The sequence below is a fragment of the Moschus berezovskii genome, chromosome Y, assembly GCF_049115385.1.
Source record: "Moschus berezovskii isolate FMDL1 chromosome Y, NW_MosBer_1.0, whole genome shotgun sequence".
NCBI lineage: Eukaryota > Metazoa > Chordata > Mammalia > Artiodactyla > Moschidae > Moschus > Moschus berezovskii.
This window is the reverse complement of record NC_142489.1, coordinates 5,861,257-6,005,435: the sequence shown is the minus strand read 5'-3', so window position 1 is coordinate 6,005,435 and position 144,179 is coordinate 5,861,257.

Here is a 144,179-nt window from a genome sequence, read left to right as displayed (position 1 = left end):
CATATCTGATGCTGTTGCTGTTTCTTCCAGCAATCTTGATTCCACCTTGTCTTTCACCCAGCCTGACACTCAGCATGATGTACTTTGTATATAAGTTATAGAAGCCGCATGACCGTATATACTATCTTGTACACTTTTCCCAATTTTGAACCAATCTGTTGTTGCGTGTCCAGTTCTCACTATTGCTGACTGATCCACATACAGGTTTCTCTGAAGCCTGGTAAGGCAATCCAGGATTACCATATCTTGAAGAATTTTCCACAGTTTGTTGTGTTCCACAAAGTCAAAAGTTTTACCATAGTCAATGAAGCAGAAAAAAAAAAACAAACTGTTTTTTTTCTGGAATTGCCTTGCTTTCTTCATGATCCTGTGAATGCTGACAATTTGATCGGGTTCATCTGCCTTTTCCAAAAAAAGCCTATATTTCTGGTAGTTGTCTGATCATGTACCGCTGAATCTTGACTTGAAGGATCTTTACCACTCACTGGAAAAACTCTGATGCTGGGAAGGATTGGGGGCAGGAGGAGAAGGGGACGACAGAGAATGAGATGGCTGGATGGCATCACTGACTCGATGGACATGAGTTTGAGTGAACTCCGGGAGTTGGTGATGGACAGGGAGGCCTGGCATGCTGTGATTCATGGGGTCGCAAAGTGTCGGACACGACTGAGCGACTGAACTGCACTGAACTGAATTTGCTCGCATGTGAAGTGAGCATAGCTGTTCGGTAGTTTGAACATTTTTTGTCATGGTCTTTCTTGGAGATTGAAATGGAAACTGACCTTTTCCAGTTCTGTGGCCACTCCCAAGGTTTCCAAAGTTGCTGACACATTCCTTACAACCCTTATCAGCATCACTTTTTAGGATTTTAAAGAGCACAGTTTGAATTCTGTCACCTCCACTAGCGTATTTTATAATGCTTCCTGCTGCTGCTGCTAAGTCATTTCAGTCGTGTCCGACTCTGTGTGACCCCATAGATGGAAACTCACCAGGCTCCTCCGACCCCGGGATTCTCCAGGCAAGAACACTGGAGTGGGTTCCCATTTCCTTCTCCAATGTGTGAAAGTGAAAGTGAAGTCTCTCAGTCGTGTCCGACCCTAGCGACCCCACGGACTGCAGCCTACCAGGCTCCTCCATCCATGGGATTCTCCAGGCAAGAGTACTGGAGTGACTTGCCATTGCCTTCTCCATAATGCTTCCTAAGACCCACTTAACTTCACGGTCTAAGATGTCTGGATCTGGTCTCGCTAAGTAACACTCCGTTGAGGGAATGCTTTCCAGTCCCTGACCTCTGATTTTCAGTGGGAGTAGAATTCAGGTGTATGGGGTTAGTGAAGAAAGCTGAGACCAAGATTTCTACCTGAACGTCGTCTTTCCAGTGAAACATTCATACTTACAGTCAGTAGCATAATAGTTTTCTTCCTTTGTGCCTGAGACATATTTTTTGATGCATTCTCCATTCTTCCTTAAAAACAAAATATATTCATGTTGGTTGATTAACATAATAAAAACTTGATGTATATTTAGGATTCTTTCTGTATGACACCCAAGAATATGTGTCAGGTATCACCTCAGTGCTGGTGAACAAATTGGCCTTCAAAAGAGACAACATATGCTGTCTCAGATCCAGCAATTATCAAGCGGCAAGGATGATTTGTCGACACACTAAATCTGACTAGTAGTTCCAAAGATAACCACAGATACAAAACAGGTCGTGTGTAAGACAATAACCATGGTGAAATCTAGAATTTTAGGAAGAAAGAAAAAGAATAAACTTTTCCTTTATATGGTTTCTGAAAATTGAGAGGCATAGCCATCAAGACAAACCTTGAGCGTGGTCACAACCCTGGCAGTGATTCATTAGACAATGAAAGGAAAGAGTTTGTCACTCAGTTGTGTCTGACTCTCTGCGACCCCATGGACTGTAGCCCACCAGTCTCCTCCTCTGTCTGTGGGAAACTCCAGGCAAGAAGACTGGAGTGGGTTGCCATTTCCTTCTGCATGGGAATTTCCTGACCCAGAGATCGAATCTGGGTCTCCTGCATTACAGGCAGATTCTTTACCCTCTGAGATATCAGGAAAGCCCTTATTAAACAATATGCGAGCCACCAGGCCTTATCAGACAACATGAAATCCACCAGGCTTTATTACACAATGTAAGAGCCCCCAGGGAAGCCCTCATTAGACAATATGAGAGAAAAAAATCACAAATTTAAAAAAAAAGTTTAATTTTCTCTAAACACACACTCTTCCTCCATCACAATACCATATGAGGAATAAACTTGAAAGACACATGTCTGTATACAGACACATTTCACACTCACACGGACACTTACACAAGCAAACTCTTAAATACGCAAGATGTGTTTGTACGATATCATGAAGAAATTTATGGATATAGTATATGATAAGTATATATTGTCAGCTCTATAACAGGAGTACGTGGCTTCACATTTGTCCTCTGTACATGTATGTGATAAAGGTGTATTTGGCCCATTTAAAGAATTTTCATGAAACAAATACTGAAAGGCATTTTACCCCATAGGAACTGCATTAAATTTTGAAGAGACACCTTGGAAAAGAATGCCCACAGTGAAGTGTGGTGAGTGTTCTCAGCCATTGAAAGTGAAAGTGCAAGTCACTCATTCATGCTACCTCTTTGTGACCCCATGGACTATAGAGTCCATGGACTTCTCCAGGCCAGAATACGGGAGTGGTAGTCTATCCCTTCTCCATGGGATCTTCCTGACCCAGGAATTGAACCAGGGTCTCCTGCATTGCAGGCAGACTTTTGTTACCAACTCAACAATTAGGGAAGCCCTCTTAGTCATTAGGGAATTGAAATGTATTGAGCTCACTGAAAAACAACCACAAAGTGGGAACACAACAATTATCCAACATAACTGCAAGTACACAACATTTTATCTGAGCAGACAAACTCCTTTCATTTGGCTTGGAAAACGTGATTCCTTTCATATGCAGATACTGATAACAGTTTTAAACTTGGTGCTGAGAGAGGACGCTGGGAAACATGATTCAGACTGCATAATTTGCTCACGTGAAGAGCCAAGATGTTTAGAATATGCAGATCTATTCTTACCTATGGCTCTAGGCGTAGACAGGTAGTGATGAGTAAAGAAAAGGACAGTATGAAAAGGCAAATATTAGACACTGAAAGGTGAACTCACCAGGTCGGTACGTGCCCAATATGGTACTGGAGATCAGTAGACAAAAAGTCCAGAAAGAATGAACGGATGGCAAAAACAACGACCATTTGGGATGTTATTGGTGATAGAAGCAAGGTCCGATGCTGTAAAGAGCAAAATTGCATAGGAACCTGGAATGTTAGGTGCAAGAATTAAGACGATTTGAAGGGGTAAAACAAGAGATGGCAAGAGTGAACATTGACACTCTAGGAATCAGTGAACTAAAATGGACTGGAATGGGTGAATTATTAACTCAGATGAACAGTATACCTACTACTGTGGGCAGGAATGCCTTAGAAGAAATGGAGTAGCCATCATGGTCAACAAAAGAGTCTGGAATGCAGACCTTGGATGAAGTCTCAAAAACGACAGAATGACCTCTGTTCATTTCCAAGGCAAACCAATGAATAGCACGGTAATCCAAGTCTATGCCCCAACCAGTAACATTGAAGAAGCTGAAATAGAATGGTTTCATGAGGACCTACAAGACGTTTTAGAACGAACATCCTAAAAAGAAATCCTCTTCATTATAGGGGACTGGAATGCAAAAGTTGGAAGTCAAGAAACTCCTGGAGTAACAAGCAAATTTGACCTTGGAGTACAGAATGAATCACGGTCAAGGCTAAAAGAGCTTTGCGAAGAGAACGAACTGGTTATAGCAAACATCCTCTTCAACAGCACAAGAGAAGACTCTACACATGGGCATCTCCAGATGACCAACACAGAGGTCAGATAGATTATGTTCTTTGCAGCCAAAGATGGAGAAGCTGTATACAGTCCGCCAAAAGAAGAGTGGGACCTGACTGTGGCTCAGATCATGAACTCCATATTGCCAAATTCTGACTTAAATTGAAGAAAGTAGGGAAAACCACTAGATCATTCAGATATGACCTAAATCAAATCCCTTATGATTAAACAGTGCAAGTGAGAAATAGATTTAAGGGATTAGATCTGATACCCAGAGTGCCTGATGAAGTATGGACGGAGGTTCGTGACATTGGATGGGAGACAGGGAGCAAGATCATGCCCAAGGTAAAGAAATGAATAAAAGCAAATGGCTATCTGAGGGGCCTTACAAATAGCTGTGAAAAGAAGAGAGCAAAAAGCTAAGGAGAAAAAGACAGATACACCCGTTTGCATGCAGAGTTCCAAAGAATAGCAGGGAGAGATAAGAAAACCTTCCTCAGTGGTCAAGGCAAAGAAATAGAGGAAAATAATATAATGCAGAAGACTAGCGATCTTTTCAAGAAAATTAGAGATACTATGCAGGTCAGGAAGCAACAGTTAGAACTGGACATGGAACAACAGACTGGTTCCAAATAGGAGAAGGAGTCCGTCAAGGTTTTATAGTGTCACCTTGCTTATTTAACTTATATGCAGAGTACATCATGAGGAACGCTGGGCTGGAAGAAGCACAAGCTGGAATCAAGATTGCCGGGAGAAATATCAATAACCTCAGATATGCAGATGACACCACCCTTATGGCAGAAAGTGAAGAGGAAGTCAAAGGCCTCTTGATGAAAGTGAAAGACTAGAGTGAATAGGTTGGCTTGAAGCTCAACGTTAAGAAAATGAAGATCATGGCATCTGGTCCCATCACTTCATGGGAAATAGATGGGGAAATAGGGGAAAGTGCGTCAAACTTTATTTTTGGGGGCTGCAAAATCACTGCAGAGGCTGATTGCAGCCAGGAAATTAAAAGACTCTTACTCCTTGGAAGGAAAGTTATGAGCAAACTTGATAGCATAGTAAAAAGCAGAGACATTGCTTTGCCAATCAAGGTCCTTCTAGTCAAGGCTATGGTTTTTCCCGTGCTCGTGTATGGATGTGTGAGTTGGACTGTGAAGAACGCTGATCGCCGAAGAATTGATGCTTTTGAACTGTGGTGCTAGAGAAGACTCTTGAGAGTCCCTTGGACTGCAAGGAGATCCAACCAGTCCATTCAAAAGGAGATCAATCCTGGGTGTTCATTGGAAGGACTGATGTTAAAGTTGAAACTCCAATACTTTGGCCATTTCATGCGACGAATTGACTTACTGGAAAGTAGTATGATGCTGGGAGGGATTGGAGGTGGGAGGACACGCGGACGACGGAGAGTGAGATGGCTGGATGGCATTACTGACTCGATGGACATGAGTTTGCATGAACTCCGGGTGTTGGTGATGGACAGGGAGGCCTGGCGGGCTGTGATTCATGGGGTCGCAAAGATTCGGACACGACTGAGGCACTGAACTGAACTGAACTGAAGAGAACTTTCCATGCAAAGATGGGCACAATAAAGACAGAAATGGATCGAAGAGAAGCAGAAGATATTAAGAGAAGGTGGCAAGAATACAAAGAAAATTATACAAAAAAGACTTTTACGGCTCAGATAATCTCAATTGTGTGATTACTGACCAGGAGCCAGACATCCAGGAATGTGAAGTGAAGATGGCCCACGGAAGCATCACTATGAACAAAGCTAGTGGAGGTGATGCAATTCCAGTTGAGCTATCTCAAATACTAAATGATGATGCTATGAAAGTGCTGCACTCAATATGGCAATACATTTGGACAACTCAGCAGTGGCCACAGGACAGGAAAATGCCAGCTTTCATCCCAATGCCAAAGGAAGGGAATAGCAAGGAATGTTCAAACTGCCAAACAATTGAAATCATCTCACACATTAGCAAAGTAATGCTCAAAATTCTCCAAGACAGACTTCAACAAGTCATGAACCGTGAACTTCCAGATGTTCCAGAAGGTTTTTAGGAAAGGCAGAGGGACAAGAGATCAAATTGACAACATCTGTTGGATCATCAAAAGAGCAAAAGTGTTCCAAAACATCTATTTCGGGTTTACTGACTATGCCATAGCCTTTGACTGTGTGAATCACAATAAACTGTGGAAAATTCTTTAAAAGATGGGAATACCAGACCACCTGACCTGCCTCTTGAGAAACGTATATGCAGGTCAGGAAGCAACAGTTAGAGCTGGACATGGAACAACAGAGTGGTTCCAAATAGGAAAAGGAGTTCGTCAAGGCTGTATATATCACCCTGCTTATTTAACTTATATGCAGAGTACATCATGAGAAACACTGGGCTGGCAGAAGTGCAAGCTGGAATCAAGATTGCCAGGAAAAATATTAATAACCTCAGATATGCAGATGACACTACCCATATAGCAGAAAGTGAAGAGGAACTAAAGCGCCTCGTGATGAAAGTGAAAGAAGAGAATGAAAAGTTTGGCTTGAAACTCCACATTCAGAAAACTAAGATCATGGCATCTGGTCCCACCACTTCATGGGAAATCGATGGGGAAGCAGTGCAAACACTGTCAGACTTTATCTTTGGGGGCTCCAAAATCACTGCAGATGCTGATTGCAGACAGGAAATTAAAAGACGCTTACTCCTTGGAAGGGAAGTTATCCCTTCCAATCGACATGGTATATTAAAAAGCAGAGACATTACTTTGCCAACAAAGGTCTATCTAGACAAGGCTATGGATTTTCCAGTTGTCATGTATGGATGTGAGGCGGGAATGTAAAAAAAAAGCTGAGCACCGAAAAATAGATGCTTTTGAACTGTGGTATTGGAGAAGATTCTTGAGAGTCCCTTGAAGTGCAAGGAGATACAACCAGACCATCCTAAAGAAATCAGTCCTGAATATTCATTGGAAAGGCTGATGCTAAGCTGAAAGTCCAATACTCTGGCCACCTGATGCAAAGAACTGACTCCTCGGAAAAGACCCTGATGCTGGGAAAGATGGAGGGCAATAGGAGAATGGGACGGCAGCGGATGAGATGGTTGGATGGCATTACCATCTCAATGGACATGAGTTTGAGTGAAGTATGGGAGTTGTTGATGGACACGGATGCCTGGCTTGCTGCAGTTCATGGGGTCACAAAGAGTCAGACACAACTGAGCGAATGAACTGATGCTATGTAACATATGGTTATATACAATACATAATCCGTGATATATATTTATAAATCAATATCTCCAAGCATAACATATTTAGTTGTTTCTGTTCTTAATATTTTTATTCCTCACAATGTATACCTGAGGTTCCATGTTCTGGTTTGCTTTTTTCGGGTGGAGTTGGGTAGGAGATAATTGTGAAGAAATGTGTTGATTTCTGCCATACTTTGCATGTTCCTAGGATACCATCTGCCGTATAGTGGACATTCCATGAATGGTACTTGGATCTCTGTGTGTGTGTGCTTGGTTGCTCAGTGCTGTCTGACTTTTTGCGACCCCTTGGACTATATAGAACAGCAGGTATCTCTGTTCATGGGATTCTCCAGGCAAGAATACTGAAATGGGTCACCATTTCCTCCTCCAGGGGATCTTCCCAAACCAGTGATCGAACTGCTGTCACGTGCAATGGATGCGCCTGGGAAGGGACTTGGGAAAGTCACTAGGGGCTCTGACGACTTTGGGAAACTCAGTGATGTTGAAACCTCCCGTGAGGAAGCCCCGAGGGCAGAGCTCACTGTGTGCTCTCCCCACTGTTCTCACTTCTGGGCTCAATGAGAACCGTCTCTTACAAATTCTGCAGGAAGGGGTCAAGCGCCTGGTGGGAACTGTGGGTTCCAGGACATGAGCCTCTTTCCTCGGCTGTGTCCCTATTTTCTCTAATGAGTTGATGACAGTGGAGCTTCTGGTTTCCCCTCTCTGCAGACTTTTCGGGACATTCCCTGGTGCTCACAGAGAAACTGCCCTCTCCCCAGCTCAGCCCCACAGCTCAGTGTGTCTTCCTCTCAACATCACCCCGAGAACTTCCTGCAGACGGGGAAGAGACACCCTCCCTCAGGCCAGAGTTTACAGGTGTTTTCCTTTTGGGTGAGTTTTACTTACTTGACATAAAATTGAAAGTGTATTGTGCCATTTTCTTCATCAAACTCAATATAACGCTTGAAAGCATGGAATGGCCCCCCCTCGGTGATCTTCTCTTTGTTACTGGCTGCCACGAATTGGCTTAACCATCTTCCTGTAAACTAAAAGCAAAGATCCGTTCAGAATACTTAGTCCATCTCTGTAAATTCTGCCCGATACCATCCCTCAGGTGGTTCCCTGCCCTTTCACTTAGCAGAAGTTACCTATCTTTATCAACACAGCCCTACGTATAAAATCACGTGAAAACTCATGTCAGATAAAGGAAATAATTGAGGTATTACTGAGATAGCTTGAGCTATGTTGTCAAATGCACCCAATCCAACACCTGTGAGACCATCCTTCGGTTTTACACGAGTAGTGAACATATACGAGAGCCGATGAATGGATGGTAGAGATGATACAGACCTCACAAACAGCAGGCATAGAGCCAGTGAATGGAGCAATTTTCAGTTGCAGGGAGATGGCGAGACTTAGCAGTCCGCATGACCAAACCTCGAAAAGGACACTCACACGGATACACGCTAAGAACTCCTCCCAAGCTTGTCCACAGTTCAAATGCCCTGGTACCTGTGAGGCGTCTGTCTGAGCTTCACCTTGACTGGCAACAAGCAGACCGAGGACAAGACTGAACAGCAGAGCCTTCATCTTGTTGACTCTCGTGGCCCTTCTGCTCTAGAAGCCGAGGGTGTCCCAGTGGTTGGAAAGGATGCAAAAGTGCTGCCACTTTTATAGCCTGTATCTGTTGGCGTGACACATCCTGAACCAATGGTTGTTCGTCATATGACCACAGTTAAAACAGACGGCACCTTCAGTATCCTGGTTGGCAGAGATAAAATTTCTGGCATTCTGTCATTTTAATAATGATATTTGTTTTAAAAGAAGCATATGTAGATGTGGGCATTTGACCTTTAAAGTGAGAAACTGCAGTACCTCCAATATTGCAAGAGGACAATTATTTATTTTCCTGCTTATCAAGAGATCCAAAATGAGATGAGCTGTCCAAGGTACATATCCCTCACTTCTGCATGGTTCTGTTAATATGGAAGAGAGAGTGTAAGATTTATTTTGTAAAAGTAAAGATTGACAGTGTGGTTTAGCCAAGGGAACACTATTTCCTAAGAGAACCTTGGAAAGAATCCTATTATTCTGAGGTGGGGAGCAGGTCAGCACAGAGTATTCGTCACCTTCTCTTGCCCCAATGTGGGCTTTTTCCTCCTAAGTACTAAGAGGGCGATCTGGTAATACACTGCTGAAAGTCATCTGAAGAAGGCCTATCAGTAGTTTATTTTCAGTGATTTCTGTCCAGACACCGTTTTACCAATTTAATCTGTAATACAATATTTATTCACTAACTCAGTTGTTTCTCCCAGTGAGCAAAAAACGCTGGACAGAGGTTCCTGCCATTGTTAGAATTTTTAATGGAAAAATCAAAATTCCTAACAGTAGGTCACTGAAACAGCGAGTCTTTTTTTATTTTTTGGTCTGTTTTTTAATCAAAATTTACTTATTTTCATCTTCATTCACTGTTATTTGTCAAATAAATACTTTAAAAGATTCATTTTTTTCTGAGTATAGGAAAGGAGAAATGAGATTCACATTTCCTGAGTCAACTAAGTGAGAATTGACCCAGTGCTGTCTGCTCCTGGGACTGATTGGAGCTCAGATTCCTTCATTTGGATTGAATTCAGACCTTTGAGGGGAGTTTGTCATCTCAAGGGCAGCCTCAGCTCACATCCTCAGAGGATCACTTCCCTTCATGTTCACCTGGACCGACAATAGTATCTATATTTTTTCCTTTTACTTTATCATGTTATCTCCATTGTTCCTGCATTCCTCTGTATATTATCGTGTCATATTTTCAGCTGGAAAGTGCGTGATTGAAGGTTTCATATCTTTGAATATCCTGAAACCGTTTCCTCTCCTTGGTCTTTGACCCAGATATTAATTTTCTTTGTTTTTTTTTTTTTTTTTTTGGTTTGTTTCTTTATCTAGGCTGACCCATTTAGCATTCAGATTCTTAGTTCTCCTGCAGGGATGAAACCCGTATGAACCCTATACTCTGTGCAGGGGAAGGACAGAATCCTAACCACTGGACCACGAGAGAAGTCCCTGACTCAGATAAATTTGTGTGGTCAATTGATCCCAGCTAACACCCCTTATCATCACCCTTCCATCTCTACTTTTGTACCGCCAGCATTCCCAAAGTTTCCTTTTGGACTCTTACCAACGTGTGTCCCCTGGGAGTTTATCCTAGGCCCATCCCATCTTAGGAAGTCTTTCTAACTGCCAATCAAGGGGAAATTAGACACTAGTTCTTCTCAGAGATTCTTGCGACAGTTGCAGTAATCGTGTTGGTTTCCACTGGTCTCCGTACTCTTCTTCCCTCCCTGTGCTCACACTCTGTTCTCTATATCTGCCTCTCTGTTTCTTCCCCGCAAACGATATGCAGCTGATGAGAAGTTGGTGAAACACAGGGAGCCCAGAGAGGCGCTTGTGATGTCCTGGAGGGGTGAAATGCGGTGAGGGGAGGGGGCACAAAAAGGAGGTGATTAATGAATAATTATGGCTGATTTGCATTGGCAGGAGCCCAGAGAACATTGTAAAACATTCTCCACCAAATAAAAAATAGAATTGAAAAGAAATAAGATTTCATTCTTAAGGAAACTGATTAAAAAAAAAAAAACCTATTGCTTTGTACTGAAAGGTCTTGTATGCCCTTTCAGCCCAGCTCTCCTTAATATTGGTGAAAATGTAGGCAATAGAATAATAAATAAAACCAGAACCATCTTACAAAAACAGTACTGCTGTAACTCCCTCCAAATAAAGCTAAGTACTGCTTGGTACAGCTTCCTGTTTTCTCCTCAAATTCATTCGTATTTTTGAAACTGAGAAGCCTCTAACAACAGGTTATTAATTTTGCTTTACTTTTCTGTTTTTCTTTTCTTTTTCTTTCTGTAACCACTGTTTTTACATTTTAGATTGCGCAACTCCTAACTAAACAGTGCTAGGAGGCCTATTGATCTTGGCCACTCAAAATTCCAGCTTGCCTCCAGGATACATGGTCAAGGTTGCAATGCAGTTAGAGTCTAAGGTTGAGCCAACAAAACACAAGCCCACTATTTTTAAGAAAGTAATTGTGTATATGACTTTTATTACAAAAATATAGTATTAGATTTATTTATTTCTGCATTAATTTATTTGTCTGCACCAGGTTTTAGTTGCTGCACACAAAATCTTTGTTTCATCATAGCTGGGGTCTTTAGTCATGGCACATGGACTCTCTAGTTGTGCTACTGACAGACCAGTGAATCCCAGAAAGGTGGTGGGGCGGCAAGGAATTGAAATTACTTTGGACATTTGGCTGAGACGATGGTAGACGAATGTCTCGAAGAAACCATCTTGTCAGGGTCTGGAGGCCAGGTCTTTTATAGAGCCAGAGGGAGAGCAGTGATGACAAACTAAAGTCAAAAGGCAGAATAGAGTGTGAGAGTCAGTGAGAAAGTAAAGTAAAAAGGATTTTCAGTCTTGCAGAACATCCCAGGATGGTCCAGCCTTCGGAATTTGTGTGGTAATTTATTCTTTTTTTTTTTAATTTATTTTTATTGAAGGCTAATTATGTTACAATATATTGGTTGGTTTTGCATACATTGACATGAATCTGCCCCGCGTGTACATGAGTTCCCCTTTTGAACCCCTCTCCAACCTCCCTCTTCCCCTTATGCTTCCTCTGGGTCATCCCCACACACCAGCCCCGAGCATCCTGTAACATGCATCAACCCTGAACTGGTGATTCGTTTCACATGTGATAATGTACATTTTTCAATGCCATTCGCCCAAATCATACCACCCTCACCCACTCCCACAGAGTCCCAAAGACTGTTCTATACATCTGTGTCTCTTTTGCTGTCTTGCATACAGGGTTGCCATTTCCATCTTTCTAAATTACATATATATGCATTAGTATACTGTGCTGGTGTTTTTCTTTCTGGCTTACTTGACTCTGTATAATAGGCTCTAGTTTCATCTACCTCATTAGAACTGATTCAAACGTATTTTTTTAATGGCTGAGTAATACTCCATTATGTTCATGTATCGAAGCTTTCTTTTCCATTCGTCTGCAGATGGACATCTAGATTGCTTCCATGTCCTGACTGTTATAAACAGTACTGCGATGAACATTGGGGTACACGTGTCTCTTTCAATTCTGGTTTCCTCAGTGTGTATGCCGAAGAATGCGATTGCTGGATCATATGGCAGTTCTATTTCCAGTGTTTTGAGGAATCTCCACACTGTTCTCCACAGTGGCTGTACTAGTTTGCATTCCCACCAACAGTGTAAGAGGGTTCCCTTCTCTCCACACCCTCTCCAGCATTTATTGCATGTAGACTTTTGGATAGCAGCCATTCTGCCTGGTGTGAAATGGTATTTCATTGTGGTTTTGATTTCCATTTCTCTGATTATGAGGGATGTTGAGCACATTTTCATGTGTTTGTTAGCCACCTGATGTCTTCTTTGGAGAAATGTCTGTTTAGTTCTTTGGCCCATTATTTGATTGGGTCGTTTATTTTTCTGGAATTGAGCAGCAGGTGTTGCTTGTATATTTTTGAGATTAATTCTTTGTCAGTTGTTTTATTTGCTATGATTTTCTCCCATTCTGAAGGCTGTCTTTTCACCTTGCTTATAGGTTTCTTTGCTGTGCAGAAGCTTTTAATTTTACTTAGGTCCCATTTGTATATTTTTGCTTTTATTTCCAATATTCTGGGAGGTGGGTCATGGAGGATCCTGCTGTGATTTATTTCGGAGCGTGTTTTGCCTATGTTCTCCTCTAGGAATTTTATAGTTTCTGGTCTTACATTGAGATCTTTCATCCATTTGGAGTTTATTTTTGTGTATGGTGTTAGGAAGTGTTCTGGTTTCATTCTTTTCCAAGTGTCTGACCAGTTTTCCCAGCACCACTTGTTAAAGACACTGTCTTTTCTCCATTTTATATTCTTGCCTCCTTTGTCAAAGGTAAGGTGTCCATAAGTGCCTGGATTTATCTCTGGGCTTTCTATTTTGTTCCATTGGTCTATATTTCTGTATTTATGCTAGAACCATACTTTCTTGATGACTGTGGCTTTGTTATAGAGGCTGAAGTCTGGCAGGTTGATTCCCCCAGTTCCATTTTTCTTCAACATTGCTTGGGCTATTCGAAGTTTTTGGTATTTCCATACAAATTATGAGATTATTTGTTCTAGCTCTGTGAAAAACATCGTTGGTAGCTTGATAGGCATTGCATTGCATGTATAAATTACTTTGAGTAGTATACTCATTTTCACAATATTTTTTCTTCCAATCCTCCAACACGGTATATTTCTCCATCTCTTAGTGTCCTCTCTGATTTCTTTCACCAGGGTTTTATAGTTCTCTATGTACAGGTCTTTTGTTTCTTTAGGTAGATATATTCCTAAGTATTTTATTCTTTTCGTTGCAACAGTGAATGGAATAGTTTCCTTAATCTCTCTTTCTATTGTCTAATTATTAGTGTACAGGAATGAAGGGATTTCTGTGTGTTGATTTTATATCCCGCATCTTTACTGTATTCATTGATTAGCTCTAGTAGTTTTCTGGTAGAGTCTTTAGGGTTGTCTGTGTAGAGGATCATGTCATCTGCGAACTGTGAAAGTTTTACCTCTTCTTTTCCAATGTGGATTCCTCTTATGTCTTTTTCTGCTCTGACTGCTGTCGCCAAAACTTCTGAAACTATGTTGAAGAGTAGTGGTGAGAGTGCACACCCTTGTCTTGTTCCTAACTTTAGTGGAAATGCTTTCAATTTTCACCATTGAGGATAATGTTTGCTGTGGTTTTGTCATATATAGCTTTTATTATGTTGAGGTATGTTCCTTCTTTTCCCAACTTCTGGAGGGTTTTTATCATAAATGGATGTTGAATTTTGTCGAAAGCTTTCTCTGCATCTACTGAGATAATCATATGATTTTTATTTTTCAGTTTGTTAATGTGGTGTATTACATTGATTGATTTTGCGGATATTGAAGAATCGTTGCATTCCTGGGATAAAGCCCACATGGTCATGATGTATGATCTTCTTATTGTGTTGTTGGATTCTGATTGCTAGAATTTTGTGAAGGATTTTTCCATCTATGTTCATCAGTGATATTGGCCTGTAGTTTTCTTTTTTTGTGGGATCTTGACCAGGTTTTGGGATTAGTGTGTTGGTTGCCTCATAGAATGAGTTTGGAAGTTTCCCTTCCTCAGCAATTTTCTGGAAGAGTTTGAGTAGAATAGGTGTTAGCTCTTCTCTAAACTTTTGGTAGAATTCGTCTATGAAGCCGTCTGGACCTCGGCTTTTGTTTGCTGGAAGATTTTTGATTACAGCTTGTATTTCTGTGCTTGTGATGGGTCTGTTCACATTTTCTATTTCTTCCTTGTTCAGTTTTAGAAAGTTGTACTTTGACAAGATTTTGTCCATTTCTTCCAAGTTGTCCATTTTATTTCCATATAACTGCTGATAGTATTCTCTAATGATCCTTTGTATTTCTCTGTTGTCGGTTGTGATCTCTCCATTTTCATTTCTAAGTTTATTGATTTGGTTCTTGTCCCTTTGTTTCTTGATGAGTCTGGCTAGTGGTTTGTCAATTTTATTTACCCTCTCTAAGAACCAGCTTTCGGTTTTGTTTTTTACTATGGCCTCTTTTCCTTCTTTTGCATTTATTTCTGCCCTAATGTTTCGGATTTCTTTCCTTCTACTAACCCTGAGGTTCTTCATTTCTTCCTTTTCTAGTTTCTTTAGGTGTGGAGTTAGGTTCTTTAGTTGACTTTTTTCTTGTTTCTTGAGGTGTGCCTGTATTGCTCTGAACCTTCCCCTTAGCACTGCTTTTACAGTGTCCCAGAGGTTTTGGGTTGTCGTGTTTTCAGTTTCATTCATTTCTATGCATATTTTGATTTCTCTTTTGATTTCTTCTGTGGTTTGTTCATTATTCAGCAGTGTGTTTTTCTGCCTCCATATGTTGGCATTTTAATGTTTTTCTCCTGTAATTGAGATCTAATCTTACTGCATTGTGGTCAGAAAAGATGCTTGGAATGATTTCAATGTTTTTGAATTTACCAAGGCTAGATTTATGGCCCAGGATGTGATCTATCCTGTAAAAGGTTCCATGTGCGCTTGAGAAAATGGTGAAATTCATTGTTTTGGGGTGAAATATCCTATAGATATATATTATGTCTACCTGGTCTATTGTATCATTGAAAGTTTGTGTTTCCTTGTTAATTTTCTGTTTAGTTGATCTATCCATAGATGTAAGTGGGGTATTAAAATCTCCCACTATTATTGCATTGTTGTTAATTTCCCCTTTCATACTTGTTAGTAATTGTCTTACATATTGCAGTGCTCCTATGTTGGGTGCATAAATATTTATAATTGTTATATCTTGTTCTGGGATTTATCCTTTGATGATTATGTAGTTTCCATCTTTGTCTCTTTTCACAGTCTTTGTTTTAATCTCTATTTTATCTGATATGAGTATTGCTACTCCTGCTTTCTTTTGGTCTCTATTTGCGTGGAATATCTTTTTCCAGCCCTTCACTTTCAGTCTGTTTGTGTCCCTCATTCTGAGGTGGGTCTCTTGTACACAACATATATGGGGGTCTTGTTTTTGTGTCCATTCAACCAGCCTTTGTCTTTTGGTTGGGGCATTCAACCCATTTATGTTTAAGGTGATTATTGATATGTATGATCCCGTTGCCTTTTTCTTTATTGCTTTGGGTACGAGTTAATACATCCTTTCTGTGCTTCCTGTCTAGAGAAGATCCTTTAGCATTTGTTGGAGAGCTCTTTTGGTGATGCTGAATTCTCTCAGCTTTTGCTTCTCTGTAAAGCGTTTGATTTCTCCTTCGTATTTGAATGAGATCCTTGCTGGGTACAATAAGGGGTTAGGTTATTTTCTTTCATCACTTTAAGTATGTCTTGCCATTCCCTCCTGGCCTGAAGAGTTTCTGTTGAAAGATCAGCTGTTATCCTTATGGGAATCCCCTTGGGTGTTATTTGCTGCTTTTCCCTTGCTGCTTTTAATATTTGTTCTTTGTGTTTGATCTTTATTAATTTGATTAATTTGTGTCTTGGGGTATTTCACCTTGGGATTATCCTGTTGGGGACTCTGGCTTTCTTGGACTTGGGTGATTATTTCTTTCCCTATTTTAGGAAAGTTTTCAAATATTATCTCCTTTCTTTTTGTCTTCTTCTTCTTCTGGGACTCTTATGATTCGAATGTTGGGACGTTTAACATTTTCCCAGAGGTCTCTAATATTGTCCTCATTTCTATCAATTCGTTTTTCTTTTATCCTCTCTGGTTCATTTATTTCTACAATTCTATCATCTGGTTTGCTTATCCTGTCTTCTGCCTCTGTTATTCTACTGTTTGTTCCCTCCAGAGTGTTTCTGATCTCATCTATTGCATTGTTCATTGTATATTGACTTTTTATTTCCTCTACATCCTTATGGAATCTTTCTTGCATCTTCTCAATCCTCTTCTCCAGGTTATCTATCTGTAACTCCAATTTGCTTTCAAGATTTTGAATCAATTTCACCATCAAAAATCGAAATTCTTTCTCAGGTAGATTCCCTGTATCTTCCTCTTTTGTTTGTGTTGGTGGGCATTTATCTTGTACCTTTACTTGCTGGGTATTTCTCTGTCTCTTCATCTTGCTTATAATGCTTTGCTTGGAGTGGCCTTCCCGTCTTCTGGCAGTTTGTGGAGTTCTCTTTATTATGTAGTTTCCTCGCTGTGTGTGGGGTTGGATGGGTGACTTGTCAAGGTTCCCTGGATAGGGAAGCTTGTGTCAGTGTTCTGGTGGGTGGAGCTGGATTTCTTCTCTCTGGAATTTGATGAATTGTCCAGTAATGAGTTATGAGATGTCAGTGGGTTTGGAGTGACTTTAGGCAGCGTGTATATTGAAGCTCAGGGCTATTTTCCAGTCTTGCTAGAGAATTTGCGTGGTATGTCTAGCTCTGGAACTTATTGACCCTTGGGTGGTGCTTGGTTGTAGTGTAGGTATGGAGGTGTTTGATGAGCTCCTATCAATTAATTTTCGCTGCAGTCAGGAGTTCTCTGGTGTTCTCAGGATTCGGGCTTAAGCCTCTTCCCTCTGGTTTTCGGTCTTATTCTTGGAGTAGCCTCTAGACTTCCCTATCTGTCATTTCCAAGGTGGTTCTCTCTCTTTTAAGCTTCTGTTTGCTGGTCTCTTCAGTGTCTAATTTCAACCCTGACACTAGGGGGCAGTGGTGGACACTTTTTAAGGGTCATTTTTCAGTCCTGTTCTGGGAAGGGAGGAACGCTGCAGACAAATATCTCTGGCATCTGTGGGGAGTGCTCACAGTGTCTCAGCCACAGTGGGTTTGTCCCCACTCACAGCACGTGTGCTGTCCCAGTCTATACTGCATAGGCTCTAGGTTGCTCTGCTGGGAACTGTCTGAAGCCGGAGCTGGGTTCTATGCACTTCCCAGGTCTGATCGGCTCGAGTTCAGTTTCTAGAGTACTCCACACAGGCGTAGGCTTCGTTGCGCCTGCGTTTTGTGCCTTCCCCTGTCCAAGCAGCTCAGGTGACCAGGTGTTTTGTGAGTGCGGTTTCTGTAACTTATGGCCTCCCCAGTCTCTGCCGCTCGGTTTTCTGGGTATACAACTGGCGCACTTTCTGAGGCGGATATCAACAGGCCCGAGCTCAAGAAGTCTTGATTAGCAACAAAGCCAGCCTGCAGTTTGGTATCAGATGCGTTTCTGGGACCGTGGTTGCCCCCTCTGACTCTGGCTGCCCTCCCTGCCTGTCTTGGCGGGGCATGGGGTTTGGGCCGACCGCAGCCATCTCACTCTGCTCAGTCCTTTGTTCTGTGAGCGGGGCTGGTGGAGTATTAGGTTAGGTCTTTCCACCCTTCACGAGATACGCTATCCCAGTCTGCTTTTCTAGCCCCAGTTAGTTCTCTCAGATTGTTCTCTTAGCCCTCTGAGGTTCAAAGGCTTCCACAGAATCGCCAGTGAGTGTTTCCTGGTGTTTGGAAACTTCTCTCTTTTTAAAGCCTCCCTACCCAGGACGGAGCTCCATCCTTACTTCTTTTGCCTCTCTTTTTATCTTTTATGTTTTACCTAACTCTTTTGAAGACAATGGTCTGTTTCTCTGGGTGCCTGATGTCCTCTGCCAGCATTCAGAAGTTGTTTGGTGGACTTTAATCCGCGTTCAAATGTTGTCTTGATGAATTTGTGGGGGAGAAAGTGGTCTTGCCGTCCTATCCCTCCGACTCTTGTTCCCTCCCCCTCGGTAATTTCTTCTTTTCTTGGCTGGGTAGGGTCAGTTTATCTCCGTGTGAGCTGAGAAAAGGCACTTTAACAGTCAGGCTGAAGGGTAGGGCCTTCTGACGCAAGTCATAATGTATGATTATAATAAGAATGGCAACAGAAAGCAAGTCAAAGAAACAGTTCCAAATGGAGTCATCTTTGGTTCTTCGCTAGAGTTCGACACTCTAAAAGTCCATTCCACAATCTTATGGAAAAAGAGGGCAGTGGCTGTTCTGCTTCATCAGAGGGACGCTTCTGGGAGTGTCAAGGGACAGGGGCTTCAGGTGTGGGTATGGCATAATTCCTCCTGGAGGAGGCCGCCATTAACCCCACCATAGAGTTGCCAGAACTTACACAGGACTCGAAATAGACTCTTGGAGGGCACAGCAGGAATTTGTGCACCAGGACCAAGGAGAAAGGAACAGTGACCCCACAGGAGACTGTCCCGGAATTAGCTATGGGTGTCGGGGAGTCTCTGGTGGTTGAAGGTGTGGATTGATGTTGGCCTGCTTCAGGGTTAAGCACAGGAACTCTAGCAGTACATGCATGGGACCATTTGAGGGAGGTCACCATTATCTTCAATACTTGCACCATAGTCTCCTCCCACCCCTAATCCTTCCTAGCATCAGACTCTTTTCCAGTGAGTCAACTCGTCGCATGAGTTGGCCAAAGTATTGGAGTTTTAGCTTTAGAATCAGTCCTTCCAATCAACACCCAGGATTGATCTCCTTTAGAATGGACTGGTTGGGTCTCCTTGCAATCCAAGGGACTATCAAGCGTCTTCTCCAGCACCACAGTTCAAAGGCATCAATTCTTCGGCGATCAGCTTTCTTCACAGTCCAACTCTCGCATTCATATATGACCATGGGAAGGAATGACCAAATCATATCTCTAACGATTAAACAGTGGAAGTGAGAAATAGATTTAAGGGACTAAATCTGATAGACAGAGTTACTGAAGAACAATGTACGGAGGTTTATGACATTGTACAACAGACAGGGAGCAAAACCATCCCCAAGAAAAAGAAATGAAAAAAAAAAACAAAACAAAAAAACGTGTCTGAGGAGGCCTTACCAATAGTTGTGAAAAGAAGAGAAGCAAAAGGCAAAGGAGAAAAGGAAAGATATAAGCATCTGAATTTAGAGTTTCAAAGAATACCAAAGAGAGGTAAGAAAGACTTCCTGAGCGATCAATGCAAAGGAATAAAGGAAAACAATAAATGGGAAAGACTAGAGATCTTTTGAAGAAAATTACAGATATCAAGGGAACACTTCATGCAAAGATGGGCTCGATAAAGGACTGAAATTGTAGGGACCTAACAGAAGCAGAAGATATTTAGAAGAGGGGGCAAATATACACAGAAGAACTGCACAAAGAAGATCTTCAAGACCCAGATAATCACAATGGTATGATCACTCACATAGAGTCAGACATCCTGGAATGTGAAGTCATGTGGGCCTTAGGAAGCCTCACTACGAAGAAACCTAGTGGAGGTGATGGAGTTCCAGTTGAGCTCTTTGAAATCCTGAAAGATGATGATGTGAAAGTGCTTGACTAATTGTGCCAGCCAATTGGGAAAACTCAGCAGTGGACACAGGAATGAAAAAGGTCAGTTTTCATTCCAATCCTAAAGAAAGTTAATGCCAAAGAATGCTCAAAGTACCGAAAATTGCACTCATCTCACATGCTAGTAAAGTCATGCTCAAAATTCTCCAAGTCAGATTACAGCAATATGTGAACTGTGAACTTCCAGAAGTTCAAGCTGGTTTTAGAAAAAGCAGAGGAACCAGAGATCAAATTGCCAACATCTGCTGAATCATCGAAAAAGCACGAGAATTCCAGAAAAATATCTATTTCTGCTTTATTGACTATGCCAAAGCCTTTGACTGTATGGATCAGAATAAACTATGAAACTTCTGAAAGAGATGGGAATACCAGATCACCTGACCTGCCTTTTGAGAAACCTGTATGCAGGTCAGGAACCAACAGTTAGAACTGGACATGGAACAACAGACTGGTTCCGAAAAGGAAAAAGATTCCGTCAAGGCTGTATATTGCCACCCTGCTTATGTAAAGTATATGCAGAGTACATCATGAGAAATGCTTGGCTGGAAGAAGCACAAGCTGGAATCAAGACTTTCAGGACAAATATCAATAACCTCCGATATGCAGATGACCCCACGATTATGGCAGAAAGTGAAGAGGAACTAAAAAGCCTCTTGATGAAAGTGAAAGAGGAGAGTTAAAAAGTTGGCTTAAAGCTCAACATTCAGAAAACCAAAATCGTGGCATCTGGTTCCATCACTTCACATGAACTAGATGGGGAAACAGTAGAAACTGTGTCAGACTTTATTTTTTGGGTTCCAAAATCACTGCAGATGGTGACTGTAGCCATGAAATGAAAAGACGCTTTCTTCTTGGAAGGAAAGTTATGACCCACCTACATAGCCTATTAAAAAGCAGAGATATTATTTTGTCAACCAAGGTCCATCTAGTCAAGACTATGGTTTCTCCAGTGGTCATGTATGGATGTGAGAGTTGGACTGAAAAAGAGAGCTGAGCACTGAAGAATTGATGCTTTTGAACTGTGGTGTTGGAGAAGACTCTTGAGAGTCCCTTGGACTGCAAGGAGATCCACGCAGTCCATCCTAAATGAGATCAGTCCTGGGTGTTCATTGGAAGGACTGATGCTGAAGCTTAAACTCCAATACTTTGACCACCTCATGTGAAGAGTTGATTCACTGGGAGAGACCCTTATGGTGGGAGGGACTGGGGGCAGGAGGAGAAGGGGAAGACAGAGGATGAGATGGCTGGATGGCCTCACCAACTCGATGGACATGAGTTTGGATGAACTCCGGGAGTTGGTGATGGACAGGGAGACCTGGGTGCTGCGATTCATCAGTTCGCAGAGATTCGAACACGCCGAAGTGATTGAACTGAACTGAATAGTAATGTCATCCTGCGCTTTCTGTGCACAAGCCTTAGTGAGTGGAATGTATGTTCCTTTCTTGGGAATGAATAGGATGCATTTTAGACACTCTCCTTTGATCAGACTGACCCCTTCCTTACAGTACACTGGAAATGAACGTATTAGTCGCTCAGGCCTGTCCATCTCTTTAGGATGCTATGGACTATAGCCAACCAGGCTCCTCTGTCCATGGCATTCTTCACTGGAGTGGGATACCGTTTCCTCTTTCCGAAGATCTTCCTCACCCACGGATAGACCTTGGGTCTTCTGCATTTCAGGCAGATTTTTTACCATCTGATCCATCAGAGAAGCCCGTATGGTGGAGGATCCATAACTCTGACTCATGGTGCTTTAGTCTCTTTTCTCCCTCTTCCCTGGACACCTGAAGGCATGTCTACCAAATCTACATAAGGAGTGTCTCTGATGAACACCTGTCCTATGAAAGGCACAGTTTCCTGGATACTTAATGTGGACATTTGTGTGTTTTAAAAGAGTTGACCTTTGCACAGACATGCATGTGCAGGGCAGATATTCAATCGATTTATTTAAACCCTCAGCAATCAAATAACACTAATCAAGACAAGATGTGGTGACGGGGAGCAATACGATGTGAGAGGGAGTGTGAGTGTGAAGAGACCAGGATCATGTTAATCAGTAACCAGGAAAGTCGTCTTCGTGTTGTTGATCTTGATTCCACAGAGACAAAGACATGTCTGGTCTCAGTGAATCTTTCTGTAGGTGAATAAAAGAGAACCAGAGGTTTAGTAGAGTCGACCGTGTGATGGCTGACAGGGGTAGGCCTCAGGCAGTCAGGTGTTCAGGGTACAGGGAGCTGGTCGCTGAGCAATTGTCCAACTTCAGGTGGACGTCAGCACTCCACATCTCTGTGACAGTAAGTTCCCTGTGGAATTGTCCCTAGGATAGACACAACGTTGGAAATTTACTTGGGGATTGATTCTATGAATAATGATTTCACAATGCATGTACATTTTCATCTAGTGATGATTTTAAGGCTTGGTAATTTCAGCAGACAAATCAAATCCTGCAACTTTTTACTTTTGGGTTTTCAAGAATTAAATTCTTTACTTTTTTAAATATTAGAGTATAGTTGATTATCAATGTGGCATTGATTTCAGGTGTAAAGCCAAGTAATTATACATACAAAAATTAGTATCTATTATTTTTCTGATTCCTTTCCCATTTAGGTTTTACAGAGTATTGCGTACAGTCCTCTGTGCTGTGCAGAGAAAACTGTTCTCTATCCATACTGTATATAATAGTTTGTATCTAATAACCCCACACTTCTCAGAGTGTAAGGTATCTGCAAACAATTCAGGAGACCCAGGTTCGATCCCTGTGTTGGTGAGATCCTGTATAGGATGGAAAGGCTACCCTCGCCAGTATTTTTACCTGCAGAAACCAATGCAGAGTGAAGTCTGGAAGGATATGGTGCATGGGGTCACAGAGGTTTGGACATGACTGAGCAACTAGCCCTTTCTTTCACTTTCTCTTTTCAAGCACAAACCTCCCCACTTTTCTCTTCCCCAAGTCAATCCGACTTGACAACCACAAGTCCGTTGTCCACGTCTGTGAGCCTGTTTCTGTTTTGTAAATAAATTCCTCCATGTCATGGTTTAGATTCCAAGCAGAAGTAATATCTATGAGAAAGTGAAAGTCACTCAGTCGTGTCCAACCCTCCGTGACCCATTGGACTGTAGCCCACCAGGTTCTTCTGTCCATGGAGATGCTCCAGGTAAGAATACTGGAGTGTTTTGCCGTTTCAGTATCCAGGGGATCTTCCTGAAACAGGGATCGAATGTGGGTCTCCTGAATTGTTGGCAAATTTGTGACCATCTGAACCATGGCATTTTATCAACACTAAAATGCAAGGTGGACTCTAAAGAAAGATTAGTGCCGAAGAATTGATGCTTTTGAACTGTGGAGTTGGAGAAGACTCTTGAGAGTCCCTTGGACTGCAAGGATATCCAACCAGTTCATCCTAAAGGAAATCAGTCCTGATATTCATTGGAAGTACTGATGTAGAAGTTATAACTCCAATACTTTGGCCACCTAATGCGAATAAATGACCTATTTGAAAACATCCTGGTGCTGGGGATGATTGGAGGGTTTGGAGACGGGGAGGAGAAAGGATGAGATGGTTGGAGGTCATCACTGACTCAATGGACATGATATAGAGTAAGCTTCGGAAGTTCATAATGGACAGGGAGGCCTGGAATACGGCAATCCATGTGGTCACAAAGAGTTGGATATGACAAGTAGTGAACTAAACTGAGGACTATAAGTGATATTTCTGGCATTGGTCATTCTCTTTCTGACTTGTGCATCCCTGTTGCTGTAAATAGAGTTAGTTGCTTCTTTTTCTGGCTGAGTAATGTTCCATTGAATATAGGTACCACATCTTTGTTATCACATTTTCCTGGATGCTCGTGCTTTTAGTCACACTTTTTGTTAAGATTCTTTCTCAACAGAACATTAAACGCCACAGTTTAGCTTATATCAGTGTCCTTTCTGGAGGTTGTGTTAGTTTAGAAAGCTAAAATATCTCCCTTTTGGAACATCTGAGTAGGAATACATCGCAAATGCATGTTTCAGACAGTGTGGTGGGAAGACATCTACTGTTTCTCTCGGAATCATATGAGATCAAACACTGGTCTTGCGGAAAGTGTGAAAGTGGAAGTCGCTCGGTCATCTCCAACTCCTTTAATGCCATGGACCATGACAGTCCATGGAACTCACCACACCAGTATACTGGAGAAGCCTTTCCCTTCTCCAGGGAATCTTCCCAACCCAGGGATTCAACCCAGGTCTCCCCCACTGAGCCTCAAGGGAAGCCCAAGAATACTTGAGTGGGTAGCCTTTCCTTTCTCCAGCAGATCCTCCAGACCCAGGAATCGATCCGGGGTCTCCTGCATTGCAGGCGGTTTCTTTACCAACTGAGGTATCAGGGAAGCCGTGCTTCAGGGAAGCAGAGCTCTGTTTCATACCGATTCTCTTGGGGGAGGAATGTGTGGGGACAACCACGAGATCAGGACTGATGGGAACACTAATAATTTCCACCAACTCATGGGAATTCCTGCTTCTGTCAAATGACTCTGGTCTGCAAGATTTCTGCAGGATAAGACTCTCTCACCACAGCTGCTTGGCGTTAATTAATCAAAGTGCTTTCAATAATATGCCTCAAGAGCAGCGACATTATTGAACAAAAAATTCTTTAGTGATACATTTAAAGTGGTGGAACTAACATTTCACAAATATGAAATAATAGTGTTACTTGTTGCTTCATCTGAAAGGGGCAGAGTTAATAATGGACTGTGTTTACTTACAAGAGTGTCAGAGTCACTTTTTTTCACTCCTCTGTACAGTTATCTAGGGAAAAACAAAATGGGAGCAATGAAAGAGCCACGGATTACTAACATTCCCCAGCATTTCCAAGTTTTCTTCCTTCCTTCCTTCCTTTGTTTTAATAACGGATCTTAAAAGAGATTACTTGTGGAAGAAGACATTTTGAATAAGTTGACTTATTTTCTGGTTTATACACAACAGGTGAATGGTATGTGCAGGGAAAAAATTTAATTCCTTTACCAATGTCGGTGAAGTCCAGGACATTTTCTCCTGGAATCCCTTTTTCTCCCACCGCCTTGTCGAACTTCTCTTTGTATTTCGAGTCTACATTATTTCCTTTGCCTGTAAAATCACCGAGCAAAAAACAGAATTGTCAACCCCCGGGAACCCATGGAAATTTCTCAGTCTACAGAAGAAGAAATGGAACGTGACAATCAGATGTTCACTTGTAGAATCTAAGAGCTCTCAGTGGTTCCCACGACACAAACATCTGCTTTTGTCTTAAGAATTGACCCCAGTCCAGCTTGGTTAGTAGAACAACTTACTCCTCAGCATCAGGAGCTGGACCCCCAAAATCTTGCCAGGATCTTCATGAATTTGGGGCTGAGCCCATCCTACTATGGAACCTACTTACTTGTCTCACCTTCCTCGCATATATACCTGCCTCTCATATCTGTTTGTACACCAGGCTTAGTAGGAACCACCTTTCTGTCCTTCCACGGACACATTCACCTGATCACACATAATAACAGGTGTGATTTACTCTTTCATGAACCTACCATTCTACCCAGTAACCTTTTCTGAAATAGACATCTGTTGTTCGCATGGCACACACACCTGTTAGTGCTCCTGTGTGGTTACTTGACGGGGTGATATCAGTGTTGATAAGAACAATGCATTTGAAACATGGAACAGGTCAAAGGTTTATCTTATAAGTGTTCCAAGGCTTACAGTGTATCAAAAAACTGTTATTGTATACTAACATATACATATGGAATCTGCATATCTATGGAATCTAGAAAGATGGTACTGATAATGGACTTATTTGCAGGGCATCAGTGGGGAATCAGTCATAGAGAAGAGACGTATGTTCATGGGGAGAGGGGAGGAGACGGTAAGATGTATGGTCAAGAAATATGCAAAATGACATGAACATATGAAAAATAGATAGCCAATGGGAATTTGCTGTATGTCTCAGGGAACTCAATCAGGGGCTCTATTTCAACCTAGAGGGGTGGAGGGGTGGGAGGGAGATAGGAGGCAGTTTCAAAATGGAAGGGACATATATATATATATATATATGTATACTTCCCTGTGACTCTGCTAGTAAAGACCTCTCCTGGAGTGTGGGAGCCCTGGGTTTGATCTGTGTGTTGGGAAGTTACCCTGGAGAAGAGAAAGGCTACCCATTCCAGTATTCTGGCCTGATGAAGTCTATGGACTTTAGAGTCCATGGGGACACAAAGAGTCAGACAAGACTGAGCACCTTTCACACAATCATATGTTTACCTATGGCTGATTCATATTGGTATTTGGCAGAAAACAGTACAATCTATAAAGCAGTTATCCTTCAATTAAAATATAAATAAAATTTTAAACATGAAATAAAGTCAGCTTCATTACAGACATGGCTTGAAATTTGTTGACATATGTAAAATAAAATATTCTAGCAAAACTTCATTTCTTTTAAGATTTCAACACATAGGAATCATTGTGAAATGCCTGATGATGTGATATTCTGCACCCTATGGCCTCCTCTTTCTTGGTAAATTACTTTCCAGGATCCTTCATTTGGTGAGCATAAATAAGCAGGCCTTGCACCCTGAATATGGAATACTGTCAGCACCTCCTGATATTCTGAATGAAAGTCCTGAGAGTGTACCTGTTGCATGACAGTGGTTATGGGAATTTTAGAATATCATACCTACCAAATAATCCCACTAGTTCTGTCTCCTTGCCATGTCCATCCACGTTGATATTATACACTAAGAGAGTGTTCTAGTCCCCACTAATGAGTTGAAATTCATTGAGACCCGCATCTGTGAGAGAGAGAAAAGATACAAGCAGCCCACCCTTAACTTGTCAGTTAGATTATTGTGGCACATGGCGGGCATGAAGAACGGTCCATCCTGTATGGACCCACTCACTTTATGCTTGGACAGAATGCTACCGTTATCCATGGCAACAGAAGGAGGTATGATTTTCCTCATCCACACCTTTTCCTACAATTAACCAGCCACTCCTTGCTGTCTTACTAAGATGCTTTATAGAATGTGTGTTCTGAGAAGCCTAAGATGCTTTATAGAACGTGCGTGCAGATAAACCTAACAGATTCTTTTTCTGATTTTTATTTATTTATTTTTGATTTGCTGAGTCTTCCTTTTTCCCCTTGGGCTTTCTCCACTTGTGGTGATGGTGGAGTACAGTCTAGTTGTGGTGTGCGGGACCTCAGTTCATAAATCTGTTGAAAATTATCTGTGAGAATCCTACAAAATCGATATACACTCAAGTTTACCACATCCTTCTTGTTGATATTAACTCGCTATGTCATGTCTGACTCTCCATTACCCCATGAGCTGTACCACACCAAGTTCCCTGTCCTCCATGATCTTCCAGAGTTTGCTCAAATTCATGTACTTTGAGCCGATAATGCCATCCAACCATCTAATCCTCTTTCATCCCCTTCTCCACCAGCCTTCAAATATTCCCAGCATCAGGGTCTTTTGCAGTGAGTCAGTTCTTCACATCAGGTGGCCAAAGGACTGGGACTTCAGCTTCAGCATCAGTCCTTCCAATGAATATTCAGGACTGATTTCCTTTAGGATAGACTGGTTGGATCTCCTTGCAGTCCAAGGGACTCTCAAGGGTCTTCTCCAGCACCACTATTCAAAAGCATCAGTTCGTTGGTGCGCAGCCTTCTTTATGGTCCAACTCTCAAATCCATACATAAATACGGGGAAAAAAAAACATTCAGTTGACTAAAATAACCTTTGTTGGTAAAGTGATGCCTCTGAATTTTAATAAGCTGTTTTGGGTTGTCATAGCTGTCCTTCCCAGTATCAGTTATCTTTAATTACGTGGTTACAGTCACAATCCTCAGAGATTTTCGAGCCCAAGAAGATAAAACCTGTCACTGTGCCCATTCTTGCACTTTCTATTTGCCATAAAGTGAGGGACCAGAGGCCATGATCTTCCTGGTGTTGAATGTTGAGTTTGAGACCAGCTTTTTCAGTCTCCTCTTGCACCGTTATCATGAGACTCTTTAGTTCCTCTTCACTCTCTTCCATAAAGTTGTATCATCTGCATGTCTGATGCTGTTGCTATTTCTTCCAGCAATCTTGATTCCAGTTTGTCATTCATCCAGCCTGGGGTTTAGCATGATGTACTCTGCATATAAGTTATAGAAGCCTCATGACCGTTTTTGCTATCTTGTACTCTTTTCCAATTTTGAAACAATATGTTGTTTCATGTCCAATTCTCACTGTTGCTGACTGATCCACATACAGGTTTCTCTGAAGCCTGGTAAGGCAATCCAGTATTACCATATCTTGAAGAATTTTCCGCAGTTTGTTGTGATCCACAAAGTCAAAAGCTTTCCCATAATGAAGCCGTAAAAGAATTGTTTTTTCTGGAATTGCCTTGCTCTCTCCATGACCCACTGAATGTTGACAATTTGATCGTGTTATTCTACCTTTTCTTAATCAAGCCTATATTTCTGGAAGTTTTCTGATCATGTACCTTTGAATCTTGACTTGAAGGATCTTGAGCACTATCTTGCTCGCATGTGAAATGAGCACAGCAGTGCGGTAGTTTGAACATTCTTTGTCATGGTCCTTCTTTGAGATTGAAATGGAAACTGACCTTTTCCAGTCCTTGGCCACTGCCAAGGTTTCCAAAGTTGCTGACACATTGCTTGCAGCCCTTTAACAGCATCATTTTTCAGGATTTTAAAGAAGACAACTTGAATTCTGTCACCTCCACTAGCGTTGTTTTATAATGCTTCCTAAGACCCACTTAACTTCTCAGTCTAGGATGTCTGGATCTGGTCTCTCAGATGTTCCAAAAGGGAGATATTTAAGCTTTCTAAATTAATACAACCTCCAGAAAGGACACTGTTCTAAGCTAAAGTATGGCGCTTAATGTTCTGTTGAGAAAGAATCTTAACAAAAAGACTGACTAAAAGCACGAGCATCCAGGTGAATGTGATAACAAAGAGGTGGTACCTATATTCAATGGAACATTACTCAGCCAGAAAAAGAAGCAACTAACTCTATTTACAGCAACATGGATGCACAAGTCAGAAAGAGAATGACCAATGCCAGAAATATCACTTATAGTCTTCAGTTTAGTTCACTACTTGTCATATCCAACTCTTTGTGACCACATGGATTGCCGTATTCCAGGCCTCCCTGTCCATTATGAACTCCCGAAGCTTGCTCTAACTCATGTCCATTGAGTCAGTGATGACCTCCAACCATCTCATCCTTTCTCCTCCCCGTCTCCAAACCCTCCAATCATCCCCAGCATCAGGATGTTTTCAAATACGTCATTTATTCGCATTAGGTGGCCAAAGTATTGGAGTTATAACTTCTACATCAGTACTTCCAATGAATATCAGGACTGATTTCCTTTAGGATGAACTGGTTGGATATCCTTGCAGTCCAAGGGACTCTCAAGAGTCTTCTCCAACTCCACAGTTCAAAAGCATCAATTCTTCGGCACTAATCTTTCTTTAGTGTCCACCTTTCATTTTAGTGTTGATAAAATGCCATGGTTCAGATGGTCACAAATTTGCCAACAATTCAGGAGACCCACATTCGATCCCTGTTTCAGGAAGATCCCCTGGATACTGAAACGGCAACACACTCCAGTATTCTTACCTGGAGCATCTCCATGGACAGAAGAACCTGGTGGGCTACAGTCCAATGGGTCACGGAGGGTTGGACACGACTGAGTGACTTTCACTTTCTCATAGATATTACTTCTGCTTGGAATCTAAACCATGACATGGAGGAATTTATTTACAAAACAGAAACAGGCTCACAGACGTGGACAACAGACTTGTGGTTGTCAAGTCGGAGGGACTTGGGGAAGAGAAGAGTGGGGAGGTTTGTGCTTGAAAAGAGAAAGTGAAAGAAAGGGCTAGTTGCTCAGTCATGTCCAAACCTCTGTGACCGCATGCACCATAGCCTTCCAGACTTCACTGTGCATGGGATTCTGCAGGTAAAAATTCTGGCGAGGGTAGCCATTCCATCCTATACAGGATCTCACCAACACATGGATCGAACCTGGGTCTCCTGAATTGTTTGCAGATACCTTACACTCTGAGAAGTGTGGGGTTATTAGATACAAACTATTATATACAGTATGGATAGAGAACAGTTTTCAACTGCACAGCACAAAGTACTGTACGCAATACTCTGTAAAACCTAAATGGGAAAGGAATCAGAAAAATAATAGATACTAATTTTTGTATATATAATTACTTGGATGTACACCTGAAATCAATGCAACATTGATAATGAACTATACTCTAATATGTGAAAAAAGTAAAGAATTTAATTCTTGAAGACCCAAAAGACAAAACTTGCAGGATTTGATTTGTCTGCTGAAATTACCAAGCCTTAAAATCATCACTAGATGAAAATGTACATGCATTGTGAAATCATTATTCATAGAATCAATCCCCAAGTAAATTTCCAACCTTGTGTCCATCCTAGGGACAATTCCACAGGGAACTTACTGTCACAGAGATGTGGAGTGCTAACGTCCACATGGATTCGGACACTGGCTCAGCGACCAGCTCCCTTTACCCTGGACAGCTGACTGCCTGAGGCCTACCCCTGTCAGCCATCACACGGTCAACTCTACTAAACCTCTGGTTCTCTTTTATTCACCTACGGAAAGATTCACTGAGACCAGACATATCCTTGTCTCCGTGGATTCAACATCAACAACATGAAGACGACTTTGCTGGTTCCTGATTAACATGATCCTGCTCTCTTCACACTCACACTCCCTCTCACATCGTATTGCTCCCCGTCACTACATCTTGTCTTGATTAGTGTTATTTGATTGCTGAGGGTTTAAATAAATCGATTGAATATCTGCCCTGCACATGCATGTCTGTGCAAAGGTCAACTCTTTTAAAACCCACAAATGTCCACATTAAGTATCCAGGAAACTGTGCCTTTCATAGGACAGGTGTTCATCAGAGACACTCCTTATGTAGATTTGGTAGACATGCCTTCAGGTGTCCAGGCAAGAGGGAGAAAGGAGACTAAAGCATCATGGGTCAGAGTTATGGATCCTCCACCATACGGGCTTCTCTGATGGATCAGATGGTAAAGAATCTGCCGGCAATGCAGAAGACCCAAGGTCTATCCTCGTGTGAGGAATATCCTCGGAAAGAGGAAACGGTAACCCACTCCAGTGAAGAATGCCATGGTCAGAGGAGCCTGGTTGGCTACAGTCCAAAGCATCCTAAAGAGATGGACAGGCCTGAGCGAATAACACTTTCACTTCCAGTGTACTGTACGGAAGGGGTCAGTCTGATCAAAGGAGAGTGTCTAAAATGCATCCTATTCATTCCCAAGAAAGGAACATACATTCCACTCACTAAGGCTTGTGCACGGAATGTGCAGGATGACATTAGTATTCAGTTCAGTTCAATCACTTAGTCGTGTCCGAATCTTTGTGACCCTATGAATCGCAGCACCCAGGTCTCCCTGTCCATCACCAACTCCCGGAGTCCACCCAAACTCATGTCCATCGAGTCGGTGATGCCATCCAGCCATCTCATCCTCTGTCTTCCCCTTCTCCTCCTGCCCCCAATTACTCCCACCATAATCAACTCTTCACATGACGTGGTTAAAATATTGGAGCTTAAACTTCAGCATCAGTCCTTCCAATGAACACTCAGGACTGATCTCATTTAGGATGGACTGCGTGAATCTCCTTGCAGTTCAAGGGACTCTCAAGAGTCTTCTCCAACACCACAGTTCAAAAGCATCAATTTTTCAGTGCTCAGCTCTCTTTTTCAGTCCAACTCTCACATCCATACATGACCACTGGAGAAACCGTAGCCTTGACTAGATGGACCTTGGCTGACAAAATAATATCTCTGCTTTTTAATATGCTATGTAGGTGGGTCATAACTTTCCTTCCAAGGAGAAAGCGTCTTTTCATTTCATGGCTACAGTCACCATCTGCAGTGATTTTGGAACCCAAAAAATAAAGTCTGACACTGCTTCCACTGTTTCCCCATCTAATTCACATGAAGTGATGGAACCAGATGCAATGATTTTGGTTTTCTGAATGTTGAGCTTTAAGCCAACTTTTTCACTCTCCTCTTTCACTTTCATCAAGAGGCTCTTTAGTTCCTCTTCACTTTCTGCCATAATCGTGGGGTCATCTGCTTATCTGAGGTTATTGATATTTGTCCCGACAGTCTTGATTCCAGCTTGTGCTTCTTCCAGCCAATCATTTCTCATGATGTACTCTGCATATACGTTATATAAGCAGGGTGGCAATATACAGCCTTGACGGACTCTTTTTCCTTTTGGGAACCAGTCTGTTGTTCCATGTCCAGTTCTAAATGTTGGTTCCTGACCTGCATACAGGTTTCTCAAAAGGCAGGTCAGGTGGTCTGCTATTCCCATCTCTTTCAGAAGTTTCATAGTTTATTCTGATCCATACATTCAAAGGATTTGGCATAGTCAATAAAGCAGAAATATATATTTTTTCTGGAATTCTCTTGCTTTTTCGATGATTCAGCAGATGTTGGCAATTTGATCTCTGGTTCCTCTGCCTTTTCTAAAACCAGCTTGAACATCTGGAAGTTCACGGTTCACATATTGCTGAAATCTGGCTTAGAGAATTTTGAGCATGACTTTACTAGCATGTGAGATGAGTGCTACTTTGTGGTACTTTGAGCATTCTTTGGCATTATCTTTCTTTAGGGTTGGAATGAAAACTGAGCTTTTTCTGTCCTGTGTCCACTGCTGAGTTTTCCCAATTTGCTGGCATAATTAGTCAAGCACTTTCACATCATCATTTTTCAGGATTTCAAAGAGCTCTTCCGGAACTCCATCACCTCCACTAGGTTTCTTCGTAGTGAGGCTTCCTAAGGCCCACTTGACTGCACATTCCAGGATGTCTGACTCTATGTGAGTGATGACACCATCGTGATTATCTGGGTCTTGAAGATCTTCTTTGTACAGTTGTTCTGTGTATTCTTGCCACCTCTTCTTAATATCTTCTGCTTCTGTTAGGTCCCTACAATTCCAGTCCTTTATACAGCCCATCTTTGCATGAAATATTCCCTTCATATCGCTAATTTTCTTGAAAAAATCTCTAGTGTTTCCTATTCTATTATTTTCCTTTATTCTTTTGCACTGATCGCTCAGGAAGTTTTTCTTACCACTCTTTACTATTCTTTGGAACTCTGCATTCAGATGCTTATATCTTTCCTTTTCTCCTTTGCCTTTTGCTTATCTTCTTTTCACAACTATTGGTAAAGCCTCTTCAGACACCTTTTTTTTTTTCATTTCTTTTTCTTGGGGATGGTTTTGCTCACTGTCTGCTGTACAATGTCATGAATCTCTGTCCAATGTTCTTCAGTAACTCTGTCTATCAGATCTAGTCACTTAAATCTATTTCTCACTTCCACTGTGTAATCATTAGGGATATGATTTAGGTCATTCCTCCCCATGGTCATATTTGAATGTGATAGTTGGACTGTGATGAAAGCTGATTACCGAAGAATTGATGCCTTTGAACTGTGGTGCTGGAGATGATGCTTGAGAGTATTTTGGACTGCAAGGATATCCAACCAGTCCATTCTAAATTAGATCAATCCTGGGTGTTGATTGAAAGGACTGATTCTAAAGCTAAAACTCCAATATTTTGGCCACCTCATGCTACGAGTTGACTCACTGGAAGAATCTGATGCTAGGAAGGATTAGCGGTGGGAGGAGACGGGGATGACAGAGAATGAGATGGCTGGATGGCATTACCGACTCGATGGACATGAGTTTGAGTGAACTCCGGGAGTTGGTGATGGACAGGGAGGTCTGGCGTGCTGTGATTCCTAGGGTCACGACTGAGCGACTGAACTGAACTGAATGGTTTAATGGTTTTCCCTACTATCTTCATTTTATGGCTGACTTTTGGTGTTGGAGAAGACTCTTGAGAGTCCCTTATACTGCAAGGAGATCCAACCAGTCCATTCTAGAGATCAATCCTGGATGTTCATTGGAAGGACTTATGCTAAAGCTGAAACTGCAATACTTGGCCACCTCATGCTACGAGTTGACTCACTGGAAAAGACTCTGATGCTGGGAAAGGTTGGGGGCGGGAGGAGAAGGGGACGACGGAGAATGAGATGGCTGGATGGCATCACCGACTCTGTGGACATGAGTTTGAGTGTACTCCGGGAGTTGGTTTTGGACAGGGAAGCCTGGCATGCTGTAGTTCATGGGGTCGTGGAGAGTCAGACACGACTGAGCCACTGAACTGAACTGAACTGAACTTATCAAAAAGGAGTTCACCATCTTAGCCACAGTCTGCTGCCGGGCTTGTTTTTGCTGACTGCACAGAATTTCTCTATCTTTGGCTGCAAAGAATACAATCAATGTGATTTCAGTGCTGACCATCTGATGATGTCCATGTGTTTAGACTTCTCTTGCATTTTTGGAAGAGGGTATTTGCGATGACCAGTGCATTCTCTGGGCAGAACTCTGTTAGCCTTTGTCCATCTTCATTTTGTACTCCAAGACAAACGTGCCTGTTACTCCAGGTGCTTTTTGACATTCTACTTTGTCTTCCAGGCCTTACAATGAAAAGGACATCTTTTTTATTTTGTTAGTTATAGAAGGTCTTGTAGGTCTTCATAGCATTGTTGAACTCTAGCTTCTTCAACATTACTGGTCTGGGCATAGACTTGGATTACCGTGATATTGAATAGTTTCTCTTGGAAATGAAAAGAGATCATTCTGTCGTTTTTGAGACTACATCCAAGTACCGCATTTTGGACTCTTTGGTTGACTCTGATGGCTGCTCCATTTTCTAAGGGATTCCTGCCCACAGTAGTCGATATAATGGTCATCTGAGCTCAATTCACTCAATCCAGTCTATTTTAGTTCGCTGGTTCCTAACATGTCGACATTCACTCTTGCCACCTCCTGTTTGATCACTTCCAATTTACCGTGATTTATGGAACTATCATTCCAGGTTCCTATGCAATATTGCTCTTTACAGCATCGGACATTGCTTGTATCACCAGTCACATCCACAGCAGGGTACTGTTTTTGCTTTGGCTCCGTCTCTTCATTCTTTCTGGAGATATTTCTCCATTGATCTCCAGTAGCCTATTGGTCACCTACTGACTCGGGGAGGTGATCGTTCAGTGCCGCATCTTTTTGCCTTTTCTTACTGTTTATGGGGTTCTCTACGCAGGAATTCGGAAGTGGTTTTCCATTCCTTTCTCCAATGGACCGCATTTTGTCATATCTCTCCACCACGCCCTGTCCATCTTGGCTGGCCCTACACAGCCTGGCTCATAGTTTCATTGAGTTAGACAAGGCGGTTGTCCATGTGATTAAATTGTTAAGTTTTCTACGATTGTGATTTTTAGTTTATCTGACCTCTGATGGAAAAGGATCAGAAGCTTATGAAAGATTCCTGATGGGATAGTCTCACTGAGGGGGATACTGGATCTTGTTCTGATTGGTGAAGCCCTGCTCACAAAATCTTTAATCCAGTTTTCTGTTGATGGGTGGAGCTGTGTTCCCTCTGGGGCCAAACTATCGTGCAAGTATTGAAGATAATGGTGACCTCCCTCAAATGGTCCCATGCATATACTGCTAGAGTTCCTGTGCTTAACCCTGAAGCAGGCCAACATCAATCCACACCTTCAACCACCAGAGACTCCCCGACACCCACAGGTAATTCCAGGACAGTCTCCTGTGGGGTCACTGTTCCTTTCTCCTTGGTCCTGGTGCACAAATTCCTGCTGTGCCCTCCAAGAGTCTATTTCGAGTCCTGTGTAAGTTCTGGCAACTCTATGGTGAGGTTAATGGCGGCCTCCTCCAGGAGGAATTATGCCATACCCATACCTGGAGTCCCTGTCCCTTGACACTCCCAGAAGCGTCCTTCTGATGAAGCAGAACAGCCACTGCCCTCTTTTTCCATAAGATTGTGGAATGGACTTTTAGAGTGTTGAAATCTAGCGAAGAACCAAAGATGACTCCAGTTGGAACTGTTTCTTTGACTTGCTTTCTGTTGCCATTCTTATTATAATCATACATTATGGCTTGCGTCAGAAGGCCCTACCCTTCAGCCTGCCTGTTAAAGTGCCTTTTCTCAGCTCACACGGAGATAAACTGACCCTATCCAGCTATGAAAAGAAGAAATTACAGAGGGGGAGGGAACAAGAGTCGGAGGGATAGGACGGCAAGACCACTTTCTCTCCCACAAATTCATCAAGACAACATTTGAACGCGGAGTAAAGTCCACCAAACAACTTCTGAATGCTGGCAGAGGACATCAGGCCCCCAGAAAAGCAGCCCATTGTCTTCAAAAGGAGGTAGGAAAAAACATAAAAGATAAAAAGAGAGACAAAAGAAGTAAGGATGGAGCTCCGTCCTGGGTAGGGAGGCTTGAAAAAGAGAGAAGTTTCCAAACACCAGGAAACACTCACTGGCGAGTCTATGGCAAGCCTTGGAACCTCAGAGGGCTAAGAGAACAATCTGAGAGAACTAACTCTGGCTAGCAAAGCAGACTGGGATAGCGTCCGTCGTGAAAAGGTGGAAAGACCTAACCTAAGACTCCACCAGCCCCGCTCACAGAAAAAAGGACTGAGCAAAGTGAGCTGGCTGGGGTCGGCCCAAACCCCATCCCCTGCCGAGACAGGCAGGGAGGGCAGCCATAGTCAGAGGGGACAACCGCGGCCCCAGAAACGCATCCGATACCAAATTACAGGCTGGCTATGTTGCTTATCAAGACTTCTTGAGGTCGGGCCGGCTGATATCCCCTCAGAAAGTGCCCCAGTTGTATACCCAGAAAACCGAGCGGTAGAGACCAGGGAGGCGATAAGTCACAGCGAACGCACTCACAAAACACCTGGTCACCTGAGCTGCTTGGACAGGGGAAGGCACAAAACGCAGGCCCAAAGAAAACTGCGCCTGTGTGGAGTACCCTAGAAACTGAACTTGAGCCGCTCAGACCTGGGAAGTGCATACAACCCAGCTCCGGCCTCGGACAGTTCCCAGTAGCGCAAGCTTGAGCCTGTGCAGTATAGACTGGGACAGCACACGTGCTATGAGTGGGGACAAACCCATTGTGGCCGAGACACTGTGAGCACTCCCCACAGATGCCAGAGATATTTGTCTGCAGCGTTCCTCCCTTCCCAGAACAGGACTGAAAAATGACCCTTAAAAAGTGTCCACCACTGCCCCCTAGTGTCAGGGTTGAAATTAGACACTGAAGAGACCAGCAAACAGAAGCTTAAAACAGAAAGAACCACCTTGGAAATGATAGATAGGGAAGTCTAGAGGTTACTCCAAGAATAAGACCGAAAACCAGAGGGAAGAGGCGTAAGCCCGAATCCTGAGAACACCAGAGAACTCCTGACTGCAGGGAACATTAATCGATAGGAGCTCATCAAACGCCTCCATACCTACACTACAAGCAAGCACCACCCAAGGGTCTACAAGTTCCAGAGCTAGACATACGACACAAATTCTCCAGCAAGGCCGGAAAATAGACCTGAGCTTCAATATACACGCTGCCCAAAGTCACTCCAAACCCACTGACACCTCATAACTCATTACTGGACAATTCATTAAATTCCAGAGAGAAGAAATCCAGCTCCATCCAACAGAACACCGGCACAAGCTTCCTTAACCAGGGAACCCTGACAAGTCACCCATCCAACCCCACACACAGCGAGGATGATACATAATAAAGAGAAATCCACAAACTGCCAGAAGACGGAAAGGCCACCGCAAGCAAAGCAATATAAGCAAGATGAAGAGGCAGAGAAATACCCAGCAAGTAAAGGAACAAGATAAATGCCCACCAACACACAAAAAAAGAGGAAGATATAGGGAATCTACCTGAAAAAGAATTTCGAATTTTGATGGTGAAAATGATTCAAAATCTTGAAAGCAAAATGGAGTTACAAATAGGTAACCTGGAGAAAAGGATTGAGAAGATGCAAGAAAGATTCCATAAGGACGTAGAGGAAATAAAAAGTCAATATACAATGAACAATGCAATCGATGAGATCAAAAACACTTTGGAGGGAACAAACAGTAGAATAACAGAGGCAGAAGACAGGATAAGCAAACCAGATGATAGAACTGTAGAAATAAATGAACCAGAGAGGAAAAAAGAAAAACGAATTGATAGAAATGAGGACAATATTAGAGACCTCGGGGACAATGCTAAACGTCCCAACATTCGAATCATAAGAGTCCCAGAAGAAGAAGAAGACAAAAAGAAAGACCATGAGGAGATAATAGTTGAAAACTTTCCTAAAATAGGGAAAGAAATAATCAACCAAGTCCAAGAAAACCAGAGAGTCCCCAACAGAATAATCCCAAGGCGAAATACCCCAAGACACAAATTAATCAAATTAATAAAGATCAAACACAAAGAACAAATATTAAAAGCAGCAAGGGAAAAGCAGAAAATAACACACAAGGGGATTCCCATAAGGATAACAGCTGATGTTTCAACAGAAACTCTTCAGGCCAGGACGGAATGGCAAGACATACTTAAAGTGATGAAAGAAAATAACCTAAACCCTTACTGTACCCAGCAAGGATATCATTCAAATACGAAGGAGAAATCAAACGCTTTACAGAGAAGCAAAAGCTGAGAGAATTCAGCATCAACAAAACAGCCCTCCAACAAATGCTAAAGGAACTTCTCTAGGCAGGAAGCACAGAAAGGATGTATTAACTTCAACCCAAAGCAATAAAGAAAATGGCAACGGGATCATACATATCAATAATCACCTTAAACATAAATGGGTTGAATGCCCCAACCAAAAGACAAAGGCTGGCTGAATGGATACAAAAACAAGACCCCCATATATGTTGTCTACAAGAGACCCACCTCAAAACGAGGGACACATACAGACTGAAAGTGGAGGGCTGGAAAAAGATATTCCACGCAAATAGAGACCAAAAGAAAGCAGGAGTAGCAATACTCATATCAGATAAAACAGAGATTAAAACAAAGACTGTGAAAAGAGACAAAGAAGGAAACTACATAATGATCAAAGGATCAATCCAAGAAGAAGACATAACAATTATAAATATTTATGCACCCAACATAGGAGCACTGCAATATGTAAGACAATTACTAACAAGTATGAAAGGGGAAATTAACAACAATGCAATAATAGTGGGAGATTTTAATACCCCACTTACATCTATGGATAGATCAACTAAACAGAAAATTAACAAGGAAACACAAACTTTAAATGATACAATAGACCAGGTAGACCTAAATCTATAAGACATTTCACCTCAAAACAATGAATTTCACCTTTTTCTCAAGCGCACACGGAACCTTTTCCATGATAGATCACATCCTGGGCCATAATTCTAGCCTTGGTAAATTCAAAAACATTGAAATTTTTCCAAAAATCTTTTCTGACCACAATGCAGTAAGATTAGATCTCAATTACGGGAGAAAAATATTAAAATGCCAACATATGGGGGCAGAACAACACGCTCCTGAATAATGAACAAACCACAGAAGAAATCAAAAGAGAAATCAAAATATGCATAGAAATGAATGAAAATGAAAACACGACAACCCAAAACCTCTGGGACACTGTAAAAGCAGTGCTAAGGGGAAGGTTCAGAGCAATAGAGGCACACCTCAAGAAACAAGAAAAAAGTCAACTAAATAACCTAACTCTACACCTAGACAAACTATAAAAGGAAGAAATGAAGAACCCCAGGGTTATTAGAAGGAAAGATATCTGAAATATTAGGGCAGAAATAAATGTAAAAGAAACAACAGAGGCCATAGCAAAAATCAACAAAACCGAAAACTGGTTCTTAGAGAGGGTAAATAAAATTGACAAACCACTAGCCAGACTCATCAAGAAACAAAGGGACAAGAACCAAATCAATAAACTTAGAAATGAAAATGGAGAGATCACAACCGACAACAGAGAAATACAAAGGATCATTAGAGAATACTATCAGCAGTTATATGGCAATAAAATGGACAACATGGAAGAAATGGACAAAGTCTTGTCAAAGTACAACTTTCCAAAACTGAACCAGGAAGAAATAGAAAATCTGAACACACCCATCACAAGCACAAAAATAGAAGCTGTAATCAAAAATCTTTCAGCAAACAAAAGCTGAGGTCCAGACGGCTTCAGAGATGAATTCTACCAAAAATTTCGAGAAGAGCTAACACCTATTCTATTCAAACTCTTCCAGAAAATTGCTGAGGAAGGGAAACTTCCAAACTCATTCTATGAGGCCACCATCACACTAATCCCAAAACCTGGTAAAGATCCCACAAAGAAAGAAAACTACAGGCCAATATCACTGATGAACATAGATGCAAAATTCCTTCACAAAATTCTAGCAATCAGAATCCAACAACACAATAAGAAGATCATACATCATGACCATGTGGGCTTTATCCCAGGAATGCAAGGATTCTTCAATATCCGCAAATCAATCAATGTAATACACCACATTAACAAACTGAAAAATAAAAATCATATGATTGTCTCAGTAGATGCAGAGAAAGCCTTCGAAAAAATTCAACATCCATTTATGATAAAAAACCTCCAGAAGTTGGGAATAGAAGGAACATACCTCAACATAATAAAAGCTATATATGACAAACCCACAGCAAACATTATCCTCAATGGTGAAAACTGAAAGCATTTCCCCTAAAGTTAGGAACAAGACAAGGGTGAGCACTCTCACCACTACTCTTCAACATAGTTTCAGAAGTTTTGGCGACAGCAGTCAGAGCAGAAAAAGACATAAGAGGAATCCACATTGGAAAAGAAGAGGTAAAACTTTCACTGTTCGCAGATGACATGATCCTCTACACAGACAACCCTAAAGATTCTACGAGAAAACTACTAGAGCTAATCAATGAATACAGTAAAGATGCGGGATATAAAATCAACACGCAGAAATCCCTTCATTCCTGTACACTAATAATGAGAAAATAGAAAGAGAGATTAAGGAAACTATTCCATTCACTGTTGCAACGAAAAGAATAAAATACTTAGGAATATATCTACCTAAAGAAACAAAAGACCTGTACATAGAGAACTATAAAACCCTGGTGAAAGAAATCAGAGAGGACACTAAGAGATGGAGAAATATACCGTGTTGGAGGATTGGAAGAAAAAATATTGTGAAAATGAGTATACTACTCAAAGTAATTTATACATGCAATGCAATGCCTATCAAGCTACCAACGATGTTTTTCATAGAGCTAGAACAAATAATCTCATAATTTGTATGGAAATACCAAAAACTTCGAATAGCCCAAGCAATGTTGAAGAAAAATGGAACTGGGGGAATCAACCTGCCGGACTTCAGCCTCTATAACAAAGCCACAGTCATCAAGAAAGTATGGTTCTAGCATAAAGACAGAAATATAGACCAATGGAACAAAATAGAAAGCCCAGAGATAAATCCAGGCACTTATAGACACCTTACCTTTGACAAAGGAGGCAAGAATATAAAATGGAGAAAAGACAGTCTCTTTAACAAGTGGTGCTGGGAAAACTGGCCAGACACTTGGAAAAGAATGAAACCAGAACACTTCCTAACACCATACACAAAAATAAACTCCAAATGGATGAAAGATCTCAATGTAAGACCAGAAACTATAAAACTCCTAGAGGAGAACATAGGCAAAACACGCTCCGAAATAAATCACAGCAGGATCCTCCATGACCCACCTCCCAGAATATTGGAAATAAAAGCAAAAATATACAAATGGGACCTAACTAAAACTAAAAGCTTCTGCATAGCAAAGGAACCTATAAGCAAGGTGAAAAGACAGCCTTCAGAATGGGAGAAAATCATAGCAAATAAAACAACTGACAAAGAATTAATCTCAAAAATATACAAGCAACATCTACAGCTCAATTCCAGAAAAATAAACGACCCAATCAAACAATACGCCAAAGAACTAAACAGACATTTCTCCAAAGAAGACATCAGGTGGCTAACAAACACATGAAAAAATGCTCAGCATCCCTCATAATCAGAGAAATGGAAATCAAAACCACAATGAAATACCATTTCACACCAGGCAGAATGGCTGATCTCCAAATGTCTGCAAGCAATAAATGCTGGAGAGGGTGTGGAGAGAAGGGAACCCTCTTACACTGTTGGTGGGAATGCAAACTAGTACAGCCACTATGGAAAACAGTGTGAAGATTCCTCAAAAAAGTGGAAATAGAACTGCCATATGATCCAGCAATCGCATTCCTCGGCATACACACTGAGGAAACCAGAATTGAAAGAGACACGTGTACCCCAATGTTCATCGCAGCACTGTTTATAATAGTCAGGACATGGAAGCAACCTAGATGTCCATCTGCATACGAATGGAAAAGAAAGCTTCGATACATGAACATAATGGAGTATTACTCAGCCATTAAAAATAATACATTTGATTTGGGAGAATGTCATTGAAACACGTATGTTGTCATATGTGAAATGAATCACTAGTTCAGGGTCAATGCATGTTATAGGATGCTCGGGGCTGGCATGCGGGGATGACCCAGAGGGAGGATAAAGGGAGGAGGGAGGTGGGAGAGGGGTTCAGGAAGAGGAACTTATTTAAACCCGGGGCGAATTCATTTCAATGTATGGCAAAATCAACCAATATAATATTGTAAAATAATTTGCCTCCAATAAAAAATAAATTAATTACAAAAAAAATAAAAATAAAAAGCAAAAAAAAAAAAATAATACATTTGAATCAGTTCTAATGAGGTAGATGAAACTAGAGCCTATTATACAGAGTGAAGTAAGCCAGAAAGAAAAACACCAACACAGTATACTAATGCATATATATGTAATTTAGAAAGATGGAAATGGCAATCCTGTATGCAAGACAGCAAAAGAGACACAGATGTATAGAACAGTCTTTGGGACTCTGTGGGAGAGGGTGAGGGTGGGATGATTTGGGAGAATGGCATTGACACATGTATATTATCACATGTGAAACGAATCACCAGTTCAGGGTTGATGCATGTTACAGGATGCTCGGGGCTGGTGTGTGGGGATGACCCAGAGGAAGCATAAGGGGAAGAGGGAGGTGGGAGAAGGGTTCAAAATGGGGAACTCATGTACAGGCGGGGCAGATTCATGTCAATGTATGCAAAACCAACCAATATAATGTAACATAATTAGCCTTCAATAAAAATAAATTTAAAAAAAAAGAATAAATTACCACACAAATTCCGAAGGCTGGACCATCCTGGGATGTTCTGCAAGACTGAAAATCCTTTTTACTTTACTTTCTCACTGACTCTCACACTCTATTTTGCCTTTTGACTTTAGTTTGTCATCACTGCTCTCCCTCTGGCTCTATAAAAGAACCTGGCCTCCAGACCCTGACAAGATGGTTTCTTCGAGACATTCGTCTACCATCGTCTCAGCCAAATGTCCAAAGTAATTTCGATTCCTTGCCGCCCCACCACCTTTCTGGGATTCACTGGTCTGTCAGTAGCACAACTAGAGAGTCCATGTGCCATGACTAAAGACCCCAGCTATGAGGAAACAAAGATTTTGCGTGCAGCAACTAAAACCTGGTGCAGACAAATAAATTAATGCAGAAACAAATAAATCTAATACTATATTTTTGTAATAAAAGTCATATACACAATTACTTTCTTAAAAATAGTGGGCTTGTGTTTTGTTGGCTCAACCTTAGACTCTAACTGCATTGCAACCTTGACCATGTATCCTGGAGGCAAGCTGGAATTTTGAGTGGCCAAGATCAATAGGCCTCCTAGCACTGTTTAGTTAGGAGTTGCGCAATCTAAAATGTAAAAACAGTGGTTACAGAAAGAAAAAGAAAAGAAAAACAGAAAAGTAAAGCAAAATTAATAACCTGTTGTTAGAGGCTTCTCAGTTTCAAAAATATGAATAAATTTGAGGAGAAAACAGGAAGCTGTACCAAGCAGTACTTAGCTTTATTTGGAGGGAGTTACAGCAGTACTGTTTTTGTAAGATGGTTCTGGTTTTATTTATTATTCTATTGCCTACATTTTCACCAATATTAAGGAGAGCTGGGCTGAAAGGGCATACAAGACCTTTCAGTACAAAGCAATAGGTTTTTTTTTTTTTATCAGTTTCCTTAAGAATGAAATCTTATTTCTTTTCAATTCTATCTTTTAATTGGTGGAGAATGTTTTACAATGTTCTCTGGGCTCCTGCCAATGCAAATCAGCCATAATTATTCATTAATCACCTCCTTTTTGTGCCCCCTCCCCTCACCGCATTTCACCCCTCCAGGACATCACAAGCGCCTCTCTGGGCTCCCTGTGTTTCACCAACTTCTCATCAGCTGCATATCGTTTGCGGGGAAGAAACAGAGAGGCAGATATAGAGAACAGAGTGTGAGCACAGGGAGGGAAGAAGAGTGCTGAAACCAGTGGAAACCAACACGATTACTGCAACTGTCGCAAGAATCTCTGAGAAGAACTAGTGTCTAATTTCCCCTTGATTGGCAGTTAGAAAGACTTCCTAAGATGGGATGGGCCTAGGATAAACTCCCAGGGGACACACGTTGGTAAGAGTCCAAAAGGAAACTTTGGGAATGCTGGCGGTACAAAATAGAGATGGAAGGGTGATGATGGGTTGATAAGGGGTGTTAGCTGGGATCACAGGACCACTCAAATTTATCCGAGTCAGAGACTTCTCTGGTGGTCCAGTGGTTAGGATCCTGTCCTTCCCCTGCACAGAGTATAGAGTTCATACGGGTTTCATCCCTGTTGGAGAACTAAGAACCTGCATGCTGCGTGGGGCAGCCTAGATAAAGAAACAGACCCCAAAAAAAATTTTTTTAAATTAATATCTGGGTCAAAAAACAAGGAGAGGAAACGGTTTCAGGATATACAGAGACATGAAACCTTCAATCACACAGACTTTCCAGCTGAAAATATGACACGATAATATACAGAGGAATGCTTGAACAATGGAGATAACATGATTTTGCAACTGAAAGAAAAGATAGTAAAAGGATAAAATATAGATACTATTTTCGGTCCATGTGAACATGAAGGGAAGTGATCCTCTGAGGATGTGAGCTGAGGACGCCCTTAAGACGACAAACTCTCCTCAAAGGTCTGAATTCAATCGAAATGAATGAATCTGATCTCCAATCAGTCTCAGGAGCAGACAGCACTGGGTCAGTTCTCACTTCATTGACTCAGGAAATCTGAATCTTATTTCTTCTTTTCTGTACTCAGAAAAAAATAAATCTTTTAAAGTATTTATTTGACAAAAAACAAACATTGAATAAAAATGAAAATAAGTAACCTTTGATTAAAAAAAGATGAACAAAATGACTCACTGTTTCTGTGATCTTGAGTTAGGAAATTTGTTTTTTCCATTAAAAATTCTAAAAATTTCAAGAACTGCTGTCCAGGCTTTTTGCTCACTGGGAGAAAAAACTGAGTTAGCGAGTAAATATTATATTAAGGATTAAATGGGTAAAAGGGGGTCTGTACAGAAATCGCTGAAAACAAACTAGTGATATGCCTTCTTCAGATGACTTTAAGCAGTGTATTACCAGATCGCCCTTTTAGTACTTAGGAGGAAAAAAGCCCACATTGGGGCAGGAGAAGGTGACAAGTACTCTGTGCTGACCTGCTCAACACCTCAGAATAATAGGATTCTTTCCAACGGTCTCTTTAGAAATAGTGTTCCCTTGGCTAAACCACACAGTCAATCTTTACTTTTAGAAAATAAACCTTACACTATTACCTGCATATTAACAGAACCATGCAGAAGTGAGGGATATGTACCTTGGACAGCTCTTCTCATTTTGGATCTCGTGATAAGCAGGAAAATAAATAATTGTCCTCTTGCAATATTGGACGTACTGCAGTTTATCACTTTAAAGGTCAAATGCCCACACCCACATATGCTTCTCTTAAAACAAATATCCTTATTAAAATGACAGAATGCCAGAACAGTTTATCTCTGCCAACCAGGATACTGGAGGTGCCTTCTGTTTTAACTGTGTTCATGAGAGAAACAAGCATTGTTTCATGATGTGTCACGCCAACAGATGCAGGCTATAAGAGGGGCAGAACTTTTGCATCCTTTCCAAGCACTGGGACACCCTCAGCTTCTAGAGTAGAAGGGCCAAGAGAGTCAACAAGATGAAGGCTCTGCTGTTCAGTCTTGTCCTCGGTCTGCTTGTTGCCAGTCAAGGTGAAGCTCAGACAGACGCCTCACAGGTACTAGGGCATTTGAACGGTGGTCCAAGCTTGGGAGGGGTTCTTAGTGTGTATCCGTGTGAGTGTCCTTTTCGAGGTTTGGTCATGTGGACTGCTAAGTCTCGCCATCTCCCTGCAACTGAAAATTGCTCCATTCACTGGCTCTATGCCTGCTGTTTGTGATGTCTGTATCATCTCTAGCATCCATTCATCGGCTCTCATGTATGTTCACTACTTTTGTAAAACCGAAGGATGATCTCACAGCTGTTGGATTGGGTCTCTTGCATTTGACAACATAGCTCAAGCTATCTCAGTAATACCTCAATTATTTCCGTTATCTGACTTGAGTTTTCACGTGATTTTATACCTAGGGCTGTGTTCATAAAAATAGGTAACTTCTGCTAAGTGAAAGGACAGGGAATCTCCTGAGGAATGGTATCGAGCAGAATTTACAGAGATGGACTAAGATTTCTGAAGGGAATTTTGCTTTTAGCTTACAGGAAGATGGTAAACCCAATATGTTGTGGCCAGAAAAAAAGAGAAGATCACCGAGGGGGGCCATTCGACGCTTTCATGCGTTACATTGAGCTTGATGAAGAAAATGGAACAATACTGATGCCCTTTTATGTCAGGTAAGTAAAAGTCACCCAAAAGGAAAACACCTGTAAACTCTGGCCTGAGGGAGGATGTCTCTCCCCCATCTGCAGGCAGCTCTCTGGCTGATGTTGAGAGGAAGACGCCCTGAGCTGTGGGGCTGAGCAGGGATACTGAGCCGGGGGGAGGGCAGTTTCCCTGTGAGCACCAGGGATTGTCCCGAAAACTCTGCGGAGAGGGGGAACCAGAAGCTCACTCTCATCAACTCATTACAGTAAAGAGGGACACAGCCGAGGGAAGAGGCTCATGTCCTGGAAACCCACAGTCCCCACCAGGCGCTTGACCCCTTCCTGCAGAATTTGTAAGAGACGGTTCCCATTGAGCCAAGAAGTGAGTGCAGAGGAAGAGCACACAGTGAGCTCTGCCCTCGGGGCTTCCTCACGGGAGGTTTCAACATTACTGAGTTTCCCAAAGTCGTCAGAGCCCCTAGTGACTTTGCCAAGTCCTTTCCCAGGCGCTGACATTGCACGTGACAGCAGTTCGATCACTGTGTAGGGAAGATCCCCTGGAGGAGGAAATGGTGACCCACTTCAGTATTCTTGCCTGGAGAATTCCATGAACAGAGATGCCTGCTGGGCGATAGTCCAAGGGTTCGCAGTAGGTCAGACAGGACTGAGCAACCAAGCACACACACACAGAGATCCAAATACCATTCATGGAATGTCCACTAGACTGCAGATGGTTTCCTAGGAACGTGCAAAGTATGGCAGAAATCAACACGTTTGTTCAGCCATTATCTCCCACCCCACCCCACCCGAAAAAAACCAGAACATGTAAACTCAGGTATACATTGTGAGGAATAAAAGTATTAAGAACAGAAACAACTACATATTTTATGCTTGGAGATATTGCTTTATAAATATATATCACCGATTATGTATTATATATAACCATATGGTTCATAGCGTCAGTTCATTCGCTCAGTCGTGTCTGTCTCTTTGCGACCCCATGAACTGCAGCAAGCCAGGCCTCCCTGTCCATCAACAACTCTCAGACTTCACACAAACTCATGTTCATTGAGACGGTAATACCATCCAACCATCTCATCCTCTGTCGTCCCATTCACCTCTTGCCCTCAATCTTTCCCAGCTTCAGGGTTTTTTCCAAGGAGTCAGTTCTTTACATCAGGTGGCCAGAGTATTGGACTTTCAGCTTAGCATCAGCCTTTCCAATGAATATTCAGGACTGATTTCTTTAGGATGGACTGGTTGGGTGTCCTTGCACTTCAAGGGACTCTCAAGAATCTTCTCCAATACCACAGTTCAAAAGCATCTAATTTTTGGTGCTCAGCTTTTTTTACAGTCCAAGCCTCACATCCATACATGACAACTGGAAAAACCATAGCCTTGACAAGATAGACCTTTGTTGGTAAAGTAATGTCTCTGCTTTTCACTATGCCGTCTTGATTGGTCATAACTTTCTTCCAATGAACAAGCGTCTTTTAATTTCATGTCTGCAATCAGGATCTGCAGTGATTTTGGAGCCCCAAAAAATAAAGTCTGACACTGTTTCCACTGCTTCCCCATCTATTTCCCATGAAGTGATGGGACCGGATGCCAGGATCTTACTTTTCGGAATGTGGAGTTTCAAGCCAACTTTTCCACTCTCCTCTTTCACTTTCATCACGAGGCTCTCTAGTTCTTGTTTATTTTTGCCGTTAGGGTGGTGTCAACTGCACCTCTGTGGTTATTAATATTTTTCCTGGCAATCTTGATTCCAGCTTGCACTTCTGCCAGCCCAGTGTTTCTCATGATGTATTCTGCATATAAGTTAAATAAGCAGGGTGATATATACAGCCTTGACAAACTGCTTTTTCTATTTGGAACCAGTCTGTTGTTCCATGTCCAGTTCTAACTGTTGCTTCCTGACCTGCATATACGTTTCTCAAGAGGGAGGTCAGATGGTCCGTTATTTCCACCTCTTTAAGAATTTCCCAGTTTATTGTGATTCACACAGTCAAAGGCTCTGGGCACAGTCAGTAAACTCGAAATTGATGCTTTTCTGGAACTATTTTGCTCTTTTGATGATCCAACAGATGTTGTCAATTTGATCTCTGGTTCCTCTGCCTTTTCTAAAACCTTCTGGAACATCTGGAATTTCACGGTTCATGACTTGTTGAAGTCTGTCTTGGAGAATTTTGAGCATTACTTTGCTAGTGTGTGAGATGATTTCAATTGTTTGGTAGTTTGAGCATTCTTTGCTATTCCCTTCCTTTGGCATTGGGATGAAAGCTGGCATTTTCCTGTCCTGTGGCCACTGCTGATTTGTCCAAATGTATTGCCATATTGAGTGCAGCACTTTCATAGCATCATCGTTTAGTATTTGAGATAGCTCAACTGGAATTGCATCACCTCCACTAGCTTTGTTCATAGTGATGCTTCCGTGGGCCATCTTCACTTCACATTCCTGGATGTCTGGCTCCTGGTCAGTGATCACACCATCATGATATCTGGGCCGAAAAGGTCTTTTTTGTATAGTTTTCTCTGTATTCTTGCCACCTCTTCTTTGTATCTTCTGCTCTGTTCGGTCCATTTCTATCTTTATTTTGCCCATCTTTGCATGGAATGTTCCCTTAGTATCTCTACTTTTCTTGAAGAGATCGCTAGTCTTTCGCATTATATGATTTTCCTCTATTTCTTTGCACTGACCACTGAGGAAGGCTTTCTTATCTCTCCCTGCTATTCTTTGGAACTCTGCATGCAAATGGGTATATCTGTCTTTTTCTCCTTTGCTTTTTGCTTCTCTTCTTTTCACAGCTATTTGTAAGGCCCTTCAGACAGCCATTTTGCTTTTATTCATTTCTTTACCTTCGGGATGATCTTGCTCCCTGTCTCCCATGCAATGTCACGAACCTCCCTCCATACATCATCAGGGATTCTGTGTATCAGATCTAGTCCCTGAAATCTATTTCTCACTTCCACTGTTTAATCAGAAGGCATTTGATTTAGGTCATATATGAATGGTCTAAAAGTTTTCGCTACTTTCTTCAATTTAAGTCAGAATTTGGCAATATGGAGTTCATGATCTGAGCCACAGTCAGCTCCTGGTCTTCTTTTGCTGTACTGTATACAGTTCTCCATCTTTGGCTGAAAGAACATAATCTATCTGATCTCAGTGTTGGCCATCTGGTGATGCCCATATGTAGAGTCTTCTCTTGTGCTGTTGGAAGAGGCTGTTTGTTATAACCATTTCGTTCTCTTCGCAAAGATTATTAGCCTTTGCCCTGCTTCATTCTGTACTCCAAGGCCAAATGTGCTAGTTACTCCAGGTGTTTCTTGACTTCCGACTTTTCCATTCCAGTCCCCTATAATGAAAAGGAATTCTTTTTATGATGCTAGTTCTAAAACGTCTTGTAGGTCCTCATAAAGCCATTCTATTTCAGCTTCTTCATTGTTACTGGTTGGGGCATAGACTTGGATTACCATACTGTTGATTGGCTTGCCTTGGAAATGAACAGAGATCATTCTGTCGTTTTTGAGATTGCATCAAATTTCTGCATTCCCGACTCTTTTGTTGTTCATGATGGCTACTCCATTTCTTCTAAGGGATTCCTACCCACAGTGACAGGTTTATTGTTCATCTGAGTTAATATTCACCCATTCCAGTCCATTTTAGTTCACTGATTCCTAGAGTGTCAATGTTCACTCTTGCCATCTCTTGTTTGACCACTTCCAATTTGTCTTGATTCATGCACCTAACAGTCCAGGTTTCTATGCAATATTGCTCTTTAGAGCATCGGACCTTACTTCTATCACCAGTAACACCCCCAAATGGGCGTTGTTTTTGCCGTCCCTTCATTCTTTCTCGACTTCTTTCTCTACTGATCTCCAGTAGCATACTGTGCCCTTACCGACCTAGGGAGTTCACCTTCCAGTGTCCTATTTTTTGCCTTTTCATACTGTCCTTTTCTTTACTCATCATTAAATGTCTATGCCTAGAGCCAGAGGTAAGAACAGATCAGCATATTGCAAAAGTTTTGGCTCTTCACGTGAGAAAATTATGCAGTCTGCATCATCTTCCAGAGCTTCCTCTCTCAGAACACAATTTAAAACAGTTATCAGTGTCTGCATATGCAAGGAATCACGTTTTCCAAGCCAAATGAAAGGAGTTTGTCTGCTCAGATAAAATTTTTTTGTATTTGCAGTTATGTTGGATAATTGCTGTGTTCCCACTTTGTGGTTGTTTTTCAGTGAGTTCAATGCCTTTCAATTCCCTAACGACTCAGAGGGCTTCCCTGATAGCTGAGGTGGTAAAGAATCTGCCTGCAATGCAGGAGACTCTGGTTCAATTCCTGGGTCAGGAAGATTCACTGGAGAAACGATAGGCTACAACTCCCGTATTCTGGCCTGGAGCATTCCATGGAATCTATAGTCCATGGGGTCGCAAATAGGAAACATGACTGAATGACTTGCTTTCACTTTCAATGACTGAGAACACTCACCACACTTCACTGTGGGCATTCTTTTCCAAGGTGTCTGTTCAAAAATTAATCCAGTCCCTGTAGAGTTATTTCCTTTTTAGTATTTGTTTCATGAAAATTCTTTATATGGGCCAAATACACCTTTTTCACATACATGTACATAGGACATATGTGAAGCCACGTATTCCTGTTATAGAGCTGACAATATATACTTATCATACAGTGTATCCATAAATTTCTTCATGATATCATACAAACACATCGTGTGTACTAAAGTGTTTGCTTGTTAAGGGTCCGTGTGAGTGTGAAATATGTCTGTATACAGACACGTGTCTTTCAATTTTAATCCTCATATGGTATTGTGATGGAGGAAGAGTGTGTGTTTAGAGAAAATTAAAGTATTTTTAAATTGTGTGATTTTGGGCTCTCATATTGCCTAATGAGGGCTTCCCTGGGGCCTCGTATATTGTGTAAGAAAGCCTGGTGGATTTCATGTTGTCTAATAAGGCCTGGTGGCTCTCATATTGTCTAATAAGGGCTTTCCCTGGTGTCTCAGAAGGTAAAGAATCTGCTTGTAATGCAGGAGTCCAGGATTCGATCTCTGGGTCAGGAAATTCCCATGCAGAAGGAAATGGCAACCCAGTCCAGTCTTCTTGCCTAGAGTTTCCCTCAGACAGAGGAGGAGACTGTTCGGCTACAGTCCACGGGGTCGCAGAGAGTCAGACACAACTGAATGACAAACTCTTTCACTGTCATTGTCTAATGAATCACTGCCAGGGTTGTGACCATGCTCAAGGTTTGTTTTGATGGCTATGCCTCTCAGTTTTCAGAAACCGTATAAAGGAAAAGTTCATTCTTTTTCTTTCTTCCTAAAATTCTAGATTTCACCAGGTTTATTGCTTTACACACGACCTGTTTTGTGTCTGCGGTTATCTTTGGAACTACTAGTCAGATTTAGTGTGTAGACAAATCATCCTTGCCACTTAATTATTACTGGATCTGAGACAACATATTTTGTCTCTTTTGAAGGTCAAATTGTTTACCAGCACTGAGGTAACGGTCAGTTTCCATTTCAATCTCCAAGAAGGACCATGACAAAGAATGTTCAAACTACGGCACTGCTGTGCTCATTTCACATGCGAGCAAGATAGTGCTCAAGATCCTTCAAGTCAAGATTCAGCAGTACATGATCGGACAACTTCCAGAAATATAGGCTTGAATAAGAAAAGGTAGAATAACCCGATCAAATTGTCAACATTCAGTGGGTCATGGAGAGAGAAAGGCAATTCCAGAAAAAACAATTTTTTTTCTGCTTCATTGACTATGGTAAAACTTTTGACTTTGTGGATCACAACAAACTGTGGAAAATTCTTCAAGATATAGTAATACTGGATTGCCTTACCTGGCTTCAGAGAAACCTGTATGTGGATCAGTCAGCAATAGTGAGAACTGGACATGGAACAACAGATTGGTTCAACATTGGGAAAAGAATACAAGATAGTATATACAGTCATGCGACTTCTATAACATATATACAGAGTACATCATGCTGTGTGTCAGGCTGGATGAATGACAAACTGGAATCAAGATTGCTGGAAGAAATAGCAACAGCATCAGATATGCAGATGATACAACTTTATGGAAGAGAGTGAAGAGGAACTAAAGAGTCTCATGATAACGGTGCAAGAGGAGACTGAAAAAGCTGTTCTCAAACTCAACATTCAACACCAGGAAGATCATGGCCTCTGGTCCCCTCACTTTATGGCAAATAGAAAGTGCAAGAGTGGACGCAGTGACAGGTTTTATCTTCTTGGGCTCGAAAATATCTGAGGATTGTGACTGCAACCACACAATTAAAGACAATTGATACTGGGAAGGACAGCTATGACAACCCAAAACAGCTTATTAAAATGCAGAGACATCACTTTACCAACAAAGGTCGTTTTACTCAGTTCAGTTCAGTTCAGTTCAGTTCAGTCGCTCAGTCGTGTCCGACTCTCCGCGACCCCATGAATCACAGCACGCCAGGCCTCCCTGTCCATCACCAACTCCCGGAGTACACTCAAACTCATGTCCACAGAGTCGGTGATGCCATCCAGCCATCTCATTCTCCGTCGTCCCCTTCTCCTCCCGCCCCCAACCTTTCCCAGCATCAGAGTCTTTTCCAGTGAGTCAACTCGTCGCATGAGGTGGCCAAAGTATTGGAGTTTCAGCTTTAGCATCAGTCCCTCCAATGAACATCCAGGATTGATCTCCTTTAGAATGGACTGGTTGGATCTCCTTGCAGTATAAGGGACTCTCAAGAGTCTTCTCCAACACCACAGTTCAAAAGCATCGATTCTTCGGCGATCAGCTTTCTTCACAGTCCAACTCTCACATCCATACATGACCACGGGAAAAACCATTGTTTTACTCAACTGAATATTTATATGTATGTATGTATATATATATATATATATATATATATATATATTTTTTTTTTTTTTTTTGCTGTATTTATGTGTGGATTTGAGAGTTGGACCATAAAGAAGGCTGCGCACCAAAGAAATGACGCTTTTGAATGGTGATGCTGGAGAAGACCCTTGAGAGTCCCTTGGACTGCAAGGAGATCCAACCAGTCCATCCTAAAGGAAATCAGTCCTGAATATTTTTTGGAAGGACGATGCTGAAGCTGAAGTCCCAGTCCTTTGGCCACCTGATGTGAAGAACTGACTCATTGCAAAAGACAATGATGCTGGGAATATTTGAAGGCTGGAGGAGAAGGGGATGACAGAGGATTAGATGGCTGGATGGAATTATCGGCTCAAAGTACATGAATTTCAGCAAATTCTGGAAGATCTTGGAGGACAGGGAACTTGGTGTGGTACAGTTCATGGGGTCATGGAGAGTCAGACATGACATAGCGATTTAATATCAACCAGAAGGATGTGGTAAACATGAGTGTATATCGATTTTGTAGGATTCTCACAGATAATTATCGACAGGTTTATGAACTGAGGTCTCGGGGTCCCGCTCACCACAACTAGACTGTACTCCACCGTCACCACAAGTGGAGAAAGCCCATGGGCAGCAGGGAAGACTCAGCCAATCAAAAATAAATAAATAAACAGAAATCAGAAAAAGAATCTGTTAGGTTTATCAGCACACACGTTCTATAAAGCATCTTAGGCTTCTCAGAACACACATTCTATAAAGCATCTTAGTAAGACTGCAAGGAGTGGCTGGTTAATTGTAGGAAAAGTTGGGGATGAGGAAAATCGTACCTCCTTCTGTGTCCATGGTTAACGGAGGCATTCTGTGCACACATGAATTGAGTGGGTCCATACACGATGGACTGTTCTTCATGCCCGCCGTGTGCCACAATAATCTTACTGACAAGTTAAGGTTGGGCTGCTTGTATCTTTTCTCTCTCACACAGATGCGGGTCACAATGAATTTCAACTCATTAGTGGGGACGAAAACACTCTCTTAGTGTATAATATCAACGTGGATGGACATGGCAAGGAGACAGAACTGGTGGGATTATTTGGTAGGTATGATATTCTAAAATTCCCATAACCACTGTCATGTAACAGGTACACTGTCAGGACTTTCATTCAGAATATCAGGAGGTGCTGACAGTATTCCATATTCAGAGTGCAAGGCCTGCGTGTTGATGCTCACCAAATTAAGGATCCTGGGAGGTAATTTACCAAGAAACAGGAGGCCATAGGGTGCAGAACATCACATCGGGCATTTCACAATGATTCTTATGTGTTGAAATCTTAAAAAATGAAATTTTACCAGAATATTTTATTTTACATATGTGAAAAATTTCAAGCCATGTCTGTAATGAGGCTGATTTTATTTCATGTTTAAAATTTTATTTATTTTTTAATTGAAGGATAACTATTTTATAGATTGTACTGTTTTCTGCCAAATACCAACATGAATCAGCCATAGGTATACATATGCTTGTGTGAAAGTTGCTCAGTCATGTATGACTCTTTGTGACCCCATGGACTATACAGTCCATTGAATTCATCAGGTCAGAATAATGGAATGGGTAGCCTTTCCCTTCTCCAGGGTAACTTCCCAACACACAGATCAAACCCAAGGCTCCCACACTGCACGAGAGTTCTTTACTAGCAGAGTCACAGGGAAGTCAATAGATATATATATATATGTCCCTTCCATATTGAAACTGCCTCCTATCTCCCTCCCAACCCTCTAAGTTGAGATAGATCCCCTGTTTGAGTTCCCTGAGACATACAGCAAATTCCCATTGGCTATCTATTTTTCATATGTCCATGTCATTTTGCATATTTCTCTGTCCGTACATTTTACCGTCTCCTCCCCTCTCCACATGCACATAAGTCTCTCCTCTATGACTGATTCTCCACTGATGCCCTGCAAATAAATCCATTATCAGTACCATCTTTCTAAATAAGTCCTTTATCAGTACCATCTTTCTAGATTCCATAGATATGCAGATTCCATATGTATGTGTTAGAATACAATATCAGTTTTCTGATACACTGTAAGCCTGGGAACACTTGTAAGATAAACCTTTGACCTGTTCCATGTTTCAAATGCATTGTTCTTATCAACACTGATATCACCCCCTCAAGTAACCACACAGGAACACTAAGAGGTGTGTGTGCCATGGGGACAACAGGTGTCTATTTCAGAAAATGTTACTGGGTAGAATGGTAGGTTCATGAAAGAGTAAATCATGCCCTGTTATTATGTGTGATCAGGTGAATGTGTCCGTGGAAGGAGAGAAAGGTGGTTCCTACTAAGCCTGGTGTACAAACAGATATGAGAGGCAGGTATATACGCAAGGAAGATGAGACAAGTAAGTAGGTTCCATAGTAGGATGGGCTCAGCCCCAAATTCATGAAGATCCTGGCAAGTTTTTGGGGTCCAGCTCCTGATGCTGAGGAGTAAGGTGTCCTACTAACCAAGTTGGACTGGGGTCAATTCTTAAGACAAAAGCACATGTTTGTGTCATGGGAACCATTGAGAGCTCTTGGATTCTACAAGTGAACATCTGATTGTCACGTTTCATTTCTTCTTCTATAGATTCAGAAAAATCCGTGGGTTCCCAGGGGTCGACAATTCTGTTTTTTGTTCGGTGATTTTACCGGCAAAGGAAATAATGTAGACTCAAAATACAAAGAGAAGTTCAACAACGCGGTGAGAGAAAAAGGGATTCCAGAAGAAAATGTCCTGAACTTCATCGACATTGGTAAAGGAATTAAATTTTTTCCCTACACATACAATTCACCTGGTGTGTATAAACCAGAGAACAAGTCAACTTATTCAAAATGTCTTCTTCCACAAATAATCTCTTTTAAGATCCGTTATTAAAACAAAGGAAGGAAGGAACGAAGAAAACTTGGAAATGCTGGGAAATGTTAGTAATCGGTGGCTCTTTCATTTCTCCCATTTTGTTTTTCCCTAGATAACTGTCCAGAGGAGTGAAAAAAAGTGACTCTGACACTTTTGTAAGTAAACACAGTCCATTATTAACGCTGCCCTATTCAGATGAAGCAATAAGTAACACTGTTATTCATATTTGTGAAATGTTAGTTCCACCACTTTAAATGTATCACTAAAGAATTTTTTGTTCAATAATATCACTGCTCTTGAGCCATATTATTGAAAGCACTTTGATTAATTAACGCCAAGCAGCTGTGGTCAGAGAGTCTTATCCTGCAGAAATCTTGCAGACCAGAGTCATCTGACAGAAGCAGGAATCCTCATGAGTTGGTGGAAATTATTAGTGTTCCCATCAGTCCTGACCTCGTGGTTGTCCCCACACATTCCTCCCCCAAGAGAATCGGTATGAAACAGAGCTCTGCTTCCCTGAAGCACGGCTTCCCTGATACCCCAGTTGGTAAAGAAACCGCCTGCAATGCAGGAGACCCCGGATCGATTCCTGGGTCTGGAGGATCTGCTGGAGAAAGGAAAGGCTACCCACTCCAGTATTCTTGGGCTTCCCTTGTGACTCAGTGGGGGAGACCTGGGTTGGATCCCTGGGTTGGGAAGATTCCTTGGAGAAGGGAAAGGCTTCTCCAGTATACTGGTGTGGTGAGTTCTATGGACTGTCGTGGTCCATGGCATTACAAGGAGTTGGAGATGACCGAGAGACTTCCACTTTCACACTTTCCGCAAGACCACTGTTTGATCTCATATGATTCCGAAAGAAACAGTAGATGCCTTCCCAACACACTGTCTGAAACATGCATTTGCGATGTATTCCTACTCAGATGTTCCAAAAGGGAGATATTTAAGCTTTCTAAACTAATACAATCTCCAGAAAGGACACTGATCTAAGCTAAATTATGGCGTTTAATGCTCTGTTGAGAAAGAATCTTAACAAAAATAGTGACTAAAAGCACGAGCAGATGTGGTACCTATAGTCAATGGAACATTTCTCAGCCAGAAAAAGAAGCAACTACCTCTATTAACAGCAACATGGATGCACAAGTCAGAAAGAGAAAGAACAATGCCAGAAATATCACTTATAGTCTTCAGTTTAATTCACTACCTGTCATATCCAACTCTTTGTGACCACATGGATTGCCGTAATCCAGGCCTCCCTGTCCATTATGAACTCCCGAAATTTGCTCTAACTCATGTCCATTGAGTCAGTGATGACCTCCAACCATCTCATCCTTTCTCGTCCCCGTCTCCAAACCCTCCAATCATCCCCAGCACCAGGATGTTTTCAAATAGGTCATTTATTCGCATTACGTGGCCAAAGTATTGGAGTTATAGCTTCTACATCAGCACTTCCAATGAATATCAAGACTGATTTCCTTTAGAATGAAATGGTTGGATCTCCTTGCAATCCAAGGGACTCTCAAGAGTCTTCTCCAACTCCACAGTTCAAAAGCATCAATTCTTTGGCGCTAATCTTTCTTTAGAGTCCACCTTTCATTTTAGTATAGATAAAATGACATGGTTCAGATGGTCACAAATTTGCCAACAATGCAGGAGACCCACATTCGATCCCTGTTTCAGGAAGATCCCCTGGAGACTAAAATGGCAACACACTCCAGTATTCTTAACTGGAGCATCTCCATGGACAGAAGAACCTGGTGGGCTACAGTCCAAGGGGTCACGGAGAGTTGGACACGACTAAGTGACTTTCACTTTCTCATAGATATCACTTCTGCTTGGAATCTAAACCATGACATGGAGGGATTTATTTACAAAACAGAAACAGGCTCACAGACGTGGACAACAGACTTGTGGTTGTCAATTCGGAGGGACTTGGGGAAGAGAAGAGTCGGGAGGTTTGTGCTTGAAAAGAGAAAGTGAAAGTAAAGGCTAGTTGCTCAGTCATATCCAAACCTCTGTGACCCCATGCACCATAGTCTTCCAGACTTCACTGTGCATGGGATCCTGCAGGTAAAAATACTGGCGAGGGTAGCCATTCTATCATATATAGGATCTCACCAACACAGGGATCGAACCTGGGTCTCCTGAATTGTTTGCAGATACCTTACACTCTGAGAAGTGTGGGGTTATTAGATACAAACTATTATATACAGTATGGATAGAGAACAGTTTTCAACTGCACAGCACAGAGGACTGTACGCAATACTCTGTAAAACCTAAATGGGAAAGGAATCAGAAAAATAATAGATACTAATTTTTGTATGTATAATTACTTGGCTGTAAACCTGAAATCAATGCAACATTGATAATCAACTATACTCTAATATTTAAAAAAGTAAAGAATTTAATTCTTGAAGACCCAAAAGACAAAACTTACAGTATTTGATTTGTCTGCTGCAATTACCAAGCCTTAAAATCATCACTAGATGAAAATGTACATGCATTGGGAAATCATTATTCATAGAATCAATCCCCAAAGAAATTTCCAACCTTGTGTCCATCCTAGGGACAATTCCACAGGGAACTTACTGTCACAGAGGTCTGGAGTGCTGACATCCAGCTGGAGTTGTACACTGGCTCAGCGACCAGCTCCCTGTACCCTGAACAGCTGACTGCCTGAGGCCTACCCCTGTCAGCCATCACACGGTCAACTCTACTAAACGTCTGGTTCTGTTTTATTCACCTACAGAAAGATTCACTGAGACCAGACATGTCCTTGTCTCTGTGGAATCAAGATCAAAAACACGAAGACTTTCCTGATTCCTGATTAACATGATCCTGCTCTCTTCACACTCACACTCCCTCTCACATCGTATTGTTCCCCATCACTGCATCATGTCTTGATTCGTGTTATTTGATTGCTGAGGGTTTAAATAAATCAATTGAATATCTGCCTTGCACATGCATGACTGTGCAAAAGTCAACTCATTTAAAACACACAAATGTCCACATTAAGTATCCAGGAAACTGTGCCTTTCACAGGACAGGGGTTCATCAGAGACACTCCTTATGTAGATTTGGTAGACATGCCTTCAGGTGTCCAGGCAAGAGGGAGAAAGGAGACTAAAGCATCATGGGTCAGAGTTATGGATCCTCCACCATACGGGCTTCTCTGATGGATCAGATGGTAAAGAATCTGCCGGCAATGCAGAAGACCCAAGGTCTATCCTTGAATGAGGGAGATCCTCGGGAAGAGGAAACGGTAACACACTCCAGTGAAGAATGCCATGGACGGAGGAGCCTGGTTGGCTACAGTCCATAGCATCCTAAAGAGATGGACAGGCCTGAGCGACTAACACTTTCACTTCCAGGGTACTGTATGGAAGGGGTCAGTCTGATCAACGGAGAATGCCTAAAATGCATCCTATTCATTCCCAAGAAAGGAACATACATTCCACTCACTAAGGCTTGTGCACGGAAAGCGCAGGATGACATTAGTATTCAGTTCAGTTCAATCGCTTAGTCGTGGCCGAATCTTTGTGACCCTATGAATCGCAGCACCCAGGTCTCCCTGTCCATCACCGACTCCCGGAGTTCACCCAAAGTCATGTCCATCGAGTCGGAGATGCCATCCAGCCATCTCATCCTCTGTCTTCCCCTTCTCCTCCTGCCCCCAATTACTCCCACCATAATCAACTCTTCACATGAGGTGGTTAAAATATTGGAGCTTAAACTTCAGCATCAGTCCTTCCAATGAACACTCAGGACTGATCTCATTTAGGATGGACTGCGTGGATCTCCTTGCAGTCCAAGGGACTCTCAAGAGTCTTCTCCAACACCACAGTTCAAAAGCATAAATTCTTCAGTGCTCAGCTCTCTTTTTCAGTACAACTCTCACACCCGTACATGACCACTAGAGGAAACATAGCCTTGACTAGATGGACCTTGGCTGACAAAATAATATCTCTGCTTTTTAATAGGCTATGTAGGTGAGTCATAACTTTCCTTCCAAGGAGAAAGCGTCTTTTCATTTCATGGCTACAGTCACCATCTGCAGTGATTTTGGAACCCAAAAAATAAAGTTTGACACTGCTTCCACTGTTTCCCCATCTAATTCACATGAAGTGATGGAACCAGATGCACTGATTTTGGTTTTCTGAATGTTGAGCTTTTAGCCAACTTTTTCACTCTCCTCTTTCACTTTCATCAAGAGGCTCTTTAGTTCCTCTTCACTTTCTGCCACAATGGTGGGGTCATCTGCTTATCTGAGGTTATTGATATTTGTCCCGACAGTCTTGATTCCAGCTTGTGCTTCTTCCAGCCCAGCATTTCTCATGATGTACTCTGCATTTACGTTATATAAGCAGGGTGGCAATATACAGCCTTGACGGACTCTTTTTCCTTTTGGGAACCAGTCTGTTGTTCCATGTCCAGTTCTAAATGTTGATTCCTGACCTGCATACAGGTTTCTCAAAAGGCAGGTCAGGTGGTCTGCTATTCCCATCTCTTTCAGAAGTTTCATAGTTTATTCTGATCCATACAGTCAAATGCTTTGGCATAGTCAATAAAGCAGAAATAGATATTTTTCTGGAATTCTCTTGCTTTTTCGATGATTCAGCAGATGTTGGCAATTTGATCTCTGGTTCTTCTGCTTTTTCTAAGACCAGCTTGAACATCTGGAAGTTCACGGTTCACATATTGCTGAAATCTGGCTTGGAGAATTTTGAGCATGACTTTACTAACATGTGAGATGAGTGCTATTTTGTGGTACTTTCAGCATTCTTTGGCATTATCTTTCTTTAGGGTTGGAATGAAAACTGAGCTTTTTCATTCCTGTGTCCACTGCTGAGTTTTCCCAATTTGCTGGCATAATTAGTCAAGCACTTTCACATCATCATCTTTCAGGATTTCAAAGAGCTCATCCTGAACTCCATCACCTCCACTGGGTTTCTTCTTAGTGAGGCTTCCTAAGGCCCACTTGACTTCACATTCCAGAATGTCTGACTCTATGTGAGTGATCACACCATCGTGATTATCTGGGTCTTGAAGATCTTCTTTGTACAGTTGTTTTATGCATTCTTGCCTCCTCTTCTTAATATCTTCTGCTTCTGTTAGGTCCCTACAATTCCAGTCCTTTCTACAGCCCATCTTTGCATGAAATATTCCCTTGATACCTCTAATTTTCTTGAAAAGATCTCTAGTCTTTCCTACTCTATTGTTTTTCTTTATTCCTTTGCATTGATTACTCAGGAAGTCTTTCTTACCTCTCTTTGCTATTCTTTGGAACTCTGCATTCAGATGCTTATATCTTTCCTTTTCTCCTCTTCCTTTTGCTTCTCTTCTTTTCACAACTATTGGTAAGGCCTCCTCAGACATCTTTTTTTTTTTTCATTTATTTTTCTTGGGGATGGTTTTGCTCCCTGTCTTGAGTACAAGGTCATGAACCTCTGTCCAATGTTCTTCAGTAACTCTGTCTATCAGATCTAGTCCCTTAAATCTATTTCTCACTTCCACTGTGTAATCGTTAGGGATATGATTTAGGTCATTCCTCCCCGTGGTCATATATGAATGTGATAGTTGGACTGTGATGAAAGCTGATCACCGAAGAATTGATGCCTTTGAACTCTGGTGCTGCAGAAGATGCTTGAGAGTATCTTGGACTGCAAGGATATCCAACCAGTCCATTCTAAAGTAGATCAATCCTGAGTGTTGATTGGAAGGACTGATTCTAAAGCTAAAACTCCAATATTTTGGCCACCTCATGCAACGAGTTGACTCACTGGAAGAATCTGATGTTAGGAAGGATTGGCGGTGGGAGAAGACAGGGACGACAGAGAATGAGATGGCTGGATGGCATCACCGACTCGATGGACATGAGTTTGAGTGAACTCCGGGAGTTGGTGATGGACAGGGAGGTCTGGAGTGCTGTGATTCCTAGGGTCACGACTGAGCGACTGAACTGAACTGAATGGTCAAGTGGTTTTCCCTACTTTCTTCATTTTATGGCTGACTTTGGCAATAAAGAGTTCACGATCTGAGCCACAGTCTGCTGCTGGGCTTGTTTTTGCTGACTGCATAGAGTTTCTCTATCTTTGGCTCCAAAGAATATGATCAATCTGACTTCAGTTTTGACTGTCTGATGATGTCCATGTGTAGGATCTTCTCTTGTATTTTTGGAAGAGGGTACTTGCTATGACCAGTGCATTTTCTGGGCAGAACTCTGTTAGCCTTTGTCCAGCTCCATTCTGTACTCCAAATCAAATGTGCCTGTTAGACTCCAGGTGCTTTTTGACATCCTACTTTGTCTTCCAGGCCTTACAATGAAAAGGACATCTTTTTTTATTTTGTTAGTTATAGAAGGTCTTGTGGGTCTTCATAGTATTGTTGAACTCTAGCTTCTTCAACATTACTGGTCTGGGCATAGACTTGGATTACCGTGATATTGAATAGTTTCTCTTGGAAATGAACAGAGATCCTTCTGTCGTTTCTGAGACTGCATCCAAGTACCGCATTTTGGACTCTTTGGTTGACTCTGATGGCTGCTCCATTTTCTAAGGGATTCCTGCCCACAGACCTCGATATAATGGTCATCTGAGCTCAATTCACTCAATCCAGTCTATTTTAGTTCGCTGGTTCCTAACATGTCGACATTCACTCTTGCCACCTCCTGTTTGATCACTTCCAATTTACCGTGATTTATGGAACTATCATTCAAGGTTCCTTCAATATTGCTCTTTACAGCATTGGACATTGCTTGTATCACCAGTCACATCCACAGCAGGGTACTGTTTTTGCTTTGGCTCCGTCTCTTCATTCTTTCTGGAGATATTTCTCCATTGATCTCCAGTAGCCTAATGGTCACTTACTGACTTGGGGAGGTGATCGTTCAGTGCCGCATCTTTTTGCCTTTTCTTACTGTTTATGGGGTTCTCTACGCAGGAATTCAGAAGTGGTTTGCCATTCCTTTCTCCAATGGACCGCATTTTGTCATATGTCTCCACCACGCCCTGTCCATCTTGGCTGGCCCTACAGAGCCTGGCTCATATTTCATTGAGTTAGACAAAGTGGTCGTCCATGTGATTAGATTGTTTAGTTTTCTATGATTGTGATTTTTAGTTTATCTGACCTCTGATGGAAAAGGATCAGAAGCTTATGAAAGATTCCTGATGGGATAGTCTCACTGAGGGGGATACTGGGTCATGTTTTGATTGGTGAGACCCTGCTCAGTAAATCTTTAATCCAGGTTTCTGTTGATGGGTGGAGCTGTGTTCCCTCTGGGTCCAAACTATGGTGCAAGTATTGAAGATAATGGTGACCTCCCTCAAATGGTCCCATGCATGTATTGCTAGAGTTCCTGTGCTTAACCCTGAAGCAGGCCACACCAATCCACACTTTCACCCACCAGAGACTCCCAGACACCCACAGGCAAGTCCGGGACAGTCTCCTCTGGGGTCACTGTTCCTTTTTCCTGGGTCCTGGTGCACAAATTCCTGCTGTGCCCTCCAAGAGTCTATTTCGAGTCCTGTGTAAGTTCTGGCCACTCTATCGTGGGGTTAATGGCGGCCTCCTCCAGGAGGAATTATGCCATACCCACACTCAGAGCCCCTGTCCCTTGACACTCCCAGAAGCGTCCTTCTGATGAAGCAGAACAGCCACTACCCTCTTTTTCCATAAGATTGTGGAATGGACTGTGAGAGTGTCGAACTTAGCGAAGAACCAAAGGTGACTCCAGTTGGAACTGTTTCTTTGACTTGCTTTCTGTTGCCATTCTTACTATAATCATACCTTGTGGCCTGCCTCCGAATGCCCTACCCTTCAGCCTGACTGTGAAAGTGCCTTTTCTCAGCTCACAGGGAGATAAACTGACCCTACCCAGCTATGAAAAGAAGAAATTACCCAGGGGAAGGGAACAAGATAGCATAGGAACAGGACGGAGAGACCAATTTCTCCCCCACAAATTCATCAAGAGAACATTTGAACTTGGAGTAAAGTCCACCAAGCAACTTCTGAATGCTGGCAGAGGACATTAGGCACCCAGAAAAGCAGCCCATTGTCTTCAAAATGAGGTAGGAAAAACCAATAGATAAAAAGAGAGACAAAAGAAGTAAGAACAGTGCTCCGTCCAGGCTAGGGAGGCTTTAAAAAGAGAGAAGTTTCCAAACACCAGGAAACACTCACTGGCGAGTCTGTGGCAAGCCTTGGAACCTCAGAGGGCCACATTACCAGCAGGAAAAGAAAGAAAGAATTAAAACCCACAGATTACCCGCCAAACATTAACTCCAAGAGGAGAAGCAGTGCAGACGCCTGCATCCGCCATTAGCAAGACGGGGCTGGGCAGGGAGGGGTCGGCTGAACTGCTTAGAGAGAGGACTGGGCATGAATGCCACAAGAACCATCTGAGAAAACTAACTGGGGATAGCAAAGCAGACTGGGATAGCTTCCCTCGTGAAAAGGTGGAAAGACCTAACCTAAGACTCTGCCAGCCCCGCTCACATAAAAAAGAACCCCATCCCCCACCGAGACAGGCAGGGAGGGCAACCAGAGCCAGAGGGGGCAACCGCGGCCTCAGAAACGCATCCGATACCAAACTGCAGGCTGGCTTTGTTGCTAATCAAGACTTCTTGCGCTCGGGCCGGTAGATATCCACCTCAAAAATTGCGTCGGTTGTACACACAGAAAACCAAATGGCAGAGACTGGGGAGGCCATAACTTACAGAGACCGCACTGACAAAACATCTGGTCACCTGAGCTGCTTGGACCGGGGAAGGCACAAAACGCAGGCCCAACGAAGCCTGCGCCTGTGTGGAGTACCCAAGAAACTGAACTTGACCCGCTCAGACCTGGGAAGTGCATACAACCCAGCTCTGGCCTCGGACAGTTCCCAGCAGAGCACCTAGAGACTGTGCATTGTAGACTGGGACAGCACACATGCTGTGAGTGGGGACAAACCCATTGTGGCTGAGACACTGCGAGAACTCCCCACAGACGCCAGAGATATTTGTCTGCAGCGTTCCTCCCTTCCCAGAACAGGACTGACAAACTGACCCTTAAAAAGTGTCCACCACCGCCCCCTAGTGTCAGGGCTGAAATTAGACACGGAAGAGACCACCAAGCAGAAGCTAATACAGAGGGAACCACCTTGGAAATGACAGATAGAGAAGTCTAGGGGCTACTCCAAGAATAAGACCGAAAACCAGAGGGAAGAGGCTTAAGCCCGAATCCTGAAAATATCAGAGAACTCCTGACTCCAGGGAACATTAATCGATAGGAGCTCATCAACTGCCTCCATACCTACACTAAAACCAAACACCACCCAAGGGTCAACAAGTTCCAGAGCTAGACATACCACGCAAATTCTCCAGCAACACAGGAAAATAGCCCTGAGCTTCAATATACAGGCTGCCAAAAGTCACTCCAAACCCACTGACATCTCATAACTCATTACTGGACAATTCATTACACTCCAGAGAGAAGAAATCCAGCTCCTCTCACCAGAACACTGACACAAGCTGCCCTAACCAGGAAACCTTGACAAGCCACCCAACCAACCCCACACACAGCAAGGAAACTACATAATAAAGAGAACTCCACAAACTGCCAGAAGATGGAAAGACCACCCCAAGCAAAGCAATATAAGCAAGATGAAGAGGCAGAGAAATATCCAGCAAGTAAAGGAACAAGATAAATGCCCACCAATACAAACAAAAGAGGAAGATATAGGGAATCTACCCGATAAAGAATCTTGAATATTGCTGGTGAAAATGATTCAAAATCTTGAAAGCAAAATGGAGTTACAGATAGAAAACCTGGAGAAAAGGATTGAGAAGATGCAAGAAAGATTCCATAAGGATTTAGAGGAAATAAAAAGTCAATATACAATGAAAAATGCAATAGATGAGATCAGAAACACTCTGGAGGGAGCAAACAGTAGAATAACAGAGGCAGAAGACAGGATAAGCGAGCTAGAAGATAGAATTGTAGAAATAAATGAACCAGAGAGGAAAAAAGAAAAACGAATTGATAGAAATGAGGACAATTTTAGAGAACTCTGGGACAATGCTAAACGTCCCAACATTCGAATCATAGGATTCCGAGAAGAAGAAGAAGACAAAAAGAAAGACCATGAGGAGATAATAGTAGAAAACTGTCCTAAAATAGGGAAAGAAATAATCACCCAAGTCCAAGAAACCCAGAGAGTCCCCAACAGGAAAAACCCAAGGAGAAATACCCCAAGACACAAATTAATCAAATTAATAAATATCAAACACAAAGAACAAATATTAAAAGCAGCAAGGGAAAAGCAGCAAATTGCAAATAAGGGGATTCCCATATGGATAACAGCTATTCTTTCAACAGAAACTCTTCAGGCCAGGAGGGAATGGCAAGACATACTTGAAGTGATGAAAGAAGATAACCTACAGCCCAGGTTACTGTACCCAACAAGGATCTCATTCAAATATGAAGGAGAAATCAAAAGCTTTACAGACGGTAAAAGCTGAGAGAATTCAGCATCACCAAAACAGCTCTCCAACAAATGCTAAAGGATCTTCTCTAGACAGCAAGCACAGAAGGGGTGTATAAACTTGAACCCAAAGCAATAAAGAAAATGGCTATGGTATCATACTTATCAATAACTACCTTAAACGTAAATGGGTTGAATGCCTTAAACAAAAGACAAAGGCTGGCTGAATGGATACAAAAACAAGACCCCCATATATGTTGTCTACAAGAGACCCACCTCAAAACGAGGGACACGTACAGACTGAAAGTGAAGGGCTGGAAAAAGATATTCCACGCAAATAGAGACCAAAAGAAAGCAGGAGTAGCAATACTCATATCTGATAAAATAGAGATTAAAACAAAGACTGTGAAAAGAGACAAAGAAGAAAACTACATAATGATCAAAGGATCAATCCAAGAAGAATATATAACAATTATAAATATTTATGCACTCAACATAGGAGCACTGCAATATGTAAGGCAATTACTAACAAGTATGAAAGAGGATATTAACAATAATGCAATAATAGTGGGAGAGTTTAGTACCCCACTTACATCTATGGATAGATCAACTAAACAGAAAATTAACAAGGAAACACAAACTTTAAATGATACAATAGACCAGGTAGACTTAATAGATATCTATAGGTCATTTCACCCCAAAACAATGAATTTCACCTTTTTCTCAAGCGCACACGGAACCTTTTCCAGGATAGATCACATCCTGGGCCATAAATCTAGCCTTGGTAAATTAAAAAACATTGAAATCATTCCAAAAATCTTTTCTGACCACAATGCAGTAAGATTAGATCTCAATTACAGGAGAAAAACTATTAAAAATGCCAACAAATGGAGGCTGAACAACACGCTGCTGAATAATGAACAAACCACAGAAGAAATCAAAAGAGAAATCAAAATATGCATAGAAATGATGAAAGTGAAAACACGACAACCCAAAACGTCTGGGACACTGTAAAAGCAGTGCTAAGGGGAAGGTTCAGAGCAATACAGGCACACCTCAAGAAACAAGAAAAAAGTCAACAAAATAACCTAACCCTACATCTAAAGAAACTAGAAAAGGAAGAAATGAAGAACCCCAGGGTTAGTAGAACGAAAGAAATCTGAAACATTAGGGCAGAAATGAATGCAAAAGAAGGAAAAGAGGCCATAGCAAAAATCAACAAAACCGAAAACTGGTTCTTAGAGAGGGTAAATAAAATTACAAACCACTAGCCAGACTCATCAAGAAACAAAGAGAGAAGAACCAAATCAATAAAATTAGAAATGAAAATGGAGAGATCACAACCAACAACACAGAAATACAAAGGATCATTAGAGAATACTATCAACAATTATATGCAATAAAATGGACAACTTGGAAGAAATGGACAAAGTCTTAGAAAAGTACAACTTTCCAAAACTGAACCAGGAAGAAACAGAAAATCTGAACAGACCCATCACAAGCATAGAAATTGAAACGGTAATCAGAAATCTTCCAGCAAACAAAAGCGGAGGTCCAGACGGCTTCACAGCTGAATTCTACCAAAATTTTAGAGAAGAGCTAACACCTATTCTACTCAAACTCTTCCAGAAAATTGCTGAGGAAGGGAAACTTCCAAACTCATTCTAAGTGGCCACCATCACACCAATCCCAAAACCTGGTAAAGATCCCACATAAAAGGAAAACTACAGGCCAATATCACTGATGAACATAGATGCAAAAAGCCTTCACAAAATTCTAGCAATCAGAATCCAACAGCACAATAAGAAGATCATACATCATTAACATATGGGCTTTATCCCAGGGATGCAAGGATTCTTCAATATTCGCAAATCAATCAACGTAATACACCACATTAACAATCTGAAAAATAAAAATCATATGATTATCTCAATAGATGAAGAGAAAGCCTTCGACAAAATTCAACATCCATTTATGATAAAAACCCTCCAGAAGTTGGGAAAAGAAGAAACATATCTCAACATAATAAAAGCTATATATGACAAACCCACAGCAAACATTATCCTCAATGGTGAAAAACTGAAAGCATTTCCCCTAAAGTCAGGAAAAGACAAGGGTGCGCACTCTCACCACTACTATTCAACATAGTTTAAGAAGCTTTGGCCACAGCAGTCAGAGCAGAAAAAGACATAAGAGGAATCCACATTGGAAAAGAAGTAAAACTTTCACTGTTCGCTGATGACATGATCCTCTACACAGAAAACCCTAAAGACTCTACGAGAAAACTACTAGAGCTAATCAATGAATACAGTAAAGTTGCAGGATATAAAATTAACACACAGAAATCCCTTCATTCCTATACACTAATAATGAGAAAATAGAAAGAGAAATTAAGGAAACTATTCCATTCACTGTTGCAACGAAAAGAATAATATACTTAGGAATATATCTACCTAAAGAAACAAAAGACCTGTACATAGAGAACTATAAAACCCTGGTGAAAGAAATCAGAGAGGACACTAATAGATGGAAAAATATACCATGTTCGAGGATTGGAGAAAAAATATTGTGAAAATGAGTATACTACTCAAAGTAATTTATACATTCAATCCAATGTCTATCAAGCTACCAACGATATTTTTCACAGAGCTAGAACAAATAATCTCACAATTTGTATGGAAATACAGAAAACCTCGAATAGCCAAAGCAATCTTGAGGAAGAAAAATGGAACCGGGGGAATCAACCTGCCAGACTTCCGGCTGTATAACAAAGCCACAGTCATCAAGACAGTATGGTACTGGCAGAAAGACAGAAATATAGATCAATGGAACAAAATAGAAAGCCCAGAGATAAATCCAGGCACTTATGGACACCTTACCTTTGACAAAGGAGGCAAGAATATAAAATGGAGTAAAGACAGTATCGTTAACAAGTGATACTGGGAAAACTGGTCAGCCACTTGTAAAAGAATGAAACCAAAACACTTCCTAACACCATACACAAAAATAAACTCCAAATGGATGAAATATCTCAATGTAAGACCAGAAACTATAAAACTCCTAGATGAGAACATAGGCAAAACACACTCCGACATAAATCACAGCAGGATCCTCCATGACCCACCTCCCAGAATATTGGAAATAAAAGCAAAAACATACAAATGGGACCTAATTAAAATTAAAAGCTTCTGCACTACTAAGGAAAGTATAAGCAAGATGAAAAGACAGCCTTCAGAATGGGAGAAAATCATAGCAAATGAAATAACTGACAAAGAATTAATCTCTAAAATATACAAGCAACACCTGCAGCTCAATTGCAGAAAAATAAACGACCCAATCAAAAAATGGGCCAAAGAACTAAACAGACATTTCTCCAAAGAAGACATACAGGTGGCTAACAAACACATGAAAAAATTGTCAACATCCCTCATAATCAGAGAAATGAAAATCAAAACCACAATGAAATACCATTTCACACCAGGCAAAATGGCTGCTATCCAAAAGTCTACAAGCAATAAATGCTGGAGAGGGTGTGGAGAGAAGGGAACCCTCTTACACTGTTGGTGGGAAATCAAACTAGTACAGCCACTATGGAAAACAGTGTGGAGATTCTTCAAAAAACTGGAAATAGAACTGCCATATGATCCAGAAATCGCATTCCTGGGCATACACAATGAGGAAACCAGAATTGAAAGAGACACGTGTACCCCAATGTTCATCGCAGCACTGTTTATAATAGTCAGGACATGGAAGCAACCTAGATGTCCATCTGCAGACGAATGGAAAAGAAAGCTTCGATACATGAACACAATGGAGTATTACTCAGCCATTAAAAAGAATGCATTTGAATCAGTTCTAAAGAGGTAGATGAAACTAGAGCCTATTATACAGAGTGAAGTAAGCCAGAAAGAAAAACACCAATACAGTATACTAATGCATATATTTGGAATTTAGAAAGATGGAGATGACAACCCTGTATACAAGACAGCAAAAGAGACACAGATGTATAGAACAGCCTTTGGGACTCTGTGGGAGAGGGTGAGGGTGGGATGATTTGGGAGAATGGCATTGAAACATGTATATTATCATATGTGAAATGAATCGCCAGTTCAGGGTCGATGCATGTTACAGGATGCTCAGGGCTGGTGTGCGGGGATGACCCAGAGGAAGCATAAGGGGAGGAGGGAGGGGTTGAAGAAGGGGAACTCATGTACAGGCGGGGCAGATTCATGTCAATGTGTGGCAAAAGCAGCCGATATAATATTGTAAAATAATTAGCCTTCAATAAAAATAAATTAAATAAATAAAAGAAATTACCACACACATTCCGAAGGCTGGCCCATCCTGGGATGATCTGCAAGACTGAAAATCCTTTTTACTTTACTTCCTCACTGACTCTAACGTGCTATTCTGCCTTTTGACTTTAGTTTGTCATCACTGCTCTCCCTCTGGCTCTATACAAGAACCTGGCCTCCAGACCCTGACAAGATGGTTACTTCGAGACATTCGCCTACCACCTTCTCAGCCGACTGTCCAAAGTAATTCCTATTGCTTGCCTCCCCACCACCTTTCTCGGGTTCACTGGTCTGTCAGTAGCACAACTAGAGAGTCCATGTTCCATGACTAAAGACCCCAGCAATGATGAAACAAAGATTTTGCGTGCAGCAACTGAGACCTGGTGCAGACAAATAAATTAATGGAGAAATAAATCTAGTACTATATTTTTGTAATAAAAGTCATATACACAATTACTTTCTTAAAAACATTGGGCTTGTGTTTTGTTGGTTCAACTTTAGACTCTAAATGCATTGCAACCTTGACTATGTATCTTTGAGGCAACCTTGAATTTCGAGTGGCCAAGATCAATAGGCCTCCTAGCACTGTTTAGTTAGGAGTTGCGCAATCTAAAATGTAAAAACAGTGGTTACAGAAAGAAAAATTTAAAAAAAGAAAAAACAGAAGAGTAAAGCAAAATTAATAACCTGTTGTTAGAGGCTTCTCAGTTACAAAAATATGAATAAATTTGAGGAGAAAACAGGAAGCTGTAACAAGCAGTACTTAGGCTTATTTGGAGGGAATTACAGCAGTACTGTATTTATAAGATGGTTCTGGTTTGATTTATTATTCTATTGCCTACATTTTCACCAATATTAAAGAGAGTTGGGATGAAAGGGCATACGAGACTTTGCAGTATAAAGCAATAGGATTTTTTACATCAGTTTCCTTAAGAATGAAATCTTATTTCTTTTCAATTCTATCTTTTAATTGGTGGAGAATGTTTTACAATGTTCTCTGGGCTCCTGCCATACAACATTGGAAATCAGCCGTAATTATTCATTAATCACCTCCTTTTTGAGCCTCCTCCCCTCACTGCATCTCACCCCTCCAGGTCACCACAGAGCGCCTCTCTGGGCTCCCTGTGTTTCGCCACCTTCTCATCAGCTGCCTATCGTTTGCGGGGAGGAAACCGAGAGGCAGATATAGAGAACAGAATGTGAGCACAGGGAGGGAAGAAGAGTACGGAGACCAGTGGAAACCAACACGATTACTACAACTGTCGCAAGAATCTCTGAGAAGAATTCGTGTCTAATCTCCCCTTGATTGGCAGTTAGAAAGACTTCCTAAGATGGGATGGGCCTAGGATACACTCCCAGGGGACACATGTTGGTAAGAGTCCAAAAGGAAACCCTGGGAATGCTGGTGGTACAAAATAGAGATGGAAGGGTGATGATGGGTTGATAAGGGGTGTTAGCTGGGATCACTGGACCACTGAAATTTATCCGAGTCAGGGACTTCTCTGGTGGTCCAGTGGTTAGGATACTGTCCTTCCCCTGCACAGACTATAGGGTTCATACGGGCTTCATCCCTGTTGGAGAGCTAAGAACCTGCATGCTGCATGGGGCAGCCTAGATAAAGAAACAGACTCAAAAAAAAAAAATTAAATTAATATCTGGGTCAAAGAACAAGGAGAGGAAACGGTTTCAGGATATTCAGAGACATGAAACCTTCAATCACACAGACTTTCCAGCTGAAAATATGACACGATAATATACAGAGGAATGCATGAACAATGGAGATAACATGACTTTGCAACTGAAAGAAAAGAGAGTAAAAGGAGAAAATATAGATACTATTTTCGGTCCATGTGAACATGAAGGGAAGTGATCCTCTGAGGATGTGAGCTGAGGACGCCCTTGAGATGACAAACTCTCCTCAAAGGTCTGAATTCAATTGAAATGAATGAATCTTATCTCCAATCAGTCGCAGGAGCAGACAGCACTGGGTCAGTTCTCACTTCGTTGACTCAGGAAATCTGAATCTCATTTCTTCTTTTCTGTACTAAGAAAAAAATAAATCTTTTAAAGTATCTACTTGACAAAAAAAAACAGTGAATAAAGATGAAAATAAGTAAATTTTGATTTAAAAAATGAACAAAATGACTCACTGTTTCTGTGATCTTGAGTTAGGAAATTTTTTTTTCCCATTAAAAATTCTAAAAATTTCAAGAACTGCTGTCCAGCCTTTTTTGCTCACTGGGAGAAACAACTGAGTTAGTGAGTAAATATTATATTAAGGTTAAAATGGGTAAAAGGGGGTCTCTACAGAAATCACTGAAAATAAACTACTGATATGCCTTCTTCAGATGACTTTAAGCAGTGCATTACCAGATCGACTTCTTACTACTTAGAGGAAAAAAGCCCACATTGGGGCAGGAGAGGGTTACAAATACTCTGTGCTAACCTGCTCCCCACCTCAGAATAATAGGATTCTTTCCAAGGGTCTCTTTGGAAATAGTGTTCCCTTGGCTAAACCACACAGTCAATCTTTACTTTTAGAAAATAAATCTTACACTATCACCTGCATATTAACAGAACCATGCAGAAGTGAGGGATATGTACCTTGGACAGCTCTTCTCATTTTGGATCTCGTGATAAGCAGGAAAATAAATAATTGTCCTCTTGCAATATTGGACGTACTGCAGTTTCTCACTTTAATGGTCAAATGCCCACATCCACATATGCTTCTCTTAAAACAAATATCGTTATTAACATGACCGAATGCCAGAAAAGTTCATCTCTGCAAACCAGGATACTGAAGGTGCCTTATGTTTTAACTGTAGTCATAAGAGAAACAAGCATTGGTTCATGATGTGTCACGCCAACAGATGCAGGCTACAAAAGAGGCAGCACTTTTGCATCTTCTCCAACCACTGGGAAACCCTCAGCTTCTAGAGAAGAAGGGCCACAAGAGTCAACAAGATGAAGGCTCTGCTGTTCAGTCTTGTCCTCGGTCTGCTTGTTGCCAGTCAAGGTGAAGCTCAGACAGACGCCTCACAGGTACCAGGGCATTTGAACGGTGGTCCAAGCTTGGGAGGAGTTCTTAGCGTGTATCCGTGTGAGTGTCCTTTTCGAGGTTTTGGTCATGTGGACTGCTAAGTCTCGCCATCTCCCTGCAACTGAAAATTGCTCCATTCACTGGCTCTATGCCTGCTGTTTGTGAGGTCTGTATCATCTCTACCATCCATTCATCGGCTCTCATGTATGTTCACTACTCGTGTAAAACCGAAGGATGGTTTCACAGGTGTTGGATTGGGTCTCTTGCATTTGACAACATAGCTCAAGCTATCTCAGTAATACCTCAATTATTTCCTTTATCTCACTTGAGTTTTCACGTGATTTCGTACCTAGGGCTGTGTTCATAAAGATAGGTAACTTCTGCTAAGTGAAAGGGCAGGGAATCTCCTGAGGGATGGTATCGAGCAGAATTTACAGAGATGGACTAAGATTTCTGAAGGGAATTTTGCTTTTAGCTTACAGGAAGATGGTTAACCCAATACGTGGCGGCCAGTAACAAAGAGAAGATCACCGAGCGGGGGGGGGCATTCCACGCTTTCATGCGTTACATTGAGCTTCATGAAGAAAATGGAACAATACTGATGCACTTTTATGTCAAGTAAGTAAAAGTCACCCAAAAGGAAAACACCTCTAAACTCTGGCCTGAGGGAGGGTGTCTCTCCCCCATCTGCAGGCAGCTCTCTGGTTGATGTTGACAGGAAGACGCCCTGAGCTGTGGGGCTGAGCAGGGATACTGAGCCGGGGGGAGGGCAGTTTCCCTGTGAGCACCAGGGATTGTCCCGAAAACTCTGCGGAGAGGGGGAACCAGAAGCTCACTGTCATCAACTCATTACAGTAAAGGGGGACACAGCCAGGGAAGAGGCTCATGTCCTGGAACCCACAGTCCCCAACAGGCGCTTGACCCCTTCCTGCAGAATTTGTAAGAGACGGTTCCCACTGAGCCCAGAAGTGAGAGCAGGGGGAGAGCACACAGTGAGCTCTGACTTCGGGGCTTCCTCATGGGAGGTTTCAACATTGCTGAGTTTCCCAAAGTCGTAGAGCCCCTAGTGACTTTCCCAAGTCCTTTCCCAGGCGCTGCCATTACACGTGATAGCAGTTCGATCCCTGGATCAGGAAGATCCCCTGGAGAAGGAAATGGTGACCCACTTCAGTATTCTTGCCTGGAGAATCCCATGAACAGAGATGCCTGCTGGGCTATTGTCCAAGTGTTCGCAATAGGTCAGACAGGACTGAGCAACCAACCACACACACACAGAGATCCAAGTACCATTCATGGTATGTCCACTATACTGCAGATGGTTTCCTAGGAACGTGCAAAGTACGGCAAAAATCAACACATTTGTTCAGCAATTATCTCCCACCCCACCCCACCCGAAAAAAACCAGAACATGTAAACTCAGGTATACATTGTGAGGAATAAAAGTATTAAGAACAGAAACAACTAAACATTTTATGCTTGGAGATATTGCTTTATAAATATATATCACCGATTATGTATTATATATAACCATATGGTTGATAGCATCAGTTCATTCGCTCAGTCGTTTCTGTCACTTTGCGACCCCATAAACTGCAGCAAGCCAGGCCTCCCTGTCTATCAACAACTCTCAGACTTCACCCAACTCATGTCCATTGAGACGGTAATACCATCCAACCATCTCATCCTCTGTCGTCCCATTCACCTCTTGCCCTCAATCTTTCCCAGCTTCAGGGTTTTTTCCAAGGAGTCAGTTCTTTATATCAGGTAGCCAGAGTATTGGACTTTCAGCTTAGCATCAGCCTTGCCAATGAATATTTAGGACTGATTTCTTTAGGATGGACTGGTTGGATCTCCTTGCACTTCAAGGGACTCTCAAGAATCTTCTCCAATACCACAGTTCAAAAGCATCTATTTTTTGGTGCTCAGCTTTTTTTACAATCCAAGCCTCACATCCATACATGACAACTGGAAAAACCATAGCCTTGACAAGATAGACCTTTGTTGGCAAAGTAATGTCTCTGCTTTTTAATATGCCACCTTGATTGGTCATAACTTTCTTCCAATGAGCAGGCGTCTTTTAATTTCATGTCTGCAATCAGGATCTGCAGTGATCTTGGAGCCCCAAAAAATAAAGTCTGACACTGTTTCCACTGCTTCCCCATCTATTTCCCATGAAGTGATGGGACCGGATGCCAGGATCTTACTTTTCGGAATGTGGAGTTTCAAGCCAACTTTTCCACTCTCCTCTTTCACTTTCATCACGAGGCTTTCTAGTTCTTGTTTATTTTTGCCATTAGGGTTGTGTCAACAGCACATCTGTGGTTATTAATAATTTTCCTGGCAATCTTGATTCCAGCTTGCACTTCTGCCAGCCCAGTGTTTCTCATGATGTATTCTGCATATAAGTTAAATAAGCAGGGTGATATATACAGCCTTGACAAACTGCTTTTTCTATTTGGAACCAGTCTGCTGTTCCATGTCCAGTTCTAACTGTTGCTTCCTGACCTCCATATACATTTCTCAAGAGGGAGGTCAGATGATCCGGTATTTCCATCTCTTTGAGAATTTCCACAGTTTATTGTGATTCACACAGTCAAAGGCTTTGGCATAGTCAGTAAACTCGAAATAGATGGTTTTCTGGAACTATTTTGCTCTTTTGATGATCCAACAGATGTTGTCAATTTGATCTCTGGTTCCTCTGCCTTTTCTAAAACCTTCTGGAACTTCTGTAAGTTCACGGTTCATGACTTGTTGAAGTCTGTCTTAGAGATTTTTGAGCATTACTTTGCTAGTGTGTGAGATGAGTTCAATTGTTTGGTAGTTTGAGCATTTCTTGCTATTCCCTTCCTTTGGCATTGGGATGAAAGCTGGCATTTTCCTGTCCTGTGGCCACTGCGGAGTTGTCCAAATGTATTGCCATATTGAGTGCAGCACTTTCATAGCATCATCGTTTAGTATTTGAGATAGCTCAACTGGAATTGCATCACCTCCACTAGCTTTGTTCATAGTGATGCTTCCGTGGGCCATCTTCACTTCACATTCCTGGATGTCTGGCTCCTGGTCAGTGATCACACCATCATGATATCTGGGCCGAAAAGGTCTTTTTTGTATAGTTTTCTGTGTATTCTTGCCACCTCTTCTTTATATCTTCTGCTTCTGTTCGGTCCATTTCTGTCTTTATTGTGCCCATCTTTGCATGGGATGTTCCCTTAGGATCTGTACTTTTCTTGAAGAGATCGCTAGTCTTTCGCATTTTATGATTTTCCTCTATTTCTTTGCACTGACCACTGAGGAAGGCTTTCTTATCTCTCCCTGCTATTCTTTGGAACTCTGCATGCAAATGGGTATATCTGTCTTTTTCTCCTTTGCTTTTTGCTTCTCTTCTTTTCACAGCTATTTGTAAGGCCCTTCAGACAGCCATTTTGGTTTTATTCATTTCTTTACCTTCGGGATGATCTTGCTCCCTGTCTCCCATGCAATGTCATGAACATCCGTCCATAATTCTTCAGGGACTCTGTGTATCAGATCTAGTCCCTGAAATCTATTTCTCACTTCCACTGTTTAATCAGAAGGCATTTGATTTAGGTCATATCTGGATGGTCTAAAGGTTTTCCCTACTTTCTTCAATTTAAATCAGAATTTGGCAATATGGAGTTCATGATCTGAGCCACAGTCAGCTCCTGGTCTTCTTTTGCTGTACTGTATACAGCTTCTCCATCTTTGGCTGAAAGAACATAATCTATCTGATCTCAGTGTTGGCCATCTGGTGATGTCCATATGTAGAGTCTTCTCTTGTGCTGTTGGAAGAGGCTGTTTGCTATAACCAGTTCGTTCTCTTCGCAAAGCTTATTAGCCTTTGCCCTGCTTCATTCTGTACTCCAAGGCCAAATGTGCTTGTTACTCCAGCTGTTTCTTGACTTCCAACTTTTCCATTCCAGTCCCCTATAACGAAAAGGAATTCTTTTTATGATGCTAGTTCTAAAACGTCTTGTAGGTCCTCATAAAGCCATTCTATTTCAGCTTCTTCAATGTTACTGGTTGGGGCATAGACTTGGATTACCGTAATGTTGATTGGCTTTCCTTCAAAATGAACAGAGATCATTCTGTCGTTTTTGAGATTGCATCAAAGTTCTGCATTCCCGACTCTTTTCTTGATCATGATGGCTACTCCATTTCTTCTATGGGATTCCTGCTCACAGTGGTAAGTTTATTGTTCATCTGAGTTAATATTCACCCATTCCAGTCCATTTTAGTTCACTGATTCCTAGAGTGTCAATGTTCACACTTGCCATCTCTTGTTTGACCACTTCCAATTTGTATTGATTCATGCACCTAACAGTCCAGGTTCCTATGCAATATTGCTCTTTACAGCATCAGACCTTACTTCTATCACCAGTAACATCCCCAAATGGGCGTTGTTTTCGGCATCCCTTCATTCTTTCTGGACTTCTTTCTCTACTGATCTCCACTAGCATACTATGCCCTTACCGACTTAGGGAGTTCACCTTCCAGTGTCCTATTTTTTGCCTTTTCATACTGTCCTTTTCTTTACTCATCATTAAATGTCTATGCCTAGAGCCAGAGGTAAGAACAGATCAGCATATTGCAAAAGTTTTGGCTCTTCACGTGAGAAAATTATGCAGTCTGAATCATCTTCCCCACCTTCCTCTCGCAGCACAAAATTTAAAACAGTTATCAGTGTCTGCATATGCAAGGAATCACGTTTTCCAAGCCAAATGAAAGGAGTTTGTCTGCTCAGATAAAATTTTTTTGTATTTGCAGTTATGTTGGATAATTGCTGTGTTCCCACTTTGTGGTTGTTTTTCAGTGAGTTCAATGCCTTTCAATTCCCTAATGACTCAGAGGGCTTCCCTGATAGCTCAGGTGGTAAAGAATCTGCCTGCAATGCAGGAGACCCTGGTTCAATTCCTGGGTCAGGAAGATGCCCTGGAAAAGGGATAGGCTACAACTCCCGTATTCTGGCCTGGAGAATTCCATGGAATCTATAGTCCATGGGGTCTCAAATAGGTAACATACCTGAATGACTTGCACTTTCACTTTCAATGACTAAGAACACTCACCACACTTCACTGTGGGCATTCTTTTCCAAGGTGTCTGTTCAAAAATAAATCCAGTCCCTGTAGAGTTATTTCCCTTTTAGTATTTGTTTCATGAAAATTCTTTATATGGGCCAAATACACCTTTTTCACATACATGTAGAGAGGACATATGTGAAGCCACGTACTCCTGTTATAGAGCTGACAATATATACTTATCATATAGTGTATCCATAAATTTCTTCATGATATCGTACAAACACATCGTGTGTACTAAAATTTTTGCTTGTTAAGTGTCCGTGTGAGTGTAAAATCTGTCTGTATACAGACACGTGTCTTTCAAGTTTAATCCTCATATGGTATTGTGATGGAGGAAGAGTGTGTGTTTGGAGAAAATTAAACTTTTTTAAAATTGCGTTATTTTGGGCTCTTATATTGTCTAATGAGGGCTTCCCTGGGGCCTCGTATATTGTGAAAGAAAGCCTGGTGGATTTTATGTTTTCTAATAAGGCCTGGTGGCTCTCATATTGTCTAATAAGGGCTTTCCCTGGTGTCTCAGAGGGTAAAGAATCTGCCTGTAATGCAGGAGACCCGGATTTGATCTCTGGGTCAGGAAATTCCCATGCAGAAGGAAATGGCAACCCACTCCAGTCTTCTTGCCTGGAGTTTCCCACAGACAGAGGAGGAGACTGTTGGGCTACAGTCCATGGGTTCGCAGAGAGTCAGACACAACTGAATGACAAACTCTTTCACTGTCATTGTCTAATGAATCACTTCCAGGGTTGTGACCATGCTCAAGGTTTGTCTTGATGGCTAAGCCTCTCAGTTTTCAGAATCCATATAAAGGAAAAGTTCATTCTTTTCCTTTCTTCCTAAAATTCTAGATTTCGCCATGTTTATTGCTTTACACACGACCTGCTTTGTGTCTGTGGTTATCTCTGTAACTACTAGTCAAATTTAGCGTGTAGACAAATCATCTTTGCCGATTGATATATGCTGGATCTCAGACAACATATTTTATCTCTTTTGAAGGTCAAATTGTTCACCAGCACTGAGGTGATACCTGACACATATTCTTGGGTGACATACAGAAAGAAACCAAATTTTTATTATGTTAATCAACCAACATGAATATATTTTGTTTTTAAGGAAGAACGGAGAATGCATAGAAAAATATGTCTCAGGCACAAAGGAAGGAAACGTTTATGCTATTGACTGTAAGTATGAAAGTTTCACTGGAAAGACGACGTTCAGGTAGAAATCTTGGTCTCAGCTTTCTTCACTAACCCCATACACCTGAATTCTACTCCCACTAAAAATCAGAGGTCAGGGACTGGATAGCCTTCCCTCAACGGAGTGTTACTCAGGGAGGCCAGATCCAGACATCCTAGACTGAGAAGTTAAGTGGGTCTTAGGAAGCATTATGAAACAATGCTAGTGGAGGTGACAGAATTCAAGCTGTGCTCTTTAAAATCCTAAAAAGTGATGCTGTTAAAGGGCTGCAGGCAATGTGTCAGCAACTTTGGAAACCTTCGCAGTGGCCACAGAACTGGAAAAGATCAGTTTCCATTTCAATCTCCAAAAAGGACCATGACAAACAATGTTCAAACTACCGCACGGCTATGCTCACTTCACATGCGAGCAAGGTTCAGTTCAGTTCAGTTCAGTCCCTCAGTCGTGTCCGACCCTTTGCGACCCCATGAATCACAGTACGCCAGGCCTCGCTGTCCATCACCAACTCCCAGAGTTCACTCAAACTCACGTGCATCGAGTCGGTGATGCCATCCAGCCAACTCATTCTCTGTCGTCCCCTTCTCCTCCCTCCCCCAATCCTTCCCAGCATCAGAGTCTTTTCCAGTGAGTGCTCAAGATCCTTCAAGTCAAGATTCATTTTTCTTATTCCCACTATATGTTTTATTTTGGCCAAGTCATGAACGCTTCCACTGTCTTTACTCTTCTCCATTTTTGCAATCCTTTTTAGCTTGAATTTTACACAGTGACTTAAGAAGGAAGACAACAAAAGTGCAAAACTTCTTGGAAGGTCTCTAGGGGACCAATCATTGCAGCCTTCAGGTTTGTTTAGAAACGGTGAAGTGAAGCTACCTCAGGCCCAGTTACCAGCAGTGGCCTTGATGGTACCTGACGCCCTGAAGATAGCTTTGCTTTCACTTTCCTATCACCTTCATTAACATCACAGTCAATTCATTGATGTTGCTATGTCCACCTCGGTAAATCCATGGTGAACCACAAGTGGTCACTGATAATCTGAGGACATTCATAGTTTCAATTAAGCTGTCCTACCGTGAGCAAGGATGGTGAACTCAGCATGGCCTTGGGAAAATTGCATATTCTTGTCAGGGCTATGAGAGTCTGAAGCTGCTTTGGATGCCTTCTTTTTTTTTTTTTCCTTTTTTTTTATTAAGCACACTGATAATTTTCAGTGGCTCAGACACTGAGCAGTGGTGTTTGCAGGCTTCGGGAATACAGATGTGCATTTTTACATTCCACGTTGCTGAGTGATTGCAGGAAGGTGAGATGGAGGCCAGGACATAGGGAGTGTGGCGGTGACACACAGTAGGTCAGAGCTGCTTCTTGTTCAGACACGCAGGCAGGGCAGAGCGGAGGGGCAGCGCTCCAGGTGGGGAAGGAACTCACCACTAGGAGGTGAGACCAGAGAAGGAATATATCGCAAATGCATGTTTCAGAGAGTGTGGTGGGAAGACATCTACTGTTTCTCTCGGAATCATATGAGATCAAACAGTGGTCTTGCGGAAAGTGTGAAAGTGGAAGTCGCTCGGTCATCTCCAACTCCTTGTAATGCCATGAACCATGACAGTCCATGGAACTCACCACACCAGTATACTGGAGAAGCCTTTCCCTTCTCCAGGGAATCTTCCCAACCCAGGGATCCAGCCCAGGTCTCCCCCACTGAGCCACAAGGGAAGCCCAAGAATACTGGAGTGGGTAGCCTTTCATTCTCCAGCAGATCCTCCAGACCCAGGAATCGATCCGGGGTCTCCTGCATTGCAGGCGGTTTCTTTACCAACTGAGGTATCAGGGAAGCCCTGCTTCAGGGAAGCAGAGCTCTGTTTCATACCGATTCTCTTGGGGGAGGAATGTGTGGGGACAATCACCAGGTCAGGACTGATGGGGACACTAATAATTTCCACCAACTCATGGGGATTCCTGCTTCTGTCAGATGACTCCGGTCTGCAAGATTTTTGAAGGGTAAGACTCTCTCACCACAGCTGCTTGGCGTTAATTAATCAAAGTGCTTTCAATAATATGGCTCAAGAGCAGCGACATTATGGAACAAAAAATTCTTTAGTGATACATTTAAAGTGGTGGAACTAACATTTCACAAATATGAAATAATAGTGTTACTTGTTGCTTCATATGAAAGGGGCAGCGTTAAAAATGGACTGTGTTTACTTACAAGAGTGTCAGAGTCACTTTTTTTCACTCCTCTGGACAGTTATCTAGGGAAAAACAAAATGGGACAAATGAAAGAGCCACCGATTACTAACATTCCCCAGCATTTCCAAGTTTTCTTCCTTCCTTCCTTCCTTTGTTTTAATAACTGATCTTAAAAGAGATTACTTGTGGAAGAAGACATTTTGAATAAGTTGACTTGTTTTCTGGTTTATACACAACAGGTGAATGGTATGTGCAGGGAAAAAATTTAATTCCTTTACCAATGTCGATGAAGTCCAGGACATTTTCTTCTGGAATCCCTTTTTCTCCCACCGCCTTGTCGAACTTCTCTTTGTATTTCGAGTCTACATTATTTCCTTTGCCGGTAAAATCACCGAGCAAAAAACAGAATTGTCGACCCCTGGGAACCCATGGAAATTTCTCAATCTACAGAAGAAGAAATGGAACGTGACAATCAGATGTTCACTTGTAGAATCCAAGAGATCTCAATGGTTCCCACGACACAAACATGTGCTTTTGTCTTAAGAATTGACCCCAGTCCAACTTGGTTAGTAGAACAACTTACTCCTCAGCATCAGGAGCTGGACCCCAAAAACTTGCCAGGATCTTCATGAATTTGGGGCTGAGCCCATCCTACTATGGAACCTACTTACTTGTCTCATCTTCCTTGCGTATATACCTGCCTCTCATATCTGTTTGTACACCAGGCTTAGTAGGAACCACCTTTCTCTCCTTCCACGGACACATTCACCTGATCACACATAATAACAGGGCGTGATTTACTCTTTCATGAACCTACCATTCTACCCAGTAACATTTTCTGAAATAGACACCTGTTGTCCGCATGGCACACACACCTCTTAGTGCTCCTGTGTGGTTACTTGACGGGGTGATATCAGTGTTGATAAGAACAATGCATTTGAAACATGGAACATGTCAAAGGTTTATCTTATAAGTGTTCCAAGGCTTACAGTGTATCAAAAAACTGTTATTGTATACTAACATATACATACGGAATCTGCATATCTATGGAATCTAGAAAGATGGTACTGATAATGGACTTATTTGCAGGGCATCAGTGGAGAATCAGTCATAGAGAAGAGACATATGTGCATGGGGAGAGGGGAGGAGACGGTAAGATGTATGGTCAGAGAAATATGCAAAATGACATGAACATATGAAAAATAGATAGCCAATGGGAATTTGCTGTATGTCTCAGGGAACTCAATCAGGGGCTCTATCTCAACCTAGAGGGGTGGGAGGTAGATAGGAGGCAGTTTCAAAATGGAAGGGACATATATGTGTGTATATATATATATATATATATATATATACCTATTGACTTCCCTGTGACTCTGCTAGTAAAGAACTCTCCTGTAGTGTGGGAGCCCTGGGTTTGATCTGTGTGTTGTTAAGTTACCCTGGAGAAGGGAAAGGCGGCCCATTCCAGTTTTCAGACCTGATGAATTCGATGGAATGTATAGTCCATGGGGTCACAAAGAGTCAGACAAGACTGAGTACTTTTCACACAATCATATGTTTACCTATGGCTGATTCATGTTGATATTTGGCAGAAAACAGTACAATCTATAAAGCAGTTATCCTTCAATTAAAAAATAAATAAAATTTTAAACATGAAATGAAGTCAGCTTCATTACAGACATGGCTTGAAATTTGTTGACATATGTAAAATAAAATATTCTAGCAAAACTTCATTTTTTTTAAGATTTCAGCACATAGGAATCATTGTGAAATGCCTGATGATGTGATATTCTGCACCCTATGGCCTCCTGTTTCTTGGTAAATTACCTTCCAGGATCCTTCATTTGGTGAGCATAAATACGCAGGCCTTGCACCCTGAATATGGAATACTGTCAGCACCTCCTAATATTCTGAATGAAAGTCCTGACAGTGTACCTGTTACATGACAGTGGTTATGGGAATTTTAGAATATCATACCTACCAAATAATCCCACCAGTTCTGTCTCCTTGCCATGTCCATCCACCTTGATATTATACACTAAGAGAGTGTTCTCATCCCCACTAATGAGTTGAAATTCATTGCGACCCGCATCTGTGAGAGAGAGAAAAGATACAAGCAGCCCACCCTTAACTTGTCAGTTAGATTATTATGGCACATGGCGGGCATGAAGAACGGTCCATCCTGTATAGACCCACTCACTTTATGCTTGGACAGAATGCTACCGTTATCCATGGCAAAAGAAGGAGGTACGATTTTCCTCATCCACACCTTTTCCTACAGTTAACCAGCCACTCCTTGCTGTCTTACTAAGATGCTTTATAGAATGTGTGTTCTGAGAAGCCTAAGATGCTTTATAGAACGTGCGTGCAGATAAACCTAACAGATTCTTTTTCTGATTTTTATTTATTTATTTTTGATTTTCTGAGTCTTCCCTGTTGCCCGTGGCCTTTCTCCACTTGTGGTGACGGTGGAGTACAGTCTAGTTGTGGTGTGCAGGACCTCAGTTCATAAATCTGTTGAAAATTATCTGTGAGAATCCTACAAAATCGATATACACTCAAGTTTACCACATTCTTCTTGTTGATATTAAATCTCTATGTCATGTCTGACTCTCCATTACCCCATGAGCTGTACCACACCAAGTTCCCTGTCCTCTATGAGCTTCCAGATTTTGCTCAAATTCGTGTACTTTGAGCCGATAATTACATCCAACCATCTAATCCTCTGTCATCCCCTTCTCCACCAGCCTTCAAATATTCCCAGCATCAGGGTCTTGTGCAATGAGTCAGTTCTTCACATCAGGTGGCCAAAGGACTGGGACTTCAGCTTCAGCATCATTCCTTCCAATGAATATTCAGGACTGATTTCCTTTAAGATGGACTGGTTGAATCTCCTTGCAGTCCAAGGGACTCTCAAGGGTCTTCTCCAGCACCACTATTCAAAAGCATCAATTCGTTGGTGCGCAGCCTTTTTTATGGTCCAACTCTCAAATACATACATAAATACGGGGGAAAAAAAAAAACATTCAGTTGACTAAAACGACCTTTGTTGGTAAAATGATGTCCCTGAATTTTAACAAGCTGTTTTGGGTTGTCATAGCTGTCCTTCCCAGTATCAGTTATCTTTAATTACGTGGTTACAGTCACAATCCTCAGAGATTTTCGAGCCCAAGAAGATAAAACCTGTCACTGCGTCCACTCTTGCACTTTCTATTTGCCATAAAGTGAGGGACCAGAGGCCATGATCTTCCTGGTGTTGAATGTTGAGTTTGAGACCAGCTTTTTCAGTCTCCTCTTGCACCGTTATCATGAGACTCTTTAGTTCCTCTTCACTCTCTTCCATAAAGTTGTATCATCTGCATGTCTGATGCTGTTGCTTTTTCTTCCAGCAATCTTGATTCCAGTTTGTCATTCATCCAGCCTGGGGTTTAGCATGATGTACTCTGCATATAAGTTATAGAAGCCGCATGACCGTATTTGTTATCTTGTACTCTTTTCCCAATTTTGAACCAATATGTTGTTCCCTGTCCAGTTCTCACTGTTGCTGACTGATCCACATACAGGTTTTCCTGAAGCCTGGTAAGGCAATCCAGTATTACCATATCTTGAAGAATTTTCCGCAGTTTGTTGTGATCCACAAAGTCAAAAGCTTTCCCCTAATGAAGCCGGAAAAAAATTGTTTTTTCTGGAATTGCCTTGCTCTCTCCATGACCCACTGAATGTTGACAATTTCATCGTGTTATTCTACCTTTTCTTAATCAAGCCTATATTTCTGGAAGTTTTCTGATCATATACCTCTGAATCTTGACTTGAAGGATCTTGAGCACTATCTTGCTCGCATGTGAAATGAGCACAGCAGTGCGGTAGTTTGAACATTTTTTGTCATGGTCCTTCTTTGAGATTGAAATGGAAACTGACCTTTTCCAGTCCTTGGCCACTGCCAAGGTTTCCAAAGTTGCTGACACATTGCTTGCAGCCCTTTAACAGCATCATTTTTCAGGATTTTAAAGAAGACAACTTGAATTCTGTCACCTCCACTAGCGTTGTTTTATAATGCTTCCTAAGACCCACTTAACTTCTCAGTCTAGGATGTCTGGATCTGGTCTCTCTGAGTAACACTCCGTTGAGGAAAGGCTATCCAGTCCCTGACCTCTGAATTTAGTGGGAGTAGAATTCAGGTGTATGGGGTTAGTGAGGAAAGCTGAGACCAAGATTTCTACCTGAACGTCGTCTTTCCACTGAAACATTCATACTTACAGTCAAGAGCATAAACGTTTCCTTCCTTTGTGCCTGAGACATATTTTTCTATGCATTCTCCATTCTTCCTTAAAAACAAAATATGTTCATGTTGGTTGATTAGCATAATAAAAATTTGATGTATATTTAGGATTCTTTCTTTGTGACACCCAAGAATATGTGTCAGGTATCACCTCAGTGCTGGTGAACAATTTGACCTTCAAAAGAGACAAAATATGTTGTCTCAGATCCAGCATATATCAAGCGGCAAGGATGATCTGTCTACAAGCTAAATCTGACTAGTCGTTCCAAAGGTAACCACAGATACAAAACAGGTAGTGTGCAAAGACAATAAACATGGCAAAATGTAGAATTTTAGGAAGAAAGAAAAAGAATGAACTTTTCATTAATATGGTTTCTGAAAAATAAGAGGCTTAGCCATCAAGACAAACCTTGAGCATTGTCACAACCCTGGCACTGATTTATTAGACAATGAAAGGGAAAGTGTTTGTCATTCAGTTGTGTCTGACTCTCTGCGACCCCATTGACTGTAGCCCACCACTCTCCTCCTCTGTCTGTGGGAAACTCCAGGCAAGAAGACTGGTATGGGTTGCGAAATCCTTCTGCATGGGAGTTTCCTGACCCTGAGATCGGATCCAGGTCTCCTGCATTATAGACAGATTCTTTACCTTCTGAGACACCAGAGAAAGCCCTTTTTAGACAATATGAGAGCCGCCAGAACTTATTAGACAATATGAAATCCACCAGGCTTTCTTACACAATATAAGAGCCCCCAGGGAAGCCCTCATTAGACAATATGAGAGCCCAAAATCACAAAATTTAAAGAAAGTTTAATTTTCTCCAAACACACACTCTTCCTCCATCTCAATACCATATGAGGATTAAACTTGAAAGACACATGTCTGTATACAGAAACATTTTGCACTCTCACGGACACTTACACAAGTAAACACTTAAAAACACACGATGTGTTTGTATGATATCATGAAGAAATTTATGGATATAGTATATGATAAGTATATATTGTCACCTCTATAACAGGAGTACGTGGCTTCACATACTGAACATGTACGTGATACATGTGTATTTGGCCCATATAAAGAATTTTCATGAAACAAATACTAAAAGCGAAATAACTCTACAGGAACTGGATTGATTTTTGAACAGACACCTTGGAAAAGAATGCCCACAGTGAAGTGTGGTGAGTGTTCTTAGTCATTGAAAGTGAAAATGCAAGTCACTCATTCATATTGCCTCTTTGTGACCCCATGGGCTATACAGTCCCTGGAATTCTCCAGGCCAGAATACTGGAGTTGGTAGCCTATCCCTTCTCCAGAGCATCTTCCTGACCCAGGAATTGAACCAGGGTCTCTTGCATTGCAGGCAGATTCTTTACTACCTGAGCTATCAGGGAAGCCCTCTTAGTCATTAGGGAATTGAAATGCATTGAATTCACTGAAAACCAACCACAAAGTGGGAACACAGCAATTATCCAACATAACTGCAAATACACAACATTTTATCTGAGCAGACAAACTCCTTTCATTTGGCTTGGAAAACGTCTTGCATATGCAGACGCTGATAACTTCTTTAAACTTTGTGCTGAGAGAGGGAAGGTGGGGAATATGATTCAGAGTGCATAATTTTCTCACGTGAAGAGCCAGAAAAGTTTAGAATATGCAGATCTGTTCTTAACTATGGCTCTAGGCGTAGACATTTAATAACGAGTAAAGAAAAGGGCAGTATGAAAAGGCAAATAATAGGACACTGAAAGGTGAACTCCCAAGGTCAATAGGTGCCCAATATGATACTGAAGATCAGTAGAAAAAGAAGTCCAGAAAGAATGAAGGGATGGCAAAAACAACACCCATTTGGGGATGTTACTGGTGATAGAAGCAAGGTCCGATGCTGTAAAGAGCTATATTGCATAGGAACATGGACTGTTAGGTGCATGAATCAAGACAAATTGGAAGTGGTCAAACAAGAGATGGCAAGAGTGAACACTGACACTCTAGGAATCAGTGAACTAAAATGGACATGGAATGGGTGAATTTAACTCACATGACCATTGTATCTACTACTGTGGGCAGGAATCCCTTAGAAGAAATGGAGTAGCCATCATAGTCAACAAAAGATTTGGAAATGCAGAACTTGGATGCAATCTCAAAAATGACAGAATGTCCTCTGTTTCCAAGGCAAACCAATCAACAGTACGGTAATCCAAGTCTATGCCCCAACCAGTAACATTGAAGAAGCTGAAATAGAACGGTTTTATGAGGATCTACAAGATGTTTTAGAAGTAACATCCCCAAAAGAAGTCCTTTTCATTATAGGGTACTTGAATGGAGAAATTTGAAGTCAAGAAACACCTGGAGTAACAAGTAAATTTGGCCTTGGAGTACAGAATGAAGCAGGGCAAAGGCTAATAGAGTTTTGCGAAGAGAACGAACTGGTCTTAGCAAACATTGTCTTCCAACAGCACAAGAGAAGACTCTACACGTGGACATCACCAGATGGCCAACACTGAGATCAGATAGATTATGTTCTTTCAGCCAAAGATGGAGAAGCTGTATACAGTCCGGCAAAAGAAGAATGGGACCTGACTGTGGCTCAGATCATGAATTCCATATTGTCAAATTCTGACTTAAATTGAAGAAAGTAGGGAAAACCACTAGATCATTCAGATATGACCTGAATCAAATCCCTTATGATTAAACAGTGGAAGTGAGAAATAGATTTCAGGGACTAGATTTGATAGAAAGAGTGCCTGATGAACTATGGATGGTGGTTGGTGACATTGCATGGGAGAGAGGGAGCAAGATCATCCCCAAGGTAAAGAAATGAATAAAAGCACAGTGGCTATCTGAAGGGCCTTACAAATAGCTGTGAAAAGAAGAGAAGCAAAAAGCAATGGAGAAAAAAACAGATATACCCGTTTCCATGCAGAGTTCCAAAGAATAGCAGGGAGAGATAAGAAAGCCTTCCTCAGTGGTCAGTGCAAAGAAATAGAGGAAAATAATATAACGTGAAAGACTAGAGATCTCTTCAAGACAAGTAGAGATACTAAGGGAACTTTCCATGCAAAGATGGGCACAATAAAGGACATAAATGGACCGAACAGAAGCAGAAGATGTTAAGAAGAGTTGGCAAGAATACACAGAAGAACTGTACAAAAAAGACCTTTTCGGCCCAGATAATCACGATGGTGTGATCACTGACCAGGAGCTAGACATCCAGTAATGAGAAGTGAACTGGGCCTTCGGAAGCATCACTATGAACAAAGCTAGTGGAGGTGATGGAATTCCAGTTGAGCTATCTCAAATACTAAATGATGATGCAATGAAAGTGCTGCACTTAATATGGCAATAAATTTGGACAACTCAGCAGTGGCCACAGGACAAGAAAATGCCAGCTTTCATCCCAATGCCAAAGGAAGGGAATAGCAAAGAATGCTCAAACTACCAAACAATTGAACTCATCTCACACACTAGCAAAGTAATGCTCAAAATTCTCCAAGACAGACTTCAATAAGTCATGAACTGTGAACTTCCAGATGTTCCAGAAGGTTTTAGAAAAGGCAGAGGAGCCAGAGATCAAATTGACAACATCTGTTGGATCATCAAAAGAGCAAAATTGTTCCAAAACATCTATTTCGTGTTTACTGACTATGCCAAAGCCTTTGACTGTGTGAGTCACAATTAACTGTGGAAAATTCTTTAAGAGATGGGAATAATGGACCATCTGACCTCCCTCTTGAGAAACGTATATGCAGGTCAGGAAGCAACAGTTAGAACTGGACATGGAACAACAGACTGGTTCCAAATAGGAAAAGCAGTTTGTCAAGGCTGTATATATCACCCTGCTTATTTAACTTATATGCAGAGTACATCATGAGAAACACTGGGCTGGCAGAAGTGCAAGCTGGAATCAAGATTGCCAGGAAAAATATTAATAACCACAGATGTGCAGTTGACACCACCCTAACGGCAAAAATAAAGAAGAACTAGAGAGCTTCGTGATGAAAGTGAAAGAGGAGAGTGGAAAAGTTGGCTTGAAACTCCACATTCCGAAAAGTAAGATCCTGGCATCCGGTCCCATCACTTCATGGGAAATAGATGGGGAAGCAGTGGAAACAGTGTCAGACTTTATTTTTCGGGGCTCCAAAATCACTGCAGATGCTGATTGCAGACATGAAATTAAAAGACACTTACTCCTTGGAAGGAAAGTTAAGACCAATCGAGATGGCATATTAAAAAGCAGAGACTTTACTTTGCCAACAAAGGTCTATCTAGTCAAGGCTATGGTGTTTCCAGTTGTCATGTACGGATGTGAGGCTTGGACTGTAAAAAAAAGCTGAGCACCAAAAAATAGATGCTTTTGAACTATGGTATTGGAGAAGATTCTTGAGAGTCCCTTGAACTGCAAGGACACCCAACCAGTCCATCCTAAAGAAATCAGTCCTGAGTATTTATTGGAAAGGCTGATGCAAAGCTGAAAGTCCAATACTCTGGCCACCTGATGTAAAGAACTGACTCCTTGGACAAAAAAACCCTGATTCTGGGAAAGATTGAGGGCGAGAGGTGAATGGGACGACAGAGGATGAGATGGTTGGATGGTATTACCGTCTCAATGGACATGAGTTTGAGTGAAGTCTGAGACTTGTTGAAGGACAGGGAGGCCTGGCTTGTTGCAGTTCATGGGGTCGTAAAGTGACAGACACGACTGAGCGAATGAACTGATGCTATCAACCATATGGTTATATATAATACATAATCCGTGATATATATTTATAAAGCAATATCCCCAAGCATTAAATATTTAGTTGTTTCTGTTCTTAATACTTTTATTCCTCACAATGTATACCTGAGTTTACATGTTCTGGTTTTTTTCGGGTGGGGTGGGGTGGGAGATAATGGCTGAACAAATGTGTTGATTTTTGCCATACTTTGCATGTTCCTAGCATACCACCTACAATATAGTGGACATTCCATGAATGGTACTTGGATCTCTGTGTGTGTGTGCTTGGTTGCTCAGTCCTGTCTGACCTATTGCGAACCCTTGGACTATCGCCCAGCAGGCATCTCTGTTCATGGGATTCTCCAGGCAAGAATACTGAAGTGGGTCAACATTTCCTTCTCCTGGGGATCTTCCTGACGCAGGGATTGAACTGCTGTCACGTGCAATGGCAGTGCCTGGGAAAGGATTTGGGAAAGTCACTAGGGGCTCTGACGACTTTGGGAAACTCAGTAATGTTGAAACCTCCCATGAGGAAGCCCCGAGGGCAGAGCTCACTGTGTGGGCTCCCCCTGCTCTCACTTCTGGGCTCAGTGGGAACCATCTCTTACAAATTCTGCAGGAAGGGGTCAAGCGCCTGGTGGGGACTGTGGGGTCCAGGACATGAGCCTCTTCCCTCGGCTGTGTCCCTCTTTACTGTAATGAGTTGATGACAGTGAGCTTCTGGTTCCCCCAATCCGCAGAATTATCAGGACATTCGCTGGTGCTCACAGTGAAACTGCCCTCCTCCCAGCCCAGGATCCCTGCTCAGCCCCACAGCTCAGGGAGTCTTCCTCTCAACATCAGCCAGAGAGCTTCCTGCAGACGGGGAAGAGACACCCTCCCTCAGGCCAGAGTTTAGAGGTGTTTTCCTTTTGGGTGACTTTTACTTACTACATAAAAGTGCATCAGTATTGTTCCATTTTCTTCATCAAGCTCAATGTAACTCATGAAACCGGGGAATGGCGCCCCCTCGGTGATCTTCTCCATGTTACTGGCTGACGTGTATTGGGTTAACCATCTTCCTGTAAACTAAAAGCAAAATTACCTTCAGAAATCTTAGTTCATCTCTGTAAATTCTGCTCGATACAATCCCTCAGGAGATTCCCTGCCCTTTCACTTAGCAGAAGTTACCTATCTTTACTAACACAGCCCTAGGTATAAAATCATGTGAAAACTCAAGTCAGATAAAGGAAATAATTGAGGTATTACTGAGATAGCTTGAGCTATGTTGTCAAATGCAAGAGACCCAATCCAACAGCTGAGAGAACATCCATTGGTTTTGCAAGAGTAGTGAATATACAAGAGAGCCGATAAATGGATGGTAGAGATGGTACAGACCTCAAAAACAGCAGGCATAGAGCCAGTGAATGGGGCAATTTTAAGTTGCAGGGAGATGGCGAGACTTAGCAGTCCCCATGACCAAACCTCGAAAAGGACACTCACATGGATACAAGCTAAGAACTCCTCCCAAGCTTGTCCACCGTTCAAATGCCCTGGTACCTGTGAGGCGTCTGTCTGAGCTTCACCTTGACTGGCAACAAGCAGACCGAGGACAAGACTGAACAGCAGAGCCTTCATCTTGTTGACTCTCGTGGCCCTTCTGCTCTAGAAGCTGAGGGTGTCCCAATGGTTGGAGAGGATGCAAAAGTACTGCCACTTTTATAGCCTGCATCTGTTGGCGTGACACATCGTGAACCAATGGTTGTTCGTCAAATGACCACAGTTAAAACAGATGGCACCTTTAGTATCCTGGTTGGCAGAGATAAACTTTTCTGGCATTCTGTCATTTTAATAATGATATTTGTTTTAAGAGAAGCATATGTGGATGTGGGCATTTGACCTTTAAAGTGAGAAACTGCAGTACATCCAATATTGCAAGAAGACAATTATTTATTTTCCTGCTTATCACGAGATACAAAATGAGATGAGCTGTCCAAGTTACATATCCCTCACTTCTGCAAGGTTCTGTTAATATGGAGGAGATAGTGTAAGATTTATTTTCTAAAAGTAAAGATTGACTTTGTGATTTAGCCAAGGGAACACTATTTCCAAAGAGTACCTTGGAAAGAATCCTATTATTCTGAGGTGGGGAGCAGGTAGCACAGAGTATTCGTCACCTTCTCCTGCCCCAATGTGGGCTTTTTCCTCCTAAGTACTAAGAGGGCGATCTGGTTATATGCTGCTTAAAGTCATCTGATGAAGGCATATCAGTAGTTTATTTTCTGCGATTTCTGTCTAGACACCGTTTTACCAATTTAATCCTTAATATAATATTTACTCACTTACTCAGTTCTTTCTCCCTTGAGCAAAAAAAAATCTGAATAGCAGTTCCTGCAATTCTTAGAGTTTTTAATGGAAAAAGCAAATTCCTAACACAAGGTCACTGAAACAGTGAGTCTTTTTTTTTCCTTTTTAATCAAAATTTACTTATTTTCATCTTCATTCACTGTTAATAGGCAAATAAATACTTTAAAAGATTTTTTTTTTCTGAGTATCAGTTCAGTTCAGTTCAGTTGCTCAGTCGTGTCCGACTCTCTGCGACCCCATGAATCACAGCACGCCAGGCCTCCCTGTCCATCACCAACTCCTAGAGGTCACTCAAACTCATGTTCACAGAGTCGGTGATTCCATCATCCATCCCATTCTCGGTCGTCCCCTTCTCCTCCCGCCCCCAAACCTTCCCAGCATCAGAATCTTTTCCAGTGAGTCAACTCGTCGCATGAGGTGGCCAAAGTATTGCAGTTTCAGCTTTAGCATCAGTCTTTCCAATGAACACCCTTGAGCGATCTCCCTTAGAATGGACTGGTTGGATCTCCTGGCGGTAAAAGGGATTCTCAAGAGTCTTCTCCAACACCACAGTTCAAAAGCATCAATTCTTAGGCCATCAGCTTTCTTCACAGTCCAGCTCTCACATCCATACATGACCAAGGGATAAACCATAGCCTTGACTAGACGGACCTTGGTTGGCAAAGTAATGTCTCTGCTTTTTAGTATATTATCAAGGTTGGTCATAACTTTCCTTCCAAGGAGTAAGCGTCTTTTAATTTCATGGCTGCAATCAGCATCTGCAGTGATTTTGGAGCCCAAAAAAATAAAGTCTGACACTGTTTCCACTGTTTTTCCATCTATTTCCCAGGAAGTGATGGGACCAGATGCCATGATCTTTGTTTTCAGAATGTTGAGCTTCAAGCCAACCTTTTCACTCTCCTCTTTCACTTTCATCAAGAAGCTTTGAGTTCCTCTTCACTTTCTGCCATAAGGGCATCGTCATCTGCATATCTGAGGTTATTGATATTTCTCCCAGCAATCTTGATTCCAGCTTGTGCTTCTTCCAGCCCAGCGTTCCTCATGATGTACTCTGCATATAAGTTAAAGAAGCAAGGTGACAAAATACAGCCTTGACGCACTCCTTTTCCTATTTGGAACCAGTCTGTTGTTCCATGTCCAGTTCTAACTATTGCTTCCTGACCTGCATACAGGTTTCTCAAGAGGCAGGTCAGGTGGTCTGCTATTCCCATCTCTTTCAGAATGTTCCACAGTTTATTGTGATCCACACATAAAGGCGTTGGCATAGTCAATGAAGCAGAAATAGATGTTTTTCTGGAACTCTCTTGCTTTCTCCATGATCCAGCGGTTGTTGGTAATTTGATCTCTCGTGCCTCTGCCTTTTCTAAAACCTGCTTGAACATCTGGAAGTTCATGGTTCACATATTGCTGAAGCCTGGCTTGGAGAATTTTGAGCATGACTTTACTAGCGTGTGAGATGAGTGCAATTGTGCGGTAGTTTGAGCGTTCTTTGGCATTGCCTTTCTTTGGGATTGGAATGAAGACTGACCTTTTACAGTCCTGTGGCCATTGCTGAGTTTTCCAAATTTGTTGGCATATTGAGTGCAGCACTTCTACAGCATCATCTTTCAAGATTTGAAATATCTCAACTGGATTTCCATCACCACCACTAGCTTTGTTCGTAGTGATGCTCTCTAAGGCCCACTTGACTTCACATTCCAAGATGTCTGGCTCTAGGTCAGTGATCACGTTATCGTGACTATCTTATTCGTGGAGATCTTTTCTGTACAGTTCTTCTGTGTATTCCTGCCACCTCTTCTTAATATCTTCTGCTTCAGTTAGGTCCATACCATTTCTGTCCTTTATCGAGCCCATCTTTGCATGAAATATTCCCTTGAAATCTCTAATTTTCTTGAAGAGATCTCTTGTTTTTCCTATTCTGTTGTTTTCCTCTATTTCTTTGCATTGATCACGGAGGAAGGCTTTCTTATCTCTCCTTGCTATTCTTTCGAACTCTGCATTCAGATGCTTATATCTTTCCTTTTCTCCTCTGCTTTTCGCTTCTCTTCTTTTCACAGCTATTTGTAAGGTCTCCTCAGACAGCCATTTTGCTTTTTTGCATTTCTTTTCCATGGGGATGGTCTTGGTCCCTGTATCCTGTACAATGTCAGGAACCTCTGTCCAGAGTTCATCAAGTACTCTATCTATCAGATTTAGACCCTTAAATCTATTTCTGTAATCATAAGGGATTTGATTTAGGTCATATCTGAATGGTCTAGTGGCTTTCCCTACTTTCTTCAATTTAAGTCTGAATTTGGCAATAAGGAGTTCATGATCTGACCACAGTCAGCTCCTGGTCTTGTTTTTGCTAACTGCATACAGCTTCTCCATCTTTGGCTGCAAAGAATGTAATCAATCTGATTTCGGTGTTGACCATCTGGTGATGTCCATGTGTAGATTCTTCTCTTGTGTTGTTGGAAGAGGGTGTTTGCTATGACCAGTGCGTTCTCTTGGCAAAACTCTATTAGCCTTTGCCCTGCTTCATTTCGTGTTCCAAGGCCAAATTTGCCTGTTACTCCATGTGTTTCTTGACTTCCTACTTTTGCATTCCAGTCCCCTATAATGAAAAGGACATCTTTTTTGGGTGTTAGTTCTAAAAGGTCTTGGAGGTCTTCATAGAACTGTTCAACTTCGGCTTCTTCAGCGTTACTGGTTGGGGCATGGGCTTGGGTTACTGTAATATTGAATGGTTTGCCTTGGAAACGAAAAGAAATTATTCTGTCGTTTTTAAGATTGCATCCAAGTAATGCATTTTGGACTCTTTTGTTGACCATGATGGCTACTCCATTTCTTCTAAGGGATCCCTGCCCACAGTAGTAGATATAATAGCCATCTGAGTTAAATTCAACCATTCCAGTCCATTTTCGTTCACTGATTCCTAGAATGTCGACATTCACTCTTGCCATCTCCTGGTTGACCACTTCCAATTTGCCTTGATTCATGGACCTAACATTCCCGTTTCCTATGCAATATTGCTCTTTACAGCACCGGACCTTGCTTCCATCACCGGTCACATCCACAACTGGGTATTGGTTTTGCTTTTGCTCCATCCCTTTATTCCTTCTAGAGTTACTTCTCCACTGATCTCCAGTAGCATACTGGGCCCCTACCGACCTGGGGAATTCCTCATTTAGTATCCTATCATTTTGCCATTTGATATTCTTCATGGGGTTCTCAAGGCTAGTATACTGAAGTGGTTTGCCATTCCCTTCTCCAGTGGACCACATTTGGCTGTGATCCATGTGATCAGATCAACTAGTTTCCTGTGATTATGATTTCAGTGTGTCTGCCCTCTGATGCCCCCTCGCAATACCTACCGTCTTATTTGTGTTTTTCTTACCTTCACGCGAGAGATGCCGGCCCCTTTGCAGCCGACCAGGCAAAGAGGCGCGGCCGAGAGGAGCTACCCCACGCCTGATGCCAGGGCCAGCGGCCAAGAGGAGAGACCCCACGTCCAACAGGCAGTGGCTGAGCGGGCACAGGAGGGCCGAGAGGAGCTGCTCCGTGTTCAAGGTCAGGAGGGGCGGCCTTGAGGAAAAACTCCTCGTCCAAGGTAAGGTACAGCGGCTGCACTTTGCTGGAGCGGCTGTGAAGAGATTTTCCACGACCAAGGTAAGAGAAACCCAAATAAGACGGTAGGTATTGCTAGGGGGCAAGAGAGGGCAGACAAACTGAAATCATAATCACAGGAAACTAGCCGATCTGATCACATGGACCACAGCCGAATGTGGTCCCCTGGAGAAGGGAATGGCAATTTCCTTCCTTCCTTCCTTTGTTTTAATAACGGATATTAAAAGAGATTACTTGTGGAAGAAGACATTTTGAATAAGTTGACTTCTTTTCTGGTTTATACACACCAGGTGAATGGTATGGGCAGGGGAAAAAGTATAATTCCTTTACCAATGTCGATGAAGTTCAGGACATTTTCTTCCGGAATCCCGTTTTCTCTCACCGTGTTGTCAAACTTCTCTTTGTATTTCGAGTCTCCATTATTTCCTTTGCCTGTAAAATCACCGAGCAAAAAACAGAATTGTCGACCCCCGGGAACCCATGGAAATTTCTGAATCTACAGAAGAAATGGAACGTGACAATCAGAGGTTCCCTTTTAGAATCTAAGAGCTTTCAGTGGTTCCCACAACACAAACGTGCTTTCTGTCTTAAGAATTGACCCCAGTCCAACTTGGTGAGTAAGACACCCTACTCCTCAGCATCAGGACCTGGACCCCAAAAACTTGCCAGGATCTTCATGAATTTGGGGCTGAGTCTATCCTAATATGGAACCTACTTGCTTGTCTCACCATCCTCGCATATATACCTGCATCTCATATCTGTTTGTACACCAAACTTAGTAGGAAGCACCTTCCTCCGCTTCCATGGACACATTCACCTGATCACACATAATAACAGGCCATGATGTACTCTTTCATGAACCTGCCATTGTACCCATTAACCTTTTCTGAATAGACACCTGTTGTCCCCATGGCACACACAATCTCAGTGCTTCTGTGTGGTTACTTGAGAGGGTGATGTCAGTGTTCATGAGAACAAAGTATTTAAAACGTGGAACAGGACCAAGATTTATAAGTGTCTGTTCCAAGGCTTACAGTGCATCAGAAAACTGATATCATATACTAGCACATACATATGGAATCTGAATATCTATGAAACCTAGAAAGATGGTACTGATAATGGACTTATTTGCAGGGCATCAGTGGGGAATCAGTCATAGAGAAGAGACGTATGTGCGTGGGGAGAGGGGAGGAGACAGTGAGATGTATGGACAGTTAAATATGCAACCTGACATGACCATATGTAGAATAGATAGCCAATGGGAATTTGCTGTATGTCTCAGGGAACTCAAACATATGCTCTAAATCAACCTAGAGGGGTGGGTTGGAGATGGGATTCATTTTCAAAAGGGAAGGGACATATATATACCTATTGACTTCCCTGTGACTCTCCTGTAATGTGGTGCCCTGGGCTTGATCTGTGGGTTGGGAAGTTACCCTGGAGAAGGGAAAGGCTACCCATTCCAGTATTCTGGCCTGATGAAGTCTATGGACTGTATAGTCCATGGGGTCACAAAGAGTCAGACATGACTGAGCAACATTCACACAAGCATATGTATACCTATGGCTGATTCATGTTGGTATTTGGCAGAAAACAGTACAATCTATAAAGAAGTTATCCTTCTATTAAAAAATAAATAAAATTTTAAACACTAAATAAAGTCAGCTTCATTACAGACATGGCTTGAAATTTGTTGACATATGTAAAATAAAATATTCTAGTAAAACTTCATTTTTAAAGATTTCAACACATACGAATCATTGTGAAATGCCTGATGATGTGATATTCTGCACCCTATGGCCGCCTGTTTCTTGGTAGATTACCTTCCAGGATCCTTAATTTGGTGAGCATAAACACGCAGGCCTTGCACCCTGAATATGGAATGCTGTCAGCAGCACCTCCTGATATTCTGAAGGAAAATCCTGACAGTGTAAGTGTTACATGACAATGGTTATGGGAATTTTAGAATATCATACCTACCAAATAATCCCACCAGTTCTGTCTCCTTGCCATGTCCATCCACGTTGACATCTTACACTAAGAGCGTGTTCTCGTCCCCACTAAGGAGCTGAAATTCACTGTGACCCGCGTCTGTGAGAGAGAGAAAAGGTACAAACAGCCCCATCTTAACTTGTTGTCAGTTAGATTATTGTGGCACACGGCGGGCATGAAGAATGGTCCATCCTGTATGGACCCACTCACTTCATCCTGCACAGAATGCTACCGTTAACCATGGCCACAGAAGGAGGTACGATTTTCCTCATCCCCACCTTTTCCTACAATTAACCAGTCACTCCTTGCTATCTTACTAAGATGCTTTATAGAACGTGTGTGCTGATAAACCTAACAGATTGCTTTTCTGCATTTTTAAGTATTTATTTTTTGATTTGCTGAGTCTTCCCTGCTGCCCGTGGGCTTTCTCCACTTGTGGTGAAGGTGGAGTACAGTCTAATTGTGGTATGCGAGCTTCTCATTGCAGTGGCTTCTCTGTTGCTGAGCATAGGTGCTGGGGTGCATGAGCTTCAGTAGTTACAGCTTGGGGTTCTAGAGAGCAGGATCAGTAGTTGTGGTACATGAGCTTAGTTCCCACACGCCATGTGAGATCTTCTTGGACTAGGGATTGAACCTATGTTTCCTGCCCTGGCTGGCAGATTCTTATCCGCGGGACCACCAGGGAAGTCCCCGAGAGTGTTTTAAGCAGCATACACATATTATCCAATCCAGGTTCAAAAATTATTTGTATTGCTGTGACCCCAGCCATGGAATTGGTTTCTATTGGCAAATGTCAGCCTACCTTGTGTTCATCACCTTCTGATCCTGAGTGGTTGCATCAGGCAGGTCACCTTTTGAGCACTTTAAGTATTGTTTTTCTCAAGCCTCTCACACTGGACTATGACACAGCCCCCTGTCGTGTCTGTTGGTGTGAAGACAGCTTACCTGCTGGGACAGGTAAGCAGTGACCTCCTAATGGTGAGCTCCTTCCCCACCTGGAGCTCTGCCCCTCCACTCTGCCCTGCCCGCATGTCTGGACAAGAAGCAGCTCTGACCTACTGTGTGTCACCGCCACACCCCCTATGTCCATTCTCTCTCTCCTGGCCTCTATCTCACCTTCCTGCAATCACTCAGCAACATGGAATGTAAAAATGCACATCTGTATTCCCGAAGCCTGCAAAAACCACTGCTCAGTGTCTGAGCCTCTGAAAATTATCAGTGTGCTTAAAAAAAAAAAAAAAAGAAGGCATCCAAAGCAGCTTCAGACTCTCATAGCCCTGACAAGAATATGCAATTTTCCCAAGGCCAAGCTGAGTCCACCAGCCTTGCTCACGTTGGGACAGCTTAATTCAGACTATGAATGTCCTCAGATTATCAGTGACCACTTGTGGTTCACCATGGATTTACCAAGGTGGACATAGCAACATCAATGAATTGACTGTGATGTTAATGAAGGTGATAGGAAAGTGAGAACAAAGCTATCTTCAGGGCGTCAGGTCACCATCAAGGCCACTGCTGGTAACTGGGCCTGAGGTAGCTTCACTTCACCGTTTCTAAACAAACCGGAAGCCTGCAATGGTTGGTTACCTAGAGACCTTCCAAGAAGTCTTGCACTTTTGTTGTCTTCCTTCTTAAGTCACTGTGTAAAATTCAAGCTAAAATGGATTGCAAAAATGGAGAAGACTAAAGACAGTGGAAGCGTTCATGATTTGGCCAAAAGAAACCGTATAGTGGGAATAAGAAAAATGAAAGCACAATTTTGAAAACTTCAAATATCAGAAGCTATCCATCAAAGTATGGGGAAATATTTCAGGCATGAATTTTACTAATTTGTGGCTATCGCATATGTACTGTGTTTCTTCTTCGTTTAGGAAAGGGTTGTGATCACATATTGATGTGTTTACATTTTAATCAAACATGTTTCCTTTAGGCTGTGTGAAAATAATAATTCTATTTAGGGCCATTATAAAGAGCTCAGAGATACAAAGCTTAACCAGCATGTTTATTGCTTTGTATAGAAGCTGCCTTTATGGTTGAACTCTCGATGGTTTCCTTGAGTTCAAGTTCATCCATCTAACGTTGAATGGACTCAGATATTATAAGATTGTCTTTAAAAAGTGATGCTCGGGGCTGGTGAACTGGGATGAACAAGAGGGATGGGATGCGGAGGGAGGTGGGAGGGGGGTTCAAGACGGGGAACCCATATTCACCCGGAGCAGATTCATGTCAATATATGGCAAAACCAATACAGTAATGTAAAGTAATTAGCCTCCATTAAAATTAAAAATAAATTTAAAAAAGTGAATGGCGTTAATGTGCCATCTCAATATAGACCCCGTGATCTTAGTTCATAAACCAGTTGTAAATTATCTGTGAGACTCCTACAAAATAGAAATTACACACTCATGGTTAGCCACGTTGTTCTTGTTGACATTAAATCGCTATGTCATGTCTGACTCTCCATGACCCCATGAACTGTACTGCACCAAGTTCCCTGGCCTCCATGATCTTCCAGAATTTGCTCAAATTCATGTACTTTGAGTCGATACTGCAATCCAACCATATAATCCTCTGTCATCCCCTTTTCCTCCCGCCTTCAAATTTTCCCAGTATAAGGGTCTTTTCCAATGAGTCAGTTCTTTCCATCAGGTGGCCAATGTACTGGGACGTCAGCTTCAGCATCGGTCCCTCCAATGAATATTCAGGACTGGTTTCCTTTAGAATGGACTGGTTTGATCTCCTTGCAGTCCAAGTCATTCTCAAGAGTCTTCTCCAGCACCACCATTCAAAAGCATCAGTTCTTTGGTGCGCACCATTCTTTATGGTCCAACGCTCAAATCCATACATAAATGTGGGGAAAAAAGTAAACATACTATTGACTAAACGGACCTTTGTTGGAAAAGTGATGTATCTGCATTTTAATAAGCTCTCTTGGGTTGTCATGGCCTTCTTTTCAAATATCATCGTTAATTACGTTGCTGAAGTCACAATCCACAGAGATTTTCGAGTCCAAGAAGAGAAAATCTGTCACTGCATCCACTCTTGCACTTTCTATTTGACATGAAGGGAGGGGACCAGAGGCCATGATCTTCCTGATGTTGAATGTTGAGTTTGAGACCAGCTTTTTCAGTCTCTTCTTTCACCGTTATCATGAGACTCTTTAGTTCCTCTTCACTGTCTTCCATAAAGTTGTATCATCTGGATATCTGATGCTGTTGCTATTTCTTCCAGCAATCTTGATTCCAGCTTGTCATTCATCCAACCTGACACTCAGCATGATGTACTCTGTATATATGTTATAGAAGCTGCATGACCGTCTATACTATCTTGTACTCTTTTCCCAGTTTTTAACCAATCTTTTTTTACATGTCCAGTTCTCACTATTGCTGACTGATCCACATACAGGTTTCTCTGAAGCCTGCTAAGGCAATCCAGTATTACCATATCTTGAAGAATTTTCCACAGTTTGTTGTGATCCACAAAGTGAAAAGTTTTACCATAGTCAATGAAGCAGAAAAAAAATTGTTTTGTTTTTTTTTTTTTCTGGAATTGCCTTGCTTTCTCCATGATCCAGTGAATGTTGACAATTTGATCGGGTTCATCTGCCTTTTCGAAATAAAGCCTATATTTCTGGAAGTTGCCTGATCATGTACCACTGAATCTTGACTTGAAGGATCTTGAGCACTCACTGGAAAAGACTCTGATGCTGGAAAGAATTGGGGGAGGGAGGAGAAGGGGACGACAGAGAATGAGATGGCTGGATGGCATCACCGACTCGATGCACATGAGTTTGAGTGAACTCTGGGAGTTGGTGATGGACAGCGAGGCCTGGCGTACTGTGATTCATGGGGTCGCAAAGGGTCAGACACGACTGAGGGACTGAACTGAACCTTGCTCGCATGTGAAGTGAGCATAGCCGTGCGGTAGTTTGAACATTGTTTATCATGGTCCTTCTTGGAGATTGAAATGGAAACTGACCTCTTCCAGTTCTGTGGCCACTGTGAAGGTTTCCAAAGTTGCTGACACATTGCTTGCAGTCCTTTAACAGCATCACTTTTTAGGATTTTAAGAGCACAGCTTGAATTCTGTCACCTCCACTAGCATTGTTTCATAATGCTTCCTAAGACCCACTTAACTTCTCAGTCTAGGATGTCTGGATCTGGCTGAAGATTATGTTCTTTCAGCCAAAGATGGAGAAGCTATATACAGTCCGGCAAAAGAAGAGTGGGACCTGACTGTGGCTCAGATCGTGAAATCCATATTGCCAAATTCTGACTTAAATTGAAGAAAGTAGGGAAAACCACTAGACCATTCAGATATGACCTAAATCAAATGCCTTCTGATTAAACAGTGGAAGTGAGAAATAGATTTCAGGGACTAGATCTGATAGACAGAGTCCCTGATGAACTATGGATGGAGGTTCGTGACATACTATGGGAGACAGGGAGCAAGATCATCCCCAGTGTAAAGAAATGAATAAAAGCAAAATGGCTGTCTGAAGGGCCTTACAAATAGCTGTGAAAAGAAGAGAAGCAAAAAGCAAAGGAGAAAAAGATAGATACACTCGTTTTCATGCAGAGTTCCAAAGAATAGCAGGGAGAGATAAGAAAGCCTTCCTCAGTGATCAATGCAGAGAAATAGAGGAAAATAATATAATGCGAAAGACTAGCGATCTCTTCAAGAAAAGTAGAGATACTAAGGGAACATTCCATGAAAAGATGGGCACAATAAAGACAGAAATGGACCGAACAGAAGCAGAAGATATTAAGAAGAGGTGGCAAGAATACACAGAAGACTATACAAAAAAGAACTTTTTTGGCCCAGATAATCACGATGGTGTGATCACTGACCAGGAGCCAAACATCCGGGAATGTGAAATGAAGTGGGCCTTCGGAAGCATCACCATGAACAAAGCTAGTGGAGATGATTCAATTCCTGTTGAGCTATCGCAAATACTAAACGATGATGCTATGAAAGTGCTGCACTCAATATGGCAATAAATTTGGACAACTCAGCAGTGGCCACAGGACAGGAAAATGCCAGCTTTCATCCCAATGCCAAAGGAAGGGAATAGCAAAGAATGCTCAAGCTACCAAACAGTTGAACTCATCTCACACACTAGCAAAGTAGTGCTCAAAATTCTCCACGACAGACATCAACAAGTCATGAACCGTGAACTTCCAGAAGTTCCAGAAGGTTTTAGGAAAGGCAGAGGAACCAGAGATCAAATTCACAACATCTGTTGGATCATCAAAAGAGCAAAAGAGTTCCAGTAAACCATCTATTTCGAGTTTACTGACTATGCCCAAAGCCTTTGACATTGTGAATCACAATAAACCGTGGAAAATTCTTAAAGAGATGGAAACCCTGGACCACCTGACCTCCCTCTTGAGAAACGTATATGCAGGTCAGAAAGCAACAGTTAGAACTGGACATGGGATAACAGACTGGTTCCAAATAGGAAAAGGAGTTCGTCAAGGCTGTATCTATCACCCTGCTTATTTAACTTACATGCAGAGTACATCATGAGAAACACTGGGCTGGCAGAAGTGCAAGCTGGAATCAAGATTGCCAGGAAAAATATCAATAACCACCGATGTGCAGATGACACCACCCTAATGGCAAAAATAAAGAAGAACTAGAGAGCGTCGTGATGAAAGTGAAAGAGGAGAGTGGAATAGTTGGCTTGAAATTTCACATTCAGAAAACTAAGATCCTGGTATCCGGTCCCATCACTTCATGGGAAATAGATGGGGAAGCAGTGGAAAAAGTGTCAGACTTTATTTTTTGGGGCTCCAAAATCACTGCAGATCCTGATTGCAGACATGAAATTAAAAGACGCTTACTCCTTGGAAGGAAAGTTAAGACCAATCGAGATGGCATATTAAAAAGCAGAGACGTTACTTTGCCAACAAAGGTCTATCTAGTCAAGGCTATGGTGTTTCCAGTTGTCATATATGGATGTGAGGCTTGGACTGCAAAAAAAAAGCTGAGCACCAAAAAATAGATGCTTTTGAACTGTGGTATTGGAGAAGATTCTTGAGAGTCCCTTGAACTGCAAGGAGATCCAACTAGTCCATCCTAAAGAAATCAGTCCTGAATATTCATTGGCAAGGCTCATGCTAAGCTGAAACTCCAATACTCTGGCCACCTGATGCAAAGAACTGACTCCTTGGATAAAACCCTGATGATGGGAAAGATTGAGGGTAAGGGGTGAATGGGTTGACAAAGGATGAGATGGTTGGATGGCATTACCGTCTCAATGGACATGAGTTTGTGTGAAGTCTGAGAGTTGTTGATGGACAGGGAGGCCTGACTTCCTGCAGTTCATGGGGTCGCAAAGAGACAGACACGACTGAGCGAATGAACTGATGCTATGAGCCATATGGTTATATACAATACATAATCCGTGATATATATTTATAAAGCAATATCTCCAAGCATAAAATATTTAGTTGTTTCTGTTCTTAATACTTTTATTCCTCACAATGTATACCTGAGTTTACATGTTCTGGTTTGTTTTTTTCGGGTGGGTTGGGGTGGGGTGGGAGATAATTGCTGAACAAATGTGTTGATTTCTGCCATACTTTGCATGTTCCTAAGAAACCATCTGCAGTATAGTGGTCATTCCATGAATGGTACTTGGATCTCTGTGTGTGTGTGCTTGGTTGCTCAGTCCTGTCTGACCTATTGCGAACCCTTGGACTATAGCCCAGCAGGCATCTCTGTTCATGGGATTCTCCAGGCTAGAATCCTGAAGTGGGTCAACATTTCCTCCTCCAGGGGATCTTCCCGACCCAGTGATCGAACTGCTGTCACGTGCAATGGCAGCGCCTGAGAAGGGACTTGGGAAAGTTACTAGGGGCTCTGACAGCTTTGGGACACTCAGTGATATTGAAACCTCCCATGAGGAAGCCCCGAGTGCAGAGCTCACTGTGTGCTCTCCCCACTGTTCTCACTTCTGGGCTCAGTGGGAACCGTCTCTTACAAATTCTGCAGGAAGGGGTCAAAGCGCCTGGTGGGCACTGTGGGTTCCAGGACATGAGCCTCTTCCCTCGGCTGGGTCCCTTTTTACTGTAATGAGTTGATGACAGTGAGCTTCTGGTTCCCCCTCTCCGCAGACTTACGGGACATTCTCTGGTGCTCACAGTGAAACTGCCCTCCCCCCAGCCCAGGATCCCTGCTCAGCCCCACAGCTCAGGGCGTCTTCCTCTCATCATCACCCAGAGAGCTGCCTGCAGATGGGGAAGAGACACCCTCCCCCAGTCTAGAGTATACAGGTGTTTTCCTTTTGGGTGACTTTTACTTACTTGACATAAAAGTGCATCAGTATTGTTCCATTTTCTTCATCAAGCTCAATGTAACGCATGAAAGCGTGGAATGGCCCCCCCTCGGTGATCTTCTCTTTGGTACTCGCTGCACGTATTGGGTTAACCATCTTCCTGTAAGCTAAAAGCAAAATTCCCTTCAGAAATCCTAGTCCATCTCTATAAATTCTGCTCGACATCATCCCTCAGGAGATTCCCTGTGCTTTCGCTTAGCAGAAGTTACTTATCTTTATGAACAAAGTCCTACGTATAAAATCACTTGAAAACTCAATTCAGATAAAGGAAATAATTGAGGTATTAATGAGATAGCTTGAGCTATGTTGTCAAATGCAGGAAACCCAATCCAAGAGCTGTGAGATCATGCTTCGGTTTTACAAGAGTAGTGAACATACATGTGAGCCGATGAATGGATGATAGAGATGATACAGACCTCACAAACAGCAGGCATAGAGCCAGTGAATGGAGCAATTTTCAGTTGCAGGGAGATGGCGAGACTTAGCAGGCCACATGACCAAACCTCAAAAAGGACACTCACACGGATACACGCTAAGAACTCCTCCCAAGCTTGGACCACCGTGCAAATGCCCTGGTACCTGTGAGACGTCTGTCTGAGCTTCATCTTGACTGGCAACAAGTAGTCCAAGGACAAGACTGAACAGCAGAGCCTTCATCTTGTTGACTCTCTTGGCCCTTCTGCTCTAGAAGCTGAGGGTGTCCCAGTGGTTGGAAAGGATGCAAAAGTGCTGCCACTTTTATCGCCTGCATCTGTTGGTGTGACACATCGTGAACCAATGGTTGTTCGTCATATGACCACAGTTCAAACAGACGGCACCTTCAGGATCCTGGTTGGTAGAGATAAAATTTTCTGGCATTCTGTCATTTTAATAATGATATTTGTTTTAAGAGAAGCATATGTGGTTGTGGGCATTTGACCATTAAAGTGAGAAACTGCAGTACATCCGATATTGCAAGAGGACAATTAGTTATTTTCCTGCTTATCATGAGATCCAAAATGAGATGAGCTGTCCAAGGTACATATCCCTCACTTCTGCATGGTTGTGTTAATATGCAGGTGATAGTGTAAGATTTATTTTCTAAAAGTAAAGATTGTGTGGTTTAGCCAAGGGAACACTATTTCCAAAGAGACCCTAGGAAAGAATCCTATTATTCTGAGGTGGGGAGCAGGGCAGCACAGTGTATTTGTCAATTTCTCCTTCCCCAATGTTGGCTTCTTTCCTACTAAGTATTAAGAAGTCGATCTGGTAATACACTGCTTAAAGTCATCTGAAGAAGACATATCAGTAGTTTATTTTCAGTGATTTCTGTACAGACCCCCTTTTACCCATTTAATCCTTTATATTATATTTCCTCGCTAACTCAGTTGTTTCTCCGAGTATGCAAAAAAGGCTGGAGAGCAGTTCTTGAAAGTTTTAGAATTTTTAATGGAAAAAACAAATTTCCTAACTCAAGATCACAGAAATAGCGAGTCATTTTGTTCATCATTTTTAATCAAAATTTACTTATTTTCATCTTTATTCACTGTTTTTTTGTCAAATAAATACTTTAAAAGATTTATTTTTTTCTGAGTACAGAAAAGAAGAAATGAGATTCAGATTTCCTGAGTCAACGAAGTGAGAACTGACCCAGTGCTGTTTGCTCCTGGGACTGATTGGAGCTCAGATTCCTTCATTTGGATTGAATTCAGACCTTTGAGGAGACATTGTCGTCTCAAGGACGTCCTCATCTCACATCCTCAGAGGATCACTTCCCTTCATGTTCACATGGACCGAAAATAGTATCTATATTTTCTTTTACTCTCTTTTCTTTCAGTTACAAAATCATGTTATCTCCATTGTTCCTGCATTACTCTGTATATTATCGTGTCATATTTTCAGCTGGAAAGTTTGCGTGATTGAAGGTTTCATATCTCTGAATATCCTGAAACCGTTTCCTCTCTTTGGTCTTTGACCCAGATATTCATTTTCTTTCTTTCTTTTTTTTTTTTTTTTTTGTCTGTTTCTTCATCTAGGCTGCCCCATGCAGCATGCAGGTTCTTAGTTCTCCAACAGGGATGAAACCCCTATGAACCCTATACTCTGTGCAAGGGAAGGACAGGATCCTAACCACTGGACCACCAGAGAAGTCCCTGACTCGGGTAAATTTGAGTGGTCCTGTGATCCCAGATAACACCCCTTATCAACCCATCATCACCCTTCCATCTCTATTTTGCATCGCCAGCATTCCCAGGGTTTCCTTTTGGACTCTTATCAACGTGTGTCCCCTGGGAGTGTATCCTATGCCCATCCCATCTTAGGAAGTCTTTCTAACAACCAATCAAGTGGAACTTAGACACTAGTTCTTCTCAGAGATTCTTGCGACAGTTGTAGTAATCGTGTTGGTTTCCACTGGTCTCAGCACTCTTCTTCCCTCCCTGTGCTCACACTCTGTTCTCTATATCTGCCTCTCTGTTTCTTCCCTGCAAACGATATGTAGCTGATGAGAAGTTGGTGAAACACGGAGCCCAGAGAGGCTCTCTGTGGTGACCTGGAGGGGTGAGATGCGGTGAGGGGAAGGGGCTCAAAAAGGGGGTGATTAATGAATAATTACAGCTGATTTCCAATGTTGTATGGCAGGAGCCCAGAGAACATTGTAAAACATTCTCCACCAATTAAAAGAGAGAATAGAAAAGATATAAGATTTCATTCTTAAGGAAACTGATAAAAAAAATCCTATTGCTTTGTTCTGAAAGGTCTTGTATGCCCTTTCATCCCAATTCTCTTTAATATTGGTGAAAATGTAGGCGATAGAATAATAAATAAAACTAGAACCATCTTACATAAAGTTTACTGCTATAACTACGTCCAAATAATGCTAAGTACTGCTTGGCACATCTTCCTGTTTTCTCGTTCTGCTTCATCAGAAGGACGCTTCTGGGAGTGTCAAGGGACAGGGGCCCTGGGTGTTGGTATGGCATAATTCCTCCTGGAGGAGGCCGCCATTAACCCCACCATAGAGTTGCCATAACTTACACAGGACTCGAAATAGACTCTTGTAGGGCACAGCAGGAATTTGTGCACCAGGACCCAGGAAAAAGGAACAGTGACCCCAGAGGAGACTGTCCCTGATTGCCTATGGGTGTCCGGGAGTCTCTGGTGGGTGAAAGTGTGGATTGGTGTGGCCTGCTTCAGGGTTAAGCACAGGAACTCTAGCAGTACATGCATGGGGCCATTTGAGGGAGGTCACCATTATCTTCAATACTTGCACCATAGTTTGGCCCCAGAGGGAACACAGGCTCCACCCATGAACAGAAAACTGGATTAAAGATTTAGTGAGCATGACCACACCAATCAGAACAAGACCCAGTATCCCCCTCAGTGAGACTATCCCATCAGGAATCTTTCATAAGCTTCTGATCCTTTTCCATCAGAGGTCAGATAAACTAAAAATCACAATCATAGAAACCTAAACAATCTAATCACATGGACGACCGCCTTGTCTAATTCAATGAAATATGAGCCAGGCTGTGTAGGGCCAGCCAAGATGGACAGGGCGTGGTGGAGCGATATGACAAAATGTGGTCCATTGGAGAAAGAAAAGGCAAATCACTTCTGAATTCCTGCCTAGAGAACCCCATAAAGAGTAAGAAAAGGCAAAAAGATGCGGCACTGAACGATCACCTCCCCAAGTCAGTAGGTGACCAATAGGCTACTGGAGATCAATGGAGAAATATCTCCAGAAAGAATGAAGAGACGGAGCCAAAGCAAAAACAGTACCCTGCTGTGGATGTGAATGGTGATACAAGCAATGTCCGATACTGTAAAGAGCAGTATTGCATAGGAACCTGGAATGATAGTTCCATAAATCACGGTAAATTGGGAGTGATCAAATAGGAGGTGGCAAGATTGAATGTCGACATTTTAAGAACCAGCGAACTAAAATAGACTGGATTGAGTGAATTGAGCTCAGATGACCATTATATCGACGTCTGTGGGCAGGAATCCCTTACAAAATGGATCAGCCATCATAGTCAACCAAAGAGTCCAAAATGCGGTACTTGGATGCAGTCTCAAAAACGACAGAATGATCTCTGTTCATTTCCAAGAGAAACTATTCAATATCATGGTAATCCAAGTCTATGCCCAGACCAGTAATGTTGAAGAAGCTAGAGTTCAACAATACTATGAAGACCTACAAGACCTTCTATAACTAACAAAATAAAAAAAGATGTCCTTTTCATTATACGGCCTGGAAGACAAAGTAGGATGTCAAAACGCACCTGGAGTAACAGGCACTTTTGACTTGGAGTACAAAATGGAGCTGGACAAAGGCTAAAAGAGTTCTTCCCAGAGAATGCACTGGTCATAGCAAATACCCTCTTCCAAAAATACAAGAGAAGTCTAGACACATGGACATCCTCAGATGGTCAGCACTGAAATCACATTGATTATATTCTTTGCAGCCAAAGATAGAGAAACTCTATGCAGTCAGCAAAAACAAGCCCAGCGCACTGAAATCACATTGATTATATTCTTTGCAGCCAAAGATAGAGAAACTCTATGCAGTCAGCAAAAACAAGCCCAGCAGCAGACTGTGGCACAAATCGTGAACTCTTTATTGCCAAAGTCAGCCATTCATATATAACCACGGGGAGGAATGACCTAAATCATATCCTTAATGATTACACAGTGGAAGTGAGAAATAGATTTAAGGGACTAGATTTGATAGACAGAGTTACTGAAGAACAATGGATGGAGGTTCATGACATTGTACACCAGACAGTGAGCAAAACCATCCCCAAGAAAAATAAATGGAAAAAAAAAAGGTGTCTGAGGAGGCCTTACCAATAGTTGTGAAAAGAAGAGAAGCAAAAGGTAAAGGAGAAAAGGAAAGATATAAGCATCTGAATGCAGAGTTCCAAAGAATAGTAAAGAGAGGTAAGAAAGACTTCCTGAGCGATCAATGCAAAGGAATAAAGGAAAACAATAGAATGGGAAAGACTAGAGATCTTTTCACGAAAATTAGAGATATCAAGGGATCATTTCACGCAAAGATGGGTTGTAGAAAGGACGGAAATTGTAGGGACCTAACAGAAGCAGAAGATATTAAGGAGAGGTGGCAAGAATACACAGAACAACTGTACAAAGAAGATCTTCAAGACCCAGATAATCACGATGGTGTGATCACTCACATAGAGTCAGACATCCTGGAATGTGCAGTCAAGTGGGCCTTAGGAAAACTCACTACGAAGAAACCTGGTGGAGGTGATGGAGTTCCGGTTGAGCTCTTCGAAATCCTGAAAGATGATGATGTGACAGTGCTTGACTAATTATGCCAGCCAATTGGGAAAACTCAGCAGTGGACGCAGGAATGAAAAAGTTCAGTTTTCATTCCAACCCTAAAGAAAGGTAGTGCCAAAGAACGCTCAAAGTACCGCAAAATAGCACTCATCTCACATGCTAGTAAAGTCATGCTCAAAATTCTCCAAGCCAGATTTCAGCAATATGTCAACCGTGAACTTCCAGATGTTCAAGCTGGTTTTAGAAAAAGCAGAGGAACCAGAGATCGAATTACCAACATCCGCTGAATCATCGAAAAAGCAAGAGAATTCCAGAAAAATATCTATTTCTGCTTTATTGACTATGCCAAAGCCTTTGACTGTATGGATCAGAATAAACTATGAAACTTCTGAAAGAGATGGGAATACCAGATCACCTGACCTGCCTTTTGAGGAACCTGTATGCAGGTCAGGAGACAACAGTTAGAACTGGACATGGAACAACAGACTGGTTCCCAAAAGGAAAAAGAGTCCGTCAAGGCTATATATTGCCACCCTGCATATATAACGTATATGCAGAGTACATCATGAGAAATGCTGGGCTGGAAGAAGCACAAGCTGGAATTAAGACTGTCGGGACTAATATCAATAACCTCAGATATGCAGATGACCCCACCATTATGGCAGAAAGTGAAGAGGAACTAAAGAGCCTCTTGATGAAAGTGAAAGAGGAGAGTGAAAAAATTGGCTTAAAGCTCAACATTCAGAAAACCAAAATCATGGCATCGGTTCCAACACTTCACGTGAACTTGGTGGGGAAACAGTGGAAGCAGTGTCAAACTTTATTTTTTAGGTTCTAAAATCACTGCAGATGGTGACTGTAGCCATGAAATGAAAAGACGCTTTCTCCATGGAAGGAAAGTTATGACCCACCTACATAGCATAATAAAAAGCAGAGATATTATTTTGTCAACCAAGGTCCGTCTAGTCAAGGCTATGGTTTCTTCAGTGGTCTTGTATGGATGTGAGAGTTGGACTGAAAAAGAGAGCTGAGCACTGAAGAATTGATGCTTTTGAACTGTGGTGTTGGAGAAGACTCTTGAGAGTCCCTTGAACTACAAGGAGATCCACGCAGTCCACCCTAAATGAGATCAGTCCTGGGTTTCATTGGAAGGACTGATGCTGAAGCTTAAGCTTCAATACTTTGACCACCTCATGTGAAGTGTTGATTCACTGGGAGAGACCCTTATGGTGGGAGGGATTGGGGGCAGGAGGAGAAGGGGAAGACAGAGGATGAGATGGCTGGATGGCATCTCCGACTCGATGGACATGACTTTGGGTGGACTCCGGGAGTTGGTGATGAACAGGGAGGCCTGGGTTGTGCGATTCATAGGGTCGCAAAGATTCGGACACGACTAAGCGATTGAACTGAACTGAATAGTAATGTCATTGCGCATTCCGTGCACAAGCCTTAGTGAGTGGAATGTATGTTCCTTTTTGGGAATGAATAGGATGCATTTTAGACACTCTCCTTTGATCAGACTGACCCCTTCCGTACAGTACACTGGAAATGAAAGTGTTAGTCGCTCATGCCTGTCCATCTCTTTAGAATGCTATGGACTGTTGCCAACCAGGCTCCTCTGTCCATGGCATTCTTCACTGGAGTGGGTTACCGTTTCCTCTTCCCGAGGATCTTCCTCACCCAAGGATAGACCTTGGGTCTTCTGCATTGCCAGCAGATTCTTTACAATCTGATCCATCAGAGAAGCCCGTATGTTGGAGGATCCATAACTCTGACCCATGATGCTTTAGTCTCCTTTCTCCCTCTTCACTGGGCAACTGAAGGCATGTCTACCAAAACTACATAAGGAGTGTCTCTGATGCACACCTGTCCTAAGAAAGGCACAGTTTCCTGGATACTTAATGTGGACATTTGTGTGTTTTAAATGAGTTGACTTTTGCACAAACATGCGTGTGCAGGGCAGATATTCAATTGATTTATTAAAACCCTCAGCAATCTAATAACACCAATCAAGACATGATGTAGTGACGGGGAGCGATACGATGGGAGAGGGAGTGTGAGTGTGAAGAGAGCAGGATCATGTTAATCAGGAACCAGGAAAGTCGTCTTCGTGTTGTTGATCTTGATTCCACGGAGACAAGGCCATGTCTGGTCTCAGTGACTCTTTCTCTAGGTGAATAAAACAGAACCAGAGTTTAGTAGAGTCGACTGTGTGATGGCTGACAGGCGTGAGCCTCAGGCAGTCAGCTGTCTAGGATACAGGGAGCTGGTCGCTGATCCAGTGTCCAATTCCAGGTGGACCTCAGCACTCCACATCTCTGTGACAGCAAGTTGCCTTGGAATTTTCCCTAGCATGTACACAAGGTTGGAAATTTCCCATGGGGATTGATTCTATGAGTAATGATTTCACAATGCATGTACATCTTCACCTAGTGATGATTTTTAGGCTCGGTATTTGCTGCAGACAACTCTAATCCTGCAACCTTTTTCCTTTGGGTCCTCAAGAATTAACTTCTTTACCTTTTTAAGTATAGAGCACAGTTGATTATCAATGTTGCATTGATTTCAGGTGTACAGCCAAGTGATTATACATACAAAAACAAGGATCTATTCTTTTTCAGATTCTTTTCCCATTTAGGTTTTACAGAGTATTGCGTACTGTCCCCTGTGCTATGCAGTTGAAAATTGTTCTCTATCCATCCTGTATATAATAGTTTGCATCTACTAACCCCACACTTCTCAGAGTGTAAGATATCTGCAAACAATTCAGGAGACCCAGGTTCGATCCCTGTGTTGGTGAGATCCTATATAGGAGGGAATGGCTACCCTCGCCTGTATTTTTACCTGCAGAATCCCATGCACAGAGGAGTCTGGAAGGCTATGGTGCATGGGTCACAGAGATTCGGACATGACTGAGCAACTAGCCCTTTCTTCTACTTTCCCTTTTCAACCACAAACCTCCCGATTCTTCTCTTACACAAGTCCCTCCGACTTGACAACCACAAGTCTGTTCTTCACGTCTGTGAGTCTGTTTCCATTTTGTAAATAATTTCCTCCATGTCATGGTTTAAATTCGAAGCAGAAGTGATATCTATGCAAAAGTGAAAGTCACTCTGCCGTGTGCAACTCTCGGTGACCCCTTGGACTGTAGCCCACCAGGTTCCTCTGTCCATGGAGATGCTCCAGGCAAGAATATTAGAGTGTGCGACCATTTCACTCTCCAGGAGATCTTCCTGAAACAGGGATCAAATGTGGGTCTCCTGCATTGTTGGCAAATTTGTGACCATCTGAACCATGGCATTTTATCTACACTAAAATGAAAGGTGGACTCTAAAGAAAGCTGAGTGCCAAGGAATTGATGCTATTGAACTGTGGAGTTGGAGAAGACCGTTGAGAGTCCCTTGGACTGCAAGGAGATCCAACCAGTCCACCCTAAAGGAAATCAGTCTTGATATTCATTGGAAGTACTGATGTAGAAGCTATAACTCCAATACTTTGGCCACTTAATGCGAATAAATGACCTATTTGAAAACATCCTGATGCCGGGTATGACTGGAGGCGTTGGAGACGGGGACGAGAAAGGATGAGATGGTTGGATGTCATCACTGACTCAATGGACATGAGTTAGAGCAAGCTCGGAGAGTTCATGATGGACAGGGAGGCCTGGAATAAGGCAGTCCATGGGGTCACAAAGAGTTGGATATGACAATTAGTGAACTAAACTGAAACCTAGAAGTGACATTTCTGGCATTGGTCTTTCTCTTTCTGACTTCTTTCACTCAGCGTGACAAATATCTTGGTCCATCCATGTTGCTGTAAATAGAGTTAGTTGCTTCTTTTTCTGGCTGAGTAATGTTCCATTGAATATAGGTATCACATCGCTGTTATCACATTCACCTGGATGCTCTTGTTTTAGTCACTCCTTTTGTTAAGATTCTTTCTCGACAGAGCATTAAACGCCATACTTTAGCTTAGTGTCTTTTCTGGAGGTTGTATTAGTTTAGAAAGTTTAAATATCTCCCTTTTGGAACATCTGAGTAGAAATATATTGCAAAAGCATGTTTCAGAGAGTGTGGTGGGAAGGCATCTACTGTTTCTCTCGGAATCATATGAGATCAAACACTAGTCTTGTGAAAAGTGTGAAAGTGGAAGTCGCTCGGTCATCTCCAACTCCTTGTAATGCTATGGACCGTGACAATCCGTGGAATTCACCACACTAGTATACTGGAGAAACCTTTCACTTCTCCAGGGATTCTTCCCAACCCAGGGATCCAACCCAGGTCTCCCCCACTGAGCCACAAGGGAAGTCCAAGAATACTGGAGTGGATAGCCTTTCCTTTCTCCATCAGATCCTCCAGACCCCGGAATCGATCCGGGGTCTCCTGTATTGCAGGCAGATTCTTTAGCAACTGAGGTATCAGGGAAGCCCTGCTTCAGGGAAGCAGAGCTCTGTTTCATACCGATTCTCTTGGGGGAGGAATGTGTGGGTACAACCACGAGGTCAGGGCTGATGGTAACACTAATAATCTCCACCAACTCATGGGGATTCCTGCTTCTGTCAGATGACTCTAGTCTGCAAGATTTCTGTAGGATAAGACTCTCTCACCACAGCTGCTTGGCGTTAATTAATCAAAGTGTTTATAATAATATGGCTCAAGAGAAGCGATATTACAGAACAGAAAATTCTTCAGTGATACATTTAAAGTGGTGGGACAAACACTTCACACATATGAAATAACAGTGTTACGTTATTGCTTCATCTGGAAGGGGCAGCATTTATAACGGACTGAGTTTACTTACGAGAGTGCCAGAGTCACTTTCTTTTCACTCCGCTGGACAGTCATCTAGGGAAAAACAAAATGGGAGAAATGAAAGAGCCACCGATTAATAACACTCCCCAGCATTTCCAAGTTTTCTTCCTTCCTTCCTTTCTTGTAATAAAGGATATTAAAAGAGATTAAATGTGGAAGAAGACATTTTGAATAATTTGACTTGTTTTCTGGTTTATACCCACCAGGTGAATGGTATGGGCAGGGGAAAAAGTATAATTCCTTTACCAATGTCGATGAAGTTCAGGACATTTTCTTCCGGAATCCCGTTTTCTCTCACCGTGTTGTCGAACTTCTCTTTGTATTTCGAGTCTGTATTATTTCCTTTGCCTGTAAAATCACCGAGCAAAAAACAGAATTGTCGACCCCCGGGAACCCATGGAAATTTCTGAATCTACAGAAGAAGAAATGGAACGTGACAATCAGATGTTCACTTGTAGAATCTAAGAGCTTTCAATGGTTCCCACGACACAAACATGTGCTTTCTGTCTTAAGAATTGACTCAAGTCCAACTTGGTGAGTAGGACAACCTACTCCTCAGCATCAGGACCTGGACCCCAAAAACTTGCCAGGATCTTCATGAATTTGGGGCTGAGTCCATCCTAATATGGAACCTACTTGCTTCTCTCACCTTCCTCGCGTATATACCTGACTCTCATATCTGTTTGTAGACCAAGCTGAGTAGGAACCACCTTTCTCCCCTTCCATGGACACACTCACCGGATCACACATAATAACAGGGCATGATGTACTCTTTCATGAACCTGCCATTGTACCCAATAACCTTTTCTGAAATAGACAACTGTTGTCCCCATGGCACACACACCTCTCAGTGCTTCTGCGTGGTTACTTGAGGGGGTGATATCAGTTTTCATAAGAACAATGCATTTGAAACATGGAACAGGTCAAAGATTTATCTTATATGTGTTCCAAGGCTTACACTGCATCAGAAAACTGATATTGTATAATAACACATACATATGGACTCTGCATATCTATGGAATCTAGAAAGATGGTACTGAAAATGGACTTATTTTCAGGGCATCAGTGGAGAATCAGTCATAGAGAAGAGACGTATGTGCATGGGGAGAGGGGAGGAGACGGTGAGATGTATGGAGAGAGTATCATGCAAAATGACATGACCATAGGTAAAATAGATAGCCAGTGGGAATTTGCTGTATGTCTCAGGGAACTCAAACAGGGGCTCTATATCAACCTAGAGGGGTGGGAGGGAGATGGGAGGCAGTTTCAAAAGGGAAGGGTCATATATATACCTATTGACTTCCCTTGTGACTCTGCTAGGAAAGAACTCTCCTGCAATGTGGGTGCCCTGAGCTTGATCTGTGGGTTGGGAAGTTACCCTGGAGAAGGGAAAGGCTACCCATTCCAGTACTCTGGCCTGATGGATTCAATGGACTGTATAGTCCATGGGGTCACAAAGAGTCAGATATGACTGAGCAACTTTCACACAAGCATATGTATACCTATGGCTGATTCATGTTGGTATTTGGCAGAAAACAGTACAATCTATAAAGCAGTTATCCTTCAATTAAAAAATAAATAAAATTTTAAACATGAAATAAAGTCAGCTTCATTACAGACATGGCTTGAAATATGTTTACATATGTAAAATGATATATTGTAAGCAAACTTCATTTTTTTAAGATTTGATCACATAGGAATCATTGTGAAATGCCTGATGATGTGATATTCTGCACCCTATGGCCTCCTGTTTTTTGGTAGATTACCTTCCAGGATCCTTAATTTGGTGAGCATAAACACGCAGGCCTTGCATCCTGAATATGGAATGCTGTCAGCACTTCCTTATATTCTGAATGAAAGTCCTGACAGTGTATGTGTTACATGACAATGGTTATGGGAATTTTAGAATATCATACCTACCAAATAATCCCACCACTTCTGTCTCCTTGCCATGTCCATCCACGTTGACAACATACACTAAGAGCATGTTCTCGTCCCCACTAAGGAGTTGAAATTCACTGTGACCCGAGACTGTGAGAGAGAGAAAAGATAAAAAAAGCCCCACCTTAACTTGTTGTCAGTTAGATTATTGTGACACACGGCGGGCATGAAGAACGGTCCATCCTGTATGGACCCACTCACTTCATGCTGCACAGAATGCTACCGTTAACCATGGCAACAGAAGGAGGTACGATTTTCCTCATCCCCACCTTTTCCTATAATTAACCAGTCACTCCTTGCTATCTTACTAAGAAGGTTTATAGAATGTGTGTTCTGAGAAGCCTAAGATGCTTTATAGAACGTATGTGCTGATAAACCTAACAGATTCTTTTCCTGCATTTATAATTAATTATTTTTGATTTGCTGAGTCTTCCCTGCTGCCCGTGGGCTTTCTCCACTTGTGGGGACGGTGGAGTACACTCTAACTGTGGTGTGCGAACTTCTCACTGCAGTGGCTTCTCTTATTGCTGAGCATAGGCACTGGGGTGCATGAGCTTCAGTAGTTACAGCTCGGAGTTCTAGAGAGCAGGATCAGTAGTTGTGGTACATGAGCTTAGTTCCGACACGGCATGTGGGATCTTCTTGGACTAGGGATTGAACCTATGTTTCCTGCCCTGGCTGGCAGATTCTTATCCGCGGGACCACCAGGGAAGTCCCCGAGAGTGTTTTAAGCAGCATACACATATTATCCAATCCAGGTTCAAAAATTATTTGTATTGCTGTGACCCCAGCCATGGAATTGGTTTCTATTGGCCAATGTCAGCCTACCTTGTGTTCATCACCTTCTGTTCCTGAGTGGTGACATCAGGCCAGGCAACCTTTTGAGCACTTTAAGTATTGTGTTTCCCAACCCTTCACACTGGAGTATGATACAGCCCCCTGTCGTGTCTGTTGGTGTAAAGACAGCTTACCTGCTGGGACAGGTAGGCAGTGACCTCCTAGTGGTGAGCTACTTCCACACCTGGAGCGCTGCCCCTCCCCTCTGCCCTTCCCGCGGGTCTGGACAAGATGCATCTCTGACCTACTGTGTGTCACCGCCACACCCTCTATGTCCATTCTCTCTCTCCTGGCCTCCATCTCACCTTCCTGCAATCATTCAGCAACATGGAATGTGAAAATGAACATCTGTATTCCTGAAGCCTGCAAACACCACTGCTCAGTCTGAGCCACTGAAAATTATCAGTGTACTTAAAAAAAAAAAAAAAAAAAGAAGGCATCCAAAGCAGCTTCAGAATCTCATAGCCCTGACAAGAATATGCAATTTTCCCAAGGCCATGCTGAGTCCACAAGCCTTTCTCACGTTGGGACAGCTTAATTCAGACAACGAATGTCCTCAGATTATCAGGGACCACTTGTGGTTCACCATGGATTTACCAAGGTGGACATAGCCACATCAATGAATTGACTGTGATGTTAATGAAGGTGATAGGGAAGTGAGAGCAAACCTGTCTTCTGGGCTTCAGGTCACCATCAAGGCCACTGCTGGTAACTGGGCCTGAGGTAGCTACACTTCACTGTTTCCAAACAAACCTGAACGCAGCAATGGCTGGTACCCTAGAGTCTTGCATTTCTGTTGTCTTCCTTCTTTAGGCACTGTGTAAAATTCATGCTAAAATGGATTACAAAAATGGAGAAGGGTAAAGACAGTGGAAGCATTCATGATTCGGCGAAAAGAAACCATATAGTGGGAATAAGAAAAATGAAAGCACAATTTTGAAAACTTCAAATATCAGAAGCTATCCATCAAAGTATGGGGAAATATTTCAGGCTTGAATTTTACTAATTTGTGGCTATGCCATATGTACTGTGTGACTTCTTCGTTTAGGAAAGGGTTGTGATCACATATTGATGTGTTTACATTTTAATCAAACATGTTTCCTTTAGGCTGTGTGAAAATAATAATGCTATTTAGGGCCATTATAAAGAGCTCAGAGATACAAAGCTTAGCCAGCATGCCCATTGCTTTGTATAGAAGCTGCCTTTATGGTTGAACTCTCGATGATTTCCTTGAGTTCAAGTTCCTCCATCTAACTTTGAATGGACTCAGATATTATAAGATTGTTTTTAAAAAGTGATGCTCGGGGCTGGTGAACTGGGATGAACCAGAGGAATGGGATGGGGAGGGAGGTGGGAGGGGGGTTCAAGATGGGGAACACATGTACACCCGGAGCAGATTCATGTCAATGTATGGCAAAACCAATACAATAACGTAAAGTAATTAGCCTCAAATTAAAATTAAAAATATTTAAATAAAAGTGAATGGCACTAATGTGCCATCTCAATATAGACCCCGTGATCTTAGTTCATAAACCAGTTGTAAATTTTCTGTGAGACTCCTACAAAATAAAAATTATACACTCATGTTTAGCCACGTTGTTCTTGTTGATATTAAATCGCTATGTCATGTCTGACTCTCCATGACCCCATGAACTGTACTGCACCAAGTTCCCTGGCCTCCATGATCTTCCAGAATTTGCTCAAATTCATGTACTTTGAGTCGATCCTGCCATCCAACCATATAATCCTCTGTCATCCCCTTTTCCTCCCGCCTTTAAATTTTCCCAGCATAAGGGTCTTTTCCAATGAGTCAGTTCTTTCCAACAGGTGGCCAATGTACTGGGACTTCAGTTTCAGCATCGGTCCTTCCAATGAATATTCAGGACTGGTTTCCTTTAGAATGGACTAGTTTCAGCTCCTTGCAGTCCAAGTCACTCTCAAGAATCTTCCCCCTCACCACCGTTTAAAAGCATCAGTTCTTTGGTGTGCAGCCTTCTTTACTGTCCAACGCTCAAATCCATACATAAATGCGGGAAAAAAAAATATACTGTTGACTAAACGGAACTTTGTTGGCAAAGTGATGTATCTGCATTTTACTAAGCTCTCTTGGGTTGTCATAGCCTTCTTTCCAAATATCAGTTATCTTTAATTACGTGGCTGAAGTCACAATCCACAGAGATTTTCGAGTCCAAGAAGAGAAAACCTGTCACTGCGTCCACTCTTGCAGTTTCTATTTGCCATAAAGTGAGGGGACCAGAGGCCATGATCTTCCTGGTGTTGAATGTTGAGTTTGAGACCAACTTTTTCAGTCTCTTCTTTCACCGTTATCATGAGACTCTTTAGTTCCTCTTCACTCTCTTCCATAAAGTTGTATCATCTGCATATCTGATGCTGTTGCTATTTCTTCCAGCAATCTTGATTCCACCTTGTCTTTCATCCAGCCTGACACTCAGCATGATGTACTCTGTATATAAGTTATAGAAGCCGCATGACCGTCTATACTATCTTGTACTCTTTTCCCAGTTTTTAACCAATCTTTTTTTACATGTCCAGTTCTCACTATTGCTGACTGATCCACATACAGGTTTCTCTGAAGCCTGCTAAGGCAATCCAGTATTACCATATCTTGAAGAATTTTACACAGTTTGTTGTGATACACAAATCAAAAGTTTTACCATAGTCAATGAAGCAGAAAAAAAAAATTTTTTTTTCTGGAACTGCCTTGCTTTCTCCATGATCCAGTGAATTTTGACAATTTAATTGGGTTCATCTGCCTTTTCCAAAAAAAAGCCTATATTTCTGGAAGTTGTCTGATCATGTACCGCTGAATCTTGACTTGAAGGATCTTTACCACTCACTGGAAAAACTCTGATGCTGGGAAGGATTGGGGGCAGGAGGAGAAGGGGACGACAGAGAATGAGATGGCTGGATGGCATCACTGACTCGATGGACATGAGTTTGAGTGAACTCCGTGAGTTGGTGATGGACAGGGAGGCCTGGCATGCTGTGATTCATGGGGTCGCAAAGTGTCGGACACGACTGAGCGACTGAACTGAACTCAGCTGAACCTTGCTCGCATGTGAAGTGAGCATAGCTGTGCGGAAGTTTGAACATTCTTTGTCATGGTCCTTCTTGGAGATTGAAATGGAAACTGACCTTTTCCAGTTCTGTGGCCACTGCCAAGGTTTCCAAAGTTGCTGACACATTGCTTACAACCCTTAACAGCATTACTTTTTAGGATTTTAAAGAGCACAGTTTGAATTCTGTCACCTCCACTAGCGTTTTTTATAATGCTTCCTGCTGATGCTGCTAAGTCATTTCAGTCGTGTCCGACTCTGTGTGACCCCATAGACAGAAGCCCACCAGGCTCCCCCATCCCTGGGATTCTCCAGGCAAGAACACTGGAGTAGGTTGCCATTTCCTTCTCCAATGTGTGAAAGTGAAGTCGCTCAGTCGTGCCCGACCCTTAGCGACCCCACGGACTGCAGCCTACCAGGCTCCTCCATCCATGGGATTCTCCAGGCAAGAGTACTGGAGTGACTTGCCATTGCCTTCTCCATAATGCTTCCTAAGACCCACTTAACTTCACAGTCTAGGATGTCTGGATCTGGTCTCGCTGAGTAACACTCCATTGAGGGAAGGCTTTCCAGTCCCTGACCTCTGATTTTTAGTGGGAGTAGAATTCAGGTGTATGGGGTTATTGAAGAAAATTGGGACCAAGATTTCTACCTGAACGTCGTCTTTCCAGTGAAACATTCATACTTACAGTCAATAGCATAATAGTTTTCTTCCTTTGTGCCTGAGACATATTTTTCGATGCATTCTCCATTCTTCCTTAAAAACAAAAAATATTCATGTTGGTTGATTAACATAATAAAAATGTGATGTATATTTAGGATTTCTTCTGTATGACACCCAAGAATATGTGTCAGGTATCACCTCAGTGCTGGTGAACAAATTGACCTTCAAAAGAGACAACATATGCTGTCTCAGATCCAGCAATTATCAAACGGCCTGGATGATTTGGCGACACACTAAATCTGACTAGTAGTTCCGAAGATAACCACAGATACAAAGCAGGTCGTGTATAAAGACAATAACCATGGCAAAATCTAGAATTTTAGGAAGAAAGAAAAAGAATGAACTTTTCCTTTATATGGTTTCTGGAACTGAGAGGCATAGCCATCAAGACAAACATTGAGCATGGTCACAACCCTGGCAGTGATTCACTAGACAATGAAAGGAAAGAGTTTGTCACTCAGTTGTGTCTGACTCTCTGCGACCCCATGGACTGTAGCCCACCAGTCTCCTCCTCTGTCTGTGGGAAACTCCAGGCAAGAAGCCTGGAGTGGGTTGCCATTTCCTTCTGCATGGGAATTTCCTGACCCAGAGATTGAATCTGGGTCTCCTGCATTGCAGGCAGATTCTTTACCCTCTGAGACATCAGGAAAGCCCTTATTAAACAATATGAGAGCCACCAGGCCTTATTAGACAACATGAAATCCACCAGGCTTTATTACACAATGTAAGAGCCCCCAGGGAAGCCCTCATTAGACAATATGAGAGACAAAAATCACAAAATTTAAAAAAAAAGTTTAATTTTCTCTAAACACACACTGTTCCTCCATCACAATACCATATGAGGATTAAACTTGAAAGACACAAGTCTGTATACAGACACATTTCACACTCACACGGACACTTACACAAGCAAACACTTAAATACGCACGATGTGTTTGTACGATATCATGAAGAAATTTATCGATATAGTATATGATAAGTATATATTGTCAGCTCTATAACAGGAGTACGTGGCTTCACATATGTCCTCTGTACATGTATGTGATATAGGTATATTTGGCCCATTTAAAGAATTTTCATGAAAAAAATACTAAAAGGCATTTAACCCCACAGGAACTGGATTATTTTTTGAACAGACACCTTGGAAAAGAATGCCCAAAGTGAAGTGTGGTGAGTGTTCTCAGCCATTGAAAGTGAAAGTGCAAGTCACTCATTCATGTTACCTCTTTGTGACCCCATGGACTCTATAGTCCATGGACTTCTCCAGGCCAGAATACGGGAGTGGGTAATCTATCCCTTCTCCAGGGGATCTTCCTGACCCAGGAATTGAACCAGGGTCTCCTGTATTGCAGGCAGACTTTTATTACCAACTGAACTATTAGGGAAGCCCTCTTAGTCATTAGGGAATTGAAATGCATTGAACTCACTGAAAAACAACCACAAAGTGGGAACACAATAATTATCCAACATAACTGCAAATACACATTTTATCTGAGCAGACAAACTCCTTTCATTTGGCTTGGAAAACGTGATTCCTTTCACATGTAGACACTGATAACAGTTTTAAACTTGGTGCTGAGAGAGGCGGAGAAGGCAATGGCAAGCCACTCCAGTACTATTGCCTAGAAAATCCCATGGATGGAGGAGCCTGGTAGGCTGTAGTCCATGGGGTCGCTAAGGGTCGGACACGACTGAGCGACTTCACTTTCACTTTACACTTTCATACATTGGAGAAGGAAATGGCAACCCACTCCAGTGTTCTTGCCTGGAGAACCCCAGGGATGGGGGAGCCTGGTGGGCTTCCGTCTATGGGGTCACGCAGAGTCGGACACGACTGAAGTGACTTGGCAGCAGCAGCAGCTGAGAGAGGACGCTGGGGAAGATGATTCAGACTGCATAATTTGCTCACGTGAAGAGCCAAAATGTTTAGAATATGCAGATCAATTCTTACCTATGGCTCTAGGCATAGACATGTAGTGATGAGTAAAGAAAAGGACAGTATGAAAAGGCAAATAATAGACACTGAAAGGTGAACTCCCCAGGTCGGTAGGTGCCCAATATGGTACTGGAGATCAGTAGACAAAAAGTCCAGAAAGAATGAACGGATGGCAAAAACAACGACCGTTTGGGATGTTATTGGTGATAGAAGCAAGGTCCGATGCTGTAAAGAGCAATATTGCATAGGAACCTGGAATGTTAGGTGCAAGAATTAAGACAATTTGAAGCGGTAAAACAAGAGATGGCAAGAGTGACTGTTCATTTCCAAGGCAAACCAATCAATAGCACGGTAATCCAAGTCTATGCCCCAACCAGTAACATTGAAGAAGCTGAAATAGAATGGTTTCATGAGGACCTACAAGACGTTTTAGAACGAACATCCTAAAAAGAAATCCTCTTCATTATAGGGGACTGGAATGCAAAAGTTGGAAGTCAAGAAACTCCTGGAGTAACAAGCAGATTTGACCATGGAGTACAAAATGAATCAGGGTAAAGGCTAAAAGAGCTTTGCGAAGAGAACGAACTGGTTATAGCAAACATCCTCTTCAACAGCACAAGAGAAGACTCTACACATGGACATCTCCAGATGGCCAACACTGAGGTCAGATAGATTATGTTCTTTGCAGCCAAAGATGGAGAAGCTGTATACAGTACGCCAAAAGAACACCGGGACCTGACTGTGGCTCAGATCATGAACTCCATATTGCCAAATTCTGACTTAAACTGAGGAAAGTAGGGAAAACCACTAGACCATTCAGATATGACCTAAATCAAATCCCTTATGTTAAACAGTGGAAATGAGAAATAGATTTCAGGGACTAGATCTGATACAAAGAGTGCCTGATGAAGTATGGACGGAGGTTCGTGACATTGCATGGGAGACAGGGAGCAAGATCATGCCCAAGGTAAAGAAATGAATAAAAGCAAATGGCTATCTGAGGGGCCTTACAAATAGCTGTGAAAAGAATAGAGCAAAAAGCTAAGGAGAAAAAGACAGATACACCCGTTTGCATGCAGAGTTCCAAAAAATAGCAGGGAGAGATAAGAAAACCTTCCTCAGTGATCAGTGCAAAGAAAAGGAGGAAAATAATATAATGCTGAAGACTAGTGATCTTTTCAAGAAAATTAGAGATAGTATGCAGGTCAGGAAGCAACAGTTAGAACTGGACATGGAACAACAGACTGGTTCCAAATAGGAGAAGGAGTCCGTCAAGGTTGTATAGTGTCACCTTGCTTATTTAACTTATATGCAGGGTACATCATGAGGAACACTGGGCTGGAAGAAGCACAAGCTAGAATCAAGATTGCCGGGAGAAATATCAATAACCTCAGATATGCAGATGACTCCACCCTTAAGGCAGAATGTGAAGAGGAAGTCAAAGGCCTCTTGATGAAAGTGAAAGACGAGAGTGAAAAGTCTGGCTTGAAGCTCAACATTCAGAAAACGAAGATCATGGCTTCTGGTCCCATCACTTCATGGGAAATAGATGGGGAAATAGGGGAAAGAGTGTCAGATTTTATTTTGGGGGGCTTCAAAATCACAGCAGAGGCTGATTGCAGCCAGGAAATTAAAAGACGCTTACTCCTTGGAAGGAAAGTTATGATCAAACTTGATAGCATAGTAAAAAGCAGAGACATTACTTTGCCAATCAAGGTCCGTCTGGTCAAGGCTATGGTTTTTCCCGTGCTCGTGTATGGATGTGAGAGTTGGACTGTGAAGAACGCTGATCGCCGAAGAATTGAAGCTTTTGAACTGTGGTGCTAGAGAAGAGTCTTGAGAGTCCCTTGGACTGCAAGGAGATCCAACCAGTCCATTCAAAAGGAGATCAATCCTGGGTGTTCATTGGAAGGACTGATGCTAAAGTTGAAACTCCAATACTTTGGCCACTTCATGCGACAAATTGACTCACTGGAAAGTAGTATGATGCTGGGAGGGATTGGAGGTGGGAGGACACGGGGACGACGGAGAGTGAGATGGCTGGATGGCATCACTGACTCGATGGACATGAGTTTGAGTGATCTCAGGGAGTTGGTGATGGACAGGGAGGCCTGGCGTGCTGTGATTCGTGGGGTCGTAAAGAGTCGGACACGACTGAGACACTGAACTGAACTGAACTGAACTGAAGAGAACATTCCATGCAAAGATGGGCACAATAAAGGACAGAAATGGACCGAACAGAAGCAGAAGATATTAAGAGGAGGTGGCAAGAATAGAAAGAAAACTATACAAAAAAAACTTTTACAGCTCAGATAATCTCGATTGTGTGATTACAGACCAGGAGCCAGACATCCAGGGATGTGAAGTGAAGTGGGTCTTCGGAAGCATCACTATGAACAAAGCTAGTGGAAGTGATGCAATTCCAGTTGAGCTATCTCAAATACTAAACGATGATGCTATGAAAGTGCTGCACTCAATATGGCAATAAATTTGGACAACTCAGCAGTGGCCACAGGACAGGAAAATGCCAGCTTTCATCCAAATGCCAAAGGAAGGGAATAGCAAAGAATGCTCAAACTACCAAACAATTGAACTCATCTCACACACTAGCAAAGTAATGCTCAAAATTCTCCAAGACAGACTTCAACAAGTCATGAACCGTGAACTTCCAGATATTCCAGAAGGTTTTAGAAAAGGCAGAGGAATCAGAGATCAAATTGACAACATCTGTTGGATCATCAAAAGAGCAAAAGTGTTCCAAAACATCTATTTCGGGTTTACTGACTATGCCATAGCCTTTGACTGTGTGAATCACAATAAACTGTGGAAAATACTTTAAGAGATGGGAATACCAGACCACCTGACCTGCCTCTTGAGAAACGTATATGCAGGTCAGGAAGCAACAGTTAGAACTGGACATGGAACAACACAGTGGTTCCAAATAGGAAAAGGAGTACGTCAAGGCTGTATATATCACCCTGCTTATTTAACTTATATGCAGAGTACATCATGAGAAACACTGGGCTGGCAGAAGTGCAAGCTGGAATCAAGATTGCCAGGAAAAATATCAATAACCTCAGATATGAAGATGACACTACCCTTATGGCAGAAAGTGAAGAGGAACTAAAAAGCCTCTTGATGAAAGTGAAAGAGGAGAGTGAAAAGTTTGGCTTGAAACTCCACATTCAGAAAACTAAGATCATGGCATCTGGTCCCACCACTTCATGGGAAATAGATGGGGAAGCAGTGGAAACAGTGTCAGACTTTATTTTTTGGGCTCCAAAATCACTGAAGATGCTGATTGTAGACATGAAATTAAAAGACGCTTACTCCTTGGAAGGGAAGTTATGACCAATCGAGATGGTACAGTAAAAAGCAGAGACATTACTTTGCCAACAATGGTCTGTCTAGTCAAGGCTATGGTTTTTCCAGTTGTCATGTATGGATGTGAGGCGGGAATTTAAAAAAAAAGCTGAGCACCGAAAAATAGATGTTTTGGAACTGTGGTATTGGAGAAGATTCTTGAGAGTCACTTGAACAGCAAGGAGATCCAACCAGTCCATCCTAAAGAAATCAGTCCTGAATATTCATTGGAAAGGCTGATACTAAGCTGAAAGTCCAATACTCTGGCCACCTGATGTAAAGAACTGACTCCTTGGAAAAAACCCTGATGCTGGGAAAGATTGAGGGCAAGAGGTGAATGGGACGAAAGAGGATGAGATGGTTGGATGGTATTACCCTCTCAGTGGACATGAGTTTGAGTGAAGTCTGAGAGTTGTTGATGGACAGGGAGGCCTGGCTTGCTGCAGTTCATGGGGTCGCAAAGAGACAGACACGACTGAGCGAATGAACTGATGCTATGAACCATATGTTTATATATAATACATAATCCGTGATATATATTTATAAAGCAATATCTCCAAGCATAACATATTTAGATGTTTCTGTTCTTAATATTTTTATTCCTCACAATGTATACCTAAGGTTCCATGTTCTGGTTTGTTTTTTCGGATGGAGTGGGTAGGATATAATTGCTGAACAAATGTGTTGATTTCTGCCATACTTTTCACGTTCCTAGGAACCGTCTGCAATATAGTGGACATTCCATGAATGGTACTTGGATCTCTGTGTGTGTGTGCTTGGTTGCTCAGTGCTGTCTGACTTTTTGCGACTCCTTGGACTATATAGAACAGCAGGTATCTCTGTTCGTGGGATTCTCCAGGCAAGAATACTGAAATGGGTCACCATTTCCTCCTCCAGGGGATCTTCCCAAACCAGTGATCGAACTGCTGTCACGTGCAATGGATGCGCCTGGGAAGGGACTTGGGAAAGTCACTAGGGGCTCTGACGACTTTGGGAAACTCAGTGATGTTGAAACCTCCCGTGAGGAAGCCCCGAGGGCAGAGCTCACTGTGTGCTCTCCCCACTGTTCTCACTTCTGGGCTCAGTGGGAACCGTCTCTTACAAATTCTGCAGGAAGGGGTCAAGCGCCTGGTGGGAACTGTGGGTTCCAGGACATGAGCCTCTTTCCTCGGCTGTGTCCCTTTTTACTCTAATGAGTTGATGATAGTGGAGCTTCTGGTTTCCCCTCTCTGCAGACTTTTCGGGACATTCCCTGGTGCTCACAGAGAAACTACCCTCCCCCAGCTCAGTATCCCTGCTCAGCCCCACAGCTCAGGGCGTCTTCCTCTCAACATCACCCAGAGAACTTCCTGCAGATGGGGAAGAGACATCCTCCCTCAGGCCAGAGTTAACAGGTGTTTTCCTTTTGGGTGAGTTTTACTTACTTGACATAAAAGTGGAAGTGTATTGTGCCATTATCTTCATCAAGCTCAACGTAACGCATGAAAGCGTGGAATGGCCCCCCCTCGGTGATCTTCTCTATGTTACTGGCTGCCAGGTATTCGGTTAACCATCTTCCTGTAAACTAAAAGCAAAGATCTGTTCAGAAATCTTAGTCCATCTCTGTAAATTCTGCCCGACACCATCCCTCAGGAGGTTCCCTGCCCTTTCACTTAGCAGAAGTTACCTATCTTTATGAACACAGCCCTAGGTATAAAATCATGTGAAAACTCAAGTCAGATAAAGGAAATAATTGAGGTATTACTGAGATAGCTTGAGCTATGTTGTCAAATGCAAGAGACCCAATCCAACAGCTGTGAGATCATCCTTCGGTTTTACAAGTGTAGTGAACATACATGAGAGCCGATGAATGGATGGTAGAGATGATACAGACATCACAAACAGCAGGCGTAGAGCCAGTGAATGGAGCAATTTTCAGTTGCAGGGAGATGGCGAGACTTAGCAGTCCACATGACCAAAACCTCGAAAAGGACACTCACACGGATACACGCTAAGAACTCCTCCCAACCTTGGACCACCGTGCAAATGCCCTGGTACCTGTGAGAGGTCTCTCTGAGCTTCACCTTGACTGGCAACAAGCAGTCCAAGGACAAGACTGAACAGCAGAGCCTTCATCTTGTTGACTCTCGTGGCCCTTCTGCTCTAGAAGCCGAGGGTGTCCCAGTGGTTGGAAAGGATGCAAAAGTGCTGCCACTTTTATAGCCTGCATCTGTTGGCGTGACACATCGTGAACCAATGGTTGTTCATCATATGACCACAGTTAAAACAGACGGCACCTTCAATATCCTGGTTGGCAGAGATAAACTTTTCTGGCATTCTGTCATTTTAATAATGATATTTGTTTTAAGAGAAGCATATGTGGATGTGGGCATTTGACCATTAAAGTGAGAAATTGCAGTACCTCCAATATTGCAAGAGGACAATTAGTTATTTTCCTGCTTATCACGAGATCCAAAATGAGGTGAGCTGTCCAAGGTACATATCCCTCACTTCTGCATTGTTCTGTTAATATGGAAGAGATAGTGTAAGATTTATTTTGTAAAAATAAAGATTGACTGTGTGGTTTAGCCAAGGGAACACTATTTCCTAAGAGAACCTTGGAAAGAATCCTATTATTCTGAGGTGGGGAGCAGGGCAGCACAGAGTATTCATCACCTTTTCCTGCCCCAATGTGGGCTTTTTCCTCCTAAGTACTAAGAGGTCGATCTGGTAATTCACTGCTTAAAGTCATCTGAAGAAGGCGTATCAGTAGTTTATTTTCAGTGATTTCTGTCCAAACACCTTTTTACCCATTTAATCTGTAATACAATATTACTCACTAACTCAGTTGTTTCTCCCAGTGAGCAAAAAACGCTGGACAGAGGTTCCTGCCATTGTTAGAATTTTTAATGGAAAAATAAAAATTCCTAACAGTAGGTCACTGAAACAGTGAGTCTTTTTTTATTTTTTGGTCTTTTTTTTTTTTATCAAAATTTACTTATTTTCATCTTCATTCACTGTTATTTGTCAAATAAATACTTTAAAACATTTATTTTTTTCTGAGTATAGAAAAGAAGAAATGAGATTCACATTTCCTGAGTCAACTAAGTGAGAATTGACCCAGTGCTGTCTGCTCCTGGGACTGATTGGAGCTCAGATCCCTTCATTTGGATTGAATTCAGACCTTTGAGGAGAGTTTGTCATCTCAAGGCTGTCCTCAGCTCATATCCTCAGAGAATCACTTCCCTTCATGTTCACCTGGACTGACAATAGTATCTATATTTTTTCCTTTTACTCTATCATGTTATCTCCTTTGTTCATGCATTCCTCTGTATATTATCGTGTCATATTTTCAGCTGGAAAGTCTACGTGATTGAAGGTTTCATGTCTCTGAATATCCTGAACCCGTTTCCTCTCCTTGTTCTTTGACCCAGATATTAATTTAATTTTCTTTTTTTTTTTTTGGTCTGTTTCTTTATCTAGGCTGCCCCACGCAGCATGCAGGTTCTTAGTTCTCCAACAGGGATGAAACCCCAATGAACCCTATACTCTGTGCAGGGGAAGGACAGGATCCTAACCACTGGACCACCAGAGAAGTCCCTGACTCGGGTAAATTTGAGTGGTCCTGTGATCCCAGCTAACACCCCTTATCAACCCATCATCACTCTTCCATCTCTATTTTGTACCGCCAGCATTCCCAGGGTTTCCTTTTGGACTCTTACCCACATGTGTCCCCTGGGAGTGTATCCTAGGCCCATCCCATCTAAGGAAGTCTTTCTAACTGCCAATCAAGGGGAGATGAGACACAGTTCTTCTCAGAGATTCTTGCGACAGTTGCAGTAATCGTGTTGGTTTCCACCGGCCTCCGTACTCTTCTTCCCTCCCTGTGCTCACACTCTGTTCTCTATAACTGCCTCTCTGTTTCTTCCCCGCAAACGATATGCAGCTGATGAGAAGTTGGTGAAACACAGGGAGCCCAGAGAGGCGCTTGTGATGTCCTGGAGGGGTGAAAAGCGGTGAGGGGAGGGGGCACAAAAAGGAGGTGATTAATGAATAATTATGGCTGATTTGCATTGGCAGGAGCCCAGAGAACATTGTAAAACATTCTCCACCAATTAAAAGATAGAATTGAAAAGAAATAAGATTTCATTCTTAAGGAAACTGATTAAAAAAAAAAATCCTATTGCTTTGTACTGAAAGGTCTTGTATGCCCTTTCAGCCCAACTCTCCTTAATATTGGTGAAAATGTAGGCAATAGAATAATAAATAAAACCAGAACCATCTTACAAATACAGTACTGCTGTAACTCCCTCCAAATAAGGCTAAGTACTGCTTGGTACAGCTTCCTGTTTTCTCCTCAAATTTTTTCATATTTTTTGTAACTGAGAAGCCTCTAACAACAGGTTATTAATTTTGCTTTACTTTTCTGTTTTTCTTTTCTTTTTCTTTCTGAAACCACTGTTTTTACATTTTAGATTGCGCAACTCCTAACTAAACAGTGCTAGGAGGCCTATTGATCTTGGCCACTCAAAATTCCAGCTTGCCTCAAGGATACATGGTCAAGGTTGCAATGCAGTTAGAGTCTAACGTTGAGCCAACAAAACACAAGCCCACTATTTTTAAGAAAGTAATTGTGTATATGACTTTTATTACAAAAATATAGTATTAGATTTATTTATTTATGCATTAATTTATTTGTCTGCACCAGGTTTTAGTTGCTGCACACAAAATCTTTGTTTCCTCATAGCTGGGGTCTTTAGTCATGGCACATGGACTCTCTAGTTGTCCTACTGACAGACCAGTTAATCCGAGAAAAGTGGTGGGGAGGCAATAGGAATTACTTTGGACAGTTGTCTGAGTAGATGGTAGACGAATGTCTCGAAGTAACCATCTTGTCAGGGTCTGGAGGCCAGGTTCTTTTATAGAGCCAGAGGGAGAGCAGTGATGACAAAGTAAAGTCAAAAGGCAGAATAGAGCGTGAAAGTCAGTGAGGATGTAAAGTAAAAAGGATTTTCAGTCTTGAAGAACATGCCAGGATGGGCCAGCCTTCGGAATGTGTGTGGTAATTTATTCTTTTTCTTTTAATTTATTTTTATTGAAGGCTAATTATGTTACAATATTATATTGGTTGGTTTTGCCATACATTGACATGAATCTGCCCCGGGTGTACATGAGTTCCCCTTCTTGAACCCCTCTCCCACATCCCTCTTACCCTTATGCTTCCTCTGGGTCATCCCCACACACCAGCCCCGAGCATCCTATAACATGCATCGACCCTGATCTGGCGATTCATCTCACATATGATAATATACATGTTTCAATGCCATTCTCCCAAATCATCCCACCCCTCTCCCACAGAGTCCCAAAGACTGTTCTATACATCTGTGTCTCTATTGCTGTCTTGTATACAGGGTTGTCATTTCCATCTTTCTAAATTCCATATATATGCATTAGTATACTGTATTGGTGTTTTTCTTTCTGGCTTACTTCACTCTGTATAATAGGCTCTAGTTTCATCTACCTCATTAGAACTGATTCAAATGCATTCTTTTTAATGGCTGAGTAATACTCCATTGTGGATATGTATCGAAGCTTTCTTTTCCATTCGTTTGCAGATGGACATCTAGGTTGCTTCCATGTCCTGACTATTATAAACAGTGCTGCGATGAACGTGTCTCTTTCAATTCTGGTTTCCTCAGTGTGTATGCCCAGGAATGCGATTGCTGGATCATATGGCAGTTCTATTTCCAGTGTTTTGAGGAATCTCCACACTGTTCTCCATAGTGGCTGTACTAGTTTGCATTCCCACCAACAGTGTAAGAGGGTTCCCTTCTCTCCACACCCTCTCCAGCATTTATTGCATGTAGACTTTTGGATAGCAGCCATTCTGCCTGGTGTGAAATGGTATTTCATTGTGGTTTTGATTTGCATTTCTCTGATTATGACAGATGTTGAGCATTTTTTCATGTGTTTGTTAGCCACCTGTCTGTCTTCTTTGGAGAAATGTCTGTCTAGTTCTTTGGCCCATTGTTTGATTGGGTCGTTTATTTTTCTGGAATTGAACTGCAGATGTTGCTTGTATATTTTTGAGATTAATTCGCTGTCAGTTGTTTCATTTGCTATGATTTTCTCCCATTCTGAAGGCTGTCTTTTCACCTTGCTTATAGTTTCCTTTGTTGTGCAGAAGCTTTTAATTTTAGTTAGGTCCCATTTGTATGTTTTTGCTTTTATTTCCAATATTCTGGGAGGTGGGTCATGGAGGATCCTGCTGTGATTTATTTCGGAGTGCGTTTTGCCTATGTTCTCCTCTAGGAGTTATATAGTTTCTGGTCTTACATTGAGATCTTTCATCCATTTGGAGTTTATTTTTGCGTATGGTGTTAGGAAGTGTTCTAGTTTCATTCTTTTCCAAGTGTCTGACCAGTTTTCCCAGCACCACTTGTTAAAGAGACTGTCTTTTCTCCATTTTATATTCTTGCCTCCTTTGTCAAAGATAAGGTGTCCATAAGTGCCTGGATTTATCTCTGGGCTTTCTATTTTGTTCCATTGGTCTATATTTCTGTCTTTATGCCAGTACCATACTGTCTTGATGACTGTGGCTTTGTTATAGAGCCAGAAGTCTGGCAGGTTAATTCCCCCAGTTCCATTCTTCTTCCTCAATATTGCTTTGACTATTCGAGGTTTTTTGTATTTCCATACAAATTGTGAGATTATTTGTTCTAGCTTTGTGAAAAATATCTTGGTAGCTTGATAGGCATTGCATTGCATGTATAAATTACTTCGAGTAGTATACTCATTTTCACAATATTTTTTCTTCCAATCCTCCATCACGGTATATTTCTCCATCTATTAGTGTCCTCTCTCATTTCTTTCACCAGGGTTTTATAGTTCTCTATGTACAGGTCTTTTGTTTCTTTAGGTAGATATATTCCTAAGCATTTTATTCTTTTCGTTGCAACAGTGAATGGAATAGTTTCCTTAATTTCTCTTTCTATTTTCTAATTATTAGTGTACAGGAATGAAGGGATTTCTGTGTGTTGATTTTATGTCCCGCAACTTTACTCTATTCATTGATTAGCTCTAGTAGTTTTCTCGTAGTCTTTAGGGTTGTCTGTGTAGAGGATCATGTCATCTGCGAACAGTGAAAGTTTTACTTCTTCTTTTCCAATGTGGATTCCTCTTATGTCTTTTTCTGCTCTGACTGCTGTGGCCAAAACTTCTGAAACTATGTTGAAGAGTAGTGGTGAGAATGCGCACCCTTGTCTTGTTCCTGACTTTAGTGGAAATGCTTTCAGTTTTCACCATTGAGGATAATGTTTGCTGTGGGTTTGTCATATATAGCTTTTATTATGTTGAGGTATGTTCCTTCTATTCCCAACTTCTGTAGGGTTTTTTATCATAAATGGATGTTGAATTTTTTCGAAGGCTTTCTCTACATCTATTGAGGTAATCATACGATTTTTATTTTTCAGTTTGTTAATGTGGTGTATTACATTGATTGATTTGTGGATATTGAAGAATCCTTGCATTCCTGGGATAAAGCCCACATCGTCATGATGTATGATCTTCTTATTGTGTTGTTGGATTTTGATTGCTAGAATTTTGTGAAGGATTTTTGCATCTATGTTCATCAGTGATATTGGCCTGTAGTTTTCTGTTTTTGTGGGATCTTTACCAGGTTTCGGGATTAGTGTGATGGTGGCCTCATAGAATGAGTTTGGAAGTTTCCCTTCCTCAGCAATTTTCTGGAAGAGTTTGAATAGAATAGGTGTTAGTTCTCTAAATTTTTGGTAGAATTCATCTCTGAAGCCGTCTGGACCTCGGCTTTTGTTTGCTGGAAGATTTTTGATTACAGCTTCTATTTCTGTGCTTGTGATGGGTCTGTTCACATTTTCTATTTCTTCCTGGTTCAGTTTTGGAAAGTTGTACTTTGACAAGAATTTGTCCATTTCTTCCAAGTTGTCCATTTTATTGCCGTATAATTGCTGATAGTATTCTCTAATGATTCTTTGTATTTCTGTGTTGTCGGTTGTGATCTCTCCATTTTCATTTCTAATTTTATTGTTTTGGTTTTTGTCCCTTTGTTTCTTGATGAGTCTGGCTAGTGGTTTGTCAATTTTATTTACCCTCTCTAAGAACCAGCTTTCGGTTTTGTTGATTTTTGCTATGGGCTCTTTTGTTTCTTTTGCATTTATTTCTGCCCTAATGTTTCAGGTTTCTTTCCTTCTACTAACCCTGAGGTTCTTCATTTCTTCCTTTTTTAGTTTCTTTAGGTGTAGAATTAGGTTATTTAGTTGACTTTTTTCTTGTTTCTTGAGGTGTGCCTGTATTGCTCTGAACCTTCCCCTTAGCACTGTTTTTATAGTGTCCCAGAGGTTTTAGGTTGTCGTGTTTTCATTTTCATTCATTATTATGCATATTTTAATTTCTCTTTTGATTTCTTCTGGGGTTTGTTCATTATTCAGCAGCGTGTTTTTCTGCCTCAATATGTTGGCATTTTAATGTTTTTCTCCCGTAATTGAGATCTAATTTACTGCATTGTGGTCAGAAGATTTTTGGAATGATTTCAATGTTTTTGAATTTGCCAAGGCTAGATTTATGGCCCAGGATGTGATCTATCCTGGAAAAGGGTCCGTGTGCGATTGAGAAAAAGTTGAAATTCATTGTTTTGGGGTGAAATGTACTGTTGATATCTATTAGGTCTACCTGGTCTATTGTATCATTTAAAGTTTGTGTTTCCTTGTTAATTTTCTGTTTAGTTGATCTATCCATAGATGTAAGTGGGGTATTTAAATCTCCCACTATTATTGCATTGTTGTTAATTTCCCCTTTCATACTTGTTAGTAATTGTCTTACATATTGCTGTGCTCCTATGTTGGGTGCATAAATATTTATAATTGTTATATCTTCTTCTGGGATTTATCCTTTGATCATTATGTAGTTTCCTTCTTTGTCTCTTTTCACAGTCTTTGTTTTAATCTCTGTTTTATCTGATATGAGCATTGCTACTCCTGCTTTCTTGTGGTCTCTACTTGGTGGAATATCTTTTTCCAGCCCTTCACTTTCAGTCTGTATATGTGTCCCTCGTTTTGAGGTGGGTGTCTTGTAGACAACATATATGGGGGTCTTGTTTTTGTATCCATTCAGCCAACCTTTGTCTTTTGGTTGGGGCATTCAACCCATTTACGTTTAGGGTGATTATTGATATGTATGATCCGGTTTCCATTTTCTTTATTGCTTTGGGTTGCAGTTAATACATCCTTTCTGTGCTTCCTGTCTAGAGAAGATCCTTTAGCATTTGTTGGAGAGCTGTTTTGGTGATGCTGAATTCTCTCAGCTTTTGCTTCTCTGTAAAGCGTTTGATTTCTCCTTCGTATTTGAATGAGATCCTTGCTGGGTACAGTAAGGGGTTAGGTTATTTTCTTTCATTACTTTAAGTATGTCTTACCATTCCCTCCTGGCCTGAAGAGTTTCTGTTGAAAGATCAGCTGTTATCCTTATGGGAATCCTCTTGTGTGTTATTTGCTGCTTTTCCCTTGCTGCTTTTAATATTTGTTCTTTCTGTTTGATCTTTATTAATTTGATTAATTTGTGTCTTGGGGTATTTCGCCTTGGGTTTATCCTGTTTGGGACTTTCTGGGTTTCTTGGACTTGGGTGATTATTTCTTTCCCTATTTTAGGAAAGTTTTCAACTTTTATCTCCTCATGGTCTTTCTTTTTGTCGTCTTCTTCTTGTTTGACTCCTATGATTCGTATGTTGGGACGTTTAATATTATCCCAGAGGTCTCTAATATTGTCCTCATTTCTATCAATTCCTTTTTCCTTTTTCCTCTCTGGTTCATTTATTTCTACAATTCTATTTTCTAGCTCGCTCATCCTGTCTTCTGCCTCTGTTATTCTACTGTTTGTTCCCTCCAGAGTGTTTCTGATCTCATCTATTGCATTATTCATTGCATATTGACTTTTAATTTCCTCTACATCCTTATGGAATCTTTCTTGCATCTTCTCAATCCTTTTCTCCAGGTTATCTATCTGTAACTCCATTTTGCTTTCAAGATTTTGAATCATTTTCCCCATCAAAATTCGAAATTCTTTATCAGGTTGATTCCCCATATCTTCCTCTTTTGTTTGTGTTGGTGGGCATTTATCTTGTTCCTTTACATGCTGGATATTTCTCTGTCTTTTCATCTTGCTTATATTGCTTTGCTTGGGGTGGTCTTTCCGTCTTCTGGCAGTTTGTGGAGTTCTCTTTATTATGTAGTTTCCTTGCTGTGTGTGGGGTTGGACGGGTGACTTGTCAAGATTCCCTGGTTAGGGAAGCTTGTGCCGGTGTTCTGTTGGGTCGAGCTGGATTTCTTCTCTCTGGAGTGTAATGAATTGTCCAGTAATGAGTTATGAGATGTCAGTGGATTTGGAGTGACTTTGGGCAGCGTGTATATTGAAGCTCAGGGCTATTTTCCTGTGTTGCTGGAGAATTTGTGTGGTATGTCTAGCTCTGGAACTTGTTGACCCTTGGGTGGTGCTTGGTTTTAGTGTAGGTAAGGAGGCGTTTGATGAGCTCCTATCGAATAATTTTCCCTGCAGTCAGGAGTTCTCTGGTGTTCTCAGGATTCGGCCTAAGCCTCTTCCCTCTGGTTTTCCGTCTTATTCTTGGAATAGCATCTAGACTTCTCTATCTGTCATTTCCAAGGCGGTTCCCTCTGTTTGAGCTTCTGTTTGCTGGTCTCTTCAGTGTCTAATTTCAGCCCTGACACTAGAGGGCAGTAGTGGACACTTTTTAAGGGTCATTTTCCAGTCCTGTTCTGGGAAGGGAGGATCGCTGCAGACAAATATCTCTGGCATCTGTGGGGAGTGTTCACAGTGTCTCAGCCACAATGGGTTTGTCCCCACTCACAGCACGTGTGCTGTCCCAGTCTACACTTCCCAGACTCTAGGTGCTCTGCTGGAAACTGTCCGAGGTCGGAGCTGGGTTGTATGCACTTCCCAGGTCTGAGCGGCTCAAGTTCAGTTTCTCGGGTACTCCACACAGGAGCAGGCTAGGTAGGGCCTGCGATTTGTGCCTTCCCTGGTCCAAGCAGCTCAGATGACCAGGTGTTTTGCGAGTGCGGTCTCTGTAACTTATGGCCTCCCCGGTCCCTGCCGCTTGGTTTTCTGGGTGTACAACCGACGCACTTTCTGAGGCGGATATCAACCGGCCCGAGCCCAAGAAGTCTTGATTAGCAACAAAGCCAGCCTGCAGTTTGGTATCGCATGCGTTTCTGGGGCTGCGGTTGCCCCCTCTGGCTCTGGCTGCCCTCCCTGCCTGTCTCGGTGTAGGATGGGTTTTGGGCTGATCGCAGTCGGCTCGCTCTGCTCAGTCCTTTGTTCTGTGAGCGGGGCTGGCGGAGTCTTAGGTTAGCTCTTTCCACCTTTTCACCAGGGACGATATCCCAGTCTGCTTTGATATCCCCAGTTAGTTCTCTCAGATGCTTCTCGTGGCATTCCTGCCCAGTCCTCTCTCTAAGCAGTTCAGCCAACACCTCCCTACCCAGCCCCCTCTTGCTAATGGCGGATGCAGGCGTCTGCGCTGCTTCTCCTCTTGGAGTTAATGTTTGGAAGGTAATCTGTGGGTTTTAATAATTTCTTTCTTTTTCCTGCCTGTTTTGTGGCCCTCTGAGGTTCCAAGTCTTGTCACAGACTCACCAGGTAGAGTGTTTCCTGCTGTTTGGAAACCTCTCTTTTTAAAGCCACCCTTCCTGGGATGGAGCTCCGTCCTTACTTCTTCTGTCTCTATTTTTATCTTTTATGTGTTTTCCTACCTCCTTTTGAAGGCGATGGGCTACTTTTCTGGGTGCCTGATGTCCTCTGCCAGCATTCAGAAGTTGTTTGGTGGACTTTACTCCGTGTTCAAATGTTCTCTTGATGAATTTGTGGGGAGAAAGTGGTCTCTCCGTCATGTTCCTCTGCTATCTTGTTCCCTTCCCCTGGGTAATTTCTTCTTTTCATAGCTGGGTAGGGTCAGTTTATCTCCCTGTGAGCTGAGAAAAGGCACTTTCACAGTCAGGCTGAAGGGTAGGGCCTTCTGAGGCAGGCCATAAGGTATGATTATAGTAAGAATGGCAACAGAAAGCAAGTCAAAGAAACAGTTCCAAATGAAGTCACCTTTGGTTCTTCGCTAAGTTCGACACTCTCAAAGTCCATTCCACAATCTTATGGAAAAAGAGGGCAGTGGCTGTTCTGCTTTATCAGAAGGATGCTTCTGGGAGTGTCAAGGGACATGGGCTCTGGGTGTGGATATGGCATAATTCCTCCTGGAGGAGGCCGCCATTAACCCCACCATAGAGTTGCAGAGCTTACACAGGACTTGAAATAGACTCTTGGAGCGCACAGCAGTAATTTGTGCACCAGGACCCAGGTAAAAGGAACAGTGACCCCACAGAAGACTGTCCCGGACTTGCCTGTGGGTGTCTGGGAGTCTCTGGTCGGTGAAGGTGTGGATTGGTGTGGCTTGCGTCAGGGTTAAACACAGAAACTCTAGCAGTACATGCATGGAGTCTTTTGAGGGAGGTCACCATTATCTTCAATACTTGCACCATAGTTTGGCCTCAGGTAAATATCAGGGAAGGAACACAGCTCCACCCATCAACAGAAATTCGATTAAAGATTTACTGAACAGGGCCACACCAATCAGAATAAGACCCACTATCCTTCTCAGTGAGTCTATCCCATCAGGAATCTTTCATAAGCTTCTGATCCTTTTCCATCAAGGACAGATAAACTAAAAATCACAATCATAAAAACTAAAAAATCTAATCACATGGACGACCGCCTTTTCTAACTCAATGTAACTATGAGACAGGCCGTGTAGGGCCACCCAAGATGGACAGGTCATGGTGGAGAGATATGACAAAATGTGGTCCACTGGCGAAAGGAATGGCAAACCACTTCAGAATTCCTGCCTAGAGAACGCCATAAACTGTAAGAAAAGGCAAAAAGATACGGCACTGAACAATCACCTCCCCAAGTTAGTAGGTGACCAATAGGCTACTGGAGATCAATGGAGAAATATCTCCAGAAAGAATGAAGAGACGGAGCCAAAGCAAAAACAGTACCCTGCTGTGGATGTGACTGGTGATACAAACAATGTCTGATGCTGTAAAGAGCAATATTGCATAGGAACCTGGAATGATAGTTCCATAAATCAAGGTAAATTGGAAGTGATCAAACAGGAGGTGGCAAGAGTGAATGTCAACATTTTAGAAACCATGAACTAAAATAGACTGGATTGAGTGAATTGAGCTCAGATGACCATTATATCGACTTCTGTGGGCAGGAATCCCTTAGAAGAAATGGATCAGCCATCATAGTCAACAAAAGAGTACAAAATGCGGTACTTGGATGCAGTCTCAAAACGACAGAATGATCTCTGTTCATTTCCAAGAGAAACTATTCATTATCACGGTAATCCAAGTCTATGTCCAGAGCAGTAATGTTGAAGAAGCTAAAGTTGAACAATACTATGAAAACCCACAAGACCTTCTATAACTAACAAAATAAAAAAGATATTATTTTAATTATAGGGCCTGGAAGGCAAAGTAGGAAGTCAAAAAACACCTGGAGTAACAGGCACATTTGACTTGGAGTACAGAATGAAGCTGAACAAAGGTTAACAGAGTTCTGCCCAGAGAATGCACTGGTCATAACAAATACCCTCTTCCAAAAATACAAGAGAAGACCCTACAGATAGAAGACCCATCATCAGATAGTCAACACTGAAGTCAGATTGATTATATTCTTTGCAGCCAAAGATAGAGAAACTCTATGCAGTCAGCAAAAACAAGCCCGGGAGCAGACTGTGGCTCAGATCGTGAACCCCTTATTGCCAAATTCAGCCATAAAATGAAGAAAGTAGGGAAAACCACTAGACCATTCAGTTCATTTCAGTCAGTTCAGTCGCTCAGTCGTGACCCTATGAAATACAGCACACCAGGCCTCCCTGTCCATCACCAACTCCTGGAGTTCACTCAAACTCATGTCCACAGAGTCGGCGATGCCATCCAGCCATCTCATTCTCTGTCGTCCCGGTCTCCTCCCACTGCCAATCCTTCCTAGCATCAGACTCTTTTCCACTGAATCAACTCATCGCATGAGGTGGTCAAAGTATTGGAGTTTTAGCTTTAGAATCAGTCCTTCCAATCAACATCCAAGATTGATCTACTTTAGAATGGACTGGTTGGATCTCCTTGCAGTCCAAGGGACTCTCAAGACTCTTCTCCAGCACCACAGGTCAAAGGCATCAATTCTTCAGCGATCAGCTTTCTTCACAGTCCAACTCTCGCATTCATATATGACCACGGGAAGGAATGACCTAAATCATATCCCTAACGATTACACAGTGGAAGTGAGAAATAGATTTAAGGGACTAGATCTGATAGACAGAGTTACTGAAGGACAATGGACGGAGGTTTATGACATTGTACACCAGACAGGGAGCAAAACCATCCCCAGGAAAAAGAAATAAAAAAAAAAAAGGTGTCTGAGGAGGCCTTACCAATAGTTGTGAAAAGAAGAGAAGCAAAAGGCAAAGGAGAAAAGGAAAGATATAAGCATCTGAATGCAGAGTTCCAAAGAATAACAAAGAGAGGTAAGAAACACTTCCTGAGAGATCAATGCAAAGGAATAAAGGACAACAACAGAATGGGATAGACTAGAAACCTTTTCAAGAAAATTAGAGATATTAAGGGATCATTTCATGCAAAGATGGGCTGTAGAAAGGACTGAAATTGTAGGGACCTAACAGAAGCAGAAGATATTAAGAAGAGGTGGCAAGAATACACAGAACAACTGTACAAAGATCTTCAAGACCCAGATAATCACGATGGTGTGATCACTCACATAGAGTCAGACATCCTGGAATGTGCAATCAAGTGGGCCTTAGGAAACCTCACTACGAAGAAACCTAGTGGATGTGATGGAGTTCCGGTTGAGCTCTTCGAAATCCTGAAAGATGATGATGTGAAAGTGCTTGACTAATTATGCCAGCAAATTGGGAAAACTCAGCAGTGGACACAGGAATGA